Source organism: Dysidea avara, chromosome 1, assembly GCF_963678975.1.
Source record: "Dysidea avara chromosome 1, odDysAvar1.4, whole genome shotgun sequence".
NCBI lineage: Eukaryota > Metazoa > Porifera > Demospongiae > Dictyoceratida > Dysideidae > Dysidea > Dysidea avara.
Genome location: NC_089272.1, coordinates 5,084,144 through 5,228,322, shown reverse-complemented (window position 1 = coordinate 5,228,322; position 144,179 = coordinate 5,084,144). Strand labels below are relative to the sequence as shown.

General features: G+C 38.1%; 7 protein-coding genes and 2 long non-coding RNA genes across 14 annotated transcripts in view; 3 read left to right on the top strand and 6 right to left on the bottom strand.

Moving 5' to 3' along the window:
- The window catches only part of LOC136254071 (uncharacterized), an 8,555-nt gene extending 6,308 nt beyond the window's left edge, over positions 1 to 2,247 (bottom strand). For 2 of the 3 annotated variants that reach the window (XR_010700287.1, XR_010700288.1), the window contains exons 1-2: positions 710 to 2,247; positions 457 to 555 (exon numbers count right to left, since the gene is read on the bottom strand). This is a non-coding gene — a long non-coding RNA (uncharacterized lncRNA). The remainder of the gene's footprint in view (positions 1 to 456; positions 556 to 709) is intronic. The other variant, XR_010700283.1, reaches the window with a different exon arrangement.
- A 22,957-nt stretch (positions 2,248 to 25,204) lies between these two features.
- LOC136254050 (E3 ubiquitin-protein ligase TRIM71-like) lies at positions 25,205 to 41,868 on the top strand. Of its 3 annotated transcripts, none has more exons than XM_066046715.1 (2): positions 25,205 to 25,421; positions 39,471 to 41,868. In XM_066046715.1, the coding sequence occupies exons 1-2, from the start codon at positions 25,238 to 25,240 to the stop codon at positions 41,540 to 41,542; spliced, it is 2,256 nt and encodes a 751-aa protein (XP_065902787.1). In that variant the 5' UTR covers positions 25,205 to 25,237; the 3' UTR covers positions 41,543 to 41,868. The 3 variants fall into 3 exon arrangements, 2 of the variants coding, with proteins under 2 accessions (XP_065902787.1, XP_065902778.1); XR_010700271.1 differs by lacking the exon at positions 39,471 to 41,868 and adding an exon at positions 25,552 to 26,169 and having other exon boundaries at positions 25,297 to 25,421; XM_066046706.1 differs by lacking the exon at positions 25,205 to 25,421 and adding an exon at positions 39,103 to 39,341.
- LOC136254064 (uncharacterized) lies at positions 34,951 to 39,258 on the bottom strand. The gene is made up of 2 exons (XR_010700276.1): positions 39,012 to 39,258; positions 34,951 to 35,489 (listed from the first exon to the last, which is right to left on the bottom strand). It is a non-coding gene; the product is annotated as an uncharacterized lncRNA (long non-coding RNA).
- Positions 41,869 to 42,358: 490 nt separating the features above from the next.
- LOC136249757 (uncharacterized) lies at positions 42,359 to 43,636 on the bottom strand. The gene has a single exon (XM_066041907.1). It carries the CDS (start codon positions 43,530 to 43,532, stop codon positions 42,681 to 42,683), a length of 852 nt encoding a protein of 283 aa, XP_065897979.1. The 5' UTR covers positions 43,533 to 43,636; the 3' UTR covers positions 42,359 to 42,680.
- A 195-nt stretch (positions 43,637 to 43,831) lies between these two features.
- LOC136254040 (uncharacterized oxidoreductase YrbE-like) lies at positions 43,832 to 50,614 on the bottom strand. The gene is made up of 2 exons (XM_066046697.1): positions 49,786 to 50,614; positions 43,832 to 44,195 (listed from the first exon to the last, which is right to left on the bottom strand). The coding sequence occupies exons 1-2, from the start codon at positions 50,542 to 50,544 to the stop codon at positions 43,908 to 43,910; spliced, it is 1,047 nt and encodes a 348-aa protein (XP_065902769.1). The 5' UTR covers positions 50,545 to 50,614; the 3' UTR covers positions 43,832 to 43,907.
- A 1,424-nt stretch (positions 50,615 to 52,038) lies between these two features.
- On the bottom strand, positions 52,039 to 55,363 carry LOC136254028 (uncharacterized oxidoreductase YrbE-like). The gene is made up of 2 exons (XM_066046676.1): positions 54,407 to 55,363; positions 52,039 to 52,625 (listed from the first exon to the last, which is right to left on the bottom strand). The coding sequence occupies exons 1-2, from the start codon at positions 55,145 to 55,147 to the stop codon at positions 52,338 to 52,340; spliced, it is 1,029 nt and encodes a 342-aa protein (XP_065902748.1). The 5' UTR covers positions 55,148 to 55,363; the 3' UTR covers positions 52,039 to 52,337.
- On the top strand, positions 55,355 to 94,460 carry LOC136254021 (V-type proton ATPase catalytic subunit A-like). Its single transcript, XM_066046662.1, has 16 exons — positions 55,355 to 55,514; positions 55,716 to 55,759; positions 56,149 to 56,233; positions 56,592 to 56,701; positions 59,515 to 59,619; positions 75,259 to 75,396; positions 80,261 to 80,317; positions 81,128 to 81,222; positions 82,102 to 82,264; positions 84,068 to 84,176; positions 84,452 to 84,574; positions 91,126 to 91,304; positions 92,025 to 92,168; positions 92,496 to 92,555; positions 92,690 to 92,956; positions 94,267 to 94,460. The coding sequence occupies exons 1-16, from the start codon at positions 55,433 to 55,435 to the stop codon at positions 94,357 to 94,359; spliced, it is 1,854 nt and encodes a 617-aa protein (XP_065902734.1). The 5' UTR covers positions 55,355 to 55,432; the 3' UTR covers positions 94,360 to 94,460.
- On the bottom strand, positions 76,231 to 77,333 carry LOC136254032 (uncharacterized). Its single transcript, XM_066046685.1, has 2 exons — positions 77,240 to 77,333; positions 76,231 to 77,153 (listed from the first exon to the last, which is right to left on the bottom strand). Exons 1-2 carry the CDS (start codon positions 77,254 to 77,256, stop codon positions 76,466 to 76,468), a joined length of 705 nt encoding a protein of 234 aa, XP_065902757.1. The 5' UTR covers positions 77,257 to 77,333; the 3' UTR covers positions 76,231 to 76,465.
- A 35,841-nt stretch (positions 94,461 to 130,301) lies between the features above and the next one.
- The window catches only part of LOC136254008 (uncharacterized), a 22,771-nt gene continuing 8,893 nt past the window's right edge, over positions 130,302 to 144,179 (top strand). Inside the window, exons 1-2 of one of the 2 annotated variants that reach the window (XM_066046650.1) lie at positions 130,302 to 130,494; positions 141,074 to 141,471. In XM_066046650.1, the coding sequence (XP_065902722.1) occupies positions 130,316 to 130,494; positions 141,074 to 141,471 (577 nt within the window). In that variant the 5' untranslated portion in view covers positions 130,302 to 130,315. The remainder of the gene's footprint in view (positions 130,495 to 141,073; positions 141,472 to 144,179) is intronic. The other variant, XM_066046654.1, reaches the window with a different exon arrangement.

The window sequence follows — 144,179 nt, the reverse complement described above, 5'->3', positions numbered from 1 at the left end:
CACAGTCGCAAGGCTGAAGGCCAAACAAAGCATGCAGTACACAGCCACCATTTTACATCACAATAGCAAACTCATCAGTGGCATGTACCTTTTGGGTGTCTGACCTGTAAATATGGTACAGTATGTTTGGAAAGCAAATAAAATCTATTTGAGTAATTATATTGCATAAGCGAGAGTTTCTGACCTCTTGTACACGGTAATGTGTTGTGTGGCAAAAATATCTGGCTCACCACACCAGTATGATATTAACAGGAAGAAGGAAAACTTTGATAATAACACATGTTTAACTCTGTGGTTCCTCCTCCAAGTTGGAAAACTAATGCAGTGGAGCTGTTCTCCATGTGGGACAGGCCACACATCAACAAATTGCCCCATTCATTGTGAAACAGGTTTTATTTTCATCAGGCTTGTTATAATTGCTTGAGAGTTACATACGTAACAGAGATATTAACTTACACTATTTTCAATGCATAGATCAGCCTTGTATTTATTAGTCAGAGATGCTACACACTTTTCACTACTATGATACACTGCAACATGTAGTGGTCTATTTCCCTGGATAATACATATAACATCAACACAATGATAACATTACTATAGCTACATACATGTCAAGGGCATATATGTACACATTATCAATACTAAATCAGTCCATACAACCACAGTACTGCTTCCATTCAGAGAGTAGTTATGTATATATAAAACTTACATACTGTTCATCCAAAATGTCATGATTACATATTCAGGCAGGAACAACATAAAGAAAAGGAAAAATCATTCAGTACATAGCATACATACATATTGTATGCCATGTGTGTTAATATCAAAGCCTGAAAAGTTGCCGGTATTAACATTCATTACTTAGCCGCAACAGATATTAGCCCCCATGGTTTAGTTGTCAGCCACTTTTAGTTTAGTGGACATGTTGTTTTTGTACAGCCAAGCTGTTTTGCATGGGGCTATTGCTGTATTATAAAGATATCATATACTCTGACTTTTCTAGGTATGTGGCACACAACTGATCAATAACAAAGAGGATACACTCTAAAACAACAAGGTATCAGCAATCTTATACAAACATTAAAGTAAAAGGTCTTTATAAAGAGGTGGTCTTTTTCAGAAGGTGGTCTTATAAAGAGGTGACCACTAAGTGAAATTACCTAATTGCCATTCCATTCCAGCCCACCATTCCGTTCCACCATTCCAGTCTGTTCCGCCATTCCAGTCCATTCACCATTCCATTCCACTGAATCCAGACGCCCAGTTTAGTCGTGACTACGGGCCATGCCCATAATAAACTATCAGGTTTTAGGCCATGCCCAACAGTAAACTGAGGTTTTAGCAGTACCAGCCATTTGTCTCAGCTGTATAGCAGTAGCAAAATGTACTTGAAACCATGAGTAACTTTTACTTGTGGTATACATCAAACTTTACATTTTAGCCTAGAATGAGCTGTATATCAATGGTTATGTTACTAATGATTTAAATATGATGAGAATGAGTGTTAATGTTAATAGAGTATATCAGATCGGTTATCGGTATCGGCTAATTTTGCTGTTTAATATCAGTTATCGGAATAATTGCTACTTTGGTTATTGGTGCAACACTACCTCACCTATAGTCAGTACAAATACAAAGAGGTGTACACATGTTCACTCCCAATGGTTTTGTACTGGAATAAGCATGTTTTCATGTTGTAAACATGTTTGCACATCTGAATTGTCCATACTAAATGTATGGGATATTTTAAAGATAACTCACTTGTTCTTGCCCTTATCAAAGCATTTTTTTAAATAAACGATTCCGGTGTTTAAAGGGCTTCGTAGCACTGCTAAATGTTTGGGCAGCTGGCCCATATAACAAGAGTTATTAACAAGAAACAAGGGCTCAGGTGAACACAAACTGACTAAAGAGTTCAACAACGAAACTTTCTTTATGAAACAATGTTCGACCAATCCTCCCTCCCCGAGTAATTCCAAGATTACACCTAAGTACATTACATGCTAAATAATACAAAACAATTGGAGTTTTGAGTAAGGCACAGTATCTCCTTATAAAGTGTGGGGCTGTTTATCTATATGCAAAAAGATAATACCTTTGTAATGTCCATTGGCTATTTAGGATGAAACTGACATAATAACAATCATACAATGTACTGTATGTGTATACATACCACCCCACTTGTACATACATGTTACAAAACTACTGTACACAATGCTAGTAGCAACATGTACCCTGTATGTATACTATATGTAGTGCACTTGTGAGCGTATAAAACTTACATACTGTTCATCCAAAATGTCATGATCACATATTCAGGCAGCAACAACATAAACAAAATAGAAAACAACAATTCATTATCAGCACAAGCTGTATTTGTACTATGTATGTAATAGTGTTCCACCGATTTCCAGATTGATATCAACTTGAAGCCGATAATTAAGGTAATCAGTATTAGTATTTGTGCTACTCATCAATCCGATATTGATTAACAACCACCCTAACCAATTATTTTCAACAAAATAATCAGTGCTATGCTAGCAAATTTTGGGGCATGGAAATCGCAATCTAGCATAAAAGGCACAGGATTTGTGATTGAGTAAAACCAATATTCCTATGCTTGCATAAAAGAATTAAAGTACATCACAACAAATCACCAAATATCCAAATAGAACATATATCATACAGTACGGTAGCACTGTATGTTAAGGATCATGAACTGGGCTTTTCCAGCCAAAAATATCACCCTATAAAACCAGTCCCTTCATGACAGCTTGGCTAGGCACAACCAAGCCCAAAAATGTTTTCAGACCAACCCCAAAACCTTCCAAAAATATTTTATGGAATTTGAAAATTTTTCTGACTGAATGACTGACTGACTGACTAACTAATTGATGCCTCCAGCCAAGCATAATGCAACAGTGGATAGGGCTACAGGCTTGATTTCTTCACTGTTTGATGTCGCTTTGTCCCACGATGTGCCTTTATACCAACCACAGTACGTGCAGCGCACGCATCGTGGACTTGCCTTTGTCCTCCTTTGTGTTCCAGTTCTTTTCGCTGACAACATAAGGTGTCGATTCATGATAGTGCAATGCAGCATCCCTGTAGCTGTGTTGGCTAATTGCCTGTATTTTCCTTAGTGACTGGATTGATTGCAGAGACACTTCTTGTACTGCTCTTTGTTTGTAATGCTGTGTATTGAATAGGTGAAAGCAAAGCATAATGGCTACTTCAATTTCAAGTAGTTGGGCAATGCAAATCACCCATATTATTCATGGTGACTGGATTGATTGCAGAGGCAATTTTCGGCCTACTGTTCTTCATTTGTAGTGCTGTATAATGGGCTGAACATAGCTGAAAGTGAAGCATAATGGCCTACTTTACTTTCGTTTCGAGTCAGTCATTGATAGCTGGGGTTCACGTTCAGATGAAAACATTTCTCGGGCACCATCCTTTCTTTTGATGCAGTAAGTATGGGTTCACCAGTCATAATTAAAAGGAAAAATTAGGAAATTTAAGTTTGATTAGGGATCATATTATTGTCATAGAAATAAAAAGTAGGGGAACAAGGAAGGCTGTCTAGTAGAACTTATCAAAACAGTATTATAGAACTCACCTATATTAAAAACAGTTCTATTTGGAACTCCTCAGCATGCTTTGAGAATACCAATCAATCTCAAGATGTGTGACTATAAAATGGCACAAAGAGATAGCAAAGGACATCAAAGAAATGTGAGGATTTCTTGGAATGGGTTAACGTGATATATGTACACCTAACTGTGCAATATCTTGAGTTAACGAGATATGTAACCCAGTCTGAAAAAAACCGGTCTTATCGCCCATGTCAGCAGATTCAATTTTTCACCCAGGACACAAAACTACATGAATAAACTGTCCAATTCCACAATCAAAATCAACTAGACTTGAGTGGTTTGGCTGCTTTTCCCAAGCTGCTTTTCCCAAGCTGCTTTTCGCGATCCATACATATGGTGTGGGGCCTTAATGGACCTCTGGTCAGCCTGGGGATGACTGTATATGGCTGTACAGCTCTGTGGTGTTGAATAAGTACTCTGCTGTAAATTTCCTTTCATTTTAGCCAATTTTGAGACCTAAATTGCCCAAAACATGGCCTAATTCATCCCTACGCCTTCCTTTTCAATTTTTGATCACCATTTTGCCGTCGTCCAGGCCCCCCACCTCCCACCCCTTTTGCAGCTCGCCTGATACAGTCAACCCAGTCTAAAATGGCAGGAAACTTAGTTGTTGGCTCTGGAAGGTAAGGAATTGGTGTAAAACATGTGAAAATTTTGTACACATAGCTTTAACCATTGGCGAGCTACAACACACTAAATACTTAAAACCAGCACTTCTCGATACTTTTGATAAGACCGGTTTTCCCAGACTGGGTCACATATACGCACTGGCTTAACAAGATATACGTGCACAAAAACTGCATATATCTTGCTAACTTTCCTGAACCAATGCACTGGCTTTCCTTTGATCTGAGGTGTCTTAGTGGTACATATACATATACATAGTTAACCTGGAAGGTAAGTATCTAGTTAGTACAAATGGGTACAAGCAGTATAACACAATGTACAGCTGTAGCTATGGATGTACAATGAAGTGTATAACGTACAAAATTACATGATTAATATCAAGACCCATGGTAGTGAGTCAAGCAGCCAAGAAAGTAAAAAGTGCATGCCTCCAATAAGCAAGTGTGAGCCACTACTGTGTAGTGAGCTGTTTACATGTACTTTAACAATGATTTTGCAGTTTTCACCACAATTTATGTAAGGTTCACCATTTAAATATCTCAGATCATGGACATCATGTATGACAAGCTTTCAACTTGTCACAATACACAAACAATACTTGTATCCATGCTAAGTCACTCACCTACATATTTATTATGAGAAGTACATGTAGTGCCAAGGAAGTTCTGTCGCACACAATAATAATAATAATAACACACTCAGCTTCAGCACTTGTGCTGTAAAGCCTTAATAATTTTTTTAAATAAAAAAAGCTGGTTAGCCATCATTTTTATTACCTGAAGTTGGATTATGAAGCCATATGACTATGCTCTCTATTTCTTGCCTCCTCCTGCCGCTACTGGCACACTGATAATCATTAACATTTACCCTTAACAAAGCACGGTGATGAATGGGGTCAAGTTGTGAGCAAATGTGATTAAATAAATTGATATGTTCCACATCTAGTAATCTTGTACACTCCTTGCGAGCATCAAACAGCATCAATTCATGACTGTCCAGTTCAAATGGTAATTAAATTGCTATGCACTGGCATAATAACTACGATAATTGTTTATTGAAAGGTCTTGTATAAGTGGTACCAGACATTTTGGCAGATTTTCTGTGAAGTTGGTGATTCAAAATCCTACCACAAACAATTGTTTTAAATGAGACCACTTAAACATGATTGGCATTGTCAAAATACACTGTAAAAGTTTCATGAAATGATGACAATTGTACTGGGAAAGTTCTTCTCAATATGGATACTCTAATAGTGCAGCAGTCAGCCTCTCTACAAAGCAGTAAACTACTCTAATAGAGAAGTCAACTAATCTAAAGAATATCATACTCACAAGTTGATGCTTAGTTTCTCTGAAAGTAGTCTAGAATAGCTTTTCAGATATACGTACAATTTTCTTGAGTCTAGACTCCCAAGAATGACATGCACCCATGTCTGTTGCTGTATTGTGTAAAGCCGTATAAAACTCTACAAAACGTATGTACTGTATCCACATAAACCACTATAGTGGCTATTGATTTTCATTGATTTATAACTCATATACCGAAGGTCACACAGACTTGCAATTTAGAATATCAGAATGCTGACATTATAAAGAACAAAATGGTGAAGTCTTACCAATTTGGACATTCCTTTGCCACACTACAATGGTTAAACATAAGGGTGTAACTTGCTATTTAGAGAAGATAACCTTTAGGCTTATAAACTCTCTACATTCTAGTCATGTAGAAAGTTTATTTGTCAGTTTACAAGTTTATATGGTCCACTGTTCAAACAGCATCGCTTTCAACAAAAGATTGGTTGCCTTGTTGTGATCTTTGCAAATGGAACCTTCAAGTGAGTTACTGATGATCTGCAGGTGTAAACAACCTCCCTTGTTTTATGGCTATAATTCCTAATCAGACTGAATATTCTTAATTTTTTTCCTTCTACTTGTTTGTTTAACTTTTTAAATAACATACTGTAATTATGACTAATGAACACATGCATACTGCATCAAAAGGAAGAATGACACCAAGCATGTCATTATATTAATTTTGCATCTGAATTCGCACCCTAACTATCAATTAGTACTGAAAGTGAAATGCCTTTATGCTTCATTTTCAGCTACATATGTTATGCCTGTTACACAGCATTACAAATGACCAACACTATGAGAAGGACCTCTACAATCAATCCTGTCACAACAGACGATTCCTGTTACATAGGGAAGTCATCACACTGCATTACCCATCTTTCACTGTCAGCAAAGATAAATGGGGTACAAAGGAGGACACAGGTAAATCTATGAAGCATGCACTGTACACACTGCAGTATGCCAAAAGGCACCAGTTGGGCTGAAGCAACATGCATCTAACAGTGAAAAATCAGGCCTGTAACCTTAGTGGTTGCTGAGTTACGTCTGTCTGGAGACAGGTAGTTAGTTAGTCAGTCAGTTAAAAATCTGCTAAATAAAATAAAAACTAAAATTCCATAGCAACTTATTGGAAGCATTTTGGTCACTCGGTAGACATTTTTGGGCTTGTTTATACTTCACCAATACTACCAAGGCACAAAGAATGTGGTATTGTGAGGCTGGTTTTAGGGTGATTTTTTGGCTAGAAAAGCCCAAACCTTCATGATTCCTAATATACAGTAGTATCATAACGTATGATACTGTACATATGCATATATGAAACTTACATCCTGTTTATCCAAATTGTCATGATCACATATTCAGACAGCAACAGCATAAACATACAAAAACACACCACATAATTCATTCAGTATTAACACATGTACGTGCATAACACTACTCCACCAATAATCAGATCAGTATCAAATTGGAGCCAGTATTTGCTGTTATACTAGCAACCAGTAACAGTTGTTGTGACAACCACTTGTGATGATTATCATTTTCATTATAATAAACATATGTGCTATGCTAGTAATTAAAATCTTGGGCACATATGTTGGAAAAGGTATTGAGCATTATTCTAGCATAAAAGGCACATTTAGGCCACGAAAAGTTAATTATACATTTCTGGTTCCCTTCCTGGTCATTTTTTTTGCTGAATGAATTGCACAATCACCATACAATAATTTATAATATTTTATATCTGTTGAAATGTTTTCGTGCCTTGTAAACACTCTTGTCTTATAAAGATGAACTAACTTCATACATTAACTTTGTTTTTTCCTATAACACCATGTACTGCTATGCTATGTCTATTGTAGTGTATGTACCACATCAAAAAGTTGCAAAAAAAAAAAAAAAAAAAAAAACCTGGTCACCTGGTCAATTTTGGGGATTTGGTAGGACCAGAAACATATAATTAACTTTGCACGGCCTTATATACATTGAGTAACACCAATTTATTACAATTGCACAAAATGCTTGAGATACTAAATTCACCAAATATCCAAATAGAACTGTCAAATATAGCTATGTACCTCAGAAGGTTACTACGAACAAATACAAGAGTATAGATATAGTACATGTAAATAGAAGCAATTATATATATAATATATATATATTTATAGAACTTTGCGTGGGCGAGATCAAAGGGAAAAGTGTACTTTAAATTTCATAAAGCACACTTAAGGCCACAAACCAGTGCTTTATTTCCCACAAAGAGTGCTTTATTGCACCACAAAGAGTGCTTTATTGAAAGAATAAAGCACTCTTTGTGGTGCAATAAAGCACCCTTTGTGGGCAATAAAGCCCAGTTGCCCACATGTTCTAGTGCAGGCTAATAGCCCGCAGCATTCTTGCCAGTATGACTAATCACCTAAGCCGGTGAAGGCTGATAGCCTTTGCAGCGCTGAGTGGTCAATCACCCCAGCCAACATGAGTGCTACTACTGGATTGCTTTTATAGACATACCTAAATGCTTCGATGATGGGTGGGAGAAGGTAACGTTGCCGTTACGTTTGTTAATGTAAATGGACAAGTCTTGGAGATATCACGGAAATATTGCACCATGTGACTCACAATAGAATTGATTGTGGGTTGCGAGCAAAACCTTCCAAAATACACGATGAACGTCTATCATGCCAAACTATGGTGAAATACACGTGATTACTTTGTTAAACTAGTTTGTGTGCGTTCAGGCTGCTAATAGTTTATACAACTCGTGTTAATTGTAAGTCCTAGTGTATGGTGAAGCTACACGAGTAGAAAGTTCCATAAATCATTTAAAGCACTGCCTTGCTCATGCTATATGAAAAATAAAGTACTCAGCTGCGCGCCTCATACCTTATTTTTAAACCAGGCGCACGCCCACAGCCGGCCGAAGGCCGGCTGTGGGCGTGCGCCTGGTTTACTGTAATTGTTTCCGTAAAAGTGTGTGTGTGTACCTATCTATCTACCTATCTACCTATCTACCTATGTACCTATCTACCTATGTTTGTCCGTACGCACCCACATGAGCAAAATCGTTTCATAACGGTAAAAGCAGCTTTTACGTAAGAAGTAAAAGTGAAATGAAGTCTGTATTAAACTTTTGCACAGGTGAACTTTGCTCTGAGGTGGTTTCTTTTCGGCGGACTGAAATACGGGTGTGGTGACTTTCCTCAGACTACCTTCCCCTTGAGGTTTTCAGGCATTTAGCAACTGAAAAACAACGGTGCAGGCCTCGTACACTGCCAGGAATAGCCTATCGCTTCGAGTTGAAAGGGGGCGTATCCCTTACGTACGCGAACGAAAATGAAGAGCAGCTTTGAGGCTTTGTCGAGAGAATTCGTGGGAAAAAACACGTTAGTCACACTATAAAACAGTTGAGAAGATAGTTCTGTGTGTAATATGTTGGTAAAAGCGGTTTATTTAACAAACGCTTCCTTAGCAGTGCATAGCAACGTAATTGAACGAATTACGAATGTTTCATGAATTACGAAATACGAGAAATAGCTAATTATATTATTGCACAACCCAAACTACCCTATTGTAAAGTAGTAATACATAGTTGGTTAATTCATAGTAGTATATACTGTCTATAGTTATTCCAGATGAGTTAGCTAGCTGCATAGCGCCTGGTTTTTAGAAGTAGCACAACATCAACTTGTTCATATAGCACTCATGGCTATGCTTCAACATATACACACATATATATATATTAATCCAACAACTGAATGTGTTACTGTATAATACTCTCAATAGCAGCTTGACGTATTATATTGAAATACGTCAAGCGATTAGCCAATAGAATTAGTATTACACTTGTTTGTCAAGGTCCCATGACAAAAATCTATAATACTAATTTGATTGGCTAAAATAGTGTGGTGTGTTTATATTAGAAGTAAATGTCCGATTTGACAACTATTGTTACCATAGTGATAGATGCCCCCAAGGCATGACACAACATGGTTGCTTAGCAACGGTTGCTAGGTAACAGTTGCTAAGGTAAAAGTCATTTTGAGACCGTAGCAACGGTTGCCAGGCAACGGTTGCTAAGTGTGATTGGTCTTTTGCAGTGGTTATTTTTTGAATTTCTGTTGCCTAGTAACAGTTGCTATGGTTGTCGGATTAATTTGCAATAGGATGATGGCTGTGGTATTCGGGATTAATAGTTCTCGCACTGTAAACAGGAAGGAAATAGTGCTCGGCTTCGCCTCGCACTATTTTACTCCTTCCTGTTTACAATGCTCGCACTATTAATCCCGAATACCACAGCCATCTGTCCTATTACATATACATATATATATATAGATAATTGAAATCACGTGGCCAATATATCAGTGAAAGTCACTAGTGGGTATCAGTATCAGTATTGTGTTGTATTAGTGGAACAATAGTGTGTATTAACAAAGTAAAAATAAGTTGATGTTGTACTACTAAAAACCACATGTTCAGTTAGCTAATGCTACCCCTAATAGTAAATCATGTACAGTATATACACAATTTATACTATGATCTACTGAAAGGTTTGGACTTGACACATTTGTGAACGGATTTGTGAAAAGAGGTCTTCCACACACATCCAATTCTATAAATGTGGAAGACCATAGCTTAGTGTCCAAGAAACATACAAATCTAAGTGAAAAGAAAGCCTTACAACAGAATTTAGATGAAATATCTTACACTTGTGGTTTCATGTTTGCAGACCTTCATTTTATTGGTAAACTTGCAAATGTGCATGCATGATATTAATTTTAAGGTATGGGGAAATTGTACTACTACTGCAGTTGTACCAACTACTTGCATACCATATATCCCATCTGCACCCACTTGTAAGAAGTCAAAAGACCCTGTATTAAAATGAACATAACCTTCATTAATAGTCTATGAACGTACATTGATCTTTTGTACATTGAAATTACATGATAGTATACTGAATAATAACATGATAGTATACTGAATAATAACATGATAGTATACTGAATAATAACATGATAGTATACTGAATAATAACATGATAGTATACTGAATAATAACATGATAGTATACTGAATAATAACATGATAGTATACTGAATAATAACATGATAGTATACTGAATAATAACATGATAGTATACTGAATAATAACATGATAGTATACTGAATAATAATAAGCCTCTCTCCCACCTTGACTTAGAGCAAATTCCTATTTGAAACATACGTAAAATTAGCAAAAAGTAGCTTTATCATAGTGAGTTCTTAGCCATACTTAAAATATCACTATCAACTTGCATTTCAATGTATTTCCTGTGCTTATTTGTTCATGCATAAGCCTACGATTGAATTTTTTGCATGCTTGTGTCATTATTGCGTATGTTTAAATCTTCAGTAGAGTAACGCCTTATCATTATGTTGTTAACCAGTATTCACTATTGAAATTCACATGGCTCAATATAAATTAAATTGAAATAATTCCAGCAGTTTTTCTACATGTTGTAGATGTTCCACTCATGTGGTGCATAACATTATACTACATGCACCTGTGCTTTGCCTGATATAATATGCATGAGCCCGAGGGCCACAGGCCCAAGGGAAATTGCGCATATATCAGGCAAAGCATGAGTGCACGTGGTACATAACAGGGGCGGATCCAGACTATTAAAAAGGGGGGTTCCATTTTGGAATTGCAACTGCAGCCTAGCTGTAAGTTGAAGACCAAAAAAAAAAAAAAACTATATTTCCTTAGATACATAACTTGCTACACTGCTCAAAAGACTACTGTGACTGCTCTATTAGAGTATATCGATTTGACTGTTCTATTAGAGTATCTCGAGTAAGAGAGGCTCTTTCAAAAGGGGGGTTCCATGGAACCCTTGGAACCCTTCCCCCCTGGATCTGCCCCTGCATAATAACGATTACATATAGCCTGTTTACGTTCACCTGAGCCCTCATTTTTTTTTAGTTAATAACTCTTGTCACATAGGCCAGCTGCTAAACATTTAATAGCGCTGTGAAGCCCTTTAAATGCCAGAACTGTTTTCAAAAAGTGCTGAGAGTAAGTAAGTTATGAAGCTTTAAAAACGTCCCAAATATTTAGTATAGATGATTCAGGCGTACAAACACGTCTATAACAATTATGAAAACATGCTTGTTCCAGTACAAAACCATTGGGAGTGAACATATGTTCACTTCTTTGATATTACTGTATTGGGCAAGGGCTCAGGTGAATGTGAACAGACTATAGGCAAATGAAGAGAAAAAATTCATTAGAAACTATCACCCACTAGCCAGTGGTTAGTGGAGAAGGGTAGGGGGCAAGGGAGCTGTAGCCCCCGTCAAAAAGATTATACAGTGGCTTAGCCCCCCTAAAATTATCTATAGCTGTCGTTGAACAATTGCATACCTAACAGCTAACTATACTAATGCTTAGCTACCTATATCAACTGGATTCTATATGAATCAAGATCGATATACCCTAATAGAGCAGTCACCCTAATACAACAGTCAACAAATAAAATGGTGACTGCTAAAATCACTCTCAGATTCAATTTTGAGAGTCTAATTCTCAAAAATTTCCTGGAAAGAGGACAGAATACCCCTAGATACTAATTATAAATGCCTCAAGATCAAGATCCCTAACGTAGAGCAGTCACCCTAATACAACAGTCAAACTAAATATTAACAGTATTCTGATAAACTGCTAAAATCACTCCCAGATTCAATCTCAAACGGCCAAATTTTCTTGGGGGAAGGGGCATGCCCCCAGACACCCTAGATTGATGCTAGTGTGCTTTGCAGACTAAGACATGTCATGCCTAGCTACACCCCCACCCCACCCCCCTAAATAAAGGTGTATCCTGCCCCCCTGCCACTAGCTCCTTTGTTATTATATCATTCACTTGTTAATATTGCATCATAAACTTACAGTGGAGTTAATATTACTAACATTAATATGTATTTGAAGTTCATACACAAGTGACCAGCACATGTACTGTACATTATCACAATAACACTAATATGTGAGTGTGAATTATTACATGACACACTTACAGTAAGAGGAGTATTTGGATCAATTCCTTTATCATCAAGAATTTTTTGTAACCTTGAGGGATCATCATATATTATAGCATCTAGTATACCACTACTCTCATCCTATAACATCAAATGATACAGGACACATTTACACACTACCTCATCATATGATAATCCTTAATATCAAAAATTACACATCAACAGTGTTGTATGTGTATCAGTGTTTGGTGGTGAGGTGGTAATCTAGACTAAATTGGCACAGCTAAAACTATCATAATGATTGTTTGGTTTTCAAATAAAGAAATCACTAGCTGGTGGATGGCAGTCAAGAAGTAACTGCAACTGTGTCAATATTACTATTTGTTTCATATACCTCTTGGTTGGCTGACTGCATGTACTGTACCCTTACTACATAGCTGACTAATGAAGTACCATGCTATACAAAATTTTGGTGGGGTCTGCCAATTTGGTGAACTGACTTCAATTCACCAATAATTTCTTGTCCAAGTTTTAGCAAACTAAATAGAGAGGATGCAGAGTATGATACAAGCATTTGCCAAAACATTATATCCACCAAATTTTATGCAGAGCAAAATTGCCAAAATTTTCTCCCACCAAAATTTTGTATACGTGTATAGCATAGAGTCAGGTTATTAAGTGCATCTGTCTACTAGCGTATATTGTTTGTTAAGCACATACACATTTCTTGTGATTAACCATGTGGCTGATAAGCACACTTGGCCCAATGGCAGGCTCAAAGCTATACACACAAGAAGAAAAGGTGACAGTACTGGAAAATCAATGTCTCCTGAAGTGCTTGTGTCTCTCTTCACCAAATTAGCCTTCAGGATTGTGATATTCTTGTTCATCACGAAGGATTTCACTTAGATAATAATTATGAAGTCAAATACCCCTATATGCTGGTGTAATGACCATGAACTACTCTAAAACAGCATAGTGATTCCGTGTTAAACACACCATGATTATTTATTAAGTTCCAGCGCCTAACAGATAGTATGATTTTTATACAAATTTTCTCCATAAGCGCATGTGCTTAACAATCCGACTCTACAGTACGTACTGTAGACTCATAAACTGCACTGTTGGAGAGTTGCTTTTTTGCTCAATATACCATACAGTGTAATAATCCGACAAGTGAAATTTTTGACAAATTCTCTATCTCTTGATTATTGACGAGTAAAATAATGACAAATGTCCTGCGTCAGAAGTATTCTAATTAACTAGTCACGTGAGCTTTGACGGGGAAAACTTTGACGAATTGCAAGCATTTTGTCAAATTCATAAAATTTTCCCCGTCAAATTATTACTCTGTACGGTAGTAACATTTATTGATATTTTGTACCTAACAAATAAATTTGATTATCACAACCATACAATGTAATTAATTAACACCCCATGTGGCATTATTTATGTCACCCTCAGATATTCATCACAAGTATCTGCATGGAGAAAAAGAGCTGTAGTGATATTTTGAGGAAATGCATGCAGTAGGTATCAATGTTTTGATTGTACAATCATGGCCAGGTTATCTTTAAGTTAACAGCATAGCTGAGTTGTTTACTAGTTTCATAGGCTCTTTAAGCTTGTCATAAAACAGTGTAATGGACAATAAATATTTATTGGCTGCCACACTTAACTATACACATAATTAGGGTCTTACTACACAAAATGTACCATACCAAATACTGCAACTACACAGCTTATTTCTTCACTGTTCAACATCACTTCATTCCCAGGTGTGTCTTTTTGCTACAACAATTCATCATGGACTTATTATTATCCTTATTTGTGGCATATGTGTTGATTCCCAATAAGGTAAGATGGCTTCGGTATATGTATTGTCTGTAGTTTCCACAGTGAGTGGACTGACTGCAGATGCACTTTCTGTTGCTGTTCTTCATTTGTAATGACTAGTTAACTGGTTTTGAGTGATATTTTTGGGCAGAAAGCCAAACCCTTCATTATCCCTACTATACAGTACTGCCGTACAGACTTTAGCCATTGAGCTCTGAACTCTAATACAAAAGATTTGACTGTTATGTACTGTAAGTATACAGGTTTTCAGTAGTCGGTAGTGAGATAGTGGTTAATAAACTGACATTATCATCCACAATACAAAATCGTAGTGGCCAGACAATCTCTTTTCTGGACTTCTATTATCCAGGCACCTCCATTGTCCGGACACAACTTTAGTTTCATGACAGCTTAGCAGTATTGGTTAGGCATAAAACCAAGCCCATAAATGTCTTCAGAACAACCCTAAATCCAGGGGCGGATCTAGGGAGGTTTCTGAGGTTTCCAGAAACTGGTCAAGTGTAATTCAGGTAATCAAAATTATAATTTGCAATGGTACAAAAGTTCAGACCGAAATATTCTAAAAGAGCAGTCAACCACTCTAATAGAACAGCCACATTTTGTATTTCTCTTAAGAACTGTATGTAGCTAGCTAGCTACTTTATTTACCTGTGTCAACACAGTAAAAAATAGTCCAAAATCTTATAACAAAGTGTTAAAATCTGAAAATCTTCCTGGGGACATGCCCCAAGACCCCCAGAACAACATCCATGTCTGTTGTATGCTTCAAATGTCAAATTTGTTCTGTCCCTTAACTCTTTAGTCTGCACCTGATAGCTACTGTACCAGAAGCAAGCACAATTAAGCAGCCTACATTATACCTAACATAATAATTGCTATATTTTTAAACTGTCAATATTGCTACCAGATTCAATATCAAATTGCACAATTTTCTGGAAAATCTTGCCCCCATACTCCCCTAGATTTAAATTTGCATATAGCAAAGTTTGGAAATCAGTCCTGGGGCCGCCCTTGAAATCCTTCTAGTTTCTATGCTATTTTAAAAATCTACTGAAGTTTTGGCTATTATCAATCCTTGCTACTAGATAAGGTGGTGCATGTAATTTAGCTTTCTTTAGTACGGCACAGCTCAGTAATATTCTCCCTCACCCTAGACACGTTTTCTCCGATTGTGTTTCAGATGTGGGTGACCAATACCTAGGAGCTGAGCTGTACCACAGCTGAGCAATGTTACTTCAGCCCGAGACATGTTATTTTTTGCCAACAGCAGTAGCTGCAATGCATGCATCATAGACTTAGCTTTGTCCTCCTTTGTTTCCCATTTCTTTCTCCACTATACCACATATGTAGGTGTTCCTCCATGGTAAACGTCGTGGCTTTAATTCTTTAATTTAGTAGTGTGACTAAATCACTGCAGAAGTGCTTCTCATACTGTTCTCCATTTGTAATGCTGTATAATGGGTGGATCTTACAGTGTAGCTAAAACTGAAGCGGAATGACCACTTGGCATTTCTATAATTGATAGTTGGGGCACACATTCAGTCATAATTCAAGCAATTAAGTTGTATAAATGTATTTGGTGCCATTACTTCCTTTGATGTGGTATGTGATGATTCACTAGAGATGAATTACGTCATTACAATAAAGTAAACAAACTAGTATAAGGAAGATTTTTGAGAAATGTGACCAGTTGAGCAAAACCTGACTAATTTGCATTATTCTCAAATTTCTTATTGTGTGCTCTTTGTTGTCTAGAGGAAAACCAACGAGCTGGTAAAGTTTCAGTCTTATCTGGTGAACACTCTTGGAGTTATACATAGCAAGAACAGCAAAACTATGTATTCATTTGTACAGTGACTATATTACAGGTGCTCATTTAATAGATCATAAGGCTATGGACTTGGGACTGGCCTCATTGTGTTCATCACAAACTCTGGAATTCAACAAGGTACGTACGTATACAGGTATTTTGTCCTGCATCCACCCATGCTTTTAAGCAAGAAAGTTGTTTGTGCTTAGAAATGGCGGCAATAAACCTAACCTATATTTAACAACACCGTGAACAAACACACATAACTCATGTTTGCCTCATAGTACAGAGATATTCTTACTTCTGTACTATCCAATGAATAGGAGAATCCACTGGTATATTCAATTAAAGTGTTCCTTCATTGTTTACTGAAGCGATTAAAACATGCATAAAATTGTTTTTGTAGTTTGTAGCACACATCTTGTTTTTACCCAATGTATTTCAATGTGATTTATTTCAAAAACAGAAGTTTTGAGGTTTCACTCAGTGAGTCACAAATGAAAAGCATGCAGTAAAACAAAGGTGGTCATCTACACCTGCGGCTACAGTACACTAGTGGACATTTAATCCATACTTCAGTTATGGCTATGCTGTATATGACTGAAGTAAGAATTAAATGTCCACTAGCATAGCTGCATGGTGCAGATGAACTAGCTTGTGTCATTGCTATTAATTTCTATGATCCTACTGAAATGTAAAATTTCTCTTACACTTGTCAACTTTTACATGGGTAGATCTTTTACATGGGTAGATCAAAGGTACCACCATAGATAATAGATGAACCATGGATTGGAAACACCTGTATTATTTACATACTGATGTCATAGACCACCCTCGTTACAGTGCGCAAAAAGTTTATGGTCGCTACAGGTGGAACATTTTGCATTTCTTGTAAGCTACAAATATGTGTTTGTTGGTTACAGCTGGGTTACTTACCACCTATATTGGAGGCTGGACTGGTTATGGATACTGGCAAATAGCAAACAACAGCGTAATAAGATCCAAGTTAAAAGGTGAAGTATAGTGTTTCATAATAGTTGGGAAAATTTCCTGAAGAAATTAAAAGTGCAGCATTGTTTGTTTGCTGTTCTTAACTTCACTTGTAGCAGGTAGAGTGGCTTTAGCTAACCAGATATCACTGTACACTCGGACTGTTTTGATAAAACGACAGAAAACAGGTGCTACTTTGGACAATTGTTTTACCAAAGTTGAACAAATCTTTGGCTAAAAATTCATTTCAGTCTATCAAACATTTCTTTGGTTGTGGCATAAAGCTATGTAGCAATACTGCTGAAATATTTGCTGACGTGTACCTGCCAGTATCCACCTGTTGCCAATGATATTCCCTCCAATGTCCACAAACACACAGTGTTCTTGTTCAGTACAAAACACAATACAGTAGACAAGGTAAAATAGTAAAAGGACTATTTTAAGACAAGCAAGAGAAATTTCCAAACAGCGTCTAACTACACAGCAAACAGCCTCTTGGTGTTTGGCGTACCATAACAAGGGTAGGTAATTATTTTAATATGTGTTTCCAATCCATGGTTCGTATATTATCTATGGTACCACAAGGGATACAACTTCAATACTACTGATTAGTGATATCATAGAAATGTGATACAAAAGAAATTTGATACTAGCCGGTTACAGCAGTGCAGTGTAGTTACACCAGTTCATCTCCTCTACTGTACATACAGCATGTACCACTCTTACTTATTGTTATTAATGTTCTGTCCTTGTTCACTAAACTGTACGTACCTTGATACACTACAACACAGTAAACACATTGGTGCATTAGTCATGAAACTTCTACATACCTACTAACACAATTGCAGTTAACACTGAGGAACCTGAGGCATGTCTGGGTAAAAGAGAGCTTTAATAATGCCTGCCTATCACACTAGTACACAACACATACTATAGAACTTCATGTGGTACACTATGATCAGTAACTTATACACTGTACAAGTATATAACATGACTAAATGAAGTGTTATACTGAAATGTTACTAACACACATCAACTTACCAAATTTGGCTCCCTTAAACCTTTTTGAGCCATGAGTACAATGACTTGTACCTATACAGGGACATACAGTACATTAACTGATATAGCACACAATGGTATTATAAAGAAATTCATAGAACAGGCACATCAATGTGTCATAAATTAACTAATTTGCTCTTTTTGAAGTATCTAATGGTAAAAACCTGGATATCATCTAATTTGATATTCAAGAGAAGTTTTAAAATCTTTGCTCCACTGCAGCAGACCAAACGTAAGTAATGGGTATTTGTTATGGCATGTCAAAGTGATACGTAGTACATAATTATATAGTGAACTCTTCACAATAGTTCCACAAATTGATATGAACAACGAATAACATAAACCGTTTTCAGCAGTGGCACAACATCAACCTGTATGGTCAGTGACAGTGCACATGTGGGAAGCATTTCAATATCCAATAGATCTTCAAATACTCTCCTCAAAAGGACTCATAAATGGCCCTACATACACTTTACTAAACATCCTTTGCCTGTTATTTTCAGATGTGTCCAGCACATACTGTAGTTATGTGATAGATGAGAGCACTACAGAAGAAAAATAAAGAAAACTTCTTGTTTGGATTGAGCTATCTAGCTAGTCAATTTATGTACCAGCCTTCCAATAGCACCATATTGAGTATACAAATTCATATATCTTGAGGTGAAGCTGTTAGACAAATCTGCCTACCAGTATGAGTGTGGACCACTACCTTCTGTAACCAAACTTGCCTTTAAATGAGTTTTTTTTTGTAGGCAACATTGTAGATAATGAGTTGTGCACATTTGTATTCTTATGTAGCTGGAATTTTGGCAGCTTTTTACATTTTTGACTGCATCACAAGCGAGTACGCTGTCAAACATTTTTGAACTGAGCATTATGTGAAGGTGAAATGTGAAATCCAGAATGAAAAAGATGTGAAATCTAGAATGAAAAAGATGTGAAATCCAAGGTGGCGGCCAAGAAATGGCTGTGATGGTAGATAAATGGCAAAATATTTAATAACAACAATTCAGGTGGATTTGTCGCCTTCTCCAAGTTTCACTAGGAGTTGGCACCAAATTCACCTGAATTGTTGCTATTAAAATTTTCGCCATTTACCTACCATCACAACCATTTCTTGACCGCCACCTTAGATTTCATATCCTGCATGGCTTTTGGGGTACCTTTTTTTACAGCTTAGCTATTTTGGTATAGACATCATTTCTTGTTGCATTTTCATACTCCAAAGTCGGCCTATGGCCACATTTGGAGCTTCTTTTGCTTGTCTTTTTCTGGAGAAAGGAGAAACTCACTTCAAAATAACATAGCTAAACTCTATACAGGGTGACTTGTAAGCACAGTTGAACTCTCTATACAGTGATTTGCAGCACAGATGAACTATATACAGGTGACTTGTAACACAGCCCAAACTCTCTGCATGGTGACATGCCATCATATAACTAAATTCTCTAATAGTGACTTATTATTACTCAGATGACTGCTCTGATAGGGTGCATGACTGTATTATTAGAGTATCTTAACATACACACTTGTAGTCTAGTGCCGTCCACCCCTTCACAAAAAGTAAGGGTCTGGTGAAATACAAATACCAAATCATTAATTAGACAGCGCACGTAATTCTTGTTATACATCAGATAATTCCCTTCAATTCAAACAAAAGCATTGTGTTGCCAAGGCAACTTCTGTGTGAATGTCATTGGCACACATTAATTGGCTACCACTGAATCTGGATGGTAGAAATGATCTAGCATCTGTATTTCACCAGACCCTTATTTTTGTGAAGGAGCAGGTGGCGTCAGACTAACGACACACTTGCTACATGCAGCCTTACAACATAACTTAATGATTTTAAATCTGATTCATCTGAACCACTGAAAGGCTTTTCTATAATGATTAATCCACCTATATACTGGTTTTTGGATCATTCTTTAAAGCAGTTTGCCAGGCAGACAAGGCAAGTAATCATTTTGCTGTTTGTACAAACAAACAAGTACACACTGTTGATTTTCATGCTGTGTCTTCATGATCTTTAACTCAATTTCTTCCAAACCACAAAATGTTGAGGTTCAATAGTTAATCTATCAACACACCAGCTTTTAGCTTTTCCCATCAGTGGTTTACCCATGGTGCTACTTTTTGTAAACAACTGTTTAACCAAAATTGCTACCAAGATTTGTCTTTAAACTCTTAAGTTTTCCAAATTTCAAGGCAATTGGATGACACATCTGCATCTTATGGCAGCTCTCGGGTGGCTGTGCCTTTTGTGGTTCTGACAAATGCCTGCACTTTGCGCTTTGCTATTCTTTTTATCTTCAATTAAATGGTTGTCTTTATCATGCCAGGAAACTATACTAAGAGATTAATTTTCTGTATTGACACTTTCCTTGAAGGAGCATAATTAGATGCCATGAAATTTGAAGTACTTAATGGAGTGTAGTATCCATGGTAGCATCAGGTAGCAGCTAAGCTGGGCTTATACAACAAGTGCAAATAGCCACGCCACCTTAAACAATCAGTGCCCCTCAACAATCTAGCTGCATGGGTATTGTGCATATTCCCCTTGCTTAATCTACTGCGTAGCTGAGTAGCAAGATCGAGATATTCTAATACAGTGCAGTTACAACCACATGTGTATTTTACAGCTATGCTCTAACAAAAAAAAGTTATAAAATAATAAATGAAGGAGGTGTCCAGAGATAAAAGTAGTGAAAGAAGAGATGATGACAGCTATGAGGAAAATCCCTACTTTGGTATTGAGAAGATGGTGAAAACATGAAATTTGGAGACTTTCTCACATTGCTAGTGCCAAGTATGGATTTCCCTCATAGCTACCATCATCTCTTGTTTCACTACCTTTTATTGCTGGAACGCTACTTCATTTATAGATTAATCACTAATAGTACAACAAACATGAGGGCCAACTGAGTGAATGGGGGAGGGAGGGAAAATTCAAAAAAATCCTAACAACTAGGTAGACACCCTATACACACTTATTAGGCTTTGAAACTCGAGTTTTAGATACAAGTGGACAAAATTCAACAACAAAGCAACAATGAAATGACTGCTCTATTAGAATATCCATCATATTACACACCATGCTCATTTCTCTCTTGCAAGTTTCCACTGATAAATGCAAATTATGATACTCACAGTTAGGATTTAGCATACTTAATGCAGTCCACTTTGTATTTCTGAAATTTGCAAAAAGCTGATAAGGACATTTTCCCTGTATTTCTGAACCTGCAGGTAGTGGATCAGAAGCATAATTGCCAATTGGAGTGGCCTTACATACACAGTTGGTTAAGTCACTGAGTGGATCTGTAACCAGTCTTGCAATAATACTGTACTTATGGCACAATTTAATATTGTAACATCATAGGTTAAAGAGAGCCGCAAGGCCATGACAATGTAACTGTATGCTTCACAGCCACAGTGGATCAGTGTTTTGGTAAACTCAAATATAGATGTACATCATATGATCTTTGAAAAGACTACAAATATGGCTGTAGAGTCTGGCAAGTTATAATAACCAGAATTGGAATGGAACAGAATGACCAAACTTTAGTGCGCGCTATAGTATAGTCATGCATGCAGCTGTATATGTTAAATTGTACTTTACTACCTCAAGGGACTTGACTGTGACATGCTGTTTCTTATGAAGATCGAACTACTCAATAGAGCAATCGGCTATTACACAGTCACTAACTGTTTTAGTATTTTTAGAGTCTCAAGTCAGTAGTAACTGACACATTAAAACCAGCTAGTTATGCCAAAGAACACTTGAATGTGTCCAGTATCATCTGGCTTTGGCAAACTAATGAACTATTATCCAGCTGATTATGCCCAGGGGGAGTATGTCACAATTCACAATAAATTAATTGGTTGGTACAGTATTAAGATAAATATCTAATACAGTAACAATTAATTACTGTTCTTTCAAGTGAGTTGGAGCCAATAACTTGTGGACGGAGGTCATTCCATTCTCTTATTGCTCCAGGGAAGTAGCTAACTGCTCATGTAGTCATGGTTGTACACAATCACTGGACTGGACTAGTGGACTGGACTGGTGGACTGGACTGGTGGACTCAGTTTTTTTTGTTTGTTTTTCATTTTAGCACATATTTGGGCAACTGGTCGTAGCTATTGCTACATTGAATGTAAAATATGCAGGTGAATCTGTCTACTTGGCACTGTCTGTTATCTTAGAATTGTGTGCAATTCTCTCTCTCTTGGCATAATCTGTATTGTACGACTACCATTTGTCTTATCATGAAGTACAAACCATACAGTACATGTGTATGTAGTGTTGTAGTATCCATGCAAGTTATAGTCATGGAGTCAGCTAAATTAAGTGGTGACAGTTAACTGTCTTGCTATTTATTCAATAGCTGATAAAAAGGTTCTATAGTTTTTGCACGACGGCAATAACAAGTGAAATCACATGCACAAGATTTCAACCAATCAAAATTGATCCATTTTGAACTTTAAACTATAATTACTGCATGTGACTTCTGTTTTAGATTTGTTGACATGCAAGAACTATTAGAACCTCTGTACATAGCTGAAGCTGGGAAATGTTGACAAGTCTGGCATGATCACACCTTTCTTTGGTTTGTGTGTGGGTTTCTTTATGTGTGGGGGAGTGGTCTAACTACATAAGACTAACATACTTTCAACCAGTTGCCCAAATATTTGGTTAAAAAGGGAAAATACCTGAGTCCAGTAGTCCAGTCCACCAGTCCAGTCCACTAGTCCAGTCCAGTGATTGTATACAACCTGTAGTCATCCATGTGAAGTGATAGCTAGGATTGATGGTGATGTGACTGTAATAGCGGAATTGTTCTTAACCATTGATAAGCTCTTCTTTAAATTATAGTTTTTCTAGAGGTCCAGTAGCTAATGCGATCACTATGGCAGGGATCCTACGCATATGCAAGCATTAGTCATACTGTGTGAACACTACAGCTACATTATATGAAATACAGGAATGCAACAATAAAGAACAGTGAGTACTACTACATAGTGATTGCTTAGAGAAAAAATATTACACTGTTAGCTGATTGCTCTATTAGAGTAATTTGATCTTTAACAAGCATCATGTCTATAAGCCTCACAGTCAGTCTTGATATATTATGTAACACACACAGCTACATGAATTACACGGTACAAGGGAGCTAAACAGCGAGCATAAAAGTTTGGCCATTCCTAGTTATTATAACTTGTTGTAAGCTCTTTAATACTAGTATTTTTTTAAATTGTTATTTTTTAAAATGAAGTAGGGATTTATGCAATAAAAAGTAGTGAAACAAAAGAGATGAATGATGGTATTACAACTTAGTTCAGTGAGAACATCCCTACTTTGGCATTGAACAAAATAATTGTTATAGCTACTGTGCTAGGAACTTTCCCACTAAGCTATGCTGTAATACCATCATTCATATCTTGTTTCACTACTTTTTATTGCATAGATCCCTACTTCATTTTTAAATTAACAATTTTTAAAATACTAGTTTGTTTAGTTTTTTTTGTTGCAGCACAGCTAGCTACAGTGTAACTTGTGACTGTTCTATTAGAATATCATACACGACTGTTGTATTAGAGTATCTCGAGTCAGCCAAGGGGTGCGCAGCAGCTATACCAATAAGGGGTGAGGTCATCTTGTTAAGTAGCTAGATTGTTAAGAGGTGTGGTATCTGTACTCTATCACTATTAGCCCACCTAGATCTTTATTTGGTGGGTGTAGTCGCGAACGAGATCCTAATCGCGAAGTTGCTGTATATCTAGCTAGTATACCTCTTACAGTAGTACCAGGACTAAAGCGCTTCTGATAATTACCTCTGAAATGATTCTGTGGCATCTAAATATGCTGCTGAAAGAAAGTTATCATGTGGAAAATCAATGCCTCGATATGGTTTTGTTGGATGAAGAAGACAGATTGAAGATAAAAGAAAAGACAAGGCTCTGGGCCTACACTCATTGGAACCGCCAAAAGGAACATCCCACTGGTGAGGTTGTTATTGTGACGTAAAATGGTGGCCGTGTACTGCTTCGTTTGGCTTCTAGCCTTGTGATTGTAGTCAGTGAGGCAGCGAGACTAAAATTCGAGTTTTGGCATTTTTTTATGGGGGTTTTTTGTGGATAATACAAAATAACTGACAGTCATCCATCTACACGAGTATCAAGCAACTAGTTGTATGTTAGGGTTGGTATATGCCCCTAGTATTCGACTTTAGGGCACGCGTCTAGTAGTTTCCCCGAGTATTCAACTTTAGGGCATGCAAATTAGTGTTAAGGTTAGGGTCGGGTTCAGCTTTGGTTTCTTCTTCACGTTACATTCTTACCATATGCAGCTTAGACTACTACTTGAGTCACATTTATCAGATAGAAAAATACAGGAGGTGGGTAGCTAGCAGCGGTAGCACGGTGGATAGCACACTCACCTATTGCACCGGTAGTCCATGGTTTGAGCCACGGCTGAGTTTTGTGGCTTTTTTCTTAACCCTTTTTGTCCAAGTTTTACTGTTGGCTCAATAGCTGGTATGGCTTATTAAACCGACTTTCGGTTCAGTATCCACTGCTTTTTTAAAATTCTACATCCAGCCACCTGTAAGTGTTTTGTATTATTTAATGCTGTGTTATACATTATGTGGACTAGTACTATTCTGTAAAGGTGATTTTCTCGGCTCGAATCCACCAACCAGCACACACCACCTTCTGTTGTCAAACTTCAGATTGCCGTATATAGACGATAAGACAAACACACACACAAATTATATCTTCTTCTCCAACCGTCCACAGTGGGAACGTCCGTGAGCCATTCACGTGCTTGTACGAACGAATATTTAGAATACAGGTTTAATTTCCTCGGGGGCGGATGGCTGATGTGTGGGATAAAGTCCGCGAGCAAATAGTTTGCGCGATTTGTTACGGACTCCTAAACGATCCGAAGACACTTCCTTGTCTGCACACCTACTGCAGTGGCTGTTGCAGTGAGTCACATGATAAAAGAATCACAGTGTGCAGAAAGTCCATCACACTTAACGAAAATGGAGTGGAAAGTGAGTAATTGTAATTGTAAATTTTTGGATAGAGGTGTAAGCCTGTACATACAAATCATACACACACTAGTCATACACACAATTTACCCATTACAAATTCACTTGTTAAAATATTACATACACTCCACAGGTCTACCAACTAACTTTACTATATCAAATTTGGTTGATGTTATGAAGTTACAAGAACAAGCTGAAAAAGTGGACAATGTCAAATGTGGTAGTTGTAATGAAGATAGGTCTCGTAGCCTTATGCTACAACTGCAGGGAGTTCCTGAGTCAAGATTGTGCCAAGTCTCACAAGAAGTTAAAGACACCTCAACATCTTACTGAATTGTGTTTCCCTGGAAGAATTGAAATCCCTCAAATCACCCAGTGCCTTGGAGAAACCAGAATTCTGTAGACAACATCCGGAGAAGAAGGTGAAGTTGTTTTGTCTTACATGTCAATTGTTGATATGCAGAGACTGTGCCCTCGTACTACACAAAAATCGTTTGTACAACTTCATCAACACTGTTTCTAAGGATGAGAGAAATGTTCTGGCTAAAGCTCTGGAATCTAAGTGCCAACTTGGAAGCTATCATGATGAAGATTACGATGACTAAGCAAGAGACAGTGTTGGGGCAATTACTTTTTAAAAGTAACTCATTACATATTACTTGCAACTGAACTATTTAGTTACAGTTACATATTACCCATATAATAAAGTAAATATAATAATATTGTATTACTTTGTGTCCACAGCCTTAAGCTGTCACGGTTGAAACTACTACCTGTTGTTGGACAATGTGCAAATCTTGGTTATAAGTAAGAAGCTGATGAATAGCTTCATCCAGTAGGCTTGGTTACTTCATTGTGGCTACGCGTTACTCAATGGATCACTAACAAGATTAGTAACTTCGTCACTTGTCATAATAATATTACATAATGTTACATTCGTTACAGTAACTTCGTTATTTAGGTAACGCATTACATTTGAAAGTAAAGGAACTTGAGTTACATTACCAGTTTTTATAGCGTATTTCGTTACTTTGTTACCACAAAAGTAATAATTATTATGTAACACGTTACCCCCAACACTGGCAAGAAAGAACAAAAACAGAGACACTACGTAACAATGATGTTGCTAAACTTAAAGAAGTGTAGAACAAGCCATAAAACTGTTACCTGACAGAGCAGAAATGCTTGAAGCAGATATTAAACAACTTTCAAATGGCCATTGGTCCACTCCAAACTTACGAAGTAGTGTTGTTTTAGTTAACCATAACTAAAACTAAAAGTATTTTTAGTAAGGCAAATATATATTAGTTAACTAAAACTATAACTAAAAGCAAAAGATTTTCTTATGTACAATTTAACTAAAACTAAAATGTTTTTACGAATGTTACTATAACTAAAAGATTTTCACATTTTTAACTAAAACCATAACTAAAACTAAATAACACAGAGAATATAATCATAACTAAATTAAAAACTAAAAGGAATTAGGAATTAGGAAAAATTACTATAACTAAAACCAAAACTAAAATTATTGACGAAACTGTGACTATAACTAAAACTAAAAATCCTTACTAAAACAACACTATTACGAAGACACGCTAAAGTTTACTGAAGGTCGCATGCAAGAGTGTTTGAAGTTTTGGCAACAGCTGTTACAGCAACCATCAGACAGAGAAGTGTTAGAACTAAAACTTCAAGTAATGTCAAGGACAACTGAACTGAACGATGCCTACCAAGAATGTTTGAACACTACCGGTCAGCAAATCGAGGAAGTTTCAAAAATAAAGAACCTCTAGTAGTAAGGATATTGAAGAATTTTGTTCATTATTTGGAGAGTTCAGAGTATAAGGACAGTTTAGACAACTGTGTAGCAGATGGTGCGAGCTTACAAAAGCAAAGAAGCACATTTCACTATCACACTGAAAGACAGCAAGGATCAAACAGTTACCAATCTACCTCATGCACACACACCCTGTAGTAAAACAGCTCCATTCATTGTATTATGTGTTAGATCAAGGACCCAGTCTGGGAAACCGGTCTTATTGAGAAACGCTGGTTCTAAGTGTTTAGCGTGTTGTTAAACTGGAGGTTGACTTTATTAGGCGAATGCCAATAGGAGTGGTGGAGGGGAGGGCAAGAGGTTTTTTGCAAAATGAAAGAGGAAAGCATAGGTATGAATTATGAGCCATTGAGGTCTAACAATAATGAAAGAATTTACAGTGTAGGTCTCAGTTCATTCACTAGCACAAAGCTATACAGCCATCCCTAGGTAGGCCAGAGGCCTGTTAAGAACCCAGACCACTCACCTCTGGGCTTGGGAAATGCAAACCACTCAAGCCTACAGTAGCGTGAAATTTGATACATGGTTAAATTATTCCGGTCCTGTAGCTTTAATTTGTATTCTTGATGAAAAGCCAAATCTGCTGTCATGGGTGAAAAGACCAGTTTTCCCAGATCCAGTCATATTAAGTGTATGTATCACTGTACTATCTATACTGGTGAACATGTTGTAAGTTGGTAGTATGCTAGTGGGAATGTGATAATGAATAATTATGTACAAGTTTTGAATAATATAAATTTTAGTGGTTTGTGGATAATTTTATGATTTGCTTTGTGCTGTATGTCTCTGGTATTTTAAGCATCCATTGTGAGGGTAGTACATGATCAGGGGGTCAGTGGCTGAGGACATCACACAGAGGAGGCTCCAGCCTCAATCAAAGATATGTACTCTGCCAGTGATATTCCAATATGGCTTCAGAGTAAGTGTGCCTGTCAAATAGCTGCAGCTGGCCAAACACTTGAGTGACATGAACATTTCTGTATGAATAACAGAACATTAATGATTACAAAGTAGTCTGTTTGAAAGGGCATTTGTATTCATATATAAAATGATCACCTCTCAAATCCCAGCCAACTTAATAAAAGTATAACAAGGCTGACCATAATGAAACTCTCAAAACAAATTTCATGTGTTCACATGCTACCTGGTAACATTTAAGGCCTTTAGTGAAGTTAAGATACAAGTACTGTATCATTTGATAGTCAACCTTGAGTACAGTATATAAGATAAGGGACATTATCTATGCAAGAATCTTGCAAGACTTGCACCTCACCATAGTGAATTAAGCTAAAATTATAAAACACTTTCCTTAAGGAGACGCGATTCCCACTATACATGTACTGTACACTGTGCAAAGATGTCCTAACTATTAAACTGTTTTATAATTTTAGCTTAATTTTGCTGATATCGCTATGGTGAGTCTTGCAAGATTCTTGCATAGAGTCTACCCTTTTCTTATATACTGTAGATAATTAAAATTTTACTTCTGGTCTGTGCGCATGCATAATTATCATCACAGTTGATCGTTCATAATTGATTTCACAAAATAATTTAATTACACAAGATGAAATAATCAACAGAATGTACTGTACAATGACGTGACATAATTTTTAAGGTTAATACAATATTCAGCTGACACAACATACATTACAAACAATTAACTTAAAATTAAATTACCATAACACTACACAGTATGTTGAGACAGAGAGACAGTTCCACTATCAATACCAGCCACCCCACTTCACCAACACACACACATGATCCACAAGGGCATGCCTAGCCATAATTTAATCTTTTGAGCATGTACAGTATATAAAATGAAACCAGTGGTTACACTCCTATAGGCATGGGTGATTAATCACCCGGAGCGACGGAAGTAACTATTACATATTGGCTGTAACTTAGTAACGAGGGATTTGCCTGATATGTATGCCCGCAGACCTCGGACTTTGGGCATACCAGTACATATCAGACAAATCCCTCTTGCCCTTTACACAGATATCGATAATAGTGTATAGCTCTATATACTTGGACAAAATTATTATATACTACACTACACATGCATACATACACATTGCTGACAAGTATCACAAAATAAATGATTGTAAGAAACCCAAATGCTACTAGTGTACTTATCAAACTATGCTGGGATTAGCATCATCTCCATTGGTTTAAATGTGTGCACTCCTCCTTCCTGCAATGTGTGTGGGAAATGGGAACATGTATATAATAGGGAACAAACAGGGAAACAGAAAATGGAAACAGAAAATGAAACATTTGAAGGGGAAACACAAAATGAAAATGTCATTACAGGAAACAGAAAATAATTATAACAATGATGATATTTTTCACAAGAAATTGCGACAATTATTACTGTAAACTCTCATCCAAAGCCACAGTCCATATTTAACCAGACCACTGGTGAGTATACATGCCAAACATACATACATACAGTATGTGACTTCAGTTGCATGTCTGTATTACGAAAGCTAACTAATGTTTACCAACTCATAGAATGGCAAGGATACTAAAATGCCTTCATCTAAGTGCTTCTTGTAGCAAGACTCCAATTCATGATAAGTCACGTGAGCATTAATTTATTCTCATAATTTTGTGCTGTGTTTTTATAAAACAAACAGGACCACTACCTCATCAACATCAAAGCTATGCATGCTTCGGCTTTCTTTTTTTTTAAGTGCAACCACTTTCCTGGTTATACCGGTGTACATTTAGTTGTACCCCTTTGAAGACCAATACATGGCAAATGTATCCTGTGGAATTCCTTTGATCTGAGGTGTAAAAGTGTTACATACAATTTAACTATTTGAGTTGTACCTTTACAGGAAAAAAACACAATTGACACATCATCAGTTCGTCACCACCAACTCACAACAGTTACAGTTAGGAGACAGTCTACAGAACTAATAGAAAGCAGTCAAAAGGCTCAACACATAAAACTTTGCCTTTAGTGGATATTTTTTCTTGTGACTGAATAAACAATACTTTAAGTATTATATTGTATACTTTCAGTCATCTTCTTTACAGCATTCACCTTGAGTACTCAAAGGTTTCAGTTTCATACCATTGCACTATTAGTGAGTGTCCTGTATATCACTGTCTACTTATAGAACAAACAGATAGCTAGAATTAGTTTGGATGGCTTAAAATGTCACATCTAGTGGGCTGTTTTTTCGTCAATAAAATTAACATTCTTTTCATAGTTGCACTGTTTACACATAAATAAATTAATACACTTTAACCACTTCACTGGATATATAAAAAGTACCTGCTAATAGGAACTAATGCACACTTAGCTGTCCTCCAACAAATAGCTAAGTACTATATCGGTCAGCAGTGTTGGGGTCGTCACTTTTAAAAGTAATAAATTACTTATCACTTGTTACTACAGTGAAACGTAACATGTTACAACTTTATAATAAAAGTAACTAGTAAGTTACATATTACTTTTGTAAGATGAATAGTTAAAATCATCAGAAACCCATGGCCAGCTGTCTTGTCTAATTCCAGCTGTACCTTGCTCCAGAACAACCCATGGCCAGCTGTCTTGTCTAATTCCAGCTGTACCTTGCTCCAGAACTTCTTATATATAGCTACACATTAACATGTATTCAACTCGTATTAGCCTTGTTTAGCCTTTCAATACTTTGAACAGCACATTGAAGTCACATAATCAGGTTAATGATGCTCCCTTATTAGATGCTGGCTATCTGTTGGTAATGGCTATAGGTAGGATTGTAGGCTACGTGTATAGTAATGTACCATCTTAGAAGGTATTATTTTGTAATCAGAAGACAAGTTATTACTACAAAGGTAATATTATTATAGTAGCTAATTATAATGCGTTACAAAAGTAATGCATTACTTTTCCAAAGTCAGTAACAAGCCAATAAATAGTACTAGTCCATGAAAAGTAATGTGTTATATTACTTCTTGCTACAAAAAGTAATAATATTACATAACACATTACTTATGTTACTTATGTAACGCACTACTCCCAAGTCAGACAAGTAGTGTACAATTTTTAAGCAGGTATATAACTACCGCATGTATGAAAAGTAGTCTATGTATACTGGTATAATATATCTAGAAAGGAAACTACAGGTACATGCATGTATTTTCATATTTCATATTGAGATCTATGTAGGCACGGCCTGTAAGCATGTATGCATGCATAATATTATGTTGATCTCATAACCATACTCAACATTAAATACAGTACTACTACAGGAAATACCAGGAAATACATATGAAATCACGAAAACAAGTACACCAGAACAACTATAAAAGGGGACACAGCTCTGCAGTCTAGCTACATAAAAACTTAAGGGACACTATAAAATGAAGTTCTGTTACTTATTTTTGATGTGCTTCATATTTCAATGCTACAACTACTGCTATGGTCAAGTTAATGTTGTTCCAGGAATGTACAGTAAGACAACAGTCAGTAATGGACTATACCTGCCGGCCACTACTACCTTCATGCCTATTGCTACTCTCACCACAAAAATTCACCTTGTTGATAAAACTTATGCAGCATTTATCCATTATCAGATGACATTTTTTGGTGAAAATGCGGACTTCCAAGGCAAGCTACTGATAAACAATATCAATGCTGGATCACTGGTACACAGTGGAAATCAACACTTCAAAACTGCTACAGGATTCTATATGGCCAACCTCAACCCTGGAGATTACACTATCGAGGTATATTACAAGTCACCGGTAGCCATCAACATGGCATCAGAATGGGATTGGCAGACCGCAATACTACAAGTAGTTTGGGCTGAGGATGCTTATGCTGTATCAGATAGTATTAAATGTGATAGTTGTGCTGCTACAAATGCATTCAACAACTGGGGTCCCATTAGAAATACTGAAGCTGTTCTACACCTACCAAGCGACAGAGCAATTTTGTCGACTTACCAATTCTCAGCAGAAATGACATCTCCCAGTCAGGTAGTTACTGCATTAAGTGTCGATGGATTTCACCAGCCAACATCAGTGCTGTTAAAGGGCAACAGTGTTTTCCTTGACTTACATGGAGCTTTGGCTAGATATTATTACAAAGGACCGCATTATTTTTATATTCATTATCGTACCCCCACTAATATGACCTTAACTGACTGTAAAGAAAAGTACGAAGACAATAAGAACTTGTATACCATGATGTTGCCTCCATCTTGTAGAGTTATCAGTGTTAATCCTACAACAAGGTTCACTCTCAGCAACTCCAACAGTTGGGCTCCAACTGATGTCACCACTTCCTTTACACTATCCAAACAAAGTCATGTTATCATAATGTATCAGTTTTCTGGTGATAGTCGTTACTCTTACGTTGTTATGCGTCTCAGTATTGACTCAGTCCCACAAAAACACACAGCATCTCTGAATGGTAATACTGTACATGTTGGTAACTTTGGACTGTGGCAAGGATCCCTCAATGCTGGACAACACACAGTTTCTCTAGACTACCGATCACCACGGAGAATTTTTCATACAGTATCTGGCGATAGAGAATGGATACGATGGAACAAGTGGATGAACAGAGCAATGACCATAATTCACTGCTGAATGACTGAACATTGCACATGTACATCAGTATGTACATTTTGTCACACATCAACATTGTACACTTTGTACAAACAATGCACATTGTACACACAAAAAAAAGTATGATGTTTAAAATATGCAGTTATTACGACAAGTCAAAGCACTGCAGTCATTCTAGTTAAAAACAAATGTAAACAGAAAGGATTATTTGCTTACTTAGAAACTAGAGTTGATTGATATTACTGTTTTAACAATACACCGGTATTGGGATATTTTGACATATCGATATTGTGATATTTACTGTCATGATATTATGCCTGTAGCTGCATAATTGCTACTAAAAATTAAGAATTCTTGTAACTGATAAAGGCCACCCACCTTGTTAACCACAAATTACCCATAACATTACCTCAAAGCATGTGTTACAGTAACTGTACTATAAACAAGAATGATAGTGGCTAGTTTGGTATCACCTATAAAGTTTACCTGCAGGAATGCTGGGCAATACACTATCTATAGCATGGCCTTGACTTATTTGTAAGTATACAGGTATTGTGAAGTATTCAGTATTGCGAATAGTGTCATTAGTACAGATTATGATTCTAGAATAGCAATATCGCTCAGCCCTATTAGAACCCCCCTGGAGCTACCCCTGTGACAATTTAATGATGTGAGCATACAGGTAAGGTATACATCAGTGCTGCATGAACGTTTAGATAACTGTAGCATATGTTGTGCTTGCTCTCTCCATCAGGTTTTGCATGAGATGTATCTGTCTGCATGTTGATCTCACTCCTGGCAAAGGTTATATATATACCCACAACGTCAAGTTGGCAGCTATGCATATAATGTTAGTCTTCTGCAAAGGTCTATATGATCAGCTGCTAGATACTTGAGTGTATTATTAGGTTTGTGGATATATGGACAATGATGGTTCTCGCATAAAGTGACAAGTCACAACTATTATATCAACCACTACTCTACAACCACTGAACAAAATGTCAGCATAATTGTGTATGCATGCGCATGTAACTACATTAGCTATATTCATTTTGTGTGAAATTATAAAGAAACTTTAAACTCAAAGTGGCTAGTCATAGGGATATGTTATCTGCGATTTATGCACATGTATTTCTATCACTCTGCCAACCTACAAGTAATACAGATATAAGTTTCCCTGGATAAAATGTTTGCTTTTCAGAAAGCTATGTAAATACCACATTTTTCACCCAACTAAGCAGGTATCCTTAACTATACTGTTCGCCCTGACAACTCAGTATGCCCCAAGTATAAATCCCTCAGTTGTCTATAGCTACACATAATCTCTCAGCAGTGTTCAGCTCAGATAAATTTATTTTGGTAGCCAAAAATCTTTCAGCAGGTGCGTGTTGACAGCTGGCTAACTTCCAAAATGCAGTGCTACATAGAAAATATCTGAGTCATGCATGCATATGCAATGGGAAACCTAATAAAGCAATAACAGCTGTGGAAGGTCACAAACAAGCTAAAGATGTAAGTGCCTATTAAATGGAATATTCCCAGGAAACATGGATCCCTAGTGATGTGTGTGTGTGTATGTGGGGAGAAACATGATGTCTGAGGGATACATATTTTCTTGCGCACCAATCCATTTTGGTGTTGTAACTCTCCATATATGTGCAGATCTGCAAAACCCAACATAATAGTGCCCCAAGCCTAAATTCCATGCCAATAATCAACTCCTCTCCTCTTTCTGAAGAGTCTAACGGTAAAAACCTGAATATCTTCTAATTTGCTAATCAAGAGAAGTTCAAAAATCTTTGGTTCACTGCAGTAGACCAACAGAAATGTAAGTTATGGGCATCTGTTTATGGCATGTCAAAGAGATAGTACGTAATCAATCTTTCTTCACGTATTTCATTGTTCTATGTGGCGAAAAAGGTAATACAATGAAAAAGTTACACAGCAATGGATTCTCTTATTCATGGTGAATGTGATGGTGCAAGGTTCAACTCCACATATCATTGCATTTGTATGTTAAAGCCATTACTTTTTAGTAAGTTCCTTAGTTCATTTTCCCTATACTTCTTGTACAAATTGAACTTTCTGTTGTTACTACTTGTAGAGCTATAACTCCAAAAGTTCTTGGTTAGTATATGAAACTGTAACTTCACCAGAGCATACACACATTATAAATATTTTATAGCAAAAAAGAATTCAATGTAAAACATTGGGTTTTCACAAATTCAGTCACATATATAGCGAACTTTTGACATAGTTCCACAAATTGATATGAGCAAGGAATAACATCAACTGGGTGACAGTTTTTAGCAGTGGCACAATATCAACTAGTGTGATCAGTGACAGGGAAGCCATTCCATCTCCTACAGATCTTCAGATACTTTCCTGGAAGTGATCCTACATACACTTAGCTAAATGTCCTTTGCCTGCTGTTTTCAGATGGGCACAGCACATACCGTAGCTATGTGGCTGTGGTGGATGAGAGCATTACAGAAGAAAAATTCTTGTGTGTCATCTCCTCAAACATTTGTAATAACATCACTGGCAGAAACTCACGTTACCATTTTTGCTGAGTCTGGTTTCACCTTCAAACAGTCCTCAGTTTGACAGTGTACTTGCTTGTGACGTAGTCAAAATATGGAAAACTGTCAAAATTCCACCTATGTAAGAATACAAACATGCACAACACATATCATCTACAACATTGTCTACAAAAAAAAACTCATTTAAGGGCAAGTTTGGTTACAGTGGGTAGTGGTCCACATTCATGATGGTTGGTTTTCTAACAGCAGAATGTGTGAAGTCAATACAGTACTATTGGAAGGCTGGTACATAATCGACTAGATAGTTCAATCTACTATAGTTTTCACTTGAGTGGTACAATACTACAGTCTTAGACATCTAAACTAAGTTCATGTAGTGCTGATGTGTAGCTTAACTACCCGCATGCTCAGTATACTTCAGTATACTTGCAGGATGGTATATACAGTGGAACTTCTCTTAACAAACACCCTGAATTAAGGACACAATAGAAAAAACCTTTGACAACAATAATTTGGTCAACAGGTCTGGTTAATACTTATTTTTGTTTACTTCCCTCTGAAAGAGTCTATATATTACAGCAAAATATGGCCAAAAAGTCTGAGTCCCAAAATGTCCATAATGGAGAGGCTTTACTGTATATGCTCTTTAAAAGTGACAACATGGTGTTTAATGCTTGGTCTCGGTTCCAATAAAACATTTAATGTGGAGACAGTACTCACACAGGGTAGGTGCCATATAAAATTGTGTACTCGTACCGTGTATCTTTCTACATACCTGTTTCAAAACACCAACATTTCTCAGTGGTTTTTACTATCAACAATAAACTGAGTATATAGTACATTACTTTACTACATCCTTTAAGGGTGGGTGATCAATGAAATATAGGTATATAGGGTAGTATAGAAGCAGGAGTACATATAGATATTGTTTGAGCACATTATCACTGTTCAGTGCTATATGCATGCAGATACTTTTGCAGTAAGTTTAAAGCCAAAGTTCTGGATGTAGGGCAGGAAGTTGATCAATGAAATAGGTACAGTTGTAGGTTGCACGGTAGTATAGGAGGCAGGAATACGCATGTAGGTATTTTATAAATCAAGTAGAAAGTTCATACCCTTTGGGAGAAAGTAGTCGTGCATATTTTTAAAAGTTTATGTAATTTGTGAGTATTTTCTTTGTATTTCAACTGAACAGCTGCTGAAAAATCAACTGCCGCTCCATCTGCTGCACTGCATGGATTCTTATGATTTTTGGTATGCAATTAGCTGAGGGTATGATCTATTGATCTTTCTATAAACCTTTGAAAATATGAGCTTGGGCTGCCTGGTTAGATTAACATTTTCAAAGTTTTTGAACAAAATCACCCGTGATTGTACTACAAATTCATGTCAAACTTCGTGGTGGAATAACAGATTCGCTTCAATCTGGTCGTAGATAGGCCATAGGACAATGCATTAACATACCAAAATATAGGCCCAGGGACTCCACCATTGTTGGGAACGATCTATTAGTTATTTATTTACAATGTACAAAACTCAGAATTGAGTATTACATATGTGTAAACATTAAAACTAATTAAACAAGTGAATTTCTAAAAGTGTTTAAAGTCTGCTGAATTTACAATTTCTTCAGGGAGGAAGTTCCAAAGTCTGATGACAGATGGAAAGAAGGAGTACAAATATGTGTTTGTTCTAGCTGACAGCTGAATATATCTCTTATTGTGACCCCAGGTGGTTGTAGATGACTGGGTAAGATGGTCATGTGGTACTGAGATAAGATTGTTGATGATCTTGTAAAACATGTTCAGTGTAGCTTGGTTTCTTCTAAGTGTCCGGAATTAGCCGCTGTCCGAAATTACCCGCACTTACCGTACCTTAATAAACAGTCAGTCAGTTCATAGATATTATACCCTTGGAAACTAGTAAGCAGCACTGGTTACAGGCTGGTTTCACGCCCCCTTCAGTAACAAGACAAGTTTCTCTGGGAAAAACAAGACTCACCACTGGTAAAAGGTTCTTTCTCAAGGTGCTTTGGAAGCCAACAGCAAGTTTCAAGGCAAATTAGTTCTTTATTGTGTGAATGGTAGAAGCGAAACTGAACGCGAGATGTGATGGTTTGGACACATTCAAGGAAAACACCAAAACCCTGTACGCTATGCCCCCAGACCATACCATGGAGCATTATTTGATGACTTCGTAGTATAAATTGTGTAGCGATACTGCTTAGAATCACAGAGCTAGAGAATGTGCTTCTCGTTTTTCCAAATATACCATCTCAAAAACCTGCCAAAGAAGTCGCGTGAAGGCGTATTATTTAGCCTAAACAATTCTTTATAGTATAGTTAACCTTGTGATACTTTCTTTTTCTACCTACAACACTTAGTTTAGCCAAGAACGTGCTTCCCCAAAGCATGTAATCCGCCATTGTAAGACTTCCAGCCAAAAGTGACGCGAAGTGGTCAAACTTACCAAAACAATCATTACAACAACACCACAAGTCATTCTCGTTACAAAATAAAGTTGTTAATGCCACTGTTCTGCTGAAATAGGATTAAATTTGAGGCGCGAAACCACCCTAAGGACACTGGTTCTTGTACAAAAAAAGTCTATGGGCACGTGGCGAAGTTTCCTATCCAGGTGGGTATATTATCTATGGTCATTTGTATTTTTCGACCTGCCGGGTCAATACGAGAGGGTAAACAATGTATAAGGTAAGCTTAAATGTGGTTAATTCCGGGCACTTACATCGTTTTCAACAATGGTAGAATTCCTGGACCTATAATTTGGTATGCTAATGTGCTAATGCAGTGCCCTATGGCCTTTCTACAAACCAAAATTGAAGTGAATCCACTTTTCCACCGCGAAGTTTGACACGAATTTGTAGTGCAATCACTGGTAATTTTGTTCAAAAACTTTGAAAATGTTAATCTAACCAGGCAGCCCAAGCTCATACTTAAAGATTTATAGAAAGATCATACCCTCGGGTAATTGCATAACAAAAATCATAAGAGAATCCATGCAACACAGTAGTCTGACGCGGCCGCCCCTTCGATTAGAGATCTAATCGAAGGGGCGGCCGCGCCAGACTAGCAGCACAGGCGGAGTGGCAGCCGATTTTTCAGCAGCTGATCGATTGAAATACAAAGAAAATATTCGCGAATTACATAGACTTTTAAAAATACGCACTGCTATGCTGCTTTCTCCCAAAGGGTATGAACCGAGGTATGAACTTTACACTTGATTTTTAAGCTGCAGATGAGTGATACTTTAGTCTCCATACTCTTAAAGAGGATTGGTAACCTGTGGAAGGCTCTACTTACTTGTTATTCGAAGTGCCCGGAATTAGTCGCATGTTGCATTTTTACATGCTGTTAAATTTCGGCTCATAACTCCTCAGTAGCTGATTGTATCGGAACGAAATTTGTACTGCAGATGCACCATAAGATAGGCTTTTAAACGATTCCTTAACTCATAGTGAATGCAGTGTTAGAGCGATTTTATCAAAGAGTGTCCGGAAATACCCTCATTTACCTTAATTAATTTGCCTATGGACGTTATCAACCTGTACAAGGTCGAGGTGGTCCCCCCAAACACTTAGTGTCCCAAAACTAAGCAAAATTAATAGAACACTAAGCTTACCTGCGCTCGATTCCACCAACCAGCACACACCACCCGTCTAGCCACCCGTTACAATGGGAACGTCCCCCAAGCCATTCACGTGCTTGCACGAACGAACATTTAGAATACAGTTTTCCTCGGCGACGATGGCTGATAAGTGGGATAAAGTCCGCGAGCAAATAGTTTGTGCGATTTGTTACGAGCTCCTACACGATCCGAAGACACTTCCTTGTCTGCATACCTACTGCAGTGGCTGTTTAAAGAACAGTGTGAGTAGGTCACGTGATAAAAGAATCATAGATTGTCCGGTGTGCAGAAAGTCCATCACACTTAACGAAAATGGAGTGGAAAGTGAGCAATTGTAATTGTAAATATTTGGATAGAGGTGTAAGCCTGTACATACAAATCATACACACTAGTCATACACACAATTTACCCATAACAAAATTCACTTGTTAAAATATTAAATACACTCCACAGGTCTTCCAACTAACTTTACTATATCAAATTTGGTTGATGTTATGAAGTTACAAGAACAAGCTGAAAAAGTGGACAATGTCAAATGTGGTAGTTGTAATGAAGATGGGTCTCCTGAGATTGTAGCCTTCTGCTACAACTGCAAGGAGTTCCTGTGTCAGGATTGTGCCAGGTGTCACAAGAAGATGAAGACACTTCAACAACATAATTGTGTTTCCCTGGAAGAATTGAAATCCCTCAAATCACTCAATGCCTTGGAGAAACCAGAATTCTGTAGACAACATCCAGAGAAGAAGGTGAAATTGTTTTGTCTTACATGTCAAGTGTTGATATGCAAAGACTGTGTTCTCGTACTACACAAAGATCATTCGTACAACTTCATTGACACTGTCTCTAAGGATGAGAGGAGTGTTCTTGCTAAAGCTCTGGAATCTTTGAGTGCTAACTTGGAAGCTATCACAATGAAGATTACGATAGCTGAACAAGAAAGAACAAAAACAGAGACACTATGTTACAATGATGTTGCTAAACTTAAAGAAAGTGTAGAACAAGCCATAAAACTATTATCTGACAGAGCAGAAATGCTTGAAGCAGATATTAAACAAAACTTTCAAATGGCCATTGGTCCACTCCAAACTTACAAAGACACACTAAAGCTTACTGAAGGTCGCATGCAAGAGTGTTTGAAGTTTGGGCAACAGTTGTTACAGCAACCATCAGACAGAGAAGTGTTAGGGTTAAAACTTCAAGTAATGTCAAGGATCACTGAACTGAACGATGCCTACCAAGAGTGTTTGAACACTAACAGTCACCAAATTGAGGAACTTCCAAAAATGAAGAACCTAAAGCTACCAAGTAGTAAAGGTATTGAAGAGTTTTGCTCATCGTTTGGAGAGTTCAGAGTTATGGACAGTTTAGACAACTGTGTAGCAGATGGCGCAGGTATCCAAAGAGCCTACAAAAGCAAAGAAGCACATTTCACTATCACACTGAAGGACAGCAAGGGTCAAACAGTTACCAATCTACCTCATGCCTACATTGTTGTACAGTTAACCTGTTTAGCTAATAACTACCTAATAGAATGCCAACTCACACACAAGCAGAATGGAGTAATCACTGTATCATATACTCCGGTAAACCTTGGTGAACACCATGTAACCATTACTGTTGAAGGGAGCCCATTTCCTGGTAGTCCTTTTCTTGTCAATGTTCTGCCTCCGTATGAAAACTTTGGTGTAAAATATCACGAGTTGACAGATTATGGTGAGGGAAAAAAGTTTGGTGAGATGTGGGGACTAGCTATCAATTCCTTTGGAGACATAGCAATTTCAGACACCACAAATAAATGTATAATTGTTCTGGATAACAACTATAACTTTGAGCGGGTGATTTCTGGACCAGGCAAGGCAGACGGAGAGTTACAATACCCCCTGGGGATAGTTTACACAACAAAAGATACTCTACTAGTGGTTGATGGCTATCACAGTAAGGTACAAGAATTTGATGTTGATGGAAAGTACTTAACAAAGTTTGGGGGACCAAAGGGAAGTGAAGATGGCCAGTTTATCAAGCCAACAGGAATTACTATTGACAAGAATGCAGCGGTGTATGTCGTAGATAAGGGTAACTACAGGGTACAAGTTTTCCAGAGTGGTAGCTTTGTTCACAAATTTGGTACAAAGGGCAGTGGCAAAGGTCAATTTGAAGAGCCCTATGACATAGCTGTTGATAATTTTGCTGAGCAGATTTTTGTAACAGACCGCAAGTTAAATCGAATACAGGCTTTCAATATGGAGGGAGAATTTATTTCATCTTTCACAGACCGAGGAAATTTGGGCAGTTTAAGATGTCCTAATTGTCTTGCACTAGACTCGGACAGTTTTGTTATAGTCAGCGAGTTCCCAAGTGATAAGCATCACCGTGTCTCCATCTTTAGTCCCCAGCTTAACGAGTTTGTAATTAGTTATGGGGAAAGTCCCTCTGTGATTAACTGTCCATTCAGCATTGGTGTCACAAAGAATGGTGACATCATTGTAGTTGGGTATAATCGTCGTGTGCTGATTTTTGAGTTGTAGCCTCAACATTTTGTCACCAATTCATGTGTATATGTATACAGGGGTGTGTTACAACTTCACTGTTTGTTTTTATTAGTGAATTTTCATTTTATTGTAGTTATTGCACCTGCAATATAGTCATGTTAATTTTTAAATTGTAGCCTAAAAATTTTATCACCCGTTTTTGTGTATATATGCATGTACTAGATTTTAGTTATACTGGAGTGATTTTATATATATATAATATAATTGTTGATTAGCTTGTACAAAACTTTGTGGGTACTTGTACATGTGTGTGTAGTATATTCATGTGATGTGACAACCTGTACGAAAAAATTGCTTATCAAACTGAGCAACTCCTACACATGTCACATACTAGATTTTGTGCTGCCAATAGCAACAGGGTAGATTGATTCTACTTGCAACATTGAGCCTGTTACCACCTTCAATCTCATGGTCTGTGCTACATAAAAAATAGGACAAGTTTTCCCTGGAGAACAAAAAATCCCTACTGTTTATTGTCTTACAATTAGAGGTGTGCGATTATCTATAATATATCCAATTATCAAGAAATTGTAAGACTTATTGAGGTAAGGATGATAGGTAATAGTAAACTTCCATAAATTATTAGTACACTAAAGAATATCTGATGGTATAGACACCTCCAACTCTCCCACCACTTGGGCACGGTGCTAAAACTAACATCTTTCACCTTTTACGTATTTGTTTCAATTATCTAGATGTTACGTAATCAAGAAGGAAACATCAAGACAAGTCTAAATTTGTCATTACACACCTCTACTCATAATCAGGTAAAGGTTGGGGGCCCATGAAATATCCCATGTTGCTATCAATGTAGTGATATAGTCATGATACATGTATTTACACACAATACACTGCAATACATCACTTGGGCTACAAGTGTAATGCATTCACTGGTACACGAATATCAAGTAGAGAATTTGATACAGCAAAACTAGCTACTACATTGTTTTCAGACACTAGGAATATATTGTCTAAAAAGTACATACCTAAAGATTTCCATTGTTGTTTAGGTGTGTAAAGCACAAACGTCAAGTCAGTAGTTATTGTTGGTGGGAAATTTCCTACTTTTTGGCGGTTAGTTTCTTTCTACAATTTTCCAGCCCCTTATGCTCCTTCACGGTTCAGTTACTTGTATCTGTTTATCATCACTATCATCACCCTTCCATTGCCATTGAACTTCAGCAGGCTGACCATCCAATACTTCTTGTTGCTGTTGTTGTGTTATGATAAACCTGCAGTCATCTTCTCCAACATGTACCTCTTGTACTGACGCTGGTTGTTCTGTTCTTGGTGTTGACTCACTGTTTGACTGCTGTATTCTCCAATTTGAAAATTCTCCAATTTGAAGTATATTGTTTTGTTGTGGTTCTTGTTGACAATGTGGTTCTAGAGTTTCTTCAACATCTGAAAGTTGCGTAACATTGTGTTTTCTGTAAGACCTTTCCTCCCGGTTCTTCCGTGCACGCTCACGATCTTTTTGACGTTGTGCTTCTCTTGCTTCTGGGTCCAGTGATGCTCTTTTGTGTCGCATCCGCTCTCTGTCCTGCTTTCTTACGGCTTCCTTTTTGTCTGTATCCATTGATGCCCTTTTAATGCGCATGCGCTCTCTTTCGAGTCGTTTCTTGGCCTCTTTTTGGTCTGGGGTCATATTGGCTCTTTTCTGACGCATCCTTTCTCTTCCTATTTGACGTACAGTTTCTTTTTCTTCTAGGGTCAGTGCCGCCCGTCTTCTACGTTGGTGTTCACGTGCCTTTTCTCTAGCCACTTCTCTTTCTTCTGGCGGCATGGCCGCTCTAGTTTGGCGCCTCCGTTCTCTGTCCTCTCGACGTATTGATTCTAACGCCTCCTGTTTTAATGACGCTCTAGGTCTTAAACGACCATTATCAGGCCCAATGTCTATTGTAACTTCCATTATATTCGAGGAGAGGTTAGGAGCGATGACAAACTCATCCATTTTAGCTACCATCAATTTGAAGCGCACTTTAGTAGTAGCGCTATCATACAGGGTTATACTGTTGCGAGGTCCAAATGTTTGCGAAGTAATCTCCAGTATAAATTTCTGCGATCGTAAAATCAAGCCTGCGCAAAATCTAACGATTTCCCCGTAATTCGCATCTCATGGAATACAGGCTATAAACTCTGCTCATGAAAATATAAGCATAGACATATATTTTTTGTCTGCCAGCAGAAAATGATCTTCTGCTAGTTGAACCTCAATCGATTCACCAATTTTGCAAAAAATTGTACCTCGTACATATAGATCTCTCTGGATAAAGGGCATCTATCATACTATTTAAATCACTGAATATACAAATCAAATTCAACCTACAAAGTGTACATTCTAATATTCCTTGTACTTAAATGAAACAACTTGTCCAGTTTGAAAAGAAGTTACACAAGCCTCAGCTAGTTGGGTAGCTCGTAGCGTATCCCTCTTTGTCAGTTTGGGTGTCTTCATTGGGTCACTAAGGAGGTCGAGGAAATGATCCAGTTCTGACATGTAGGCTTCCTCGTAACGTTGCGGGAAAGAATAAGGAGCTGCAGAAGTCATGGTAGACTGGTCCTTCATGACAACAACACTATCAATTGTTGGATTGTGACATTGTACCATTCCAGCTGCACCAAACACCTAACAGAGAATGCATTAGACTTGTTAAAAACATACTATTCTGAAAACATATACAAGTACAATAATATTAGTACAAAATTATGCATTTTGAGATGTGTATGTGACTACAACTATACAGGGAAGACTGATTGCCAAATCACTATTCCCCTCACTGAAATAAGTGCTCACCTAACACTACAGAGCCGGAACACCCCCCCAATATACACAGCTGAATTGAATTGAACTGGATCACTACAGCTGAATTATATGTTCCAATCATCATCATCATCCACACACCCACACAGTCTTGTATATCCCCAGTAAACCAACCCACTAGATAGAGGCAGCCACTTAGCTACTGAACTTTTTGTATACAGTGAATTTTGTACTGCCACTAAAGATCATGACATTCTAATAGAACAGTTACATTGCCCTTGACACTATAATAGAGCAGTCACAAACACTAAATTGTTCTGGCTAGACTCTGACTAACCTTATTGAGATCTTATCATCTGTGCTCAATGGCATTATAATCTATTGGAATGCATTTGAGCAACTCGAGAGTGACTTGATCAAAGCATTAAACTATGATGTAGAAACTAAAAAAAGTTACAGAAAACAAACACCATTTAACAGGTCCCACTACACTAACTCATACATACTGGTTATTCACTTTGTCAGTTAAGTAAAGTCTCCCATTATTTGAACGTCTGAAGTGAATGCTCAATTAGAGTGTTTAATAAAAGTGTACGTTCTATTAGAGTAAGTGTTTGCTAAGTATTGCGTCCATACAGAAGCCGGGTATTCATTCCGTATAAATGATAACAGACTGGAGCTAAACATCTACAGTATTCAAGCCCAGACAGTGTACACCATGCACAGGATGATAAGTGGTACTGACAATGTTTAAAGGGACAGCATTCCAAGCCATACAAGTGCTATTTTCACATCCCCTGATCATGATGTAATAACTTGTTGTGTTTTATTGCATCATGATTAATGGTGAACTTGTAGTGATCTTCTAATGAGTCTTCTAAAGGGATAATTGTAAACAAAGCGATGGTAATGGTATTTATGGTGTTTTACTCATAAGGTATCTCCTCTGCAGTTCACATCTTCATTTGGTAGCAAAAAGTGAATCAGCCAGGCTCCAGCAGCTGGTACAAACTTGTAATGTTGTCCTGATTGTAGCACTGATAAGAACAGGTAGTAAACAAGCCTTTTGAGTTAATTAAGTCTACAATGGGCCAGCGCTGCTGTTCTTGTGGCTACATTTCCAAGCACTCCATGCTGTTGCATTACCTTTGAGCATTCAGGCTGTTTACAATCTTCTACTTGGCTTAAATAACCTGTCTAGACATGCAATTCCACAACAAAATGATTCCATGTCATTGTAGCAAGCTGTGTGGAAGTGAGAGTTGTTGTTCACTTCCCAACCACAATCACTTAGTAAAACAGCATTGAATGCTTTTGTCACACTTGTATGGTTTTGGCACTTGTATGGCTTGGAGCTAAATAATCACCTTATTTTTTATGCAAAGTATACACTAGTACTGTTGTATAACACATTATATGCCAGCATTACAGCTCAATTGTTAGCACATTGGTATTTGAACTGGCCAAGGGGTGTATTCTATCACCACTATCCCGGGTTAGCCAGAGTGTTTTCAACTTGGGTTATTGAACTCAGGTTGGCACTTGTTCACACTACTGCATCTGACATCAGCTCGACAGTGCAAGTGCCGATAATAATTAGCTAAACAAGTGCCGATAATAATTAGCTAAACAAGTGCACAAGCTTTTGATTATTTAGGAGCTTTATAGAAAGGCACTAGAATTGTAGTGAGGAAGCATAGAACCATGTTATGCAACGTTATAGCTGCCACGTTTAAGCTGGCTTTCGCCAAGAATATTACCGCGTTGTTCGAGCGTAACTCTTACCAGAACTATGGTACGCCGTAGCCATTATTGAAGAACAGTTTTAGACCTTGGTTTTAGGGGAATATACTCTTTGTGTGGCCAACAGAAGCAAGTTATATTGTTGGCCAGCTTGGAGTGCATTCACACTGTATCCTATCCTGTGCCAACCTGTACCAGCACACCTCTCCTTGTCGTGCCGTGTTGGGCCTGGTTTGGCACGGCTCAATTGATTCATACTGCAGTTTGTTTCAAGCCGTGCCATGCTCTACCCGGGCTAGAAGGTAGTGTGAACGGGTGTATGCCCTGAGGTGATGTAACTGAATTAAATTTATTTGAACACAAGCTATTAATACAGATAAGTAAGGTAACTGAACAAAGCTCCGTGTCTTTCATTTACTGGATCTCCCTTGGAAACAATAATAGGTAAAATAAATTATATGTTTGATCATATGCCTCCCCCCTTACATTAGTTGAGGTACAAGGTGGATTAGACTCTCAACTGTACATTACTGTCTTGCAGACCCGGTCACACAGTAGTGTGCCGTGCAGCCAAGAAAGCTGGCACGTCACACTAGAGCTGGGCAGTATGAGATTTGTCAAAGCTGGTACGGTATTATAGAAAATATCTCAGTACAAATACATACCACAATATGGATTGTTTATACCACAATATGGATTGTATTTTTTTAAACTTAATATGTCCAATGTTTGGAAAGTGTGATGGTCAGGTGATGAAACATGTTAACATGACTTTTCATATTGGTAAAGTATCTTAAATGCAGGAAATAACAGGATGATGTTATGAATCAGCTGCCATCTAACTCTAGACGGTATGGTGGTATTTTCTAAATTCATCTGGTACGGTAATGGTATCATTAAAATACCTTCTCCTAATACGTACCAGTATATTGCCCAGCTCTAGTAAGTATATATTGATAAGAAGAAAAAATGCACCAGATGTGTGCATTCAAAGTTTAGAGTTTTTTCTCCTTCTTGCACCTTAAGGGGTCTATGGGAGCTTAGATTTTACACACACATACTATAAAACACAAACATGTACCTTGATTGCCTTGAAGTTTGGTACAAATAAAGAGCGTATAAAGGTGAATTCACATACTAAGTTTGCTATTAATCTGATAAATATATACAGTGTTATGAATATGTATTTGTCTACAAAAAATCGAATGGTAAACCTCATGTGGTGAAATTTTACAGGCTGATCATTGTAGCAGTGCCTTTTGATAGTTTGAAAAACGATAGAGTGACAGCTGCAATGTTGTACAGAAAAAATTAAACAACATTAAGAGTATTGGGGGTAGTGGTATAGATTTTAGCTATAATTAGAGAAAAATGTACTCAAGATGTCATTGTACACTGTACTTTTTTGATAAAAGAGTTTATAATGTTGTATGCTAGTCATGTACCATGTTGTATTGTACTTCTAGTACATCAGTGCTACGAGTGTAAATACTGAGTGATGAGTTTGTATATCGTGATATATATCGTATCGTGATATACTGTGCGCAATAATCGTTATAGGAAAAATTCCTATATTGCACACCACTAATTGGGGGTCAAGATATTCTAATAGAGCTGTCAAAAATGTGTGAGAAAATTCAGAAAAATCTTACTAGGGTTCGAACCAGAGACCACCATACCTAACATCCAGATCCTTAACCACTGCTATCTTGGCTCTACTAAATTTAGTACATTTATAATTTCATAGATTAAGCTACCAATGGAAATTCCAGAACATTCTATGTGTGTTCTATTAGAAGTCCTCCACTCTATCACAGTATTACAATAATATTGCAATAAAACTACGAGGTGCACCAATATGGAAATTTTCCAATATACCAATAACCGATATATTCAGGGGCATAGGCAGGGGGTTCAGATGGTTTGGGTGAACCCCCTTTTCAGTGGCAAAACAAAATTAAATTAAAAATCACATTAAACTTTCAGCCTTGGAACTCTCCAGTAGCTAGGTATACGCACACTCTCGCATCCCCTGAGAACCAAATCATACTAAAGGTGAATCATTAATGCTGAAACGAAGCGATTCTCTAGGGTGTATCACGTGAGCAATTGTGCATGTGATACCTGGTGGAAATGGCAGAGATCTGATTGTGAAAATGGAGATTTGTTAAAGGGCAGCAGCCAGCTGCAGTAATTGTGATATACATGTGTCAGGTTAGTATAAAGTATTGAATATGATATATTTACATTGTGAATGTCTGTTTAGTGCGATGAGGTGAGCACGTGATGTCTTGAATCTATTGGAGTACAAGCCAGTTTAGTGACAAGTTGAGAGAAGAGCCAAGAATGATGTTAAAGTTTGTACTCGGAATAAAGCTCAGGAGTAGATCCAGGAGAAGAGTGGTGTGCTAGAAGAGTAAGTAGGAGATCAGTATGCTATCCGGAAGTGAAGATTAGCTAGTTTCATTAATAGTACAGTAGGATTATAGTGTTCATAAGCTGCATAAACAGCAGTGTAGGTTTCAGCTAGATAGATGCACGTACAACTAATTTTAATGTTACTGCCTAAGGCCAGATTTAGTGTATACATAATTTTCATCTAGAAACTGGCTGTAGGGGAATGAATTTCCCAGATATTCCAAATTCGAACCCCCTTCCAAAATTTCCTGGCTATGCCCCTGATATTGGCTACAAAAAATTACTGATTCCAATACCAATATCTGAACATAAAAGGTTTTCAGTATGGACACTACAATAAACATTAAAAAATGTGACAAAAAGCTTAAAAGGTGGTCGCTAAAACCTATGTAAAGAATTGTGGAAAGGTAGTGATAAAAGGTGTGTAAAAAAATAAAAAAGTTTGACCAACTCAGGATTTGGACTCTGGCCATCATGAAAACCTTTGCCACTAGAGTTGGGCGATGTACTGGTATGACAGTAACATGGTGATATAATTGTACTTGTCAATCAGTATTTCAGCCTCCTTGTACTAGCAAACAAGACTAACCCATGCACTACTACTGGACGCAGCACTACTGTAATTGTGGGATAAAAATTCTGGCCTTGCATTTGTAAGCTTTAATAAATTATCTGCTAGCTTTAAGCTATACATATAGGATCTATGCCTCCTTCAAGATTTATATGCACTCCATGGCATCTGTATAAGTTAGGCTGGTTTTTTTTCTAAACTTTCAGTTGTGGTAATAAACAAACCTACTTCACCCATGCAAATATAATGTGTAAACTGTTTTTGAGTGTACTTGCTGTAGTTCATTTCAATACCGTGATATTAGCAATAATCGTGATAATAAGCTCCACAATAACCGTGGGAGGAAATTTTCAATATCACCCAACCTTATTTGCCACTACCAAGGATATTGTGGAAATTACAGTACTTAATTATGTGTAATATTTGCTCATATCTGCAACTTTTCACCGATATCGATATCGGTGCACCTCTACATAAAACATGCAATACAGTAAATACATTTACAACTCTGTCCTCAACAATCATCATTGTGTCTGTATACATAAAAGTCGTGTTAAAGGTTTTTGGGGCCTTATAAGAAGTGAAACCAAAACGGCTGAGCATTAACATCATTGCAGCCATTTCTTGGTTGCCACCTTTTGATTTCACTTTTCACCCAGGCTTTTGAAGGCTACACCCTTTTTCAAAGCATATATAGCTGGACATACATACCGCCACACATACCTCAACTCGTTGGTCATATCCGTAAGTAGAATGGCGGCTGGCATCAGTCATAGATAATGCTCCACTAGGGAACTTCATGGTAATAATGATAGTATCAACGTCATTTAGGTCACTGATAGCTGGTGTGTGAGAGTGTGCCATGGTGTGGATGGTCTCTGGTTCTTCACCAAGGATCCAACATATCATGTCTAGGTCATGTACTGCAGTATCATGGAACATGCCTCCAGATATCTTCAGATATTCTATGGAGGGTAAGGGAGAGTCCCGGCTGGTGGTTTTAATGACATGCACTTTCCCAACTTCGCCGTCTGCCACTTTGGCCTGAATGCGTGCCATACTGGTGTCAAATCTTCTGTTAAATGCACAGAATAATGGCTTACCAGCCCTCTCTGCTTCATCGTAGCATAATGCCACTTGTTCAATTTGTTCTGCAATTGGTTTCTCACAGAACACTGCCTTGCCAGCCTTCAGTGCTTGAGTCACAAACTCTTCATGTGTAAATGTTGGAGTGGCCACCACTACGGCCTGTATTTCTGGATCCGACAAAATGACGTTGTACTCTTTTCCACTGACCACGGTCACTTCGGGCATGTTAAAGGTTGTGAGAATGTTTTCTGCTTTGTCAATTTCATCTTCCACGATGTACTTCAACCGACAGCGATGGTTCATCCGTATTCCTTTGAAATGAATATGTCCAGCTCGTCCCAGACCACATAATGCTAATGAGAATCTACTATATGAACCACTCTTTCTGTCCATTTTGACGAGGTTGCGTGCTGGACGGTGGAGGTCAGAGGGCTCGCGGAGAGGTCACGCCACGTTGTTTTATAATTATATTGCGCATGCGCTTACAATATTTTCGACTGTAAGCACCACTAGATTAACGCCCCATGTTGAAGAACCATTCAGTACAGAACCATAGATAGTATAGGTATGACAGAACTACAATTTTCAGCTTTGTATATATGATGGTTTATACCACCAGTGAAAGGAAATGGAGCTCCAGCACTTTAGGACTATAGCTTTTGCACTGACCTGTCAAGATCGAGATACTCAATGATCATATAGTTTACATTTTTATTTATTTTGCGACCTGCCGGGTCACTACTAGAGGGCAAAGAATCTGTGAAACATGATATCGGTATGGCCTAAGTTCTGACATGCTGTGCAGTGAGTTTGGTCATGGATCTATACTGATGAACTAGGAATAGTAGCTACATTGAAACCTCTATATAGATGATTAGATTACTTTATATGCATACAGACAACTACAATGGCTAAACTGCATTTTATAGCTACACTATATACAACTAAAATCAAACCTGCATGCTGAGAGCCAGCCGGAGGGACAATGTTACATACTATTATAACTTTATCGTCATGCACAATTGTCCAAACAGGAGAGGGTTTTGTGTAGAAAATTGGTGGAAGGGAAGGTTGATGGGGGTCTATCTCGGAAAATGTTTTGAAAATATATAACTATGACAAAATTGAATCAGGAAGCAATTTGAGAGAAATAATTGAGATGTCAAAGTAATACTGACAAAACAGCTATACACCCATTCAACACTGACTCACATTTTTTCTGTCATAAAGACTAAACAATTCCACATTAAGGTAATCATCCAGCTATCACATTAAGGTTTATATCACAAGCATGCACAACACACATATCCCTTTCTGGTACACAGTTTGATATGTGGACACATGCAGCCAGTCTGACAATACCATGCAGTCTTATAGCCTTTCCAATTGGCACAACTTAACACAGTAAACTATATAAGGTAGCAACTTTCCAGCTTGAAGCCGTTGCATAGCAGTGAGCACTAACATGTGGGAAGTTTCAAGTAAATTCAATAAAAGGCATGCATGGTTGGATGATCTGGCAAGGCTATAAGACTAGCCTGGATCACATATAGTCTATAGGATGCACATGCATCATATAACAAAAGGTAACTGTATGGCGTGTACAGATGACTGCCTATTATAGTATAGCTATAGTAAGTATATCAAGCAAGTGATAAGATATTCATCACTGCTGGATCTATTGGAATATCTCAACCTTTTAATCCTAAAACCACTACCTTGGTTGCCTAAATAGCTATGTATGTCATTAAAAATAAACCAGCAAATGAAGATACTATACTTTAGCTTAAATACTTGCATGGTTCTATTGACTAGTCAGCTATTTATTTAGACACCGTGTAGTTTTCCAGTATTATAGGTTGTCGATCCTTCTTTTGCTCATCATTTTTTGTATATGGTATATACGCAATGCATATAAAGCTAAAAAGCACTGCAATACACTCTCAACTAATTTTTCTACGACACAGACCACAACTACGCTCTTTTCATGCCCCCCAAAAAGAATTATCACAATAGCTGTGTCAATAATTAAACATGTACTGCATTTCAGGCCAGTCTCTCTTCAACATTTGCTAAATACAACTACGTAAATAAAATTGCAAATTAAAAATTATATATCATTGCTAACATCAAGAGTTTATAACGTGTAGGGCTACACATTAATTATAAACTCTTGCTAACATCTATTAGTATTCTTTGTACTTGAATGGAACAACTTGTCCAGTACTGTAGGACAATTGACAAGCCTCAGCTAATTGAGTAGCTCTCAGTGTGTCTCTCTTTGTCACCGTTAGAGTCTTCTTGGGGTCTAAGACTACATCAACAAGGTGGTTTAGTCCCAGCATGTAAGATTGCTGATAACGTTCTACACAAGAGTCAGGAGCTGGAGAGGTTGACATGGCTGATTCCTTCATGATTAACACATTGTCAGTGGCAGGGTTGGAGCATTGCAGCATACCAGCTGAACCAAACACCTGTATGGGCAAGACAAGCTTAATAACAGCTGATATCTATACACTGTAACCTCTCGACGCAATTCCAAACATTTAGGCTGAATGTAGTATGGTCAAACTACTGTACTGTAGTTAAAATAAATAATACTTACAGATGTCGTCTGTGTACACCTCACAAGGTGAATAAATGTACTACAGAGTTATACACTCTACTGAAACTTCTGATTTATGTAATGCAACTGGCTATGCATTACTCTTACACTGGACTACATGTATATGGTAGTTATTGTCTGGCTAATACATACACCATGCAGGGTTGGTATAAGTAGCTCCACATATAAGTTGATCTACAGGTCAAGCCAGACTAGTTGCCTACAGGGATTACTTTTTCAAAGTAATATATCACATATTACATAATACTTTCTACACAATGAAATATACATATTACTTAAAATAAAATGTGACTTAATAATATTAAATATAAAGATGCTTGTGAAATGTTAGCCATTAGTGTAAATATTAAAGTTACGTACTGAATAACTTCACAGTGTTATGAATTTGTACTAAGTTACTTTAATATTTAATAAATAAAATAAATTAACACTTCAATATATGCGCATGTTTTCACAGACAGTGGGCATTAATAGCAATAGTCTATGTAGTCACATGGTACGCATCAGTTCAATGGACAGCGTCTTTTAATAGGTGAAAGCTAATGGATTGAAGTAATGGATCACTGAGTAGTTTCATGGATAGTAAATAGCAGTATAAAAACCATATGTAATGCATTACTAGTTCACCGTTACTCATAGTATTACTCGTTACATCTTTCTTATCGCTACCTGTTGCCTTGCTCATTACATAATATTATTACTTTGTTCATTACTAGTAATGAGTCAATAGTTCCCAAAAGTAACTTAAGTTACATTACTGCATTTCACTAAGTAACGTATTATATTACTTGAAACTTGCAAATATTATGTAACACATTGTATTACATAACGCATTACCCCCATCTCTGCCTACAGGCGGAAACAAGCAATTTTTCGTATTTCTAAATTGCAATACAGTGGATCCTCAAACCTCAGTTATCCGTACATCTCAATTATGTGAAAAACAGAAGTGAATTTCAAATTAATTATGTATGTATAGTACAGAGCACTGTAATAGGCCCAACAAATTCAGTCTTTGTCTAACTCTAGGAACAGAGTTGTTCACATAACCAATCACTAATGTGGAAGGACAAAGTGGTATGTAGGGTGAGCAACAGGAAACAAGCAATCAATAAATGTTGGACAACCAAACTGCAATGAAAACTAAATAATTTAGACCCTTAAATATATGTACATTTTTACACTTTTAAGCTGAATCCTCAAAAACATTTATTAACTCATGGATGTAATTATACACCATCTTGAAACTTTGCTCATTTGTAGCACTAGCTCATTTTTTTTCGTTCAAATACCTGACAAATATTTACGGTCAATCTAAATTTTCACCATACATTCCCTATGGGGAAGCCATAAAAGTATAGTAACTATTTCAACCTTCTCCTAAAGTTACTATGGAGCCAAACCACACATGTCTGTTGCCAACATCTTTACTGTCACCTTTACTGGTTGGCTGAAATGGTAATTCTCTTAAGAAAAAATCTACTTTTCATGTTTAGCTGTTTTTCAAAATTCAGCTCAACTTCTATATACTATAGCTGATTTTAGCATGATTGATGAATTGGCAATGAACAGATAAATCTTAAGTACATAATAAATACAACCTCTTCATTGACAAGGTCCGGCATATACCTCAATCCGTTGATCATATCCATAGGTAGAATGGCGACTGATATCAATTATGGCAATCACTCCACTAGGGAACTTCATAGTAATCACCAAGGTGTCAACATCAGGGATGTCACCGACTGCTTGCTGATGTGCGTGTGCCATAGTGTGAACAGTTGTCGGCTCCTCGCCTATCATCCAGCACACCATATCAAGGTCATGTATTCCTGTGTCCTGAAACATTCCACCAGATATCTTCAGGTAGTCAAGAGTTGGAGGTGGGTAGTCACGACTAGTTGTCTTGAGTATATGCACTTTGCCGATATCCCCGTTTGCTACTTTGGTTTGTATCCGTGCCATACTGGGGTCAAATCTTCTGTTAAATGCACAAATCAATGGTTTACCAGCCCTCTCTGCTTCACTATAGCAGAAAGCTACTTTCTCAACGTTCTCAGCTATGGGTTTTTCACATAATACTGCCTTGCCTGCCTGCAGTGCTTGAGTGACGTAACCTTCATGTGTAAAAGTTGGGGTAGCAACGATTACCGCCTGCACTTCGGGGTCTGCTAAAGCCACGTGAAAATCCTTTCCATTAATCACCACCACATTACTTATGTTGGAGGATAAAATGATCTTTTCAGCCTTCTCAACTTCAACCTCCACAACGTACTTCAGGCGGCAGCGATTGTTTAATCGAATTCCTTTAAAATGAAACTGTCCAGCACGACCAAATCCACATAAAGCTAAAACAACCTGACCCTCCATTGTGCTCGTTCATAAAACTCTCTCCATTATCGGATTAAGATATACTTTATGACCTTGATTGTGACGAGCTGTGACATGGAGAAATCACGTGCAGATTTCGGTGCAGACCTCAGTACTGTGTACTAGCATGCTCGTGCCGTGTTCGAATATTCGCTTTGCATGGCCTACGAAAAGCACAATGTACTGCAACGCCTAAATGTGTATACAGTCACGTGATCCTAACGACCCGTATGCATATATTAATCACGTGATTACATAACAGTATCCACGCAGAAAGTAGTCAGTATGGATTTCACAGCTCTACCGCGAGTACAGGACGTTGAAAAGGAGAGCCAGTATGGCTTTGTGTACGGTGTGTCAGGTCCCGGTAAGTGAAACGGAATTATTTGTGCTTACCGCTTCGAACATTGTTAAGCAATCTCAGATTTATTGCAAGGTAGTATGTCTTTGATGTTTAGATTAGATTTTTGGTTTGCTTTAGAACTTAAAACACTCGTAGATTAAAATTATGCCTGGTGTGCGTTATTAAGAATTATTTTGTGATGCCTTACATACATCACTTTTATAGTGGTTACTGCTGAGAAAATGAGTGGGGCAGCTATGTACGAACTGGTGAGTGAATGTATGCATGTTGGTGTTGTATTGGAAAAGAGGGTCTTGTGGATCTCCATTGGCAGTTTGCATATGATTTAGAGTGTTGATCAACAGCAAAACCAGTAAAGTGCAAGTAGTGAAAACATTATGTCCTTTAACTTTGCATCCATAAGTGCATACACCGTTATAATTACCTTTGGAGATCCACTAGACCCTTTATTCCCTCACCCCCCTACACAAAAGGAAAATAGCTTGACACTTGTGTGTGTGTGTGCATGCGCAAGTTTGTTTGGTTGGCTGCTTGAAAGTGACCGTTTCTGTCTAGTATTTGTTAAAACCCTTTCGATTCTCAATTTTGTTGTATTTAGAATCATAAGTTATGAAGTTTGACTGGTTTAATTTTGCAGGTTCGTGTAGGACACAGTGAGCTGGTCGGTGAGATCATTAGGTTAGAAGGTGACCTGGCCACAATTCAGGTGTATGAGGAGACTTGTAAGTGTGTGTGTGGTGTGTATGTACAGTGTATTTACAGCATTAAACATACACCAGGGTTAAGGATTGGACACAGCTCTGCATTTAGACTGTGTAGCCACCCAGGCTGAATTGCCCACCTCTTTAATAAGGCCACCTCAAGTAGTTACCAATATAGCTGAGGTGCACTTTATGATCTCATCACCTGATATTCACCTCCATATAGTGACTGTAGGCCCAGGCATAATTAAGCCTAAAATATTGGCCCCTTATACTTATGTATCCTATTTATGCAGAACTAGTTTCAACTGTATGTACAGTATAACATGTTAGTTCTATCCACCATTGTATAATTGTTACATGTACTACTCACATCTAGCTGGTGTTACAATTGGTGATCCAGTATTGAGGACAGGCAAGCCTCTGTCAGTGGAGCTTGGTCCAGGAATAATGGGCAGTATCTATGATGGTATCCAGAGACCACTGGAGGTGGGCATTTTATAGATAATATCATTTTCTGATATTGAGTATAATAATAGTAGAGGATATGCACACTATGAAAAAATGGTCAATATAATGAGATTAGCAGCGTGCCCAGAATTTTTGACGGTGAACGACTATCGTGAAAGTACGGGTAGAGTATGCAGCTCGAACTCGCCACATAAACTACAGATGAGGCTCCTCCTTCCAGTTACTCTGTTATACATGTAAAGGAATGTATTGCTCTCATAACTGGTCTACTTTTTGCGATTCGCACTTTCTATGCATACTACAATACATTTGTTCACCCTCGTGACTTATGAAAACATAACATTTTTATTAGAATGTTTTCGGTCATAAAGTTGTGCATATCCTCCATTATATTGACATGTATAATAGACACGTGTAACACCCAGTTCACACTACCTGCTAAGCTGGGTACAGCATGGTGCGGGATACAATGTGAATTCTATTGCACAAGCAGCAAATTGTATTTTAAGCAGGGTGAAATTAATCAATTGCAAAGGGAAAGAATTCAAGAGCAGGAACTTGTAATTTATAGTTAGATTTTCATTTTAGCAATGGCCAATGATTGTGTAACTTTTTAAAAATTTCACGTGAAATTCAATATCTCTATACCATATTTCTGACATGGAACACCTAACCAGCTAAGAGGGCTAATGTTGCACCGATAATCGGAAAAACCATGTGTGACCGGATTTGACAAAACCAGGCTTCCACACACATCCAATTCTTTGACTTTAATTGCTTGTAACTTTACAATGCAGTATGCTATTGACATAAAATTTTCACACAATGCATTCATTGCATTATATAATAACAGAACTAAATTTGAAACTGATAGCGTACTCCTACAGTGAGGTATAAACCTTTAAAGCCATAAATCTGGGTGTGTGTGGAAGCCTGGTTTTGTCAAATCCGGTCACATATATCGGCTGTGTTTTTTTGTATACCGATATAGAATCGGCACCAAGATGAAAAAAGTAGCAGATACAGATATATGCTCATGTACACCAATTGATATTTACAAACACATTGAGTTGCCTTAAAAATTCCTACATTACAACATGGGTGTATCCATTCACTGGACTGGACTACTGGACTCAAGTTGTTTTTTTTGTTTTGTTTTCTTGCCTTTTATCGCCAGACTTAGCTAAAATGAGTGTCTTAGAAACTGACACCAATCACCACGAGACATAAAACATGTACATTGATCACAAAAACTACACTAAAACCTTGGTACAGTTCTTTATCATAACTTTGCCTACTGCTAGCAATGTTTCAAGCACTGTGCACTGTTAACACTGCCGTCTTATCTATTTAGCCTTCTTTTGTAAAATAGCCACCATATAATATCCGTTTTACACCATTAACTGCCTGTAGTCTGTGAATTCACTCTAGCTTTGCCAGCTCTTTGGTTTATAATGTTTGTAAATAGCAACGAGTATGCAGTGTTAAAGAATTGCTTCCTAATGCATACACTTTCAAACAGGAAGGTAAGGTTACAAAAAAATACAGTGAGTATAACAGGGTTCAAACCAAAATTATAGACCTCCAAAACTATATTATAGCACCATTTTCAAACATACTAAATATAACATCTTTAAACAGGCTGTAGGTCCATATATCTTACAGACCTTCAGCACTTGCACTGCAACACCTAATTTAAAAAAACATAGACTACACTTAGCTCTTTTTTATGCAAGACAAAACATGGAGAGTAGAGCCCTAGCTTCAAGTGTGGTGTACTACTCTATGAAATCACTTTTAGTGGTTGAAAAAGTTGTTTGTGGTTGAAAAAGGTGTTTGTGGTTGAAAAATGTGTTTGAGCAAATTTTATGTGAGTCCAGTAGTCCAGTCCAGTGAATGGATGCACCCATTACAACATTGTTATATACTGCTTCGGTGTACTGTCAACTGTTGTTGTAGCAATATACTCCCACTATAAACAAGCTAAATTGGTCCTTCACAGTCAAATTTCTAATAAAAATTGTTACAAAATAGACATGCTGTACTATATTGGATCGGCTACATTTATCAGCTTGAAAATATTATTCAATATCGTTTATCAGAATGTCAGCAAAATCTCATATCGGTGCAACACTAAAGAGGGCAAACCTTAGGAATTACAATTGACTATTTGAAGTAAATGTAGATACTTATGGCTACTGTCAGCACCTACTGAACTATGTGTGATATACCGTACTCTCAGTGGAAGCACATCATTGTGTGACTTGCTGTATTACAGTTTAAGAGAATGTGTTCTGTAACATGAGGAATACAAGCTGCTTGGTAAACATTATACGTATTGGTAATGTGGCCCACTATCAACTTTTACATGTCAGGTTATAAAAGAATTCAGGTGATCTGTGAGGTGTCTTTCCACCTATTAGGTGAGGTGTCGTAGCGGTCTCGGCTGCCAGCACTTGTGCAATGCTGCACAAAACTGCAGCCAGTGCAATACCTGTATATTGCACTGTGGTCGGTGTATTATAAGTTATAATGCACTCACTGTGGTCTCCATATGCAAATTATGGCACTGGCGGTGCCTTTGAACTGCCCACACAGAGTGGTACATTGCTATATAGTGGAACCTCTCCATAGGGGACATGATAGATCCCAGAATTTTAGATGCTGTAATATAGAGGGGTCTATTATGTCCTTAACTGAGGTTGCACTGTGTCCACTAAACATGGTAGGTTATGTACATGTAAAATTAGGAATTACCACTATAGTACTACTTTATTTTATGTGTATATATTTCTGTTAGTGATAGTTGTCATGTATGTCTTTGTAATCAGGATATCTGTGATATAACAAAGAGCATTTATATTCCCCGTGGAGTCAACACACTCAGCCTCAAGAGATCAATCCAGTGGCACTTTGTGCCTTCAAAAGATGTCAAGGTACTATATTGTGTACTGTGCACTGAAATGTTAAAGTATAGTAACTTTCATTGATCAAGATAGATCAAGTAGGTTAATGGGCAAAATCAGCGAGCCAGGAAGAATAAGTCAAGGAGTTGAGTTAGGTTAAGATTGATGGTCAAATTAACTGGTCAGGAAGGGTCAATGGTCAACATGGATCAGGGGGTTAAAGTCAACTACCAGTAATGGTAGTGTGTTATGAATAAAACGCTGCTGATACATGTATGCGAGACTTGGGTATTCCCCTGAAATGTCTTAGAGATTTTTATCCGGTATTCTGTGTAATCATACATACAGTATCAGGAGTCCATAATGTCGCGAGTGCGCCTTGTGGCATTATGGGCTCTTGGACATAATTATAAGGCGATTAGCATTTATAATGATAGGAGTTGACTTTATCTGAAAAGGCGTTCATGAATCCTTACAGTTAAGATTTGCTCCTGAAGTGGTGTAGTATTGTCTTCGTTTGTGTTGTGGCACTTTCACTTTGCTGAGATATGGCAACACGTGTCCTTCAGGTTAACGATGTAGTCCATAGCTGTTGTTTTATGTCAGGTGGTACATGAGTATTTGAGCGCCATCTCTCATGCTAGTGTTTAACGTTATATTCCTACAGCAATATGAGATCACAGTTATCCAGAGAGTAAAGCTTCGAGGCCTACAGCAGTACAAAGTAAGATTTTCAAAAACAATTACGTACCTGTGGCTGATAAAAGAAAAGTAAATGTCTGTGCTTCTTTGTGTTTGATGGAGGTGCCATTTAATCTTGACTTAACACCTTTCTACACTAAACACAGTCAGCTTGAGCCACTGACATTTTCACAAGATTTACAGCACCAAAAATAGACATTGGTAATTTTAAGAAGCCATTTGAATAATTAGGTTACCACTGATTAACATAACGGCCAAGGTGTAAAGTGATATCACGTATCCTTCAAGGAAACTGGACTATCCCTTCATGTTCATGTCTCTAGGATAACCTTAACATCTAAGAGTAAAACCAGTTATGTGCTGACTGTTATTTTTCTAATTAGCCTTGATGACATTCCCTTGTTTCTATGCAGTACTAGCAGAAGCTGTTAACAACAAACTACAAGAACTATACTACAGAGAATGCATACAAATATTTAGCATCAGCAAAAAAGACAAAGCATCATTGACCTACATACCTCAAATATGTATAGACGGTCAAATTCCCAACCTGTGGTGTGTTGCATACACTGAAATTGTCTACTTAATGTAACCTGTCAAACTACACTATTCTTACACCACAGATATACATGCATATACAAATTCATGTTTTATGAAACTGTTCACTTACTCCAGACATGGACTGATTTAAATACATTTGAAAGTACTTATGGTAACTAAAGTACAAGTGCTCGTCATTATTTAAGTGCTTGTCTGTGTTTTACTTCATTAAAGAATACTCAAATAGAACTTAGAAAATGGTATGCATAATATGCTTTGATCTTTGGAGGATAGTGAGGTCTTTAAAATCCACTAAGAGACCTGCTAGCAGAAAAGACCTCAAGCATCAAAAATCTCACTTTCGATCACTGATTTGCAATGCTCCCTCCAAGAATATTCAGGCCGATAGCCTGCAGTGGGCGACCAGTCACCCAGGCCAACATGTGGTTAACCATTCTATTCATTTTATAGGTATGCCTAAAGGAATTCGATTATGGGAGGTACAATCTACCATTACACGTACATTTGTTACGATGAATGGAGAAGTATGGAAATATCACGGAAAATTCTGTTTAGTGCTCATTTGTTTCTAGAGTGTTTTTAGACTGTTTTCGTCTTATGGATGGACTTTACTAAGACCTAAATGGGTAAGCTTCCTTGTAGAAACATTATTTTGTGCTACGTGTAATGTGGGTGTATCCATATTCGAAACCGTGGCGCCACTGGAGGTACAACTTGTGACAAGTCGCTCCCATTGTATATATAAATCCACGCAAGTAGCTTCTTCGACACACGTGTTCTTTACATTGCTGTGACTGGCTATTGCTAACCCTTCTCAACATTATTATCAATCACTGCCATTTCCCAGCGCTGTGCCAGATCCAAGTCCAACTTGTGAAAAGGAAGCAATGCGAGCTTCGATTTTTTAACACTTCAACAAAAGCACGTTTAGTCTTCCGTGATTATTTTAACATTGTGTGACGATTTCAGTACGACACAAAACCCAATCCCACCTATATACCCATATAATATGCTGATACGTTAATTCATGTTTTATGAAACTATTCTGAACTAAATACATTTGAAAGTACTTAAGTAACTAAAGTACAGTAGCGGACAAAAAAAGTTCCCGTTCCGTTTGCATTCTGTTCCGTTTAGCGTTTAAATGCTATCTAACCATTTTCGTTTTGTAAGCGTTTTGCTACCAAGTAAATCATTTCGCTACCAGGTAAGCAGTAATGTCTGACTATTTCATGTGCCTTCACATACATCGGACTCTTCGAGACTAGCTCATTCCAGTGGAGACTACCCTCGGGACTGCCGAAGACTGGACATGCAGGGAAAAGCGGCTCTACAGAAGCTAAGGCCATTGATGATGCTAGAAATCCAACATGCTTACAGTGTACAAGCATATAACAAAATATATTATGTTGTATTCCATGTTTTATTAGCAAGCTATTTCTTCGCACTTTTATCGTGCCAAGCGAATTTTGTCGCCATATAGTTATTGCTCAGTCTAGGCCATCTAAACACTTCGCAGCTGCTGTACACTTAATATAAAACTAACCTGGACTGTTGATGGGAAGTACATGCGTTCTAACCACGAAGTTACATGAGGGTGTGTTAAATGGAATGGCAGCTGGGTGGGGGGTTTACACGGTATTGCAGCTGAGTAACGAAGTGTTTATGATATCGAGCTGAGCTACGCAAGAGGAACTATATACAAATAACAAGTATTTATACACAAAATATAAAGGCTTTAATGGCGGCTTTTATCGTATTCGTCGATGTCAGTAGCTAGCCATGGCCTCAGCCAGTCAGCTGTGGTGGCGCCTTGATGGTGACCAAGTAAGAAATGGTTATCGAATCTAGCTGGATAAAAAGAAATAGACACACATGGGTAAGCAACAACAATTATACTGTATTTGTGCGCAAGTCTCACCATGCGTTTGCAATGGAGTTTAGACTAGCTGATTAATAACAATAATCATAATGATACTCGCCACTTACTGAATTTTGCTGTAGTTTTACAAGTTTAACTTCTCTTTGCTAGTATTATACTTAGCGTTCCTCAAGCTTTTTCCCTAGCGTTTTAGCACCCTGCAAGCGTTTTGTTAGTGTTTTGTTACCGTTTTCTTCTAAGCGTTTAAACGCTGAACGAAACGCAAACGGAACGGGAACTTTTTTTTGTCCGCTACTGTACAAGTGCTCGTCATTATGTGGCTGTTTTAAGTGCTTGTCTATGTTTGGCTTAAATATACTAAAGAATACTCTAATAGAACTTAGTACTTACTCTAATTCACTGTATATGAAATACTCTAATAGAACAGTCATTGTTCAGGTACAGGTATTCGAAAGTTTGATTACTTAGGTCAAACTGTGTTTCAGAATTGGCCATGCAATCAGCAGTCATGAGTATGAGGTGTTGGGTAACTTGATAACTGTGTGCAGATCAAATAAGTCTCTAAAAAACTCCTATGGCGCATATGTGTTTATTTATGTTCCAAGCTTACATCATATGACTAGTCATGGTACATCAATGATGTAAGACCGTTTCTATGGTATCATTCAGTCTGTACAGGTATTTAAATGTTGAAGTGTTAGTAGTTGTATCAAATTATCAAGTTGTTAACAATGTCGGTAGTTATCCAGCAGAGTAGTGCTGTATTGTTCATTGTGTGGTGTCTCTCCTACTGTCACACTGCAGTGTCCCAGGAGAAGGTGTGCTCCAGTTTCTGTAGCAGTCTGGGAATGCTGGAATCCAACCCCGGCAAATCTTGTGATGACATCTACCAGATCAACAAGGCCAGCAGAGGAGTGTCTACTCACTACTGGATCCAAACTTCTACTGGTGTACACCAAGTCTACTGTGATATGGAACTGGAGTGTGGTGGACACAAGGGAGGTTGGATGAGGATAGCTGACCTTGATACCAGCAGGGGAGATGACTGTCCTACTGGATGGACTAAGATCACTACTCCTGATATTCCTCCTCATCCAGCCATTGATGTGTGCCGTTCTCCAAGCGATAGTGATGGATGTTATTCTACCAGTTTTACTGTCAATGGATCAAGCTATCATAAAATATGTGGTAAAGTTAGAGGCTACCAGAAAGGCAGTACAGATGCTTTTGCACAGCGAATTGTTCAGAGAAAAAGTATCAATGGTCCATATTGTGAAGGGGTGTCCATAACAGTTGGTAGCAATCGTAAACATGTCTGGACGTACGCCGTAGGTTATGAAAGTGAAGGAGTGTCAAACTGTCCATGTGCATCAACGTTAGGTGACCCTGCGCAACCATTTGTCCAAGATCACTATTACTGCGAGCCTGGAGTTACCTTAAACTTTGTAACTTACTTTACTAACAATCCACTGTGGGATGCTGTTGGCTGCAGCAGTGCCAATAACAATTGCTGTACTAATGTTGCAATGCCGTGGTTCTTACGCAAGTTTTCCTCAGGTTTACAAGATGATGTGGAAGTTAGGATCTGTACTGACCAAGGTTTTAGTGATGAAGGTGTCTTGGTGGATGTTGTACAATTGTTTGTCCAGTAAAACTTGTAGCTAAGTCAACTGCTTGGATGGTAGCATGCATGTACATTACATTTATCATAACCAAAGTTGTATGATATGTGTAAATGATGACATTAGTTATGTACGTATGTGTTAAGATCACATACAATTACATACAGTAGGTGGCATTTAAGATGAGCTGCTGTTATGTATATAGCACAGAACCTTTTAGGAGTTGGAGCAATGTTGCTGTAATTGTTAAGCCCACAACAATAGCTAGATCGTTACGGTAACTAATTACGTGCTTGAATCAGTTCATATTATATTTGTACATACACGTTATGCTGGATACAGGCTAGAATGTCAGCTGATGTATGATATTTATTTGGTCAAATGCTGGAGCTACTTATTGGCCTAGTGTCAACTATTGATGTGGCTACTATTCAAAGGTGGCATAAGTAAAGTACAATAGCATCTGTAATAGACTAACCAGTTAGGCTTGGATTTTCTAAAAACCATTCTGGTTAAGTTGATATTGATACATCCCACACACTGTGCACAATTTCCTCAGCTCATTGCATGCCAGAGAAACAAAATAAATGTTGCTTTGTCCTCCTTTCTTTATCCGTTTGACAACCGTAAACCTAAATATTTAGGCTTTGACGCATGCCTCTATACAAACTCAAATAATTTCTCAGGTATTAACAACAGATCCCACAGCCACCACGTTACTTACCATGAATTTCCCAATAAAATGGCACCAAGCATTGAAGAATTTGAGTAAAACACCATTCATCACACCACTTAGAAAAGAGCCTTCTGCATCAAATGCCTACCATGGCTGTGCATTGGTTCACTAATCAAAGCATATCTTCACCAAACTTAACACTATGAAACTAAGCGCCATAAGTTAGAATCCTTGCGCCCTACTGAATCTAGTGATATACAATAGATCATGTGATTTTTAAATGGACACTTGTATCAATTAAATGCCATGTATAAGAATATCCCGTTGTGCAGTAATGGAAGCCTGACGCCTCTGCTTACAGTACACATCCACTACACACTTACGCATTATTTCATATTCAAAATTAATTCCATCTTTGAAGGGTTATGCTTAGCATTGCTCGGCACATTACATATATGAATGAAGCAAATGTGAAAATTAATATACAATGCACTATTGTGTATTACAATTAGAAAATTCTTAAGGAATCAATCATTAATTTACCTCAGGCCATATGGTAACTGCCGGTTTATCTTACACTATTGTTTATGCAATGGTAATTAAATTACCACAATGGCTTCTAACAATTTGGTGACAAAAATGTAACATTTGGTGACCAAAATGTCAGTTATCAAGTACTTCACTTGTGTAATGAGGAAAGATGACTGACAGTGGCTACAGTAGCCACTGAGTGGAGAGTTCTAATGTAACTACTGTACTACTGTACTCTGTCTTGGAATCTTACCAATCAGCATTGGCAGAGAAACTTAATATGGTTTGTGTAATGTAGTGATATTACTTGTGCTAACTCAGTATCCATTGGTCAGCCAGTACCGTGCTCTCTGTAACACCAGGCTAGCACCCATTTGGTACTCCTTCACAAGTTTACATACACAATACACATTGATTGGTGATGTGTCTCTAGCTAGTGACAGCTACAAAGACCATCTGAAAATTACAACTGTACCTGTGTTTCTGTTTTTTTCCGCTCATCTTGTAAGCTCTGATTATATATATGATGTAAGGTTATTTCTATGGTATCCATTCTGTGCAGGTATTTAAATGTTGAAGTGATAGTAGTTTCATGGAATTGTCGAGTTGTTAACAATGTCGCTAGTTATCCAGCAGAGTAGTGTTATTGTTCATCTTTTATCTTATCTTTTATTGTTCATCTTCCGTTCAATCAGGAGCTCATAAGTGCCACAATAAGCTCCTGGTTCGTTGGATCTTCTCTTAGTATTCTTCTTTTTTTTTTCAGAGGAGGGCAGACACGTTTAAGCACTACCGTATAGCGGGTTATTTTCGAAACAGAAATTTTCGCATAAGAAGCAAAATCTGAATTTCGAAAGATTTTAATTTCGAAGAGTACATATTTCGAAGTCCGGATGGATTTCAAATAAACGGAAATCCATTTCACAAATTATGAAGATGCGTGAATGTTTGCCGAAAACTGACTTACTGATGGAATAATCCCCATTCCTGTGCACTGGAGAGAAGACTGAGGGAGTCTCGGGTGGAGTGAATTCACTGGTACGATCATGGTCGATCATATACCATAGATTCTAGAGCAGACGGCATCAATTCCCATTCTGGAACCTGTTTTCTGGTTATTGGTACAGTAATGATACAGTTGACCCATTATCATCAGCAATACTGAGCTAAAACTCGAAGAATACACGAACGAATCGCCGAAAGTTGGATGGTTGCTTTCACTTGTGGGAATTTATTTTCAAAAAACGACCGGACGTGGGAATTTATTTTCGAAGAGAAGGTCCTCTTCGAAATATCCGAAAATAAAAACCTTTCGAAAATTACCAGCTATATGGTATGTAAAATGACTGCATGCAGTGGTTCTGCTTGGTATTTCATGTGAGCCTCTAGCCGCAATACTAACAGTGGAGTTGGATGGGGTTTACTGGATAGTAGAATCGAGTTTCAAGTAAGCTTTACAATTTGGTTTTTCAAAAACCGTTCTAATTAAAATACAACATGCATTGTGCACAGTTGCCTCAGCTCAATGAAACAACAAGAAAAGTTGCTTTGTTTATCATTTCTGGGCACACTATGAATAGAACAGTTGCGACCCGCTGAGCGAAAACTGGCCATTTCACCATCAGATTCTCCATTTTATTTGGAGTAAGTTTCGCATTCGTACAGTGTACGGTATGTGAGTTATGGGTGCTTATTTACGATGCATTAGAAATAAAGTTTATCGTCGTCATTTAATTGCTGAAATGGCCTTCTTCTTTATCCCCATGGAGACGTACAAGAAAAGTACTATATCTTAATATGTCAGTTCATGGTGAGCATATTGAGTTAAACCCTGTCTTTGTAGTTTGTTTCAGTTGTGAATTAAGTAAGCGCCTGTAATTTATTTGCCATATTTTTGCTGTACAAACCGAGTTTATTCCAAATGTCTAGTGCAATAACTCCAAGATCATATCACAAAATGTGGAAACTTTGGTTGTCCACTCGTTTTTTACTATAGACCAAAGAAAAGCAATACAATGGAATTTGTGGAATATGCAAAAAACAGCGCTCAACATCACAATTTTGAAATATGAAATGTATCCGCCCTTCTCTGGGTGAATTATTTAGCATAATTTCTTAAAGAAACAATTGTTGATTTGCCTCAGGCTGTTACATGGTTATAACATGATTACGAGAGATATAACGGAAATATTTGCGCATGACTCTTGAGAGGGTGCACTCTAGTCATATTCCCAGTAGATGAAACGATTATAGATACGTAGTAATTTATAGTGAGACAGTACCTGTTGGAGATCAAAATTAATAGAAATCATTGATGGATCAGATGTTGCAGAGTCTTTAGCTATGCTCATGATTAGCAAGTTATTCACAAAGGAGACAAGACTTCATAGACTATACACTCAGCAGCTCAGGTGAATCATTGTTGGTTGATTTAGGCACTTGTTATTAGAGACTTGTTTACCGTTTAGATAAGGATTTCACTGAATGTGTGATGTTACACCATATATGGTAAGCGTAGCCACAAAGCGTGGTATATCTGTTATATTCAACAGTATGCAGTGGCATGGCACTTTTGATCTCTACTACAGGTGTAGTATATATATCATACACTGTTATGTACAATGGCTTCTAACAATTTGGTGTTGAAAATGTCAGTTGTCAGTAAATTCAAGGTTTCACCTGTTATGAGGAAAAGATGTAGCTATCCAATGAAGGCCAAGAATGTGGAGAGTTCTAATGTTAGAGTCTTACAAATTAGCATCAACAGAGAAGCTTTATGGTTTGTGCAATGTGGTGATATTACTTGTGCTAACTCACGGCATGAAGTACGTATCCATTGGTCAGCCTGTGGCGTGTTCTCTGTAACACTAGTTCCCACTTGGTAAGGCATTGGTCTCCATCACAAGTTTCCATACACAATATACACATTGATTGGTGATGTGGGTCTCTAATAGCAGCTACAAATAGCATCTGAAAATTCCAAGGTTTTCTGCTCATGTTGTAAGTTGTCATAATAATGATGTTAAGTTATTTTTATGGTCTCCATTCTGTGCAGATATTTAAATGTTAAAGTAATAGTAGTTTCATGGAATTGTCTAGTAGTTAACAATGTCGGTAGTTATCCAGCAGAGTAGTGTTGTATTGTTCATTGTGTGGTGTCTCTGCTACTGTCACACTGCAGTGTCCCAGGAGAAGGTGTGCTCCAGTTTCTGTAGCAGTCTGGGAATGCTGGAATCCAACCCTGGCAAATCTTGTGATGACATTTACCAGATCAACAAGGCCAGCAGAGGAGTGTCTACTCACTACTGGATCCAAACTTCTACTGGTGTATACCAAGTCTACTGTGATATGGAACTGGAGTGTGGTGGACACAAGGGAGGTTGGATGAGGATAGCTGACCTTGATACCAGCAGGGGAGATGACTGTCCTACTGGATGGACTAAGATCACTACTCCTGATAACCCTCCTCATCCAGCCATTGATGTGTGCCATCCATCAAGCAACAGTGCTGGATGTTACGCTGCTAATTACACCGTCAATGGGTCAAGCTATCACAAAATATGTGGTAAAGTTAGAGGCTACCAGAAAGGTACGACGGATGCTTTCTCCATCATAGAAACTCAAAGCAAAAGCATCAATGGGCCATATGTTGATGGGGTCTCAATTACTATAGGTAGTAGTGAACGTAAACATGTGTGGACATATGCTATGGGGTTTAGTGATGATAGTAACATAGCGGAGCCAATACTGGATTGTCCGTGTGCAGCTACGCAAGCAATTCCTGCACACTCTTTCATACAAGATCACTACTATTGTGAGTCAGGCAATCGTGGTAGTGCTGGCCGTGACTCGCACTACACAGGCGATGCTTTGTGGGATGGTGCAGGCTGTTTTCAACCCAATAACAACTGTTGCGTTGATGTTGGAATGCCGTATTTCTTTCGCCAATTTCCATTAGCCCAACAAGAAGATTTGGAAATAAGACTCTGTCATGATCAGCCATTCAGTGATGAAGATGTCTTGGTAGATGTTGTACAGCTCTTTGTGCAGTGAAGAGTTAGTTTACTGCTACATAATTGACTAGTCTATGCACTCACTATTAACATTGTTAGACTAGCTATGTATCTGATGTGTTGGTTTCCTATTCACCAATAGTTCTTGTTATTAGTGTACTTGCATAATATTGTATAATATTACATCTTGAATTGAGTAAACAGAATTAATTTAGAAATTTGATGCCATGTGTATGTACTGTGTCTTATATATTATGGCCACTGTATACATGTGGTGTGAGTGTGTGTTAGTAATTTTAACTCTGATCAAGTAATACTATTAGGTGAAACATACCTTTGAATTCGTCACCACTGAACCTGGTATTGTTAAGCAGTTGACTGCATTAATAAATTGTTGCAGTGTGTACAAAGTACAAACAACTTTTGGAGATTTTCACAAGCTGGCAGGTCGCCTTACTATAGCTTTACTGTATTGCTCAATAGAGCTAGGGCTGAGCGATGCTGCCATTTTAGTATCACAAACCGCTATTTACGATACTGAATTGTATCACAGTCGATACTACAGCCACTATTGACAATACTGAATAGCTCATGATACTTACTTACAAACAGAACGTTGTGTCAGATTGAAAGATACAGGGGGTATGTGTACAGTGGGAACCTCGCTATTCCAGACATATTGGGAACCAGAATTTTTGGCCACTTTGCTGTAATATAGAGGTTTTCCTCTTTTAGAAGTAAAGAAATGTATTAACCAGACCTGTTGGGACCAAAATATTTGTCCTTATTATGGAGGTTTCTTCTATTGTGTCCTTAATTTGGAGAGGTTCCACTGTAGTTATATCATTTATATGTACCAGTAGTAATAGTAACGTTGTTCAAACTGACATACAACATGTGTGCGTAGGTGTATGTACAGGATAAGTACAACACTACAGAAGACACTTATAGCATGTACAAGTTGAGCTGGATCCTGAAAAATTTAAAAGTGAATTTTTCCTCATGAGAGTAAACCAACCAGATGATTAATGGTGATAGCAAAAGGTGTCAACAACAAACACGCGTAGTTTGGTTCTATTACAAGTTCGGGAAAGGGCTGTAATGGACAGTGTACTTTTACGGCTTCCCCATAGGAAATGTATGGTGAATTTTTAGTTGGCCATAAATATTATGCCAGACATTTGAATGAAAAGATTTTGAAATATTTTTAGTGGGTCAAGCAGTACTACAAATGAGCCAAATTTCAAGATCATGTGTAATTGCATCCATGAGTCCAGCTCAACGCGTACGTACTATAGGCAAGTTACAGGTAAGTTCAATTGTGCGGATCCACCACATGGCATTTGGCCCTTCCCCCTCACCCCACAATGCTTCCACTTCCAAGATGCAGGTTGTGTATGTGAAGCAGTGTACAGTACAGAGAAGCTGTATTGTACGTGGTATATGCTCTATTAGAGTGTTTGTAGTTGTGTACGTACAAATAAATGGGCCACTCAAATTCACCTCTCTGAATACTATTAGGATTTAACTGGAGTGCAAGTGTTCAGATAATATATACAGGTGCCGCTGTATTTCAAAAATTCTTATTTCAATAGTTTTTGTTCTTTAGTGTCATGTTTTTTTCTGTGTGGGTGTGTGTGATTACTGAACTGTCTAGTAACCTTCAACTACTCTAATAGAACATACACCAGTTAACATAATACTCTGATAGTAAAGTGACCATTTTTGGTGTACATCAAGTACAATACAGATGGATGTAAATGTGTGTACCAAATATGCATATACTGTATGTGGTTCACAACATGCTCTGAATATGTAGCCCTAAAACTTATGTCTACTTAGTCTCCTGGTTGGTGTGTGTTTCCTTGTGAAGAATCCCCTGTGTGTCTTCCACCCACTTCTTATAGAATGATATGGTCAACTATCATGTACAATGGTGTACCAGAGGCACAGTCGCTTTGAGTAGAATTAAGTATGAAAGCAGTGGTATAAACAGCATAGCTAAATGAATAAACTAAATGACTAATAAGAGCCGACAGTTGGACTCTAATTTTTTTTCATTTTCATGAAGACTCTCCCTTTCTGTTTGGCCTCCTTCATCCCCAGCATTTATGTATACACATGAGATTAAGTTTATTAATATGTTATGTACATATTGTTTTCATATAAATGTCTTATAGTTAACATACAGGAATGGCAGTGGTTGGCTACAAGTTTTACTGTACATATAATTGTACAGTGTCCACCAAAACGCTTTCATCAATAAAACCCCCATCATTACAAATCCTAATCTCCATATCATCCTGTACAGCTATGGGAAATTTGCGTATGAACCACGGCATTGCAATATCAGCACAGCAATTGTTGTTGGCACCATTGCAACCAGCTCCGTCCCACAGTGGGTTGTTAGTAAAATGTGCTTCCAAGGGAAATCCGTCTTCACCAGGTTCGCAGTAATAGTTATCCTGAACAAATATCTGAGCGTCATGAGCTGATGTTGAAGCACATGGACAGTTAGATATTGCTTGAGCGTTGAATCCTACTGCATAGGTCCAGACATGTTTACGGTTGCTTCCAACTGTTATGGACACCCCATCTACATATGGTCCATTAATACCTTTGTTGCTTTCTGTACGGAGAGCAAACGCATCTGTACTGCCTTTCTGGTAGCCTCTAACCTTGCCACATATTTTATGATAGCTTGATCCATTGACGGTAAAACTGGTAGGGAAACAACCAGCACTATCAGTTGATGGACGGCACACATCAATGGCTGGATGAGGAGGGTTATCAGGAGTAGTGATCTTAGTCCATCCAGTAGGACAGTCATCTCCCCTGCTGGTATCAAGGTCAGCTATCCTCATCCAACCTCCCTTGTGTCCACCACACTCCAGTTCCATATCACAGTAGACTTGGTGTACACCAGTAGAAGTTTGGATCCAGTAGTGAGTAGATACTCCTCTGCTGGCCTTGTTGATCTGGTAGATGTCATCACAAGATTTGCCAGGGTTGGATTCCAGTATTCCCAGACTGCTACAGAAACTGGAGCACACCTTCTCCTGGGACATTGCAGTGTGACAGTAGCAGAGACACCACACAATGAACAATACAACACTACTCTGCTGGATAACTACCGACATTGTTAACAACTTGATAATAACTGGTTTACGAATCACTTTGCCACTTAAATACATTGCCTGAATGGATGAATCTATAGAAATAAGTAGACATCCTCAACACATCATTGTATGGTATGTAGTGGGCTTGGAACAAGGAATTATTTTGTAAGGTGACATCCCAAATGCATTTTCTGGTCTATGTAGTTGTCATTTTGGTACGATCTTTGTATCAATGACTGTGTACTGTTTCCTTAGTTTTTTGGTGCAGTGACAATTTTACAGACTTGTACATGTACCCTGTCTTTGATACTATGAAACTTTTTGTGAAGGGATACATAACAATTCTGCCATACCTACAGTATGTGTTTTTGCTGGCAGAATTGCTTCTTAGCTCTTTACATTCTTTTCTTACTGCCTTTCCTTGATACGAAGCACTGCTACTGACATTTTCTCATGCTAGAGGTTAAAGTGTACACACCTGATAACTGGTCAGGGGATGACATATCTGTAACAGCACTAATTGATTAATAAAGAAGCCATTTTTGAGAGATAACAGGTAACGGAAATGTCACCGAAGCTTTGAAATACGGAAAAAAGGATGATATGAAGCATTGTAATAATATATTTTTCAGTCCATGTTTGCTACACTGTTGCCATAATAAGTTAGTGTCCTCCAGTTCATGTAGAAAGTGTTCTATTAACTAAAGCATGTACAGTCAGTACAAGTGTATTTATTAATAATCAAGATTTCGCAATTGCAAACTTGGAACGATTTTGTTATTGAGCAAATGTACTGCAGTGTTACGACATTGCCATGTTATACAGTATTACACATAGAACACTCGTCTCCTCTTTAGAATTGTACAGACATGTCATTACAATGGATGACTACCATATATGTTACAGTACAAATCTGTACATAGTATACCATATAGCGGGTTGTTCTCACGAGAACTTTAATCCCTCGTTTTAGGAGCTTTGCAATTTAAAATTTGTGACAATTATTTCAGCAGTGGAGTTTTGTTTTGTCGTGTGCTTATTTCAAACTGCTTTCCATCTCTTATGCAAACACTTAGGGAGTAACAAATTCATGCGAGAAATTTAGTATCGCAAATTTATCACCTTGCGAGATTATCTATTGCATGATTTATTTTCATAAGTGAATGTGTCCATGAGCAAAACCACCGATACCTGTTAGAGGAAACCTTAACGTGGCCACCATGTTGTCATCTTTTTGGTATTCTACTTGTAGTGCTTGTATAGCATTCATGTCCTAATGTAAACCAGTTGTGGGTCTACATTCTCCTCACTTCTATGAGGAAATATTAGTTAGGTGATATCGTCAGGAGTTCATGAACTCTTCATAGCACCTCTAGTAATTGGAATTATGGTTACATTTATTATGTAATAAAGTCAGCTATAATGCAAAGACCCTACAAGAGATAATAATCTGTATGTGTCCTTATTACTCTAATGGAAGGTTTGTCTTTCATATACTGGTTCTGATAACTGTACTACTACAACATGACTACAGTGTAGTTGAGTCTCCACTCTTCCTGAATATCAGACTTGAGTGGAAAATCCCTATTCCAGGAACCAGAGGGAGGCTATGTTAGTACGCACTTTGCTTTCTTCGACAATTATTGTGCTAAAATACACATACATGAGACGTCCCTATAGTATTATACATTGATTCCACCTTCAAACTACAACTTGACTACAGTGTAGTCGAGTCTCCACTCTTCCTGAATATCAGACTTGAGTGGAAGATCCCTATTCCAGGGACCAGAGGGAGGCTATGTTAGTACGCACTTTGCTTTCTTCGACAATTATTGTGCTAAAATACACATACATGAGGCGTCCCTATAGTATTATACATTGATTCCACCTTCAAACGCTTACACACATGATCCTCGTAGATTTCAAGAGCGATTTACGTGCCTGGAGTAGTGGGGTTGAATGGGGTAGACCGGCTAATAGACTAAACTTGAAGTGCACTCTCAAATGGTATTGGTGAAAACTTTGGTGAGCGTTTGGTTAAACTTTCAATACAAAATGTACGTATGTGCTCACGTGTGTATGTCCAACCAGGGACATTGTGACATTCAGTGCTGTGTGTAGCACCTCCAAAATTCGCTGCTGTACTAACCATAACAAACAGGTTCTATCATGAGTTGAGATGTCACTAACTCTTGTATAGTCATTGATTTATAGTCATAGTTGAAACTTTTGATTGTGGGACTTAGTTTCATTAGCCATGTAAAGAACAGTGACAATGTGTGTAACATGGACACCTTGGGGTCTCCTCCTGGTTATCAAGGTGTCCTGAATTTTGTATGCTTTGGGGCCCTTAACTGGTAAGTGTATGGATTAGAAGATACAGTAGGTGTCCTCTTCATAGAGTTTGGTCAATAAAATGACATACCTGTATGTATATATAAAAACCTTGATCCATACAAGGGACCTAACTTGTCATTTGTGGTCTTTATTGAGATCAATTCTTAACACCTTGATCCATTTAACCCATCTTGATCCCATAACAAATATTATTTACCCACTATAGGTTGGTAGTCATGTATCAGGAGGTGACATCATTGGAGAGGTAAAGGAGAACACTTTGATCACACACAGAGTCATGGTACCACCAAAATCAGCCGGCACTGTCACCTACATCGCCCCAGCTGGAGACTACACCATTGAGGTCAGTAATCTGTGGGATATTATAGTGTACATGTGTGTTCGCTGTGTGTGGTGGAATGTACACTGTAGACTACAAAATCAAGTGGCCAACTGTGTAAATGTGGAAGCTAGGCTTTGTGTTGTGGTGCCTGTGTGAAGAAATAAATGCACTGCTACAAAGGGTTTTGTTTTCTGCCAACTTTTTAGTGATCAACTTTTAAAACTAAGTCTTTGTTATAACTGTACCTGTTAATACATGTTTATCTGCTACCTATTGGGTAGTTTTAAAACCCGAAATGGACGAATGGGACCAATTAAGGTGTGCGCCTGGTAAGAAGTTTTATTTACACACCATTTTCAATTCACATATTAATTAGATTTGCACCAAGCATCTATTTAATGCCCACTGCAAGATGTGTTATGCAAATGCATTTAAGCTGAAAAAAAACAATCATTCACCTGTAAGTAATTTTGTGAGCAATGTAAAATTTATATGCACGTAAATTGCTGCCAATACCGTATAGAGGAAAACTTTGGTGGGGGGAAACTGGCGAATAGTAAGCTAAATCGCATTTGGCAAAGTTTCCCTCTGTACTGTACGGTATTGGTCAAATTATAGTTGCTTCAGAAACCCAGCCCCACTGTTGCTAACGAAACACTTGGATACACAAACTACAGCACAAGAATGCCACAGTAGTTTACCTTTTAGGATGTAGTTCTACATTAGGAACTTACAGATTTTTTACACAATGCCAGGTGGCAGACATTAAATAGAAGTATATTTAATGTGTGATAGTTGGAAATATAGTGTACAATTTACAAAAAAAATTTTTTTACTCAGCATGTATAACTACCTCTACCTGTTTTGTTTATAGGGACCAAGTAACTTCCCATAATTGGCTACGCCAGAACTTCTTCATTGTACCATGAACTCTGTTCGGTCTGCAATATTCATTTGTTCTAATGACTTACTCTAAATAATGCCCTTTAGTACATTGTAATTATTGTAAATTCATTAAAACCCATTACTACATGTGAATCGATCATGAGTCCTGTTATTCAATTTAACTACAATTGTCCTCCTTTTGTTTTTAAAGTTTCTCTTTCTCACTACTTGCACTTGGTAATTCAAATGCTTCATAATTGACTGTTGTGAGCAGTAGTACTAGTTCGAGTACTACATCTAACTTGTCTGCCGTACAGTTGTGCTCGGGTAACATCAAATATTGCACACTTCCTTGTTGGGTTGTGAACGGAAAAAGAATGAAGACAAAACTGATGTTGCCATTTGTCTCACTAAGAAGTATTACCACTTTGATGTTTCCACAAGGCTCTTCTTCCTTTATTTTACAATAATATTCAGTTGTTTGTAATGTAACAGTTTTTATGTCAGCGCCATATTTTACTGCAGTAATGACTGCAGCTTGGTTTATCTTTGGGTTGTCGGATGTGTAAAAGCGGTAAAACAATCTGTTCTTACAATACTCCAAATCAAATTGGCAGCCCAGTGTGTCACATATCATAGCAGTCAAAGGCCCCAATAAAAAATATTCAAGCTCTGCTTCGTTCAAAACAGTGTTAAGAAGTCCGCGTCTTTTGGTAGAAATTTCTGCCATACATTTAAGAGTAGCAATTCTGTATTTCTCATAATCTATCTGCTGAGCTGTCTTCTCCAAAGCTGAAAGGATAGTAGTCTGATGTGTGGATGATATGTTGCCATATTTCATGATGTCTCTGACCAGAGCAATACTGGCCTCAAATGAACCTTGTTTCTGCTTCCTACAACATACATACATACATAAAAAATACATACAGCATTGAACTATACTCAATAGAGTATTATAACATAATAATAATTCACTTACACAAAGAGTGCTTGCATTCTGAGATCATTCACAGCAGCACAACTAACTAAACTGTTTCCAGCCACTGCAACTGCTTTTATACTGACACTGTTTACTAAGAATATTCCAGAATTATCCAGCTGAGATCAAAGTTGTTGTTGTTAACACATTTTGTTGCCTGCTAAGCTGTTGAAGAGGTGTGATATTTTATAGGTGGGCATGATTTATCATGTTACTCCAAACAGCAGATACTTCCTGCAAGGTTCCATTCAAGAATGTTATATGACCACTGTGCAGTTGAACAGCAGCCCATTGACTCTGTGCCGGATGGCTGCTGAATATCAACAGCTCAGTGTATAGTGTTCACACCTTGTTATATTTGCTACATGTGTGCAATAAAACATGCCTAATATAGTCACCCTGTGAATAGGTAGGTGTGTTTCTTGACCTTATTAAGCTGGTGGCTGCATTAGGCATTAGGAATGCCATTTTGTATATGAATTGATGCATTTGGGATGTTAACACCAGACTAGTGACCTTGTTTTCACACAATATGGTAGTATTAGGAATCATGATGATTTGCACTTTCTCACAAAAAAATACATTGGCCAGAGACAGCCTCACAATACCTTCATGGTACCTTAGCAGTATTGGTTAGGTGTAATCAAGCTCAAAAGTGTCTTAAGAGCCACCAAAAATACTCCCAATAAGTTGCTATATACAGAATCTTTTTACTGACTGACTGACTGACTGACTGACTGCCTGACTGCCTGCCTGCCTGCCTGCCTGCCTGCCTGCCTGCCTGCCTGCCTGCCTGCCTGCCTGCCTGCCTGCCTGCCTGCCTGCCTGCCTGCCTGCCTGCCTGCCTGCCTGCCTGCCTGCCTGCCTGCCTGCCTGCCTGCCAGCCTGCCTGCCTGCCTGCCTGCCAGCCTGCCTGCCTGCCTGCCTGCCTGCCTGCATGCCTGCCTGCGTAACTCAGTATTCTATAATGGCTTAGTTTTTAACATTATTAGACATCGCTTTAGCCTGACAGGCACCTCTGCGTAATATTCTTTGTAACGCTGTGCAACAGGCTGAACATAGCTGAGAATGAAGCATAACTTTTTTTTCAGTTATTGATAGTTGGGATGTACATTCAGATGAAATCATTAAGTATGGCATCATTCTTTATGATACGTACATGCAGTCATAATTATGTTACCCAAAAAAAAGTAACAAAAAAAGTAAACAAACAAGTAGAAGAAAACTAGGAATTTTAGGTTCAATTAGGGATCATACTGTAGCCATAAAAAGTAGGGAGGTCACCTACACCTAAAGATATACTATTTAAATGATTTAATCATGGGTATAAGCTGAACAGGATTACCGTAAGCGTATTAAATTTCGTGGGTGAAATTTTCGTGGTTTTCCAAAAAGACAGGTTTGCAAGTGTATTAAATTTCGTGGGTATAATTTTCATGGTTTAATCTCGACGAGCCAGTTTATTTTCTTGAGGATCTGTGGGGAGTAAAATTCATGCTTTAAGGGTTTACAACTTTATATACAGCTTTGGCTAGCTATTCCATTTACGCTGGCATACTTATCTGGGACTAAGCAAACCATTTTGTGGAGTTGACTCACCAAAAAGAATCTTGCCTGCTGGAATCAGAGGAAACGGGTCTTAGATACTTGAACAAGGCCATCAGTACATAGCTATTCACGTGGTTAACAGGTGCACGTGTTGTCGTCAGCATATCTATGGTAACGCATAAGGAAAGTGCATTGGTGGCAATGGTTAATAGGTCTACTCGAGCTGAGACGTGAGTGTTAAAATGGATTAATTTTCGTGGATCAGCTGCAAACCACGAACTCCACGAAAATTTATACACCACGAAAATTTCTACGCTTATGGTAACTACAAAGTGTCTCTTGAGTAATAGTGGTTGGTTACTGGTTGCTATGGGTGCAAATATGTATACTTGCAGTAGACCCATGGGAAGGTGGAGACAAACAACCAATAGTGTCAATAACTGGTAGCTGGACACAAAGCTGGTCAAACTGGGGAAAAACCACTTAGTTGCATCATTCTGCACAGCAGCAGTGACAGTGAAAGTAGCTCCATTGTGCCAGGAAAGTGACACTTGATAGTTACTGTCCCCTCCGAGCAAGGCTAGTGTGTACATACAGAACTGGCTTCCTTGTTCTATATATCCTTTCATAGCAAGTAATATATCTTGCCAAAATTTTGTATCATACAGTATATGGATCAGAGATTTAATTGGACCGTAAACTGTTATGGTCTCAACACACATGTTGTAACATCTAAGTCTCTGCTAACAGTTATTTGGATAAGTATAATGGTGATTGTACTAGGAGGGACACCCGACACCTAGGTGCAATCATCTACATTGATTACTTGTGTGGGTGAATAGCAAGACCTTCTGTCTAGCTTATATGAGTATGTAGGTCTCCACTAAATAGCAGTTAATACTACTTTTCCAACATATCACGTGATAGCCAGATTTCCAAAGGTCTATTGTTAACATTTCAAAGTTCTATGGCATTCTCCCAATTTCTGGCACATTGCTCCCTTTGGAATATAGAGGCTCTGCAATATACTTATATTTGTCATACCGTGGTGTAACTAAGCCGAGGCCCATTACTGAACCATGATACCAAAATGTTGAAACTACCGAATAAATCGTAGTGGTTAATAGTGGATGTTGTGGCATCAAAATAATTGTGTGTTTACAGAATGGGTAGCTGAGTTCAAAAATATACCGAAGGTTTTTGGCAATACTGCAGAGCCCTACTTTGGAGACACTGGGGATAAGTTATAGGAGACGTTAATGACAATTGACAACTTGTATTGTTTGCTGGCATGGTAAAGGTGTGATTTTTTTCTGTTACCGAAAACATGACTCAGAGAGTTAAGTGTGAGGTGCATTAATTCCAGTGAGCATTGGTATAGTAGAGGTCACACTGTGTAATATATACGAAGAGTTAATGATAGAGGTGATATTGTGTGTTACATACTGTATATGGTACTTGGTGTTGTTGTAGGATGTTGTGATGGAAACTGAATTTGATGGAGCAAAGTCCAAGTTTACCATGTTACAGGTATTTTGTGTGTGTATGGTGCGTGTGTGTGTGTGTGTGTGGTGTGGTGTGGTGCGGTGCACGTGTGTATGGGTGTGGGTGTGTGTGTGTGTGGTGCACGTGTGTGTATGTGTGTGGTGCACGTGTGTGTATGTGTGTGGTGCACGTGTGTGTGTGTGTGTGTGTGTGTGTGTGTGTGTGTGTGTGTGTGTGTGTGTGTGTGTGTGTGTGTGTGTGTGTGTGTGTGTGTGGTGCATGTGTGTGTGTGTGTGTGGTGCACGTGTGTGTGTGTGTGTGGTGCACGTGTGTGTGTGTGTGTGTGTGTGGTGCACGTGTGTGTGTGTGTGTGTGTGTGGTGCACGTGTGTGTGTGTGGTGTGGTGTGTGTGGTGCACGTGTGTGTGTGGTGCACGTGTGTGTGTGGTGCACGTGTGTGTGTGGTGCACGTGTGCGTGTATGTAGTGTGCGTGTGTGTGTGCGCACAACACTATACAGTACGTAGTTGCACTACAGTACAAGTCTGCATGCATGAAGATATGCATCATACAACTATTTGCTAGCCTTCACTATACTTGTTATATAATAACAACACAATGTATTCTCTATGCTTACTGTTACAATAATGGTGTACTACCACTATTAGAATTTGATTAAATGCTGTCTATTTATCCAAAATAAATGCCCAGTCTTGAATAAAGGCCCTATTTGTTTACAGATAGGGTCGAAAATACTGTGAAAGAAATGGTGTTAACTACTAGCACAATTTACTGTTGATAATACTGTACAGTAAGTATATTGGATAGTTATAATAGTAGTATACTCCATTTGATAGGTGTGGCCTGTCAGGCAGATTAGACCAGTTTCTGAGAAGCTATCTGCCAACCATCCTCTACTGACCGGACAAAGAGTGCTGGATGCATTGTTCCCGTGAGTGTACAAAGTTCACAATGTTTGTGCATGGAGAATATCTAACTAGTATTATTACATTCTGCAAACACACTGCAGCAAGTATTACATACCTATGTAAATCAAGTAGAGGCATTACTTTATCAATGTCAATCCCTAGTTCTCTTACCAGTAAAAGTATTAATGTGGTCAACGATTAACATGTCACAGTGTGGTATACTATGTACGAGATGCCATACAAATAACATTATTGCAGTGTGTACCAGAGTTGTAGTTCTGTAGTCATCCAGTACAATAATGCCTCCACATTAGTGTTTTCATGCAGTGACGAACATATTCAGATAAGAATGTATTTCTTTTCGTACATTAAATTGCTCAAAGTTAAAAGGAGCTGTTTACCCACATTGTTGTAGTGTCTCTCTCTAAAATGCGCTGTAGCATAGAAACCTTGTTATCTCATTCTAAGTGTTTAGAAACTTTTTTGAGCAAAGCAGGTAAAGAAAAGTGAAAGTGGCAAAAGGTGGCCGCTAGTATCAAGATTTACCCATCAAGTTAATAGTGTCAGTGCCACACCATGAAATCAATACAATGCCAAGGACTCTGTCTTTTATATGTACAACTGTTGTCCACAGAAAGCTGAACCTCAAATAACTGTTCTAATGCAGCTGTTTTATTAACTGCATTCGTTTAAAAGTAGCTTGTGCATTTCTACAGTGTGTTACTTCCACAGGCAAAAGTCAGTGCTACCAACCTGACAAGTTCTCTGAAATTGACATCATTTGGTTTCCATGAGGTCATATAAATGAGACACACACAGCATGAGCGAGTGTGTGTGTGTGTGTGTGTACTCTACTCTCTTGTCTTTGTGTATTTGTGATGTGACTATTATATCATCCTTAGTTGTGTGCAAGGAGGCACCACTGCTATTCCTGGAGCATTTGGTTGTGGAAAGACAGTTATTTCACAGTCATTGTCAAAGTTCTCCAACTCTGATGTCATTATCTACGTCGGGTGTGGGGAACGTGGGAATGAAATGTCTGAAGTGTTAAAGGATTTCCCGCAGGTGTGTCTGTATGTGTGTGTGTGTGTGTGTGTGTTGTGTCTGTATGTGTGTGTCTGTATGTGTGTGTGTCAGTGTGAGAGTGTGCGTGCTTCCATCCGTGTGTGTAGTGTTGTGTGTCTGTGTGTGTGTGTGTGTGTGTGTGTGTGTGTGTGTGTGTGTGTAGTGCTGCTGCCATGATATACCAATGGAATCAATATAACTAGGTGGTGATATAGCCAATCAGTTATCAATGTGTTTCATGGTATAGTATAATCAAGAGTTAATAAATTTCCTTTCTCTCAAAAGCCCTTAAGGTGACGGTAACCACAAAATTATTAATCGATACATGGATTTATAAAATTCATAAAACACAGAATAAAGAGTGCACGAAGTTATATGCTGTATCATGTTTTAGCACAACCATTACACTGTTGCCATAAGAAATTTCACACTGCTAAAACACGTGGAAATACGGATACAGAGCAATTCAGGAACCCCTTTTATAATCATCTTCACGTCAATTTACTCGCAGCCTTATACCAAGACGGATCAAACGATGGGTTATTCAGGTTTTCCCAGGCAATGCCTAGGGCGTAATGAGTTTACCATAGTAATAGCGTAAGCAGACATCATTCTATTTATATAGTTTCCTTGTGCCAAGCGTCCACGACTATGAAAAGTGGACGGTAGTTTCAGGATTACGTATACGGAAAATTTTTTTCGGGTATTGCGCCCTTCGCCCACCTTTGTTGCACAACTGCATCTTGTTATACAAGGATTTAAAGCTAGTATACTAGAAAAATTTGACGTAGAAAAGCCGTCTTCACCATTTAGGATACCATACTAAAACCACAAATTACCCTTGCCGCCAAAATTTCACGCAAAGGATACGAATCCCCTTAAACTAAGTTTCTATACTACTCTACTTACTTTCGTGAATGTCTTCTTTACTACTACATATTAAACAACGATGAATTTCTTCTTACAACAAAGCCACGCGCTTTAACACGTAACGTAGCCATATTATTATTAGCCATATATTATTATAGTGCAAACGTAAGTGTAATCACGTGATCTAATAAAGCAAATTCTTGTGGTAATATTATGGCTTCACTTCATAAGGCTTCCCATTAGATGGGTTTCTGGTATACTGCCACCTTAAACAGAATTCATTCCATAGAAACCCTTTGACTTCCTATGAATGCAATTACACTCTGTGCTCATTTTTGACAGACCATACAGGGTTGGACACTCTCCCTACCACTATTATTAACTCTTGGTATAATGATGTGGGGGAGGCCAGACTTATTTGGTATTTAATTAAGTTATATGTTGATGGTGGACACATGTTAATCCCAAAGTAAAACATGAGGTTTAAAGGTTTGTACACTAAACCTGGTAAGCATGAGTAGCTTTTACTTGTGGTATACATTAGCATTGAATGCTTGGAATTTTACTGAAGACCATTCAAAGTGTAATTATCGTGATATTATCGTATCGTGAATAATACTTCAATATCTATCGCGATAGTGAATTTTCTACTATTGCTCAGCACAAGTATACATCAGCCTTAACTTACAATGCCGATTATGTATATGTTTGTCTTGCAAATGTTACAGTTAGTTCTATATCATGATATATGTTGATATTATGGCAAACCTTGGTGATGGTTTTTCTATATCATGGTAGCGCTAGTGTTACGTGTGTATGGTGTATTTGACTGTGTAATAGTTTTTTGTTTTTAAAACAATAATTACACACCCTTACAAACAACTACTTCAATACCTACACATTACATTTCATTGTTGGTTTCCTTGACTATAGTTGGAGGTTGAGATCGCAGGTAACAAGGAGTCCATCATGAAGAGAACTACTCTTGTTGCTAACACCTCCAATATGCCAGTGGCTGCAAGAGAGGCCTCCATTTATACTGGTAAGTACATGTGTTGCTCTGTGTGTGTTTTAGCAATACCTTGCAACCCTAATGGTCCCAGACAATGTGTTCAGATAAAGAAATTACATTAAGTCATGTAGAATGTACGTACAGAGCTTTTATTCAGATACTCTAATAGAACATGCAGCTTTCCAATAAAACATCCATGTATCATTTAGTTAAACGGTCATTTCATTTTTGAGGGTCTGATACTGTAGCTACATATGACATTTTCACACATGCCAATCCTGTTCTATGCGGATTTACCAATGTAGGTATCACGCTGTCAGAATACTTCAGAGACATGGGCTACAATGTTAGTATGATGGCAGACTCTACATCACGTTGGGCCGAGGCACTCAGAGAAATCTCAGGAAGATTAGCTGAAATGCCTGCAGGTATGTAGAACTGTCTGCATGGTTTACATATTTTGTGCATTTTTGTTTTAAATGTATTTTATAGTCTTGATGCTTACATCTCCATACAAAACTGCATTTGTAAATTATACTGTAGGTTTATTAAGCAGCTGTAGTTTATTTTGTGTATTGTTACTGTACCAGTTGGTCTTTCTGTTGTTACCACTTTGTAGTGCCGTGACTTCTAAAAGTCTCAGCTTCTAGTATTGTAGCGGCGGTTGTGTTATAGCGTTCAGCGTACCTGTGGGTCACAGCACCAAAAATGATGTGTGACTAAACGTAGAAACGTCAGGTTCTCCTCAGGATCAGCGAGCGGTAGAGGGATTCAAGTCGAGCACGGGCACATGTACAACCCACAATAGAATCTCTAATGGCACGTGATCATACGTACAGTATTATTACTAAATGAGTTAATTAGCTACATAGTTCAATGTTCCGGCGTCGCGACATCCTCCAGGGGGCAGCAAGCTAGTGCTCTAGTCCACTTCTTCATCTTCACAGTGGCTTTACGTGCAGCTAATCGCTGTGGTCTGGTACTGGTTGATAACCCCATAAGTGTAGTACAATCAAGTGTAGCATGATCTGATGACTTTGCAGTTGTAGCATCAACCTTCTCTGTCTGGTGGATCTTTGACTGCTCAAACTCAGGCTGTGTTGTCACAGTCAGTTCCAGGGGGTAAAGCTTTGTGACAGGTCGATTGGTCAATCCGGAAGCAGTGCGCAGTGTTACTGCTCGTACTATGCCATCTCCTCTGGTCATCAAATCTTCCACAATTCCCATCTTCCAAGTGGCGCGAGGTGTATCATCATGGATAAGTACTACATCTCCCGTTCTGACAGTTTGGGAGTTGCTACCAGTAGCTCTATGAACTTCCCTTAGGGATGTCAAATACTCATGACGCCAACATTTCTGGAAATTCTGCAGTATAGTTGCAAGTAGCTTAGCATTACCACAAACTTCTCCATAGGTAGGATCTGTGAATTCATCCTCCTCTACCACTTCATGGGGGAGGCACGTTATTCATCTTCCATGCAGTAAGTGTGCGGGTGTTAGTGGTTCTATATCCCCTTGCTCTGAAGAAACAAATGTCAGCAGTCGGTCGTTAAGTGCTGCCTCAATCTCCACAATGACTGTCTTTAAAGTGGTCAGTGATATGTGCCGTCTACCAAGAACTTTCTTTAGCGCTGATTTGTAAGTCCTACTATCCGTTCCCAGAAACCACCCCACCTTGGGCTCTCTTAGGGATAAATTTCCAGCTATCTCCTCGCTTATCCAGCTCTCTCTTTACTTCTGGTGACTGCATTAGTGCCTTTAATTCATCTGCAGCAGAGAGGTATGTCGAAGCATTGTCTGAAATCATCATAGTGGGGAGCGATTGTCTTGCTGCGAACTTACGAAATGCTAGGAGAAATGTCTCTGTACTTAGGTCTTGTACAATCTCTAAATGTAGAGTGCGTGAAGTGGCGCATGTAAACAAACACAAATAGACCTTAATCTATGTCGCACATACAGTGCTCCAGTGAAGTCTACTCCGGTATAGGTGAATGGGCGAACATTCTGTGTTCGTATGGAAGGCAGTGGTGCTGGATCTGGTGTAGGATACGGCTTCCCAGAAACTCGGCGGCATATAACACAGGTCCGGAGAACAGACTTGATATATTGTCTGGCGGCAGGGATCCAATAGGTTTGCCGCAGAGCCGTCAGTGTGGCGTTGGTACCAGAATGGTAGAGGTCTCTATGAATATCCCAGATAATGAGTCTAGAAAAGGGGTGCTTTGCTGGTAGAAGGTAAGGAAATTTCGTCAGATCACTCAACGGAGCATTATGAATGCGACCACCACAACGTAGAAATCCCTTAGCATCAATAAGGAGTTGTAGTTGTCGAACAAGTAGCAATCTAGGTGTTTTGGACCGTCTGGTCAACTGTTGCAGATTGTCAATCTCCTTGTCATACACAGACTGTTGAGTGTCCTTGAGCCATCTTAACCTTGCTGTTGCATACTCCTCTGCACTGATAGGTCTAATACGTCTCTGGTCTACTGGTGCTCTCAAATTATCTGTAAAGCGAATAACATACGCTGTAACAGCTAGTAACTTACATAGAGTGCTGTAGCGTTTAATTGAAATAACACAGTGTAGACCAGTGTCTGGCAGTGTGGGTTTATATAGTACAAACTCTGTTTCCACAGCAGCAGCGAGAACAAGGGGTGGTATGGGTAGCAGTTGAGGTAATGGCCATTCAGATGGATCAGGAAGCCACTTGGGACCATGGTTCCAAAGTGATGAAGACATCAAAGCATCAATAGTTGTACCTCTAGAAAGCAAATCTGCCGGGTTTTCTGCCGTATGACAGTACTTCCAGGTGGCATTAGGTAACAGTGACTTGATCTCAGTTATGCGATGGTTCACAAAGGTAGGGAGAGGTTTCTGACTACTGACCCAATGCAGCACAATCTGACTGTCAGACCATACGGTCACAGGTAGGAATGGCTTCCAACACAAAATTAGTGAGTCGTGTAGCAACCAGTGCTGCCATCAGCTCTAGACGAGGTATAGTAAGAGTCTTTAAAGGTGCCACATGGGTCTTGGCTAGGACAAAGGATACTTGTTTATCCTGTACAAGGAACACTATGGCTCCATATGCTTGCTGACTGGCATCTGCAAAGCAGTGGATAGAAGGGTGGTCTATGTGTATGTTCAAAATAACGCCTACTCACTGAAAACAGGTGTGCATCATTAAGATCAGTAGCAACATTCTTCCATTCCGCCTGTAAATCATCATTCAGTGGCTCGTCCCATGTCACCTTAAGTTGCCACAGTTTCTGTATGAGAATCTTGGCTCGAACTACGACTAGGGAGATGAAACCAAATGGGTCAAAAATCTTCGATGTAGCTTGAAGTACTTGCCTCTTCATGATCAAGTGGTTGCTTGTGAGTAGAAACGGCTTTGTTACCAGCGACAGTAAATCATTGGTTGGGTCCCACCGGAGCCCTAAAACATTAACAGTGTTGTGATCATCAGCAGTCTTGTCTTGAACAGCATTGGTCATAAGTTTGTTACTATTGCAGGACCAGCTGCGGAGGTTGAACATTCCACTACACATAATAGCTCGTGCCTGTTTTGTAATAGTCAGCAGCTGCATCTTCTGTATCACAGCCAGTTATGATGTTATCAACATACAAACTTATTTGCATGTCACGAGATACAGCTGTATTGTGTTGTTTGAGATGATGTTGAAGAACTGCGTTAAGTATGAACGGGGAACTAGTTGCTCCAAAGGGTACTACCTTGAAACGATAAATATGAAACTGGCTAGACGGGTCTGCAGGGTTGGATAGCCAGAAAAACTGGTGTAATCTCTATCGTCTGGGTGCAAGCGTATGTTCAAAAAGGCTTTCTCAATATCACTCGAGAACCCAAATTGATGAACCCTGAAGTGAATGAGGATGGAACATAAATCATTACTGCATGGCACACCAATCTCTAGGCAGTCATTCAGTGAGGGGTGACTAGCTGACTGTCGGCAACTACAATCAAAAATAATTCTAATGGGTGTAGTTGGTGAATCTTTCTCTACTGCATGGTGTGGGATGTAATGTGTGTCAGCATACTCACTTGATGTGTCAACTCGTTCAATGAAATCTCTAGCTTCTTGATCAGCAATAATCTGGTGGTACAGTTGCAGTAGCTTAGACTGAGTAGCAAGTCTCTTTGCTAGTTGTCGTGTTCTGCGCTCTGCCACAGTGTAATTACTAGGAAGAGGAGGGTGATGTGTTCTCCATGGGAACCTGGCTACGTATGCCCCGTCAGTAGCTCGTGTAACACAGGAGGAAAGATGATTCTCCATCACATTAACTTCAACAGTGTCATCACCTTGTGAAACTCCGATTGATTCCAAAGTCCAGAATCGTTCCAAGTCAAAGTCACCTTGAGTTGGGGTAGCGATCATTGAAACATTGGTAGCCATGGAATAAGGGTGTCCCTGATGTGTTGGGCCTGAAAGAAGGTATCCCAGCTTCGACTCAACTGCAGTCGGTCCGCTGCCACGAATAATCTTATCTCCAACTATGTCCCAATAGAAGTCTGCTCCTATTAAAAGTGAAATTGCAAACTCACTGTCTGAACTGAGGGGATGAGCCAGCTGTAGGCCTTGAAGGTGAGGAAGTTCTGAAAAATCAAGGCTGGTGCAGTTCTGAAGTGGCGTTGCAATGAATGGCACTACAAGGACAGACAATTCTAATTCTTCTCCACTTCTAGTGAGCAATGTGACCCTGCTAACATTAAGATGGCGACTCACTGGGTGCTTAGTCCCAAATGATGAAATACTGAGGAGCTCCTTAGAGTAAGGTTGGAGATCTAGAATGCTAGTTAGTTCTTCAGTGACGAATGACCTTTGAGACCCTTCGTCCAGCAAAATGTTAGCTTCTACACATCTGTTTCGACTTGTGACTCTCGCTACAGCTGTCTTGAGTAGGCAAGCATTGCTATGCAGGGGAGGGAGGGTCACAGAGTATGTTCCAGTAGGTTGAGCAGTTGGCTGAAGCTGAGTAGATTGAGTCGCAGGTTGGAGCTGAGAAACCGGTTGATGTTGAGCAGAGCTTGTAGGACGTACACCAGTGGACTGAGATGGAGTAGAAGTCACAGAATGTACACCAGCAGGTTGAAGTTGAACAGGTTGAGTTGTACTGTTGTTCTGCTGCTGTACAGTGTTGATTGGAGTGCTAGGTGGATTAACTGTGTAGTTACTCTGGTCTCCAAGAGAGCAAAGGCTCGTATGATGTTTACAGCGACAGTGGTGACAACGGTGTTTCGAGTTACAACTGGATATCTTATGGTGTCCTAAACAGTTGAAACACAATCTGTCCTGGCGTATGATGTCAGTGCGCTGCTTAGGGTCTGTGATAGTGGTACATAGAGAAGGAGCATGAGGTCCCTTACAGAAGGGGCACTGAGCCTTTGATTTGACGATTGGTTTGCTAGTTCCTGCAACAAATACTGCTGTTGGTGGCAGTTTCTCTTCTACTTGGGAACCCATTTCAAGAATGTATAGCTCATTAAGAACTGCAGCTTGTAACTCGGTAACAGTCCATTCTCTCTTGCCATGTGCTCTTGCTAGGTTTTGCTTCACCTTTCCAGGGAGCTTTCCAAAGATGATTGAGACAAGCAAACTGCCATAGGAGTCTTCAGTCTTCCCGAGTGATGCCAGACTACGAATATGACTTTCTATAGCATCATGAAACTCACGTAAACTTGTGTATGACTGACTAGGAGTGGGAAGATTAATGAGAGCTTGCATATGTGCATCAATCTGCTTGTATGATTGGCCAAAGCGTTCTTGTAATAGAGCTACTGAATGAGTGTAGTTAGCATTGGTAAGTTGAAAACCGGCAATAACTTTGGATGCGTCCCCCTTGAGTTGAGCCCGGAGGTAGCTCAGTTTCTGGACTCCAGTCAGAGCTGTGTTGCTGTGTACGGCTGCCTCAAAGCTGCCTCAAAGCTGTCCCAAAACGCTTGCCAGAAGAGTGGGTTGCCTGAAAAGTGGGGCAAGTCCAATTTAGGGAGACGGGTGAGTGAGACAGGTTCTCTAATGGGGCGTTCTGGAAGAGCAGGAGGGGAGTGGGTTGCTGGAAGTGTCTCTTCATGTCGAGCTGCTGCTGCTGCTTCTGCACTAGTGGGAGTAAGGCGGTGTGTAATCTTGGCCTTAGCAGTGGATACCAGTGACGTAATCTCTTCTGTTTGTACTATTTCAGCCTCTATTTTTCATCATTTTCCAGAGCTTCAAGAATCTTCGTATCTAGTGCAGCTATGAGACTGTCCTTACGGGTAAGTTGCTCGTGCAGGTCCCTCAGAGTCGCTATTTGATCTGTGGTGAGGGGCGACGTAGTAGTAGAAAGACACTCTTCTACACTCTGCAAAAGTTTCTTCAAGTGTGTGCGATACCCTCTTCGAGAACTTATGGCTCGCTTGACTTCTGCCATGATCCGTTAGTTGAAGTCCACAGCACCAAAAATGTAGCGGCGGTTGTGTTATAGCGTTCAGCGTACCTGTGGGTCACAGGACCAAAAATGATGTGTGACTAAACGTAGAAACGTCAGGTTCTCCTCAGGATCAGCGAGCAGTAGAGGGATTCAAGTCGAGCACGCGCACATGTACAACCCACAATAGAATCTCTAATGGCACGTGATCATACGTACAGTATTATTACTAAATGAGTTAATTAGCTACATAGTTCAATGTTCTGGCGTCGCGACAAGTATAGGGCTTGAACTTTGTTTACTGTTCACTAGGGAGATTAAGGAAAAACAAATGTACTAAAATGAAGATGCATGACCTGTTTCACAATTATTACTGGTATCCTTTTGTACAACAATGAGCTGATGAGCCTAAATTCTCTTGTCAAATATATCTCCTGCACTATTCGAATAAATTATGATGATGATTTACTGTAATTTTGTTTGTTTGCATGTGTACGTGTCCATCCGTTGTTTGTAGATTTAATCTATTAATCTGTACATGGTGTGTTTTATATAGAGAATGGTTTCCCTGCCTACCTTGGTACTAGGCTGGCTTCCTTCTATGAAAGAGCTGGTCGAGTGCGTTGCCTTGGCAACCCAGTCCGTGAAGGCAGTGTTAGTATTGTGGGAGCAGTATCCCCTCCAGGAGGTGATTTTGCCGATCCTGTTACCTCACAAACACTAAACATTGTACAGGTATGCATTTTGTGTGTTAATATAAATTATTGTACTGTGGAGTCTGTCTGTAATGAACTTTTGATTTGTTGGAAGAAATGGGTTCTCTGTTAGGGGTAGCATTCAGCCAGACCTCGTGGCACCAAAATTTTGTCCTGATGGAAGGTTTATTGTGTATGCTTCTGTGTAAATCTTGATTCCTACTGTAACAAATGTGGAAATCTTAGTAGGGGTCAGGGCCATCAAATACAACCAAGCCTTAAAATGTCTTCAGGGCAACCCCAAAATATTTCAACAAGTTTATGTAGGCTTTTTTTTGTTTGTTTTTCTGTGTTCTATTATCCAAACTTTGATTATCCAAAAAGTAGCAGTGACTTAGAGTGTTTTGTCAACAGGTGTGTGTTCTATTAGAGTAATTGAATGCGCCTCTATATAAATGAATTGGCTTCATTTATCTTAACACTTTTGTGATTGAACCGGCACGCAGGTGTTTGGATAATGGAGGTCCTACTGTATGTACACATAGCACCATTCTTTCATAGTTAAAATAAGCAAAACAAATACAAGAAATTTTACGTTTCAGTATCATACAAATAAAAAGCAATGAAGCAAAGGAGATCACCTGTATTGTAGACATTTATTTGGCTGCCATGTTTATTGGTCTTTTTGTATGCCACATGATATCTCTGAATCTTTAGTGTCATTGATTGATATTCATCATACGTTTTATTTACGATGTAGGTGTTCTGGGCTCTAGACAAGAAGCTAGCTCAAAGGAAGCACTTCCCTTCCATCAACTGGTTGATGAGCCACAGCAAATACACCAGAGTGTTGGACGAGTATTATGATAAAAATTACCCTGAATTCATCGCACTGAGAACCAAAGTATAGTAGTACCTGTGTGTGCATGCGTGCACACATTCATATACATGGTGTGCATGCGTACATGTATAAGTTGTACTCTACTTGGTGTGTTGTCATATTTTGCATATTCAAGTTAATGGATGTCATCGGAAACTCTACACTTCATTATTTACTTTATCTTGTAGTTTTGGTAACTGCACAAAATTGTTAGAAATTACATATGATGTAATAGGCATTCATTTTTGAAGTATAGAACCAGACATTTGTGTATGCTTCACAGTTTTAGGTGTTTATATAGGACCGACCATAGTTTCCTTATTTTTATATGTGTGAATGCTCTGGTTATAGGTTAAAGAAATTCTACAAGAGGAGGAAGATTTGTCTGAGATTGTTCAGCTAGTAGGGAAGGTATGTTACATGATGTAGTGTCCTGGACAGTTGGCAAACACGCGCGCGCGCGCACACACACATGCTATATGCACGCATGCACGCACATGAATGCAGTGTACATGCTAACAACACTATTAATAAACATTCTATAGGGTTCATTGGCTGAAGGTGATAAGATCACATTAGAAACAGCTAAGCTGATCAAGGATGATTTCCTCCAGCAAAATGGATACTCAAAGTTTGATCGCTACTGTCCATTCTACAAGACAGTTGGAATGCTAAACAACATTGTCACCTTCTACAACTTGGCACAACAGGCAGTAGAGCGTACCCAACAGTCTGAAAATAAGGTTACATGGGCTATGATCAGAGAAAGCTGCCATGACGCTATCTACCAATTGACCAGAATGAAATTCCAGGTTGGCGTCTGTTGACTTGTATCTATAGTGGTGTATTAATATAGCGTAGCTCTGTTGGAAATGGTTTGTGTTTTGAACCTGTTCATTTGTGCTGTACTAATTTCAATGGGGAAGCTAAAGGAAGTATAACTTTATAAAGGGTTGATTTGAGTATCATATAGCAGGCAGAGCTTTCCCCAGCCAAATACAGTAGAGCAGTAAATCTCTCAACTTGCTACCAACATCAAAGTCAATTTGTTAATTATGCACATTATTTTTACCATATCAAAAGAAGTTTGAGTAAAGTAGAGTGATGCTGCACCGCTCAGTAAAGTAGAGTGGTGTTGCACTGCTCAGTAAAGTAGAGTGGTGCTGCACCGCTCAGTAAAGTAGAGTGGTGCTGCACCGCTCAGTAAAGTAGAGTGGTGCTGCACCGCTCAATAAAGTAGAGTGGTGCTGCACCGCTCAGTAAAGTAGAGTGGTGCTGCACCGCTCGGTAAAGTAGAGTGGTGCTGCACCGCTCTACCACTCTTTAGGGAAGCCCCTGGCAGGTTTATCTCGTGTTTTGGGTTCTTTGCAGTATTAAAATTCTCAACATATTTCATCACGAGATATTTTACACCTTTAAAACTCTTATTTTGGAACGAGTAGCTGTTTGTTATGTACAAACCAACTTGCTGATTGGCTTGTTTCCCTACACAACACATGTTTCTTCACCAAGCGTTCCTGGATAACTGCCCTATTTCCTGGCTAACTTCAGAAATACATCGTAGATACAAAGAAACACAGCTATTCCAGACTAAATTTCACTGTTCCATTTCTTATGCAAATACTTACTATACGAGTGATAAATTTGTGCAATAATTTTAATATCGCAAATTTGTTACTAAGTTTCAGATAATTTTATTTTTGTAATTAAATTCTCCACAAGAAAACCCCACTATATGGTATATACTGCTAATGTACTGTATGGTCCTTTGAGTATTGAAAAGAAATGACTGTTCTATTAGAGTATTTTGTCCGCAATGCATGCTCTGTTAGAGTAAAGCTGAATAGAGTTATGTGTATGGGTTTCAACAAGTTCACTTGTATTTGACACACAAGTATTTGGCTAATGGAGGTCTCACTATATTTGTAATGTGGTCTTTGTCATGTTTTAATTTTGTTGTTATAATTTTGTTGTGTCAGTTTTGTATGGTTGTTCCTCTTCTTTCTAATTTCTATCTGACTGTTTTTGCTATTTTTATGATAGTGTGTGTGTGTCACGTATTACTTTGCTAACATCACATTTTATGTCACTGTCAGTTGCTTCTCCTTTTTTGCATCTTCAGGACCCGGTAGCTGATGGAGAGGCAAACATCAAGTCATCTTATGCAGACCTCAATGAACAGATCCAGGAATCATTTAGGAAACTAGAAGATTGACGTTTATGAAACATTTTAATTTTTTTTCTTCCAATGTTGCTACTTATTGTATTTTGACATGTAATGATGACTTACGTTCATTAAAGTTTGCTACTATTGAATTACTAAGTGACATTTTAAAAACACGCTACACATTAATCTAATCATTGCTATTCATGTAACTGTATACAAAATGGTATGTGTTATGACATGATGTCCTCCCTCCCATTGGTGATTGTGTACCCTATCTTGGTACCTGATGATGCAATTTGATAACTGGTGATCCAGTATTGAGGACAGGGATGCTTCTCATGGAATTTGTTCCCCAGGGAATAATAGGCATAGCGACCATGACCATTATAAAATTATAGATAAGGGCAATTGATTGTTGATTTAAACTCCACCAATTGGCCATGGCTGTTTCTCCTTGGCAGAGAGACACAAAATAGTACACTACACAATGCATACATACACAATACAATTGCAACAACAAAACTTTATTTAATACACATTCATACATAACACTAAAACAAAACAAAGAGTAATAATTATACTACTGGTGATGCATCATGATTAGGGATGCGGCGATTATGCCGGCATAATTTCGGGCATAATAGGTATGTGTGGGAATCAGGAATTATGCTAGCATTTTGAGGTGATTATAAAGCTTTAACAGTAGGAAAATCTGCAGATTGCACAATTCCGTTAAAAAAGATCGAGATACTCTAATAGAGCAGTCAGAAACTCTAATAGAGCAGTCACTGAATATTATTTACTCTAATAAAGCAGTCACATTAAAATGAAATACTCTAATACAGCAACCAGCTAAAGAATTCAAGACTATTGGAAGCTTAAACATCAATGAAAATGGTCTGATACAGCAATAAACTGGCATTATTAGCCAATTATGGTGGCATAATTTTGGGAATAATGGACAATTCTCAAAAGCATAATAGGTGATTTTTTGAGCACTGCTCAAAAGCATAATGCTCAATTTTTGGAGCATAATAGCCTCATGCCTAATCATGATGAGTGCTCTGTACTACACTAGCAGGTTACATGGTAACCACCCAAGATGATGACAACTGTCAGAAACATAGTCAAACTTATGTAGACCATAAGTAACTACTCTTACTGCCCGATTGCACAGACATTATAAGTGAGATATTTTTAAGTGATGCACCCCACACAGGAAGAGCATGCTACTGCAGAACTGAGAAAATACGAGAGCAATCAGAGCATCTGCCATCATCTTAAGGATATGTGATGGTAAAAGATGATGATGAAAGTTCATTAAATACAAGTAATAGCTCATCTCTTGCAAACATTAACAACATGAGCATCCCAGCCCAAGAGTAAACTCCTACATTTTTGGGACACTATACACATTTTAAGGAGAGCCATTATAAATTATACAGGCATATGTGGAACTCTAGGTTTATATTGAACCACATAATACCACATAATACTGCATCCTACTTGTAGTGATCCATTCAGATAAGAACTATAGATCATCACGACTGATCTGTAGCAACATTGTAAAATTATCAATGAGCTTTTCAAGAAAACTACCTCAAATAAGGTAATCCACAATGATGTCATCACTTCTCAAACTAAGGCTATGTATCATAACAGTGAAAATTTCAGTATTAAGCTTGCACTTGTCTATGCTGCAATGCTATTAGTATTGGAATCGGTATCGGCAGATGATTTCAGTAAAAGAACTGGTATCGGAAGTATTGGTAAACTGAAGTGGTATCGGTACACCTCTAGTTTTTGTTACATGTACGCATGCATGTGTGTGTTACTTACGCTGTCAAATACGGTACATGTATCGGGGTATTGATACTTTCAAATATCATGTCATATAATTATATCACTAAAACAATAATGTTGCTCAGCCCTACACAGATCTAGCTAGAGGCAAATTGTTTTACACAATTTTGTAATGTACATGCAGTTGGAAAACAGTTAATATAATACTCTAATAGAGCATTCACTAATTTAAAAATTCCAAGATAATTGTAAGGAATGTTGCTAACTTAGCAGGCCTGTACGCAGGAATTTTTCAAAAGGGGGATTGTAAATTGAAGTGGCAAGCAATCTCAGACACTGAGAAAGTTTTAATATTCAATGTCCTGAAAATAGCCTCAGATTGCTTAAATGCAGGAATGCATGCACTGATTAAATAAACTTCTCACACATCATTGTGTTGACACAAATTCCTCTCAACTTGGGCCCACCGCACACTACTGCAAACAAGAGATTAAAATATGGTTGTAGTGCATGTACACTCCATCATTTCTAAGACTGTTCAGGGTCATTGATTTGAGCTCACATTTCATCATTGTCCAAACATGGATGATAACCGGCATAACAAGGTTAATATGAAAACAGCCGACAGACTCACACACTTGACACTTTAGGAATCATATCATTGAATGCAGGCTTATTTGTGTTATAGTTAACAGTCTATAAGTCGCAGTGTCCATCCAGTCTGATGTCTGTGGAGTTCATTATTGCCATATTTAACGAATTATGATTGGAACTAATCAAAATATATAGTAGCTCTCAATGCTGGATGAGATAGTGTAAGTAGAATAACACAAGCCTTAGCGATAGAGAGGTGTCTATATTCATGCATCATTAAAGTGGTTTCTATTTACACAGATAACCTCGAAGCGCTATGGTTAACACCTGGAAGACACACGCAGCTGGTTCAGCTGGTACATAGAAGCCATGGAAGGCGTGTAATGAATGCCAGCTAGAACATAGATTACAGTTGAAAAGATTGCTTAACAGTAAAAATAAAATTTCCAGTTAACCCACCCTCTAATATGGGCCTGCTTAGGAGCATAATGCAAGCATAGTGGGAACACTGAAGATCATAATAGGTTAAAGTTTTGGGAAATTCCTGAAAGCATTTTGAGCAAGATTTTGAGCATGTGGTATGTGATTCAGGCCTACTTCCAGGTAGCATTTAAAATATGATTTTTTCCACTAACTGCAGCTGCTGAATGCATCCTACACATTTGAGTGGTATGGACAGACACGCATACATGCAGATACACAGTTAATTTCAGGAAACCAGGCACACATTCAATCTGTAGTGAACTCAAGTGCTCTATTGTAGTTTGCAGTTTCCACTGACTGCTCTATTAGAGGTTATCAATCTATTTTCATAGAATTAAGCTCCATAGCACCTAATATTATGCTAGCATAGCACTTCAGCCTACTAAGTTTTTATAATGCTGGCACATTAGACACAGTCCTACCTGGGAGTATTGTTGGGCTCCATTAATATTCTAAGTGCTATCTGACAGTCTTCAATGCTAGAGATAAACATGTAAACAGGCTGTATAATGAACTTAAATGTGCACTATATAATATACAGTAGCTGCTGGTGTTGATGATTTTCCTTGTTTCATTGTTTTCTATGTATTTCTACAATTGTAGAAATTTCATATTTGAGTAGGGATCATGGAAAAAAGCAATGATACAAAGGAGGTCATCTACACCTGCAGCTGACACTTTATCTTGTCAATAGTATAGTTACGTATGACTGAAGAACTAGTATATCTGCAGGTGTAGATGACCTTCCTTGTTTCATAACTTTTTATCCGTGATCCAAGTTCTGTAGATCCTTACAGAACTGAAACACATCTGGATGATAAGCTGGACCCATTGATACATGAACAAATCCGTCCTATCCGTGCTCAATTGTAAAATTTCTCATTTTCCTTACACTTATTTGTTTACTTTAACCTGACTCATTATTATTATACCATCAATGAAAAGAATTTTGCCAGTCACATTAATTGCACAACTGAACATGTGCTCCAATTGTCAATGACTGTAATGTGCAGTCACCATTCTGCTTCTTTTTCAGCTATGTTCCACCCATTATACAACATTAGAAATATATAGTAGGATAAGAAGTGCCTCTGCAATCAATTCAATCACTACAGAAATTACAGTTGAATGTGTGCCCCAACTATGAATTTCAAAGTGGCCATTAAACTTCAGTTCCACCCATTAAACCACATTACAAATGAAGAACAGTATGAGAAGTTCCTCTGCAATCAATCCAGGTACACTACAGAAAGTGAGCACTTAAGCATGCCGCAAGTTACCACCAATAAACACTTGAAATGTGCGGTAGTGGTGGGACACAAAGGGGGACTAAAGTAGGTCCATGATGTGTGTTGTAGCTGCTGTGGTTGATGAAAAGGTATATATGTTTCAGGTTGAAGTGATGTCAGACAGTAGCTAACATGTATATTAGATGATGTGTAAATGTTGACAGCAAAGCAGAAAAATAGTTTTTTTGAAATAATACATGTACAAATAATACTGAAAGTTAAGATGTACAAAACTGTGTGTGTAAAAAGTGGCTGTATATACAGTGTGTGTGTATAGTCCATAATTAGGTCCAGCAAAAGAGGCCATATTTACTGCACAAACATCTGTACCATCTCGACCATGATGTCCTCATCACCAACACCTTGGTCATGACATATCCTGATCTCAATATCATCTTGCTGAACTTTAGGGAACTGTCGGACAAACCATGGCAAAGAAGGATCAACACAGCAATTGTTATTGTCAACGCATCCACTACCATCCCAAAGTGGATCATTGGTAAAGTACAAGTTCTTGTGAATTCCAATATTCCCAGACTCGCAATAATAATGATTCTTCACAAAAGCAGGAGGAGGTGTACCTGGCAGATCAGAACAGGGGCAGTTGTGTGCTGGGTATGGGTGATCTCTTCCATTGCTAACACCTGCTGCATACGTCCACACATGCTTACGATCTTCACCAAGTGTAATGGATAAACCATCAACGTATACGTCATTTATACTTCTGCCACCTCCTGCTGAAGGAGCAAATGCATCTGGGGTAAAATGTTGGTATCCTCGCACTTTTCCACAAATTTTGTGATAACTTGCACCATTAACTGTAAAACTGGTAGGAAAACAACCAGAATTACCATTTAGTGACTGACAAGCAACCTTTGATGGATAGGTAGAGCTATCAGGAGTTGTAATCTTTCTCCATCCAGTAGGACAGTCATCTCCCCTACTCATATCAAGGTCAGCTATCCTCATCCAACCTCCCTTGTGTCCACCACACTCCAGTTCCATATCACAGTAGACTTTATGTACACCAGTAGAAGTTTGGATCCAGTAGTGAGTAGATACTCCTCTGCTGGCCTTGTTGATCTGGTAGATGTCATCACAAGATTTTCCAGGGTTAGATTCCAGCATTCCCAGACTGCTGCAGAAACTGGAACACACCTTCTCTCCAGTTGCTGTTGCATGAGAAAAACATCCCATGAGGAACACCATAGCACAATATTGCAGCATCATGTTTCTTACTATTGCTGCTTGCTGAGAACACTAGTACTTTGAAAACAACTTCTTACTGAAATAAACTTACTTACACTTGCTTTTATATACAAGCTGGAGAAGAAATGATAACTCTAAAGTGAACTGTAGTACATGCACTTTTAGCCGGTTTCAAGAAATTAGTGCATTTACTATTATTACACTTTATGTTATTGGAGAATATTGCATATAAAGTGACACACATCTCTACATCATGTAGCCATGTATACATACATGTAGCTTGTGGTAATTACCAGTGTGGCTCTTTTAGTGTTTGAAGACTACATTGTTTAATGTATTGAGAACCATAGCTTTTCCATACAGTGTGATCAGTAGTGTTACAATAAAAATTAAATTAATGCTTAACAAATTGGTACATCATTTTAATGAAGTAATTGAGCATGTTTTAGACTATGATATAGCTCATTTAGAGGGTTACTAAATCACTTAGTCACCTGACATGCTCATTTAGCCACCTACACATGTTCATTTAGTAACCCGGCCGCCCTCAGGCAATTTTGTACGTGAAAAATAATTATAACACGAAAGGTACACTGGAGTACTTGATAATACTGTAATACAATTCTTCTCCGTGTTCTGCGAATAATTCTGGAGAAATAGTAGACTAAGCGGCATATCTACTATAGACCTTATTCATTTAGAACAGTAAGCGCCCTCTGATGTCACGCGAAGCCATACAAGGCACTCTATTTGCCATGGTGATGGTCTTTCGGACGCCATTTTGAGTTCTAAAACTGGGCGAGCACAACGGTTGCTATCATGTTACCATAGTTATGGTACTGCAAATGGCGAATTTGGCGGAGAATTGTGATGTTACTATGGTTTTGGTATTGCAAATGGCGAATATTGGCGGACAACTCCTTCGCAACGGGTTATAAGCGCTATGAAATTAATTCAGTGAATAAGGTCTATAGCTCTAGCTGTTACTCTGGTTACCGGTCGAATAATTATTTTTGTGGGCGCTGTAAGGACTTCAGGAAGAAACCGTTCTGCTGTTCTGCGTTGCTCTTTCATGCCACCCTAATGCTCTGGCTATAAAGGTATGTACTTTAAATCATAGTCTAAATAAGTTAGACACCGCGACCAACGGGAACTAAGCGATTTAGTAACCCCTCTAGCCCTTAGTAGCGCCCTCGCTGCGCTCGGGACGCTACAGCCTCGAGCCATCAGGGTTACTAAATCGCTTAGTTCCCTTGGTCTTGGTGTCTAACTATTATTTAGTTTACAGATATCTGTAAAGAGTACGTGGGATAAAGGATGCAACAACCTGGTATTAATATATCGTGGAAATTAGATTTAAAGCCCTGTCAACTAATTTTTGCTCTTGGAGGCTGCAATCAGATATACATTATGGATCACACGAAGGAGGTTACCAGACTGTTATAATAAAATGCACGACTTTTCTATTAGAGCATATCAATCTGAAGGGAGGTCATGCACTCCTATACACTGGTAGGAGCATGTGAAACAGTTCTTTATTCATTCTCTAGTAGTTTGTGATATCAGTACAGAAAATCTGTTTCATGAAATCTTACTGCTGCAACTTGGTAAGACAAACAACTAACAAGGTATACGATTTCTAGCAACAATTTTTAACAAGGTGTACGTTGTATACATGTACAGTGTACCCTCCATTCAAGCTCTGTACCATGTGGTGGAACTACATAAAGGCCACTTACTGTTGCTATATATATGCCACATTTTGTATGTAGCAGAAATGTACCACATTACACTTCATTATGCAATGTATTTTACGCATATGTAACAAATGTTTTGATTATTCACACAAAGGTACTTAATTAAGGGTGATTAATTTTGATACTCAAAATATCACTTCTTAGCTGTTTTTGAGTTTGGAGTAGACTGTACAATATAAAGGAACTATGTCATTGGTTTAAAGTATATTTGTAAGTATGCACATATGCACAATCTACTTAGTAGTATGTTATGCTATAGATGACACATTTTAACTTATTTTGAAGACAGTTGCATATTTTATTTTATTGTTTTTAGTCTGATTAAGTTAAGGTGCAGTACTGTAAATTGCGGCAACTGTAAATTGCGGCAGGACCAATAACTACACTAAACCTTTGTAATTCTCCACAAATGGAACAAAATTGTGGCTTCATTGTTATGTGGTCACCATTAAACTTGTATAGTTAGGATCTACCTGAGTCACTTGACATGCTCAATTGCACAAGTCAATATTGTTGCTGTGGTACACATTGCTATGTAGGTGATATTTTGTTGTACATGAAGAGTATATATGGTAATATGTATACGTGCTGCATTAACTGTATCACATGTGTTTGTCCTCCATGAAATACAAGGTTTCATGGCAAGGTGATATTGTCAGTATTGATTTTTAGAACTAATAGTACAAATATGTACAGGGGTGGTATGCACATGTCCCAGTGTTTGTGCTGTTCAACTGTACAAACAACCAGGATGCATGTAACTCCTAAACAGCAAAATTCAAACATGGCCGCTGTGTGCTATAAAAAGTATAAAATTCCTTATTAGGACATTATACAGAGACGCATGCTCGAGTATGTCACAGTTACTGGCATCACATTATCAAAACGAAGTCGAATGGCATGATGGAAGAATAGTAGCACAGGTATAACACAAGTGATGTACTTGACCATTCTAAAATTATACTTCCATTCTGCACAACCCTGTTGTATGTAACCAATGATATACATAGCAACAGTGGACGCCATGTTTGAATTTTGTCTGTTGTATTGGTAGTGTACGGAGTTATGCACTCTCTTTTCCATACGATTTGATATGCTCCTGATGAAATATAGCCACATTTCTAGTTTTGGATAATATTACTTGGAACATAACAACTTTGCACGTAGTGTATTATTACAAACATATGGATAATCTAATCCAAAACAGCCAAGCTGTAAAAAAAGTGTGCGGCCCTCAGAAAGGCTATGGTGAAAAAAGATGTGAAATCCAAGGTGGCGGCCAAGAAATGGCTGTGATGGTAGGTTAGTGGTAAAAATTTTAATAATGACAATTCAGGTGAATTTTTGTGCCGCTTCACAAAAATTCACCTGAATTGTCGTTATTAAAATTTTTACCACTAACCTACCATCACAGCCATTTCTTGGCCGCCACCTTGGATTTCACATCTTTTTTCACCATAGCCTTTCTGAGGGCCGCACACTTTTTTTACAGCTTGGCTGTTTTGGATTAGATTTCATTTCTTTTTGTATTTGTATACCCCAAAGCCGGCCTATGGCCAGCTTTGGGACTTTTTTAACCTATGTTTTTTTCTTTACTACAGGAAGAAGAAAAGATGAAGTAGATGTACTTTAAATATTTTATCAGTAAATGTACAAATTATATATACTGTATAATACATATGTGACCGGATTTGCGAAAAGGGGTCCAATTTGCCAACTTTGACAATTGATAACTTCAGATTGGAAAGAGCTATTGCCTTGATATTTGGGCAGTGGTGAGCACCACTATAGCTGAATACATGGTGAAATGTTCAGGTTAATAATTATGTTACTTGAACACTGAGTTATGGTCTCCAACATTTACGGAATTGGATGTGTGTGGAAGACCCCTTTTCGCAAATCCGGTCACATATATTGATTACAGAAATCTCCATGGTGGTTTCTTTGTAACTGAACACTCTACAAGGTGACTTCTTCTAATTGCTCTCTCTACAGGGTGAATTGTTTGTAGCTGAACGATCTACAAGGTAACTTCTTCTAGCTGATCTCTCTACAGGTGATGTGTTTGTAGCTGAATTTTGTATAGGTGATTTGTTTGCAGCTGAGCTCTTTACAGAATGGTTTCTTTGTAGCTGAACTCTCTAAAAGGTAACTTCTTCTAACTGATCTTTCTACAGGGCAATTTGTTTCTGGCAGAATTTTCTACAGGGTGATTTCTTTGCAGCTGAACTCTCTACATGGTGGTTTCTTTGTAGCTGAACTCTCTACAAGGTAATTTCTTCTAGCTGATCTCTCTACAGGGAGATTTGTTTGTAGCTGAACTATCTACAAGGTAACTTCTTATAGCTGATCTCTACAGGGTGATTTGTTCATAGTTGAATTCTGTACAGATGATTTGTTTGCAGCTGAGCTCTTTACAAAATGGTTTCTTTGTAGCTGAACTTTCTCCAAGGTAAGTTCTTCTAACTGATCTTTCTACAGGGTGATTTGTTTGTAGCTGAACTATCTACAAGGTAATTTCTTCTAGCTGATCTCTCTACAGGGCGATTTGTTTGTAGCTGAATTCTGTACAAGTGATTTGTTTGCAGCTGAGCTCTTTACAGAATAGTTTCTTTGTAGCTGAACTCTCTACAGGGTGATTTGTTTGTAGCTGAACTATCTACAAGGTAATTTCTTCTAGCTGATCTCTCTACAGGGCGATTTGTTTGTAGCTGAATTCTGTACAAGTGATTTGTTTGCAGCTGAGCTCTTTACAGAATAGTTTCTTTGTAGCTGAACTCTCTACAGGGTGATTTGTTTGTAGCTGAAATCCCTACAAGGTAACTTCTTCTAGCTGATCTCTCTACAGGGTGATTTGTTTGTAGCTGAACTCTCTACAGGTGATTTGTTTGTAGCTGAACTCTACAAGGCGATACTTCTAGGTGATTTCTCTACAGGATTCCTTGTTTCTAACTGAACTCTCAACAGGGTGATCTGTTCATAGCTGAACTTTCTACTGGGTGATTTGTTTGCAGCTGAACTCTCTAAATGGTGGTTTCTTTGTAGCTGAACTCTCTACAATGTGACTTCTTCTAGCTGAACTCTCTACAAGGTGACTTGTTTCTAGCTGATCTCTCTACAGGGTGACTTGTTTCTAGCTGAACTCTCTACAGGTGATTTGTTTGTAGCTGAACTCTCTACATGGTGGTTTCGTTGTAGCTGAACTCTCTACAAGGTAACTTCTTCTAGCTTATCTTTTTCACTGCATATTTGTTTGTAGCTGAGTTCTCTACAGGGTGATTTGTTTGCAGCTGAACTCTCTACATGGGAGTTTCATTGTAGCTGAACTCTCTACAATGTGACTTCTTCTAGCTGAACTCTCTACAGGGTGACTTGTTTCTAGCTGAACTCTCTACAGGTGATTTGTTTGCAGCTGAACTCTCTACATGGTGGTTTCTTTGTAGCTGAACTCTCTACAAGGTAACTTCTTCTAGCCGATCTTTCTACAAGGTGATTGAGTTTTTTGCAGCTGAACTCTTTACATGGTGGTTGCTTTGTAGCTGAACTCTCTAAAAGGTGACTTCTTCTAGCTGAACTCTCTACAGGATGATTTGTTTGCAGCTGGATTCTCTACGTGGTAGTTTCTTTGTAGCTGAACTCTCTACAATGTGACTTCTTCTAGCTGAACTCTCTACAGGGTGACTTGTTTCTAGCTGATCTCTCTACAGGGTGACTTGTTTCTAGCTGAATTCTCTACAGGTGATTTGTTTGCAGCTGAACTCTCTACATGGTGGTTTCTTTGTAGCTGAACTCTCTACAAGGTAACTTCTTCTAGCTGATCTTTCTACAGGGTGATTTGTTTGTAGCTGAATTCTCTACAGGGTGATTTATTTGCAGCTTAACTCTCTACAAGGTGACTTCTTCTAGCTGAACTCTCTACAGAGTGATTGATTTTTTTTGCAGCTGAACTCTCTACATGGTGGTTTCTTTGTAACTTAACTCTCTACAGGGTGATTTGTTTGTAGCTGAACTTTCTACAGGGTGATCTGTTCATAGCTGAACTCCCTATAAAGTAACTTCTTCTAGCTAATCTTTCTACAGGGCGATTTGTTTGTAGCTGAGTTCTCTACAGGGTGATTTGTTTGCAGCTGAACTCTACATGGTAGCTTCTTTGTAGCTCTACAATGTTACTTCTTCTAGCTGAACTCTCTACAAGGTGACTTGTTTCTAGCTGATCTCTCTACAGGGTGACTTGTTTCTAGCTGAACTCTCTACAGGTGATTTGTTTGCAGCTGAACTCTCTACATGATTGTTTCTTTGTAGCTGAACTCTCTACAAGGTAATTTCTTCTAGCTGATCTCTCTACAGGCCGATTTGTTTGTAGCTGAACTCTCTACATGATGGTTTCTTTGTAGCTGAACTCTCTACAAGGTGATTTCTTCTATAGCTGATCTTTCTACAGGGTGATTTGTTTGTAGTTAAACTCTCTACACGATAGATTCTTTGTAGCTGAACTCTCTACAAGGTGATTTCTTCTATAGCTGATCTTTCTACAGGGTGATTTGTTTGTACCTGAACTATCTACATGATGGTTTCTTTGTAGCTGAACTCTCTACAAGGTAACTTCTTCTAGCTGATCTCTCTACAGGACAATTTGTTTGTACCTGAACTCTCACATGATTGTTTCTTTGAAGCTGAACTCTCTACGAGGTGATTTCTTCTAGCTGATCTTTCTACAGGGTGATTTGTTTGTAGCAGAACTCTCTACAAGGAAACTTCTTCTAGCTGATCTCTCTACAGGGAGATTTGTTTGTAGCTGAACTCTCTATACATGATTTGTTTGCGGCTGAATTCTCTACATGATGGTTTCTTTGTAGCTGAACTCTCTACAAGGTAACTTCTTCTAGCTGATCTCTTTACAGGGTGAATTGTTTGTAGCAGAACGATCTACAAGGTAACTTCTTCTTACTTATCTCTCTACAGGGTGATTTGTTTGTAGCTGAACTTTTTACAAGGAAACCTCTTTTAACTGAGCTCTGTACAGGGTGAATTGTTTGTAGCTGAACTATCTACAAGGTAACTTCTTCTAGCTGATCTCTCTACAGGATGATTTGTTTGTAGCTGAACTATCTACAAGGTAACTTCTTCTAGCTGATCTCTCTACAGGGTGATTTGTTTGTAGCTGAATTCTGTATAGGTGATTTGTTTGCAGCTGAGCTCTTTACAGAATGGTTTCTTTGTAGCTGAACTCTCTACAAGGTAACTTCTTCTAGCTGATGTATCTACAGGGTCACTAGTTTGTAGCTGAATTCTCTACATGGTGGTTTCTTTGTAACTGAACTATCTACAAGGTGACATCTTCTAGCTGATCTTTCAACAGGGTGATTTGTTTGTATTTGAACTCTCTACAAGAAATCTTCTTCTAACTGATGTTTTAACAGGGTGAATTGTTTGTAGCTGAACTCTCTACAGGGTGATTTGTTTGTAGCTGATCTCTATACAGGTTACTTATTTCTAACTGATCTCTTTAATTCTGTTCAGGGTGACTGCTCTATTAGGATGACTGCTCTATTAGAGTATCTCGATCTCGCACTTGCTACACCAAGTTGGATTTCGTGTTATAACTCCGTGGATTTAAGTCTGATTCTTCTACACCATTGAAGAGCCTTTCTAAGATGATAACTCCATCTGTACAGCGATTTTGAAAGCATTACCCCAAGCGGTTTACCTGGTAGGCGTGGCAAGCATAATAATAATAATAATAATAAAATAAAAATATTAAAAATTAGCTAATCTCGATTGCGTAATTGTTACACACTGTTGATTTTTTCGCTGTATCTTCCTGGTTTTTAGCTCGATTTCTTTCAAACCACAAAAGGTTTGAGGTTCAATAGTTAACCTATTCACCCACCGATTTTCAGCTTCTTCCCATACGCGGTTTACCCTGTAGGCGTGACAACATATTGGTGTTATTTTTCGTGCATAATCGCTCATAACTCTTTGTCTGTTTATGGTATTCCAGCCAAAGTTGGTACCAAGATGCGCCTTTATACCCCCCTTCTGTGTGCCAAATTTCAAGGCAATCGGATAACGCGTTCGAGTTTTATAGCAGTTTTTGTAAGTGTGCGACAAGAAAAAGAAAAATAAGAAGAAGAAGAAGAAGAAGAAAAAAAAAACGAAGAAACTCAGCCAATTTTTGAAGTCGCATATCTCGGGAACGCGCGAAGCGATTTCGCTCAAATTTGGAATGTAGAGTGCTGCAGTTGGGGGGCATGTCCACAGCAAAAATCGTCTTGTTTCATCAAGGAAGCACAGAGCTACGGAGGTGCGAAAATTGCGTTTTCTTTCTTCCTGTCAATATACTCACGGGTGTTACGCGCCGGCTTCTTGGGCCGCACGACACACTACCGTGTGTCTTGATGTATCACATGAATATATACAATGTCCACAAATATGAGGGTTTTGTGGTTTCACAATTTTAAATTAATTTAAATATGTCCATGTATGGTACTAGTTTATGAAGTGCGTGGTTGTCAATCTTCAGTTTCCACATATACAGGATGAGCAGCTTATGGTATACTGTTGCTATGTTCTCATGAAAAGCTACAAATACAGAGTATACATTGTAATAATATAAAAGTTGCCATACCACCATGCAGATAGCTAAAATTACTAACACAAGATAGAGACCCAGCATTGCAAACAAGTGTGTGTGTGTGTGTGTGTGTGTGTGTGTGTGTGTGTGTGTGTGTGTGTGTGTGTGTGTGTGTGTGTGTGTGTGTGTGTGTGTGTGTGTGTGTGTGTGTGTGTGTGTGTGTGTGCATGTAGTTCCATAGATCATGTAATTCCAAAACATTGCTTTGAGAGTTTGATGTAACTACCTTATTTTTAAATTAACTTGCCACCATCATACAGTATGATGGTATTGTATAGCAAAGGTTTGGGCATGGCCCATGAAAAAATATCACCCAAAAACCAACGTCACTTTTCCCTGATGACAATGAGGCAGTATTGGTTAGGTAAAACTAAGCCTAAACAAGCCTTCAGATCGACCCGAAATGCTTTCAACAAGTTGCTACGAAATTGTAAAAATATATATGCTGAACAGAATTTTCTAATGACTGACTGACTGAGTAACTAACTGACTGATGCCTTCAGACAAGTGTAACTTGATAATGGCTAATGCTACAGGATAGATTTTTTCACTGTTTGATGTTTCTTCAGCTGGACACATGCCTTTTGGCATACCGCAGTACGTATAATGCATTCTTTGTGGACTTACCAGTGTCCTCCTTTGTGTCCCATTCATCTTTGCTGACTGTGATTTAGAGGTAGTGCATGATGGCTTCCCTTTGTAACAGAAATTGTCTGTATTTTTCATAGTGGCTACTTTGATTGCAGAGGTGCTTTTTGAACAGTTCTTGATTTTTAATGCTGTGTAACGGATTGAACAAAGCCAACAACGGATACTTCACTTTCAGACTATAATTGATAGCTGAGGTGCGCAGTGCCATTTCTTTCTTTTGATGTGGTATGTGTGGGTTCAACCAGTCATTGTAATTTTATTTTACAGGAAAGTTAACAAACAAGTACACAATTTTTTTGGAATTTTCAACTAGAGTAGGGACCATAGCACATCGATAAAAATACTGAAACAAGTTGGAGTAGTGCACAATATTAAACCACAGTAAAATAATAAGAAGTGTTATATCCCCGTGCTATGGTCCCTACCCTACATAGTTAAAACTTCCATTTATTTATTTTTTGTTGTACTTGCATATACATATACATATATATACAGAAGGGAACAAGGCATGTGTTTCACTTATTTTCAAATCTAGACTACTTTATTTTACATCAAATGCAGTATAGGAATATTAGGTTACCTTTACCCAATTTGTACTTTAGACCAAGGGGCAGACACTTTATGACCAAAGCTGTACATTTGGTTGTTACCTCTGCAAAAACATATAACTTGAGGTAGTCACATACACTGTAATGCTATCAAGTTTGGAATACTTTCTTTAAACATTAGGAGTAGCTTGCAATGAATAAACAAATAAAGTTAGCCCCATAAATAAATCAAAACCTTGAAGATGATAACAGTGAATCAGCAACTTTAGAGCAGATGGTTGTGTAGTTGTGAAATTTGGTACTACACGAAGTGTTTATTGCTGTTTGGGAAACAATCCTTCTTTGGTAGTAACCATATCTACGTGTGCTGCTGCAATAACTTATACATTTCCTAAAAATACTCATGTGTACATGTGTATGTGCAGCTTATTACACAAGTACATGATGGTGTTTACTAAAGAAGGAGTGTTTCCTTGTACTGTCACAAACATTTCATGTAGTATTAATTTTCACAATTATATGCAGACCATATGATCTACCTATCGGTGTTGAACATTTTTTTTGCTATAGTATAACATGTGCTGGTGAAATGTGTGTACACACATGGGCACAGTAGAATATGCTGTTTGGCCATTATGTATTACCTTAACTATTACAGTATTTCAGCTAATTTGTATATAATTATTATTATTATTGTTGTTGAAGTAATTCAGTTTGCTGTTGGGGCTCTTCAAGACTGTAGATAGTATACTCTGTAATCATTGTCAGTTGACAAAATGACACAACAGTTTATGTGTATGAACATTAGCTAACTTGATTATATTTGTTGAAATACTTGGACATCCTATTTGTTAAAATTACAATTACCCTGTGCTACACTTTTGTGCTACATGGACATGTGGTTTGCTTAGAACATAACAACTTTGTAACAAACATATTAGTCCGGCTGTTGAAGGGTTGGACCTTGAAGAAATTGGTATAGAAGAAAATTTGGTATCAACAGAAGCGGAATTTTTTGTAGAATGACATATCCAAAGTCCACCAAAAACCACTTCGGGGAAATTTTTTTATTCCTTATTAAAAATTTTTATTGCCAACATTTTCAGGGACCATGTTATTCTATATATTTCACAAACTGTAAAATGAATTACCATAAAACTATATATAATATTGTTTGCTGTTGTCTGTTTCACAAAGATAAACTACTGTAAGGTGCACTTCATATCAACAGTGTAGGAGTATCTACAATACCTTGACTCAATTTTTAGTCTATTTCTCCACTCCAAGCCACTCCTTAGTAGGGATGCGGCGATTATGCCGGCATAATTTCGGGAATAATAGGTATATGTGGGAATCAGGAATTATGCTAGCATTTTGAGGTGATTATAAAGCTTTAACAGTAGGAAAATCTGCAGATTGCACAATTCCGTTAAAAAGATCGAGATACTATAGAGCAGTCAGAAACTCTAATAGAACATATTATTTACTCTACTAAAGCAGTAACATTGAAATGAAATACACTAATACAGCAACCAGCTAAAGAATTCAAGACTATCGAAGCTTAAACATCAATGAAAATGGCCTGATACAGCAATAAACTGGCATTATTAGCAAATTATGGTGGCATAATTTTGGGAATAATGGGCAATTCTTAAAAGCATAATAGGTGATTTTTTGAGCACTGCTCAAAAGCATAATGCTCAATTTTTGGAGCATAATAGCCTCATGTCTACTCCTTAGTGACTATCGGTTGAATGCTTAAAGAAAGTTGTAAAACTGTTAAACATTACACAGTGCATGTGGCTGCCTCAAGTTATAATAGTTTTTACAGAGAAAACAACCATAAATAAATATTTATGAACAGTTAGTTTAACCCATAAATGAAACAACTGAAACCCGGAAAATGATAACAGTAAATCAACAACTTAAGAACAAAAGTTAACTGACCCTGTGTGTTAATCTGGAGGATTACTGTTATGAAACAGTCATCTCCCTGACAGTCATGGCATGACGCCATGACTGTTTCTCCCATGTTGGAAAAAACAGTCATCGTCTTTTTGTACCAAGAGTCAGGACTTCATGTGGAAAGAATAGTTTTTACTATAAAGGTACGCAGATTTTGAACTCATTGAATGCCTCAATTTACACTGCAGCTACTCTTGGACAATTTAAACATCACATTTTAGCTAATTTTACTTGCATGTCTGTTAATGTGTATGTAATTACATTGTATGTTATGTATGGGCACTGCTGAAAAGCAGTAGTTTTCTACTGATGCAGTCTCTCTCTCCCCCCCCCCCCCGAAAAAAACAGATTTAATTGTGTTTACTGTATTACTTATTGGCCTTCTCAGTTTACAGCACTCATGTTGCCAACTATGTACATTGCATACTGTAGCAATATATTTTGTTGTTGAGATGATATGACATGTACATATAAATTTGGTGTGATGGTAATTGATCTACAAGTTATGAGAAAATTCTCCTTCTTTAGTAAACATCATTACTTAAATGATCCACATTGTAATGATGCATACATACCACACATGCACACATGTAACTCTTTGTGTCCTCAGGCTTTGGGTATACATATCAGGCAAATCCCAAATGCCCATGTTACAGCCATTACATGGAGCATGTCTACACATCTTTATGATGTCTTGATCACATATGTGGTATATAGAAGTGTAGTTAGTTCTAACTGTAATTAACAGTAGGAACAGGTGTGTTTATTCATGCCACTATATGTTTATGGTTTACAAATCACTATAGTAATGACCGATGAAATCTTTCAGTATAATTCCAGGACTAGCTATACCTCTTTGGTTGAATCAACAATGTACAGTTAGGGCACTGTCATGGGATCTTAATAAATCATGTTTATCACACTACAAGAGTACCCTGGGGGAGCGTTTTGGTGACGAATCCCCTACAAATCCCCACCCGCTGCCCGACCTGGGGTAGGTGGGGCGTGACATTGATAGGTGCATTAGTCACAGGTCAAAGCGAAATTTCGGTCGGTCAAGACTTTGACCATCGTTGCAGATCTCCCTACAGCTAGCACGTACCTATGTGACACCCTCTCACTAAATGAATGGGTTTGTTTATGTTGTTGCTGCCTGAATATGTGATCATGACATTTTGGATGAACAGGATGTAAGTTTTTACCATGCACAGTATAGTAGTATACATACATGTTGTTACTAGCACCAAGAGTTAATAATAGTGGTAGGGCACGTGTACAGTAGTTTTTATTAGAGATGTACTGATACCAATATCGGTATCAGATCGGTACATATCAGTAATACACCCAAAGCTACAGATATCACCAGTAGACACTCACCATGTTTTTTCAACCATCTTCAGCTAAGTTTCCAGTTGCAGATAAGTTAGTTAATATATTAGAGCATGTGAGTCCTTTGTGATTGATGTAGTTAAGTTGTTCCTCACAAAAAAAAGTAAGTTTATGACTACTTGGCTTGCTTTTCATGACAAAGGTTTGGTTGTAATGCTGTAGCAACATTGTAGAATTATCAATGAGCTTTTCAAGAAAACTACCTCAAATAAGGTAATCCACAATGATGTCATCACTTCTCAAACTAAGGCTATGTATCATAACAGTGAAAATTTCAGTATTAAGCTTGCACTTGTCTATGCTGCAATGCTATTAGTATTGGAATCGGTATTGGCAGATGATTTCAGTAAAAGAACTGGTATCGAAAGTATTGGTAAACTGAAGTGGTATCGGTACACCTCTAGTTTTTGTTACATGTACACATGTATGTGTGTGTTACTTACACTGTCAAATACGGTACATGTATTGGGGTATTGATACTTTCAAATATCATGTCATATAATTATATCACTAAAACAATAATGTTGCTCAGCCCTACACAGATCTAGCTAGAGGCAAATTGTTTTACACAATTTTGTAATGTACATGCAGTTGGAAAACAGTTAATATAATACTCTAATAGAGCATTCACTAATTTAAAAATTCCAAGATAATTGTAAGGAATGTTGCTAACTTAGCAGGCCTGTACGCAGGAATTTCAAAAGGGGGATTGTAAATTGAAGTGGCAAGCGATCTCAGACACTGAGAAAGGTTGAATATTCAATGTCCTGAAAATAGCCTCAGATTGCTTAAATGCAGGAATGCATGCACTGATTAAATAAAATTCTCACACATCCATGATTGTGTTGGCACAAATTCCTCTCAACTTGGGCCCATCGCACACTACTGCAAACAAGAGATTAAAATATGGTTGTAGTGCATGTACACTCCATCATTTCTAAGACTGTTCAGGGTCATTAATTTGAACAAACATGGATGATAACCGGCATAACAAGGTTAATATGAAAACAGCCGACAGACTCACACACTGGACACTTTAGGAATCATATCATTGAATGCAGGCTTACTTGTGTTATAGTTAACAGTCTTAAAGTCGCAGTGTCCATCCAGTCTGATGTCTGTGGAGTTCATCATTGCCATATTTAACGAATTATGATTGGAAATAATCAAAATATATAGTAGCTCTCAATGCTGGATGAGATAGTGTAAGTAGAATAACACAAGCCTTAGCGATAGAGAGGTGTCTATATTCATGCATCATTGAAGTGGTTTCTATTTACACAGATAACCTTGAAGCGCTATGGTTAACACCTGGAAGACACACGCAGCTGATTCAGCTGGTACATAGAAGCCATGGAAGGCGTGTAATGAATGCCAGCTAGAACATAGATTACAGTTGAAAAGATTGCTTAACAGTAAAAATAAAATTTCCAGTTAACCCACCCTCTAATATGGGCCTGCTTAGGAGCATAATGCAAGCATAGTGGGAACACTGAAGATCATAATAGGTTAAAGTTTTGGGAAATTCCTGAAAGCATTTTGAGCAAGATTTTGAGCATATGGTATGTGATTCAGGCCTACTTCCAGGTAGCATTTAAAATATAATCTAACTGCAGCTGCTGAATGCATCCTACACATTTGAGTGGTATGGACAGACACGCATACATGCAGATACACAGTTTTTCCCAAACCAATTTCAGGAAACCAGGCACACATTCAATCTGTAGTGAACTCAGGTGTTCTATTGTAGTTTGCAGTTTCCACTGACTGCTCTATTAGAGATTATCAATCTATTTTCATAGAAGCTCCATAGCACCTAATATTATGCTAGCATAGCACTTCAGCCTACTAAGCTTTTATTATGCTGGCATATGCATATTAGACACAGTCCTACCTGGGAGTATTGTTGAGCTCCATTAATATTGCTGTATTCTAAGTGCTATCTGACAGTCTTCAATGCTAGAGATAAACATGTAAACAGGCTGTATAATGAACTTAAATGTGCACTATATAATACAGTAGCTGCTGGTGTTGATGATTTTCTTTGTTTCATTGTTTTCTATGTATTTCTACAATTGTAGAAATTTCATATTTGAGTAGGGATCATGGAAAAAAGCAATGATACAAAGGAAGTCGTCTACACCTGCAGCTGACACTTTATCTTGTCAATAGTATAGTTACGTATGACTGAAGAACTAGTATATCTGCAGGTGTAGATGACCTTCCTTGTTTCATAACTTTTTTATCTGTGATCCAGATTCTATAAATCCTTACAGTAGTGTTGAAGCCTGAAACACGTCTGGATGATAAGCTGGACCCGTTGATACATGAACAAATCCGCCCTATCCGTGCTCAATTGTAAAATTTCTTATTTTCATTACACTTATTTGTTTACTTTAACATGACTCATTATTATTATACCATCAATGAAAAGAATTTTGCCAGTCACATTAATTGCACAACTGAACAAGTACTCAAATTGTCAATGACTGTAATGTGCAGTCACCATTCTGCTTCTTTTTCAGCTATGTTCCACCCATTATACAACATTAGAAATATATAGTAGGATAAGAAGTGCCTCTGCAATCAATCCAGTCACTACGGAAATTATAGTTGAATGTGTGCCCCAACTATGAATTTCAAAGTGGCCATTAAACTTCAGTTCCACCCATTAAACAGCATTACAAATGAAGAACAGTATGAGAAGTTCCTCTGCAATCAATCCAGGTACACTACAGAAAGTGAGCACTTAAGCATGCCACAAGTTACCACCAATAAACACTTGTGCGGTAGTGGTGGGACACAAAGGGGGACTAAAGTAGGTCCATGATGTGTGTTGTAGCTGCTGTGGTTGATGAACAGGTATAATATGTTTCAGGTTGAAGTGATGTCAAACAGTAGCTAACATGCATATTAGATGATGTGTAAATGTTGACAGCTAAGCAGAAAAATAGTTTTTTTGAAATAATACATGTACAAAATAATACTGAAAGTTAAGATGCACAAAACTGTGTGTGTAAAAAGTGGCTGTATATACAGTGTGTGTGTATAGTCCATAATGAGGTCCAGCAAAAGAGGCCATAAGGAATGTTTACTGCACAAACATCTGTACCATCTCGACCATGATGTCCTCATCACCAACACCTTGGTCGTGACATATCCTGATCTCAATATCATCTTGCTGAACTTTAGGGAACTGTCGGACAAACCATGGCAAAGAAGGATCAACACAGCAATTGTTATTGTCAACGCATCCACTACCATCCCAAAGTGGATCGTTGGTAAAGTACAAGCTCTTGTGAATTCCAATATTCCCAGACTCGCAATAATAATGATTCTTCACAAAAGCAGGAGGAGGTGTACCTGGTAGATCAGAACAGGGGCAGTTGTGTGCTGGGTATGGGTGATCTCTTCCATTGCTGACACCTGCTGCATAAGTCCACACATGCTTACGATCTTCACCAAGTGTAATGGATAAACCATCAACGTAGACATCATTTATACTTTTGTCACCTCCTGCTGAAGGAGCAAATGCATCTGGGGTAAAACGTTGGTATCCTTGCACTTTTCCACAAATTTTGTGATAACTTGCACCATTAACCGTAAAACTGGTAGGAAAACAACCAGAATTTCCATTTAGTGACTGACAAGCAACTTTTGATGGATAGGTAGAGCTATCAGGAGTTGTAATCTTTCTCCATCCAGTAGGACAGTCATCTCCCTTGCTGGTATCAAGGTCAGCTATCCTCATCCAACCTCCCTTGTGTCCACCACACTCCAGTTCCATATCACAGTAGACTTGGTGTACACCAGTAGAAGTTTGGATCCAGTAGTGAGTAGACACTCCTCTGCTGGCCTTGTTGGTCTGGTAGATGTCATCACAAGATTTTCCAGGGTTAGATTCCAGCATTCCCAGACTGTTGCAGAAACTGGAGCACGCATTCTCCTGAGACACTGCAGTGTGGCAGTAGCAGAGACACCACACAATGAACAATACAACACTACTCTGCTGGATAACTAGCGACATTGTTAACAACTTGTCAATGACCGAACTACAAACAGTCAACATTTATATACACTGTACCCACAGGGAATGATGTAATAGAAATGAGCAGACATCATTGACGTTCCATATAAACACTTGTGTGGTATACAGTACTGTAGGTTTTGAGAAGGAATCACAGTGTAATGAAAATCTCAGTGCATTATCCAGTGTTTGTATCTTCATTTTCCTATCAGTTTGTATGACATGCAGCCATGTATTGTGTCCTTAACTTTATCATATAGCTATGCACTTGTATGTAGTGACAGTTTTACACACCTGTACAAGCTCAATGTCTTATAAACTTTGCAGTCTTCTTTTTGTACATATTTTTGTGCTCATTCTCACTAATTTGAGCTAATTTAAACCACCCTGGCCTAGAGACAAAGGATTTTGTAGTACACGTGACTTTTCTGCTGGTAGAATCAGTTTATTGCTGAAACATTCTTTTCCTTAAAATGAAGCACTGCTACCATTGAACCAATATTTCCCCATACACACTACATACTAAAACTGAAATGAACTCAGCAGTAAAAACATTTAATAAACTTTATACTCAGGCCAAAATACTGCCATTCTGCATGCAAGTATTAACACATAGATTACAAGTACCCACCCAAGAACAATCAACCAATCAGCCAGCTGCTGAACCAAGGTCAGAACAAGAAAGGCGACATCTAGATTTCTATGGAGTGACAGCAAACACCAGTATTCAAAATGAAAAGGACGTAAAGCTATTCAGGAAGCAATTGCCATTCCTAATAAGTCAAAGTGTATGACAGCTCCTGCAGCTATGGATGCTGAGATGAAGTCATTGCATCATGACAAAGTGTGGGACCTGGTTGAACCACCCAAATACAGAAAAACTGTGTTACACAAATGGGTATACAAAGTCAAAACTAGACCAGAAGGGTTGGCTGAATGATACAGAGCAAGACTAGTTGCTCAAGATTTCTCAGAATTAAAATATGGTACTGATTATGATGAGACATTCTGCCTAGTTGTCAAACTAGAATCTGCCTTCCTGTGGCTTCTTGAAGGTGAAAAATTGCTGCACATATGACAGGTAGCCCCAGAGCAGTGTTGGGGCAATTACGTTTTAAAAGTAACTTGTTACATAATACAGATTAGCTACTTGCAACTGAACTATTTATAGCATATTACCCATATTAGCTACTTGCAACTGAACTATTTATAGTTACAGTTACATATTACCATATAATAAAGTAACTATATTATATTACTTTGTGTTCACAGCCTTAAGCTCACATGTGCAACTGCCACCTTATCATGTGACATGGTTGCGTTGTTGAACAATGCAAATCTTGGTTATTGCTAAGTAAGAAGCTGGTGAATAAGCTTCATTCAGTTGGCTTCGTTACTTCGTTGTGGCTAGGTGTTACTCAGTGGATTATTAACGAGGTTAGTAACTTTGTTACTTGTAGTAATAATATTATGTAATATTAGACTTGTTACAGTAACTTCATTACTTAGGTAACGTGTTACATTTGTAAGTAAAGTAACTTGAGTTATATTGCTGGTTTTTACAGCATATTCCTTATATATACCACAAAAGTAATAATTATTTTGTAACATGTTACATACAACACTGCCCCAGAGTCAACGATCCAACTGCTCTTTACAATTGACTCTGAAGAGGCTAACCTTAAAAGCATTGTCAGCACTACTTCCTTGTTCCAGAGTCACTTTGTTTACATTGTGTCTCTCTTGCTTCTTTGTCTTGACTTTAAGTTTTTCTTTCTTCTTTTGATCAAGAGCCGACAGTTGTGCTTATGGCTTTCCACAATAATGACACTTGAATGAACTCTGACTACTTCTAGCATGAGATTCCAGTGCCCTGGTGTACCCACCTTCTTTCTCTTTTTTGTCTTTTGCTTATCACTCTTCATTTAATAACCACTCTGTGACTGTTTCCAGTTTTGGTACCTTTTCATTTGTCCCTAGAACAGTAACCAACATGTCAAAAGAATCAGGTAGGTTAGCTAGTAAATGTACCACACGGTCTTCAGACACAGGATCACCAACAATGGGAAGGGCATCAAGCACTTCAGTCATTGCTTTCACGTGCCCTTGTACTGATTCCCTTTCCTTTAATCAAAATGCATAAAGCTTACATCAGAGTTCCAATTTATTATCCCAAGTCTTTTTCTGAAATTGGTTAGACAATTTCTTCCACACTATAACTGCATCTTCTGGCTCCCCAATAATTATAAGGTACAAGAGAGAAGGCTCAACTGATAAAACAACAAGTACCAAAGCACAGTCACTTCTTGCCACAAACTTTGCATACTTGTCAGCATCACCCTACTCAAGGTTCTGCTCCATTTGCAATGCCCCATAGGTTGTCTTTCATGAGTGCATGCCATTTGACATTGTACTCTCCAAGTGGGAGTGTTAGTCCCATTCAATGGAACAATTGATACAGATTTTACCTCTGCCCATGATGCTTCAAACACAAAAACAATTTCAAGCAATTCACACAAGTTCTATAGATAAAGAGCCTGGGGATCCTGGGCCCATCACCTGTTAGAAATTCTACTATAGCAACAACTCTTAACTTTTATCATTAGTGGCTCTGAAAAGCAAAGCTTATAATTACTTATAGTAATTCTACAATAAACATCCAGCAAAATTTTAGACGAATTAGTGTCAGTGGCCATAACAATTAAATATCTGATGGTAAGCCATTCCAGTCATTTATCACTCTTGCTGCAAAACTATACTTCTTCACATTTGTTGTATTCTTGTAAAAAGAACAACAATAAATCTAATTTAAAAAAATTAAAACATGGGAATAGAGATAGCCAAAAAAAGTAAGTAATGGATAAACTATTAACGTATACGTCATTTATAACTTCTGCCACCTCCTGCTGAAGGAGCAAATGCATCTGGGGTAAAATGTTGGTATCCTCGCACTTTTCCACAAATTTTGTGATAGCTTGCACCATTTACTGTAAAACTGGTAGGAAAACAACCAGAATTTCCATTTAGTGACTGACAAGCAACCTTTGATGGATGGGTAGAGCTATCGGGAGTTGTAATCTTTCTCCATCCAGTAGGACAGTCATCTCCCCCAAGGTCAGCTATCCTCATCCAACCTCCCTTGTGTCCACCACACTCCAGTTCCATTATCACAGTACACTTGGTGTACACCAGTAGAAATTTGGATCCAGTAGTGAGTAGATAATCCTCTACTGGCCTTGTTGATCTGGTAGATGTCATCACAAGATTTGCCAGAGTTGGATTCCAGCATTCCCAGACTGTTGCAGAAATTGGAGCATGCATTCTCCGAAGACACTGCAGTGTGTGTACCTTTATTTTCCTATCAGTTTGTATGACATGTAGTCATGTATTGTGCCCTTAACTTTATCATATAGCTATGCACTTGTATGTATTGACAGTTTTACACACCTGTACAAGCTCAATGTCTTTGAAACTTTGCAATCTTCTTTTTTACATATTTGGGTACTTATTCTCACTAATTTGAGCTAAACCGCCCCAGCCTAGAAACAAGGGATTTTGTGGTACGTGTGACTTTTCTGCTGGCAGAATCAGTTTATTGCTGAAACATTCTTTTCCTTAAAGTGAAGCACTGTTACCATTAAACCAATTAACATTTCCCCATACTCACTACATACTAAAAGTGAAATGAACCCAGCAGTCAACTTTATACTCAGCCAAAATACTGCCATTTTGCATGCAAATAGTGACACATAGATTACAAAAGGTTGATTGAATTTTAATAACTTTAGTGCATGATCATGTGTTCGTGGAGCCTAGAACCTGCTTAATGAATATTGGCATAATCTTTAAAATTGACTAAGCTACTTCACATATGATCCTAGTGTTTTGATAACATCTTATTCAGTCAATAAGAAAACTGTTTGCTCATTTCTACTAGGTCTCATGCAAAAATGCACGGATCATTACCTCTTCTAATAACTGTAATATGCTTTAATAGCTACATGCTTTAAAGCAATAAGTACATGTGGTTCAAGTAGCTGTTATCAAAGAGGAAATTAAACAGGAAATGATTTCACACAAACTAAACCTAAAAATTAATGACATTTCCTAATAAGGAAACATTATTTTTTTCCTATTGCAATAAGTGCAGCTGGTTCAGAGTCACAGTCTGCATGATTAACTTAACTATGTACATACAAGCCTAGAAATTCAAGCAAGTTCATACGAATGATCAGAATGTACATACTGTGCATACAATTTACACATGCTGATCGCATGCACCTCTAAACAACCTACAGTACATATACATAATACAGTATGTGGTTTTTTTTTCTTCTACTCTAATAATGTAATTGTAAATTAATGTCTTATAGCAGCAGACAACGCATATGATGCTGGTCATATGAGACAGGTGGGTATCTGTGTTCACTGTACCCTTCCAGTAAATTAGATTAAACTTTCTGCAGACTGATCAACAAACTGGTGCTTTCACACAAGTGTACTTTGGTAATAGTTAAGGCCACAGGATAGTTTTTTCACTGTTAGACATTGCTTCAACCCAAATGGTGCCTTTTGCCCTGTACAATGGACATATCATGTACTCCTTTGTGTCCTACGTATATCCTTATGGACAGTGTAAGGTGCCTAATCGAAATTGTGTTTCATTTTCATGTCACCCTTCCATCAGTCAAAGCAATAGTCCCTACAAAGCAAGCATATTGATTCTAGGGTAGCCTAATGCATTGTTCTCCAAGTGTACAGCTGTGCAATGTAGTCAAAAACTATGTGAAATACTTAATGGTAATTAAAGTATTAGGGCACATTATATCACATAATTTTGGTCTCATATGTCTGGTAAAATTCTTTTCTTCAATGCAGTGTTATAGAAGTTTTCAAATAATGGATTTTGTTGCAAAAAACGACTGAAAGGAAGAATTTGCAAGCTAGTTGGCATAATTACAATATAAAGTGCTAAAACAAAAAGGATCATAACTTGAAAGTACAAACTTAACCCTTATACTCTTTAGCAGGTTTATTGCTACTATAGTAGGGATTAAATTTGCACTTCAGGTAACGATCCTATTTTTTAAAGCACGCACCTCTTATTGTTAGACAATGGTATGCAGAATGGTATGCAGAGTTTACCTGATGTGTGGAGGTCTATTTTTTGCAAAAAAAAAACTTGGTGTCTTATTGATAAGATACCTGGATAAGTAAGACACTTGTTTTCAACCACAACGAGACCAACAGCAATACAATTAGTCTCAAGTCTCATGGACAATTATTATTTAGCACATCATGTGAACACCAAGCAAAATACATGGATTACAGTCACCAATTGTGTATCAGATAATTGTGAAGCATAAAATACCTTAATACTCTCGTGTCAGTCTTGTGTTGAGTCTGTTGATTGATTGATTTGGTACTGGCATAAGATAGGCAGCTTTAGCTGATATTATCTGAAGGTTGACTGCTATTATATTAGTTTGTAGACTGTCTCTTAACTGTTAAGAGTGCATGGTGATGATGATGATGATGATAATGATATGAATCTTGTTTTTCCTGTGAACTCAAAGAGTTGTTTGTATTTTGTTGTGTATTCACTTCTGTTATGTTATATATATAAATATATGCTTGGACATATGTACGTGAGTGTGCCACACTTTCTGTTTCCCTGAATAACATATGCCACGTTTTCTCTTTCCCTGAGAAACGTATGCCACATTTTTTGTTTCCCTGAATAACATATTTACATTTTCTGTTTTCCTGCCATAATATTTATGTAGATACATTTTGTGTTTCCTTAATCATATTTCCATTTTCCTGTTTTTTCATCATACATGTTTCTGTTAGCCACATACAATGCAGGGAGGCCATTTAAACCAATGGAGATGATGGTGGTAATCCAGTTATTCTCAACATCTATATTATCTTTCTATATTATAAGACTGAAAAGCCGTCCGTCTGTCTGCATTCCATTTGATGTCAGGCATGTACTCTTGAACCGCTGCACGTTTCGAAGCGTCTTTGTGTCTAAATAAGCGCTCATTATCCAGCTCTACAATGACGGTTTCGAAAAGTTCATGCAAGCTATCGTTTGTCCATTACCGCTCTTTAAACGCGAAGGTGTAGAAGAAAAATGCCTCAAGTAGACACCTATCTCAGTCCATTTGTACAGGTCTTTATAAGACAAAAATAAACGTGTAGCCTCGGGTGTAGGACAGATAGGTGAATGGGTTAGACAGCCGCCTTACGTGTAGAAGGTGTGGGTTCAATTCCAGTTCGTGATAACTTTTTTTTTTCGATTTGGGCACCTTTTCAGTACACTTTTTTTTTTCTCGTTCAGGTACCTTTTCAGTGCACCTTTTAGTCACTTTGGGAGACTGGGTACCTTTTGAACTATTGGCCATTGGAGTTTATTACGTAATTCTTAAATATAATTTGCACAATGCTATTCACCTGACATCATCATTCGAATACATTGGAAGCAGTAAGCTTCCACATTCGAAAACATGTATAACCCCGATTGTCAGTACATATATCTTCACGGAGTTTCAACTTGATGCAAGAAAAAACCAGGAACATGCGAATGTCTAAATGCAGTCTTCAAACCATGGATCAGGGAAGCCCCATGCTAAGCTGGCAGCCATAAGGCAAATAGTAGTATAACCTTAGGTGTCACTAAAGATTCATTTTTATTTACATGTCTATTTTTTTATTAAATTAAGTATATCATTAACAATTATGCACTATCAGTATTTGCAAATTAAATTACAACAAAGTATGTGATTGTTTTGTTTATGGTGAAGTTTATGGTCTGCTAATGCTCTGGATGATTTCATCACTGCTGTAGTAAGTGGCAGTAAAAGGCCTTGCAGTAAGAAGTACAAAGGGCCTGTTTACAACAGCTTCTGCTATTTCTTCCAAAACAGTAGTGAACGCTTTCAGTGTAACTCTTTTGTCACCACTTTTCACCATCAGCTGAGCAACCACTTCAGACTCACATTTCTCCATGCATTGTGCTGTGCTACATTTCCTACAAGTATCGTAATCATCGCTGCTGTCAATTTTCACATTGCACTTGATGCATTTCAAATAAGCTTCAAGTGACACCACTCCAATTACTTTAGCATTCTCAATGATACATGAGAAAAGATCTTGAGCTTCTTCACCAACATCCGAGTCAACATCTGCATCCTCAATTTCAGTGATAACAGTATTGCCCTGGACTGACAAGTACTTTTGTCCACGATATTCTTTGACAGACACCTTTTCAAATCGATAGGATTTGATAGCAGCAACTTTTTTCATGTCATCTTCCCAAAAGTTCATTTTGACAACACCACTTTGGTCAGCCACAATGACATTCTGTAGCATTTTACCACTGGATGTACATACAGGCTCATCCACTTGCAGGACTTTGGCTTCATAGTTAATTTTATTGTACTCTGGTACATCGTTCAGCTCACTTAGTGGCGTTATTGTAATATCTTCTTTCTCCAGGCCAACATTAAAAGTTTTATCAGTTTTCTCAACAGTTGTTCCTTTGCCAACTAACACCTATCACAGAACAAGGAGTATTATCTGTAATACATACTAACTCTACATATTTACCTCATAATCATTGCTGTAGCGTGCCTTCTTTACTTGGCAGTTAGTCAGCACAACTGCATTCCCCATCTCTTCACTAAGTCTCTTTCTAATGGCTCCATCAAAACCATAAAGCCGCACTCTTCGATTGTCATCCAGTATCTCTCCATGAAAATATGCTGCCCCCCTTCCCTTTTTCATAGGAGAGATATCTCCCAAAACTCCAGTTATTTGAGCATCTAATGATTCATTCACAATACTGCTCACATCAATTTCTTTCGATGCCATCTCCGTGTCTTGACCAATAAAAATGCACACTACAACAGCTACGCTGCCTTTTATAGTAGTGCAAAACTAGCTATGCTAGAGAGCTGGTGGAATTTCTACAACATCCTATTGTTGTTGACAAGTGTACTACATGAGAAAGTACCACCCATAGGGATAACTGGAACATCCTATTGTTAAAGTGTGTGTGTATGTGTGTGTGTAAACAACCCATGGCCAGTGGCCAGAAGTGTCAGAAAGTAAAGCCTATCATCCATGTAGAGTACTATGGTATTGCTCCAACTTCCAATCTTACAAATTGTACTGTATGATAGTAAATGTAACATCTCCAACTGCATACGTACTATAAAGGGTTGCATTCATACTCTAGCCTATGTTTTCAAACTCCTTTGCCTATGGTAATGGTATGATCATAACTATCACATAATTACAAAGTCTTTAAGTAATACTATTCATTTGCCAGTTTGCTGACACTAATGCCTACTAAGCAATGCCAAAGATCAGAAGTTCTATATAATGCTATATGATAAGTTGTACATACTAGCTATAAAAGTTCTAATGCAAATGACTTCAGGAATTCAAATCCACTTTCCAATTGTACACTGCATACTGCCTGATTGTCATTATGGGAAATTGAGGCTGTTTTTGGGTGATATTATTTTGTGGGCCACGCCTACTCCTTTGTAGTCCCTACTATACACTACTATCGTAGTGTATGATACATACATAGCAACATCAATTATTAAGTTTCTTATTTCTTTGCTTCGCTTCATATTGTAAGCAACCTGTGTAATTGTAAGTATTTTAAGTTGTAGGGATGTATGTCCAAGTAGAGCTATATATCTGTATAATAACAGAAGTGATAACACAGCAAACAGCTTACAAATAACTGTTGAGTAGGAAAACTACAATTAATATCATCACCACCAACTCACAACAGCTAAGAGAGAGAGAGAGTCTTCAACATTGGTGGATCTGAGGGGGCGGCAAGGGAAGCTGTGCACCCCCACCCCAGGCCTTTTTCTTGCTCCCCTTGGATTTACAGTACAACATTCACACCATAAACAGGCTAGGATAATTCACACTGTATTGAAGTAGAGAAATGCCAAGGAAGCCAATGGTCAAACAAAAGACAACAGCTATATTATTATTGAACCTATGCATGTGTGATTCCATGTGAGGAATACAAACTGATGCACTATTATTATAAAACTTGCAGTTGCTGATGACTATTATATATACATTTTGGGCATGAACCATATTTATATCTCAGTTATGGAAAAACTGAGAATTATCGATCTGCGCAAGGGAATTACTACAAGTATGACTTAGATATTTTCTATATTAATTTTACTCTGTAGGGGGCTTGGATTAAGTGAATAACAGTTCTGACTCTTCTATCATTACCGATGGTCTTGTTAACACAATAATGCTGTACAAATAAAGTGTGATGTTTCTTCTCTATTTGCAATTGAACACCAACATACTGCATCCAAAGTGGCATGCGACTCTTAGTAAATGCACAATGTATGATTCTCCAAAAAATATGTTTAATCCATAAATTTAATGGTCAATTTCCTCTTGTGCTTGGGTCACAATGCAGGGGTGTGTTGTAAATAAAGATTAGTACAATTTGAAATGTATAAAACAGCATTATTACCTCCACAAGCATTTACACCAAAGACAATATATATATATATTTAGTACAGTGGAACCTCAGTTATCTGGACCCCACTTATCCGGATCCTTGGTTAATTGAACTATGGAATTGACTGCTCTATTAGAGTAGTGACTGTTGTATTAGGGTAGTTGATAATACTGAATTTAAAAAAAATGTTCTTTATATGTTATTTGGCTATTTATACAGTTTCAGAGATATGGACTTTTCAGACTTATGGACCCCCTGGTCCCAATGAGTTCAGATAATTGAGGTTCCACTGTAATACTATGTACACGTGTGTACAACATTGCTCTGAGCCAGTGGAAAGCAAGTCAACAATGATCATTGCTGTTTGCATCTCAGGCTCTGATGCCATTGAGAGGGTTTAAGAAATGTTTAAATTAATAATGATACAATAGACTGAGTCTCATTTCAGAAGTTGCAAGAGTTTTTACAACTGAAGGCATAAAATTGGTCATCATAACACTCAGTATTTTGAACGTTCTACCAAACCATTTAAGAATAAAATACTCTATACTGTGTGCATGAATTCATAATTAGAGTAACCATAATTATACAATTAACAATTAAGGTTTTCATACTTTGTTTACACAAACTAAAAATATATTTATCACTGAATGGTATTATTTCTGAACTCAGTAGTGATGTCGTGATACAATTCCATCATGTAGTGAACTGCTTGTTGTAATATTACATGCAGCATATCCAGTTTATGTTTAGAAGAACCTGCATTAAAATTCTGCTGTTAGACCAGGCAAATTTAATTCACAGTTTATCATCACCGCCCACATGGTAGACTGCTTCCAAAATTTTTACTTCAATTGCTGTAAATTTTGTTTCAAAACAACTACCTGTAATGAGTTCGCTTGTGAACAATTGCATCTTTCAAGCAGCATATATAGGTAATTACTTTTGGTTGAAACATTCAATTATGGATCATCATATTTAAGAAATTGAAAGTCTGGAAGACCTCTTGTAAGTATCTTCAGTTGGTAGTGTGCCAACATGCCCAGTATAGTATTTTCACTCATTACACATTACAAAGTAAACATTTACTAGGCTAAGCAATTCAATGTTGAGTACATCATACAGTTTATGTACCATCATCAAGTAATACTACTATATAAAATGCAGTATAATTATAACACCCATTTTATGAGGAACAGCATGGATAGCCAGAGGTGGATTTTGCTGTAATTATTCAACACACAGGTCAATTATGAAGTAAGGCTTGCTCAGAGGGAAATGTTGATGTACCAGTAATTTTGGAGAGAGACGGGTCTGATTGAGTGGGATGACAAACTGGATTATGTAGCACCAGCCTACTAACTTTGATGTTTCTACATCTGGGGCTGGAGGGATTTTTTTCCTTACTTTGGCCCCTTTTCTGTTACACCTTATTCAGTCAGTAAGTCAAGTCATTAGGTCTAAGTCCTTGTAGGTTAGGTAATCCTAAGGCTGCAGCACATGTTGCTGTCAGACCTTCAGTGCTGGTCACTGTAAAGCGCTAATAATAATAATAAATAATAATCTGTATAAATAAGTTCATTGCATTTAATAACTTGCTTCTTGCAGTTCAAGGATTGCATGTGAAGAACAACATGCATGCATGTAGCTAATTGTGATTCAAAATTAACAACTTGTGTTTAGTTATGCCAATGCTTTTACATGTTTCTTTCATTACACACATTTGCAACATTTCTACATCATTATAATATTTACATGCATTAATTGATTTGCTGTACTTATAGACACTTTGACAGGATGGGTGCTATTTAATATGGTAGCTATAACTATGTCAAAGTTTGCTCATTATATACCCCAAGTACTATTTAAGTAGGGATCACCTCAAGAGTGACTCGTGCTGCCCAAAATGCCACCCAGTTTAAAAAATCATCCTAGAGACATCTTATACATAGCTGAAAGGAGTTCCTGTGTGCAATGCCAGAGCACGTCACCTGGTCACAAAACATTTGACAATAAATGTGACCGGGCATGCGAAAACAGGGCATGTGGGCACAAACTACACCTAATCACTCTTCAGGTCATATCTCAGTAATGGAATAGTATTTTTGCATTCTGTAACCTGCATCATGATGCCACTTAGATGCGTACGAAGAACTGAAAATTGCAATACCATAGCGTAATGATACAAAAAGTTATGAGTAATTAAAGTGTGAAAAAGTAGGCAAAAAGCATGTGCCCACAATTCAGCGTTGAAACCGGGTCGGGTCATCCGGGTCACATTTTCTCCGGGTCATCCGGGTCTGACCCGGTTTACAATTTATCCGGGTCTGACCCGGATTGGATCACGTGAGAAACGAAATTGTTCGTTTGACGACGTGGAACTTATAAACGCTATCGCGTAGCTCTTTCGTGAGCCACACCCACTTATCGCATTACCAACATATGCTCAGCCACGCCTATTTGTTAGTAAGTGCAGTATGTAGCACGAAACTGAGGGTATCTATGGTGAGGGGTAGCTATTGTCAGTAGATAAAGACCTTTTTTTTTTTTTTTTTTTTTTTTGGTCTTCAACCTACAGCTAGGCTGAAGTTGCAATATTTACTTAACACGAATCGAACGCTCAAAATGTAGACTCGTTCGCTCGCCTGAGACTAGCCGAAACACGTCTCGGCTTTAATTAATCCGGGTCACATCCGGGTCAGTGGGTCATCCGGGTCAGCAGTAGTGACCCGGTTTCAACGTTGGCCCACATGCCCTATTATCGCAGGCCCGGTCACAAATGTGTTATTGTTTATCACACACACACACGCACGCACGCACGCACGCACGCACGCACGCACGCACGCACGCACGCACGCACGCACGCACGCACGCACGCACGCACGCACGCACGCACGCACGCACGCACGCACGCACGCACCCACGCACCCACACACACACACACACACACACACACACACACACACACACACACACACACACACACACACACACACTGATGTCCCATGCAGTACATGCATACAGTATTTGTGAGGAACTGTCTACTGTGTACAGAGAATATGTTGGATGGGGCTTTTGATCTTAAACAGAAGACCACTAAATTGCATTGGGACCACTATAATATAGAGAGGTTAAAATGTAGTATAACATCCTTACAGGGAGGGTTTTTAAGAGAGATACAATTGCACATGTACAAGTAATGTGTAATGTTATTAATTGTGAAGTTCATTTACAGATGCTATAACAGTCCAATGACTCCTGCCGCTAATTTAGGGAATTCATGTAAGACCTGATGGCAGAATTCCACCCTGGGTAGCTCTCATTTCTCCTGCGAGCCATTAACTTAAGAAGATGGTGGCATTCAGTCTGAAGTGCAAAGTACTTTATGTGGCTCTTCCGCGGGGCAGGCCTACAACTGTCTACACTTTAGGTGGAGTGGTTGGCACTGGTTGATCAGGTTAACCATCTTCTGACCTCTAGACTTGTGAACATGTTTGCAGTCAGTCAGGTGCTCATGTAGCTATCTACAGGTATGTGTATGCTGACCAGTCTTACAACCTAAAGCAACTGTTCTTGTAGACCACCTCTTGCAGACCAGATATTTGTCGTCTAAACATCCACTGTTGCTTTACTGGAACTGATTGATTGAATGATTGACTCCCCAGTAGATGAGACCAAGAGGGCTCTAGACAGAGTCTCAAAACTTCAGCAAGAGCTGCGAGAGAAGGACATAGTTTCAGCCATGCCGGGATGAGGCTATGGGTTGCCCCTTGGATTCTGAACATTACATTTAAGCAGTTAGATCTGCCAACTTCGAATTCATACATGCTTTCATCATTAACTATTTGGCCAAAAACAGCCACTGTAGGCTAGTCACACCGGCCGCATCGAAATGTGTAATCGAGAAGCGAGAAATGATAGGGAAACACCTGATTGATTACCGAGAAGTGAATAGCCAAGAAGTCATATAATAGCTAGGTCGAGAAATAAGCTCAGAATTTTCCTTATAAGTTCTCAAGAAACAGCCACCGCGAAACTAGCTTGCGGCTGAATTATACATGTATACTTATAGCTACCGGGCCCGGTAATTACGTGCATGTTCCCAGATTTATTAAATTGTGACACCTTGTTGATGTCACGGCATGGGGAAGATATAGAACCAGTAGAAATACCAAACTCTATTTACATTCAAAGAATCATGTGGTTTACCCCAACGTTCACCGTTTCGAGAAAATGTAGTACGGAGTGGGTTGTTTGCTGCTTGATTATTTCCTGGTCAGCCGTGGCCGATGATTATTCACTACAACAACGGTGAGTTGGTTTAGTAAGGCCAGGCAAACTTGATTACTTGTTTCTCATCCACCAAAATTCGGATTTCCATGCGGGCGGAAGGTCATTTTTCATCATTCATTGTTAAAGAAAACACTCCAAATCAAGCTGTCTGTTACTATAAAGGTTAGCTAAAGCCTTTTAAGAGCTAGTAGTTACGTTTTACCACCATTTCTGAGGAACAGGTGACATTTGCAGTACTGTAAAAAATGATAGCCAGCGTTCTTAGCATCAAAATACGTGTGCACGTGATTGAAAACAGCAATAATGAAATTAGAGGCGGTGGGGTAAAAAGGGATGCGGGCGGGGATGAGAAACAATAGATCAAGTTTGCCTGGCCTAAACATGTGCATAAGACCTTTCATAATAACTTGCAGTTGTAATATGTAAGGGCAAGTTGCGTTCTCTTTACACGATCCGGCAAAACAGAGGAGGAAGCAAAAGCAGAATGCCAACTCGGGCTTACTCGGGAGTCGGAAATTATTGTACGGACAATTATTTAATCACCGCCCCAGCCCCACGCTAGGAAATTTACATTATCAACCCTTCCCAACACGCATGCACGCGTATGCTAACACCTGCACTAATACTGAGTTTCGTGTGACATGCTGTGTGCAGTTATGCAGAAACGTCTATTTAGCCAATCTCTGTGATTGTAGTTGACAGTGACATTGTGTGAGCCACTCTGTGAGGCTTTTTTTAGCTTGTTCATTTTTAAAACTGCCATGAAATAATTTGCAGCGTTAAAGTAAGTGTTCAGATTTTATATGAAACTGAAATCACAGTGCTGAGGATTTCATCAGTGTTTGATGCGTAGTGGTGACATGATGGCATATTTAGCCCTTTGCAGTAATGATTCATGGTGATTCAAAAGCTGCTGCACTAGAACTGAGGTTTTCATCTGTGCGTGACTGCTTAGTGGTTATCATGATGGCAAACTCAACTTTTTCGGTAATGATCAAAGTCTATGCTTACATCCCATATGATCATTACGGCGATTTGAATGCTGATGAAAATCTATTAGCTACTGAGCTGAAGTTTCCAGTACAGGGTCATGAACATTATCATAGAACTTTGATTATAAGGCTTTACTAATGTTGTGAAAAATATCACATACTGTGGTTGACCACCACTTCCTGTCATTTGCACATGAATTAAGATCTTAGGTGTCACTCCTCCCGTACTAAGTTGACTGAAGCTGGAACATGATCCTTACAGGGTTGATTTTGCCAAGATAAAATATTGGTAATTAAGTTGAGATAGAATGTGGCAGACAATATTTTAGCAAACACTTGCAGTCTCTGCTAAAAATTGGACAAAAATTATTCTCGCTAAATTTACCTAAATTTTCTCCTTCTAAATTTTACATTGTACAGTATACAGCATGCCATAATGCATGCTCTATACAATAATAATGAACTTGTAGCCGGGTTCTCAAGATTTGTATTTTGGATGAGTAAGCAGTAGTATATAAGTTGAAATTGTGTGGAAGCTGATTTTTAATACTTGTACCACCTAGTACAGGGGTAGTGGTGAATTTTAAAGAAGCTGTTTCAAATCTTTGTGTTATATAGATAGAATTAACATGTGAACTAAAGACCTGATAAGAAAAGTAGCTCCATACAATGGTTATTCAGGGTAAATGGTGTCTAACAGCAAATCCAGTGCTGTTGTGCCAAGCACAAAGCCTAAAGGAAATTTTCACTATGAAGGACTAAACTTGGAACTCACATCCCAGAGAGTTTCTGGTTGTTGCAGGGGCATATCTAGCCATAAACTGATGGTTGTACATAGCCAACTTGGTACAGATTTACATGCACAAAATACACGCTCACATTCATGTGAGACATTATCAAAAAAAATTAAAAAGTGCACCTAAGACCTAGCTGTGCTAAAAAATGCTGCATGCATGTGGCAAATAAACTAAACTAGCTACGCTATACTATTTGCTCTGCAGGTAGCTATCCATCGACGATCGTGGCTATTCAACATCGCGTGACTTCCAATCGACCTACAGCAAGAGACTGTTTCGACATATAGCTAGATAGTGTACATTACAAATTGATTACATACAATCGCATAACAGCTTTGGTTTATGGAGTATACTTACTGACACACCATGTTCACATTAACACCTAGTATCAACTGAAGGCCAGGGGCGCTACTTATAATTAATACAAGGCTTCCTAGTTTATGGCACACTTAATACACACAACTACCACACAAAACCAGCATCTACTACCTAGTTGCATGTATACTTATGCATGTCACGTACATGACTAAACTTTGACCTTAGTTTGTGAGTAGCATGGCTGTCACTGACGATTTAGTGGCCAACATTTTTGGTGAGTGAAATACGTAGCTCTATCCACATAACGTTTCATCCATGATCCATGCGTATTTTCCTGACCACCAACCTGGTCGGTCAGACAGTTACTGCAGCAATACTGCCTATTAAGACAGGTTCCACTTCCTCATTGCATTGACCAACTCAAAGTTTTGCATGGGATCCAACACAGAGGATACTGTAGGCTTCCGTGATAGTATGATATTCTCTGGTATTCTAAATGTTTAATGTGTGTAAAGGACAAGAGAGTGATTATGATCATGATATTCCTGTTATTATGCCGATGAGTTGGACTATAGTCACAGTCACGACTACCATGCAAGTAACAGTACAAAATTGACTAAAATTCATTCTGTATATATAATGAATTAAGGAAAATTAGGAATTTTATGTTCGATTAGGGATCATAGAAAAAATGTAAGGAAACAAGGGAGGTCGCCTACACCTGCAGATATACTAGTGCCCTAATTCAGTCTATACCCGAGACCAAGACTGAATTAAGGATTTAATGCTCATTAGTATATTTGCAGGTGTAGGTGACTTCCCTTGTTTCCTTACTTTATTTTCTATGATCCCTAATTGAACTTAAAATTCCTAATTCTCCTTAAACTTGTTTGTTTACATATTTTGTAACATTATTATGACTGGTGAATCCACGCATACTGCATCAAAAGAAAGGAATGTGCATAGCAGTGGATGTAAACAGCCATGGGTGCATATGCTTTAATACGCTGTTGTACACCAGAAATTTTCCACACTCTTTACCGAGGCTCCATCGTACCCTTGTGAAAAATTTTTACTAGGGTCTAACTTTTGGAAACGCAATGTACTTATGATATATGCTGACAAACTTGCAGCATCTTGTGCTTCAGCTTCAACGTAAGTCAAAAAGTGCTCATGCTGAGTTGCAGTATGTACATCAACATACTTGAGAACAACAGCTAGTTGTTCAACTTTACTGCAGTCCTTATAGTCTCATCAGCTAGTATTGAATAAATATCAGCTAGTATTGAATAAACACCAGCTTTTCTAACTTCATCACATATTTGCTCCTGTATCAATCCAACCATTACACCCAACATATCATTTTGAATATCAGGTGATGTGTATGTGACATTCCTTGGGCCATGATCTATTCTACACTTTACAAGTGTGCCACAAGGTAGAGAAATCTCTAAAAGTTACTCTGGTCAACAGACTCACTACCTTCTCTGTGGCCACGCAAGCCAAGGTCTTGCCTACTACAAAGTAACAATACCTCTGAAATTGTTTTATTGTAGTGCCGATTGTTTAAAATTGTCACAGGCCTATTACTATTCACCCTGCCAGAAACTGTAGTGCCCTGTAATTTACCTTTCCATGCTATTTGAACCTCTGTGTGTGAATGGCAGTTGGCATGACAGAGTAGTGCTCCAGCCTTGCCTGTTGTATATTTCCAGCTCTGGAAACCTTTTGGCAAAAACACTGGCTCTGGTCTTGTGCTACCACTGGAACTGGCACCGAACATCTGGCATGGATAACAAAAGCAGGCATCTTCTTCAACTGAATATTCTAGCCAGCTATATTTGTTGTACCAAGCAGGAGTAAAACACCTAGTGGTATTGCCAAACTTAGTGTAGGGAAACCTTATGTTTGTAGGCTGTGCAGGAGGAAATGCAGGAGTTTGTGCAATATCTCTTGGACCATTATTAGCTTGGGATCTAGCAGCAGTGGTAGTGGAAATGGTAGTGGAAACTAGGGGAAGGGGAGGACAAAAACCCTCTTCTATGCTAGAACTGTGTGTAAGTGCAGCAGTAGTGAGTTGAAATGGTACTAACTTGCATGCTATCACTGTGGCTGTGGTGCCTACTATTAGCAGCAACCTGGAAATGAAGTCAGCTATATGCAATTCCTCCTCTGAAGTATTGATAAAATCGGGAGTAGAACAACGTGGAGGGGTTGGTGATGCAGTAAAAAGCATTGAATTACAATTAATACATTCATCTGGAGTTTCAGATGTTAAATCGACAACACTCACTTGCACATGGCTTCCCACCTCTCCTCACACGTGGCTTACTGCCTCTATACCACTCATTGTAACAGCGGTTGCCTTAGATTGCTTTGAGAACGGAACCTTACAGTTAAACAAGGTCAACTGTGACATCAGTCTATGCTTACAAACTATGCATGCTACAAAAAAAACTTATTAAATGGAAAACCCCTGGAAATTCACCCATATAGTAATCAAATGATATAATCAACTTCAGCACATCATTGCATGCACTATAATCTATGATTGTTATGACCTAAGAGGCTACAACAATCTAGTTTTTTTCTGTTATTGGCTTGTTAAATAGACAAACACAATGCATACGGCTCAAGGAATGTGTTTTTGATGGTTGAGCACAATTGCCTGATGGTTGAGCAAATGCCCACTCATGCCCACCCTTGGCTCTTCCTATGGGTTGTTGTAAAGTATTTAGAGAACGAAATATTTCATTGATTTCTGTTAGTACAAGGCACTTATGGTGATAACTTGCTTGTTTCAGGTCCCACAAGTTTCATGATGAAGCCATATGGAAACTTGCTGGTGTTTCTAATATTGTAACTGATATAATTGTGGGAACAAAAAAGCAAGGCACTGTGTCTAGCAAGCTAGCAATGTTGAAGGTTATTAAAAGAGAAATTGTTGTAACATAACAAAACTTGACTTGTTCCATTTAGTTGTTAACTACCCAACAATTTATCTCCTAGCTTTAACTATTCAACACTCCAACTACTATATTTCATCATTAGTCATCAAAAACACATGATACACTATTACACAAGTCAGTACATCATATAATTACATATCATTCAATCTAACTTTCTTTACACTGGAGTCTGATTCACTAGCGATCAAACAGTACAAAATTCCTAAATACAGTCATTGCTAAATCCATAATGTATGCTAGACCTCTAACTTATCATTACGACAGTGGAGGGATTGCTAATCAGATTACCAGTTTACCAAACAGTAATCATTTTGAAGTGGTGAGCACCTACGAAACGCTGACAAGAAGAATGAATAGTCACTAAACTCAGCTTTGGAATTTGGTCAAGAAATGTAGACCACAGATTATCCATTGAATTTAAGAGAGTGTAACTCAGTTAAGCAAAATGGTACCCATTACTATAACATTGATATAGGAGACATTGTCATTCTGAAACATTAGACTACAAGGCTGTTCTGAATTGTAGAAAAGATATTGAGTGGAAAGTATGTACAAGACAGAGCTGCAATGGTTCAAGTTTCCGCTACAGACAAGTGACCCACTCTACTGATCAAGAGACATTGTGTAAAACATTTAATCTCCCTAGACGTTAGAACAGAACTATGTAAAGTACGTAGGATATTATTCACTGCTTCTACTTCCACAATCTTTGTAACTCATTCAACTCTAACAATTTCTCATCACGAATAAATAGTGGTCCAGCAAAGTCGAAACTGGTGTGGGTGAGTGGAGGATCCTTTGATACTCTAAAGGTGGGTAAATCAGGAGAACAAGCTACAGACTAGAGAACTCCTTCCACTTTCTTGCAAGTCACACAGGAATGTACCACATGGCGTACTTCTTGTCTGCCTTTCAGTATCCAGTACTGTTCTCTCACAATGGTCAAAGTGTCTCTAACACCACCGTGAAGTGTTTTCTTGTGCATATGTTTAATAGAATGAAATGACCTCTATTTGAAAGCAGTACAGGATTCTTGTTTAACCTTAAATCCACAGCTGTTTTATAAAATAAATGCAAGCACTGAAAACAAACAGTTGAGAAAACTGGATTATACACATACCTTAGAAAAAATACTCCTAAAGCACAAAAACTGTTAAAGCTATCCCATCCTGTTATCCCATCCTTCATCTCATTCTTCCAACCTAGAAGTTCACGCTGCACATCTAATAAGACAGTCAAGCTGATGAGTTTATGTTCAAGCTAAACAGCTTGAAGTTGTGCATTGACAGACCTTATGTCAGTAAATGGTCACTTTTAAAAATCACTGCCAGGATTTTTGATCCCTTAAGTTTCTTGACCCCTTTAATCATCAGACTTAATAGCTTCTTGGACTTCTGTGATGACAGAGCTTCACTTACTATCCAGCTGTAGAATAAGAAGAATCATTCTCAACAATTGTTGACAGTTAACTGTGCATTTGGATTACTTCAATAGCTCATCCATGTGCACTGAAATAATAGCACCAGACCTTTCTTGAAGCAGTGAAACAGTGGTATCTTATATACTGTCTGTCAATGGCAGACCCTGGATCACTTGACTCACAGCTCCCTCCAAAAGTTAATGTAACTTGATGATTTTGATAAACTTGGAGTTTCATGTACTACTAATGTCCAGGACGTCATACTGCCCTTAAATTTGTGAAACTCTAATTTGGGAAGCCTTGTTTCATCAGGTGAGGGAGTTTAACTGTGGGAGGTATGACAGATTGTGGTAGATGGTTTAGTGATCAATGTCAAAAAATCATTAATGGATATCTTAATTGTAATCTAGCACCTTGAGATTAATAGTGTCAGACTCTTTGATCTCACATTCTATTTCATCGATATTACAGGCATCAATATATCATAATTTTTGCAACTGCTGATTCAGTATTTTCAATCTGCTCACCTTATCCTGTGCTTCATTAGGAGCAGTAGGCAACAGCTCTCATCTAGTTTATTGGTTGGTCTGATGAGCACTCCATGGTGGCTTCCCTGGACTGCTTTCAGCCGTTCTAAACTGATTGTGCAGGATGAATTCGTCATTTCAGGGAAAGAGCAACATAGAAGGCGAAAAACAGCTCAGTCATGTAAATCTAACATGCAAAGCACATACACTCAGCATGCCCACTCTATGGGGAGTATGGGAGCATGCCACCACAGAAAATTTAACTTTCTGATATTAATTATTAAAACAACTGAATGCTCTATTAGAGTATCTAGATTGAGGACTCCAGCCCCCCTTGCTATGGCTATATAGGTATAAGGATTATCAGATACAGATGTGCTGCCATTTTGGTCAGAATATGAACAATTTGTTTTTATACCTCACCTATATAATGATCCCTGTACTTACTACTTGTGCTATATAATATCATTTGTGCTAATGCTGCTATAACTTGGTTGGTGTTTATAATTAGCTGCTGTGCATGAATTTACTATGCACTTGAAAATGAAAATACAAAATGAATTTCAGAAAGTAGCTAGAACACATTTGTACAATGTTTTCTCAGGAATGCAATATAAAGCTGTCTGTCTATCTTATTTCATTCTTCATGACACTGGTATGTATTGACATAGGACTTTAGTGAAATTAAGTGCTTATCATCTGACAACTCCAAATTTATTTGTTACAAATTGCTTTGCACTTTTGAGTCAAAGCATTGAGGTGTTGGTGTAGAGGAAAACGTGAGCCACATTCGTGTCAAAACTGAAGTCAAAACTCCAAACAAACAGCCATAGCATTAGCACATAGAACTGCTAACTCAAACCTCCAAGGTTCTGACAACTGTAGTGTCACCTTTTTATGTCAACTATTGAAGACGCTTACTCACAAATCTGTGCATTTACACAAATTACATGTACAGTATGCTTTACACTATAGGACATGAGTTTTATGCTGTATTCCCAAGGTTAATGTTGGGGTTAATGTGGAATCTAACATGGTCCTACACATACCCTGCTCAAGGCAGGTACCACATAACACTAATGGCCATGATGTAGTGAAAATTTCAACTGGTATTGTGCATAATTATGGTAACGCCAGTGTGTAATGTTGAGTGTGTGCAATTAAAAAACTTGCTAAAAGGGCATGGCATTTGTTTTGCTCATGAATCTTCAGCCATTGAGAAGACTCATGGGTGAAATGCCTGCCATATTCCCCCTTTTAAAGAGTTTTTAATCAGTGTCATATGTATGGTGAATTTGTGTGCAACTACTTATGAGAACTTTGTGCATTTTACATTGCCATAATCAAGACACACAGTAGTGTGTTGTGTGGCCAAGAAAGCCGGCGCGCCACATTGAGAGTATATTTACAGGAAGAAACAAAATGCAATTTTCACACATATGTAGCTCTGTGCTCCCTTCTCGAATTGGAATCATTTTTATACTGCAAACGCCCTTCACCTTCAGAACCCCGCATACCAAATTTGAGCAAGATTGCTCAATGCAATCATGACATATGAGCATTCAACATTCGGTTTAATTTCTTCGATTTTTCCTTCTTTAGGGAGCTCGGGGGCTTAGATTATTCTTTTCGCACACTTTACAAAAACCATTATAAAACACAAATGTGTAGCTCAATTGTCTTGAGCTTTGGTACACTTTTAGAACATATTGCGGCACAATCACGTACCAAGTTTGGTGCAAATCTGATTAATAGTGCTATGGACAATTATTTGCATTAAAAAAGGCTGACTTGTTGTCACGCCTACAGGGTAAACCACTTACGGGAATAACTTAAAAATCAGTATGCATATAGGTTAACCATCATAGCTCAAAGCTTTTGTGGTTTAAAAGAAATCACACTGACAGCTACAGAGTTACAAGGCAAAAACCAAACAACTGTAAATCGCAAGGCCAAAATACTCTAATAGAACAGTCACTGTGGGGTAAAAAGGTGTATAAAAATGTTGAAAAAAGTTACTGATCAGCATCATTTGACCCAGGGGCCAGCGCCCAAATCCTTAACCACCGAGTCGCTGCTATCACGGCTTATCATCTCACTTTATTTCTACTTTATAAATGAAAATTCTAGCTAAAATCTACTCAATAGTCAAGTTCATAATTTTATAGATCTACCAATGGAAAATCTAGATTGTTCTAGAACATTCTACGAAAATTATGAAAGTATATAGCCATGTCATGCAGCCAAGTACAACTAGTGTGGGTGGGTGACATGCTTGTTTTACAGAACCGGAAAATGCCGTTTTCATGTATCCGTTGCAGCCTCTTTACAGGTGAGACCCGGCCTTCAATATGCAACAGCTAATAATGAGGATGGAGCTCGTGTAGACGTTTATGCTTCAGGATTCTTGGGAGGTAAGCAAACATCTGAAGGCATTTTTTAAATGTCAAAGTTAAGGCTATTGCACCTTCATATCATGGTACCCAAGTATCTTCACCATAGTTTATCAATGTTTTGAACGTGAGAAACAACGGAAGTATGAACAACGAAATTGAGATAGGTTCTTTTTACCCCACTTGTATTTTCAACATTAAGGGGTGATATGGGTCATGCTGCTCAATGCTGCATTTTACAGAAGACTTGCTCTCCTTGTCTTTCTTCAGAAGGAGTAGTGTCATATAGTTCTGTGATGTCAGGGTGGTGGCAAGGGGTGCTGGTAACCCTGGGAATAATAATAAAAATCTAAATAAAATTTTTATGTTTCCATAGCTTCATAATTCTTGAATGGTATAATTAACCATTTCTGCAGTGGAAGCTTCCTCAGGGTATGTCGTCTCCCATTCCTAGTTTGAATTGAATCTACCCAGCTATCATTGGGGTATATGCACCTTCAAAATTCATCTTATTTCAGTTCTTCATATAGCTATGCAGTCTTCAATAATTCCTGTAGTAAAGGGAAAAAAGTTTAAAGGAATTATCAAGGTCAACCATATGCTGGCCTTGGAACTTGCAATTACAAAAAGAAGTGGTATCCACGCAAAAACAGCCAAGCTGTGAAAAATGGTGTGACTGTAAAAAGCCTGGGTGAAAAAAGTTGTGAAATCAAAGGTGACAGCCAACAAATGGCTGGCATGATGTTAATGCTAATAAATTTGAAGTGTTAATATCATGGCAGCCATTTGTTGGCTGCCACCTTTGATTTCACAACTTTTTCACCCAGGCGGCCACACCTTTTTTCACAGCTTGGCTGTTTTTGTGCGGATTATATACATTGCAGACCACACAATAAACAATTGTGCTGGTAGAGCACCTGCCTTATGTATGGTTGTGGTAGGTTTGAGTCCTGCCAGTGGTTTTGTTTGTTTTATATGAAATTTGCTAGTATAGAAACTGTAGCTATTCCCACACATTTTCTGGAATCAGTGAAAATATGAAACAATTTTGGTGATTAATTTCAGACAATAATTGCAAAAACTTGTGTATCATTAAGTAGTTACTTGTGGTAATATCATTAACCTGTATATTTTCCTTGTTTGCAATGGTGATACAATAAAAGTGTGTCTAACTGTTTCAGGTGTGTGCAAATTCAGAATGATAGTGGTTGTTATGATGTGCTATTGGAGGGGTATCATCATCTTCAAAACTCAAATTTATTTAGCTCATCTGAACTTGACGAAATCAACCTTACAATTGGACTTGGTATAAGAGACGAAGTATGTCGGTCATTAGTGGAAGTCATTTCATGCATTTATGAGTTCCCTTCATGTAATGTTAATACTTCAGAACTGCTACCAATCTGTCTTGATAGATGTTCAGAAATACAGGCAGCTTATGAATACTGCTTTCCAGGACATCATCCTGAGAGGTATCCTGAGTTAGGAAATATTACAGTAGAGAAGTTTAATTGTTTTGTCCCTGAGACATACTACTTCAGTGATGATATTGGGATAAATGTTTCAAATACCAGTTGTAGTAAGTTTATGTATTGCTGCCCTTTATACTTGTGTACACGTGAAATCTATCAGCAACCAATAGAGCTTAAATACTGTAGCACATCAACATGAAATTAATTGGAGCAATTATAATATAATTTGACTGGAGCTGTGAACAAGGGGAATGTGGGCACCATCATTATCAAAACACACAGTAGCGTCTTGTGCAACCCAAGAAGCCAGCGCATCCTTGACAGGAAGAACTATAATGCTATTTTCACAGATATGTAGCACTGTGCTGCCTTGCCAAAACAAGGTGCATAATTATATCAAATTTAAGCAAAATCCCTCCTTTCATTCCCAAGATATGAGCCTTCAAAAATTGGCTTAATTTCTTCATTTTTCCTTCTTTTTCTTCTTTTCGCACGTTTACAAAAATTTCTATAAAGTATTATTTGATTGCCTTGAAATTTGGTACACATAAATTGGGTTTAAAGACAAGTTTTGGTGCCAAGTTTAAATATAGGAAACCAGTGGCAAAGTTATTAACAATTATTCACAAAAATTTATACCAATAAAAATTATGTTGCTACTCTCACACAGGGTAAGCCACTTACATGAAGATGCCAAAAATCAGTACTAGTGCTGTACACTTACACCAGGTAATCGATTAATTGATTGATTGGAGTAAATACCAATAGCCAGTTAGGAACTTGTAAAAGCTGATTATTGATTACTTTGTATGACAGACTAGTAACACTGAAGAAAAGAACTTCAAGAGAAGGTTTAATATTTGATGCCGAAAATTGCAGATGCAGAAATACGCAATTATACTAATTAATTAGCTTCTCACACATTTCCTCTCGACATGGACCGATCATACACTGATGCAAATAAGAGATTAAAATATAGTGTAGAGCATGTACACTTCTAAGACTGCTCAAGGTCATTCATTTGTGCTGTAAGCTAAGCCTTACATTTCACCATTGTCCACACCATGGATGTTAGGCATATATTAAAACATCAATATGATAGCAACTAACAGACTCACTCTTAGCACTGTAGAATTCATATCATTGAATGCAGCAAGCCAGGCTTACTTGTGTTATAATGAACAGTACCACCATGCAGTCTAGCAGTTGTATTGCTATACCAGGCTCTTATTAGACAATGTTTAACAAAATTAATTACAATTGGAATTAATGTTGTATCTAAATATGTTAGCTGTAGTCAGTGCAGTATGATTATTGATGACCTTATAAGGCACTAAGTAGAACAATACTGTAGTTAGGAAATAATTCAATATAAAAATTTTAAAATTTTTTCTTCATCGATGGGCAAGAACAAAAATTTTTATGACGAAATTTCTAACCGCAATATTCCATACAAAAATTTTTCATTTTTCGATAGTGATAACAAGTGGTGAATCACCAGCTGCCTTTCAGTATTTTAAGCGGAAAGATGTCCTTTCAGAACCCGATGGGGAACTTGCATCCACATGCAATTGTGTTGATGAATAGAGAAGGAAGGAAAGCTAGCAGTCTCACCAACATGACTTTAACTTCTGACTAGTGTAGATATCTTTCCTCTTTGAGGTAGGAGCTCAATGACAGAAAGAGAGAAATTATTTGGGCATGTGAAACTACATTGCTCATTGAGCAACTTTTGATTAATTTTCAGTAGGCTCTCATTTAAGTATCTATACTGCAATTATTGAGCTAGCTATGATGTTTCATTCACAAGCACTGTACTGAATTGTGTTACATAATTACTTGGCGTGTTTATTGAATTGCAAACTGTTTATGTTTTCTTACTTCAAGGTATGATAAAGATCAGAGAGCTAGTATTGGAAAGTATACTACTACTCAAGGAGTTTCAGCAGCTTCTCAATACTATTCAAGGAAACTTAAAACTACTATCAGTAAAACAACTGTACGATCAATAAGAGATGCATATCATGTAGCAGTGAAGCATAAGAGGCAAAATATTTTATTAATGACAATGCAGGTGAATTTATGTTGCCTCCTCCAAGTTTTGCTAGGACTCAGCAACAAATTTACCATAATTATCATTATTAAAAGTTTTGCCGTTAGCCTATCATCACAACCATTTCTTGGCTGCCACCACCATGGCTTTTAGGTGGGCTACACTTTTTTTTACAGTTTGGCTGTTTTGGATTAGATATCACTTCCTTTTGTATTTGTGTACTCCTAAGCTGGCTTGGGTGGCTGTGGAGCTTCTTTTACCTGTTTTTTTTTCTTTACTACAGAAAGGAGAAAGAAGATGTGGAGCAGATTTGGATTTGAACAATTTTCTTTTATAATATACATTTTTATATTAAAATTAATAAACTTTTCTCTACAGGTATACTTGTTTGCGACTGAACTCCTATAACTTCTAATGTACCTGAGCTTTCTACAGGGCAATTCTTTTGTAACTGAACTTTCTACATGGTGATTTACTGTAGCAGAACTCTCTATACACAGTGGCCTATCTGTAGCTGAACTCTTTACAGGGTATCTTCTAATGTAACTGAGAGTACCTTGTTTGTAGTTGTACTTACCACAGAGTGACTTTTAATGTAGCTGAACTCTCTACGTGGTGTCTTAATTTTGTAGCTGAACTCTCTACAGGGTGAATTCTTTGTTCCTGAATAATTCAACAACCAAAAATCACCATTTAGAGAGTTCAGCTACACATAAATTACCCTGTAGGGAGTAAGTCACCTTGTAGAAAATTCAGCTATAC

What these genes read in the sequence shown, in the direction of transcription:
- LOC136254028 (XM_066046676.1), bottom strand. Translation starts at nt 55,147, where the DNA reads ATGGAGGGTCAGGTTGTTTTAGCTTTATGTGGATTTGGTCGTGCTGGA. An exon ending in GATATGATCAACGGATTGAG is followed by an intron (nt 52,626 to 54,406) that starts GTATATGCCGGA and finishes TTGCCCATACAG; the next exon opens with GTGTTTGGTTCAGCTGGTAT.
- LOC136249757 (XM_066041907.1), bottom strand. Translation starts at nt 43,532, where the DNA reads ATGGTAGCTAAAATGGATGAGTTTGTCATCGCTCCTAACCTCTCCTCG.
- LOC136254050 (XM_066046706.1), top strand. Translation starts at nt 39,137, where the DNA reads ATGGCTGATAAGTGGGATAAAGTCCGCGAGCAAATAGTTTGTGCGATT. An exon ending in TAACGAAAATGGAGTGGAAA is followed by an intron (nt 39,342 to 39,470) that starts GTGAGCAATTGT and finishes TACACTCCACAG; the next exon opens with GTCTTCCAACTAACTTTACT.
- LOC136254040 (XM_066046697.1), bottom strand. Translation starts at nt 50,544, where the DNA reads ATGGACAGAAAGAGTGGTTCATATAGTAGATTCTCATTAGCATTATGT. An exon ending in GATATGACCAACGAGTTGAG is followed by an intron (nt 44,196 to 49,785) that starts GTATGTGTGGCG and finishes ATTCTCTGTTAG; the next exon opens with GTGTTTGGTGCAGCTGGAAT.
- LOC136254021 (XM_066046662.1), top strand. Translation starts at nt 55,433, where the DNA reads ATGGATTTCACAGCTCTACCGCGAGTACAGGACGTTGAAAAGGAGAGC. An exon ending in CCAAGTTTACCATGTTACAG is followed by an intron (nt 80,318 to 81,127) that starts GTATTTTGTGTG and finishes TCCATTTGATAG; the next exon opens with GTGTGGCCTGTCAGGCAGAT. An exon ending in TGACCAGAATGAAATTCCAG is followed by an intron (nt 92,957 to 94,266) that starts GTTGGCGTCTGT and finishes TTGCATCTTCAG; the next exon opens with GACCCGGTAGCTGATGGAGA.